Source organism: Pagrus pagrus, assembly GCF_965226575.1.
Source record: "Pagrus pagrus genome assembly, chromosome: 7".
Taxonomy (NCBI): Eukaryota; Metazoa; Chordata; class Actinopteri; order Spariformes; family Sparidae; genus Pagrus; species Pagrus pagrus.
The window spans coordinates 1,968,691-2,109,858 of record NC_140191.1 but is presented as its reverse complement, the minus strand read 5'-3'; the positions used below and the strand labels follow the sequence as shown (position 1 = coordinate 2,109,858).

Sequence of the window (141,168 nt, the reverse complement as noted above, 5' to 3'; positions counted from 1 at the left end):
ATTTTTCAAGGTATTTTCTCAAATTTACAAATTTCAGTATCGTGACAACACTAATTTTTTTTATAAACATGACCAATTTTTAAAGACTTAAATCTTCAGTCGTGTCTAAAGGACAAACTTGTTGGTTTCAATTATAGCTGCAAACTTAAATTGAATGTTGTCCAAATTCAAATGTGGCCAAATGAAAATATCCAAGTTATAGAAGCTGCAACTTCTGCAACTAATGTCATGATTTTAGTTATGCAAAAATGATCCTTCCCTCTAATCATGAATAATATTGCAATCGTAGTATATCTTCCAAATAATAACAATCAGAATATGATGTGTTTTACGATATCGTGCAGCGCTAATTTTGTGATTTTATTTCACATATTGATAACAACAGAAATGCATAATATCACCATGTTTATTTTTTAATAGGTGTGAATCTGTACACTTGTATTTAAGGCTACATGATCTGCAGAATTACTTATTTACTTCCTTTTTTTAAACATTAATTATTCTAGTGGAAATTTATTTTAGTATTTTGTCTTGTTTTTTGTTTTGTTTTTTTACAGTTAATTTTCTCGAGTTAAGTACTTTTGTCATGTTTGTCTTGTGTCAGTGTTATTGTAAAATGTGAGTCAAGATCGATGCCTGTCCTTTAAACCAACGGGTACAAATTAAGTAACCTGAAGCTGAACGTGAATGTGTTCACTCACTTACTGTTTTGACAGACTCTCATTGTGTGTGACGGGTTTAAAACAATTAAGTCCTGGAGAAGAAATTAGCAAAATGTCCGTGCCTTATACGCCCCTGTGCTGAACCTAGAAACCAGAAAATATATGTTCAGAACAACAATTATCAGTGGGAATTATCTTTAAATTCAACCCTAAAATGATTTCAAACGCCCGCAGCAGCTGAACGCTGGCGTGCACACACTCATGTGCATCATTTTGTGTGTGTGCGGGACTATAAATGTGTCCTTTAGAGAGTTTGTGTCTGTATATGCGCCGGGCTGAGTTCAGAACACAAAACGCCGCCTCATGCCCTCTTTGTCCCCCCTCCTCCTCTGCCCTGGCAGCTCTCCCATGATGCCCCTGCCCCCGGCTTCCTGCCTCTAATGGCCGTCTCTGTGTGCCATCTCGGGAAGCCTGACATCCCCTCCAGAGGCAGAGGGCCCGGCGTTAATGGAAGCCATTGATGGGCGAAGAAAGGCTCCTTTGTGGCGCCGGGGGCAGGCGTGGGCACCCGTTTGCTCACACACAGCTTCCCCTCCGCACACACTGGGCCGGCCGCTCAGAACTGAGTGCCAACAGCGGAGATCGAAAGACAGGAGCAGCAAAGTGCCCCCTTACCGGGGAAATGGCAGAGAGAGATGGGTAGAGCCGAGGGAGGGAGGGAAGGGGGGTGGAGGGTTGGTGAGAACGAGAAAGGGAGGGTGAAAACGACAGAGGGGTGAGTTGGCAGAGAGGGGGAAAGCAAAGAGGAAGGGATAGGTGGGGATAGGCCACAGCGAAAAGAAAGGCCGAGAAAGAGCAGGAGAGATTAACCGAATAAGACAAATTCAATTGGCGCAGAGGAGGAGCGAATAAAAAAAAAAAAAAGAGGACGTGAAGGAAATGGGGTACAAACCTCGCAACCAAACACAGAGCGCCAGAGAAAAGAAACCCCGGAGAAAAGGGAAATTGAGCAGGAAAAACAAAGAAACGGAGGTTGGGATCGCCCACGTCAATGAAGCTGGGTGGCCCTGGAGGATGAAAAAAAAAAAAAAACGGTGGCAGGGTGCTGGAGGTCTCCCTCTGCCACTGTACAGCCTGTCAGCCGCTCGCTGGCTCTCTCCCCTTTCGGTGATTTATAACACCTAAATTGTTCTCCTTTAACAGAGTTGTGAATGGGAGAAAAAGAGGGGAGCTGCCCGCATGCCAAACAGTCCCGACGTTATTGATAACCAAACAGATGTGTCCAGTTTGGAATGAACATCTGACGCTAAATCTGGGCTAACGGTTTTTGTTGTCAGGGAAATACTGTACGCTGGCAGCCGGGCCGCTCAATAGAGACGCGGGGCTCATTGTGCGCCACGTTGTTCTCATTCACGCTAAATGAAAAGTCTGTTTCCTGGCGCCATGCTTTCCAGGTGACGTCCCTTCTTCTCGTCATTGTTGGCTGTGAAAAGGCTTCATCACAAAACCCAAAACATACCTTTTTTTTGATTACATTCATTTAATTACACCTCAGGTTTCAATTCTGAGGCTCATGGGAAGAAGAAGGGAAAAAAAACAAAAAAGGAAGCTGTTGTGCAGGTCTGAGCTTGCTCGACTCAACGTCGCCACCTACTGGTTTGACATTCAAGCCGTCAGCCACCTCTCGTCTCCCCCTGCTGCGTAGCACACAGCCTCCTGCATTGTTCAGGCCGCTAATTCATCCCGGCAGCCACTGCTGCTAATTTTCCAACCACTGGCAGCGTGCCATGGCCGGAAGTTGCAGCGTGGCACCGCCTGTATCCATGCGCCATCGTGGGAGAGCAGCGAGAAAGTAGTGCCATATTTGTCCCAGTATGTCATCTGTTTAACACGCCTGATTGGCTTTCACACCGTCGCCTCCTAATTAATATGCAGCGGCCCCCCTCGCCCCGCCTCCCTCGCCGTGCCCTAAGACAAAAGCGTATTGTGTGAGCACCTCCTGTTTTAATTACGCTCAAAAGGGAGACGTGTGAGGGGTTTCTGTGTGTGTGTGTGTGTGTGTGTGCTGCATTTCTGAATGCATGAGCAATGACTTTGTATGTGTGTGTGTGTGTGTCGCTGCACTGTACACAAACGTACGATATGTGCACTGAGGGAATCATAAAACAAGCACATTCATCGTCATGTCATCCTGCACGTATGCTCTTCTGTGTGTGTGTGTGTGTGTGTGTGCGTGCGTGTGCATCCTAAAACAAGAAGAACTGCGTTGCCATTGCGAGGGGGAGGAGCCGCTGCCGTCCTATCCCACAGGAGAGAGGAGGGGGAAAAAAAAAAGTGTTGTTGCTTGTTGCCTTTATGCAAATTGGCATCCGATGAAGGTTTTTTTTTGGGGAGAGCCACAAAGAGGGTTTGTGATCGGAGCGCTGAGGAGAATGGGAGAGGTTAGGAGGGGTTATGGGGAAAAGACAGGGACAAAATTCCCATCGGCGTCCCCACAGCCATCATGTTACATTCCTCTTTTCTCCTTTTTTTGTTTTTTTTTTCTCCCCTCTTTCCTCTCCCCTTCTTTTCATCCCTCTCTTCCTCACATCCATGACCCGGTTATTAATTTGGTTGAGATTAGTCGCTCGTTAATTAACGCATGCCCCCCCCCCTCCCCTCCATCTTTTTCCTCTCGCCGTCTCTTTCTCTTTCGATTGTATCGGATTCTGGGTTTTTTTTTTTTCCCTCGGTCTTTTTATCAGTAGCCTTCTTTTCTGTCTTTCTCGCTGATGAGAATGAGGTAATGTGCAGAGCGAGGGGAGTAAGAGAAGAAGGATTGGGTGGCTCCCCCACTCGACTCCCTCGGGGACCTTTCTTCAAACTCAGATAGCGACGGCTTAACGACTGAATATGACGCTCTGAACAGCCGGGTGAATTCATAATTTGAAGCCATGTGCAAAGTCGAGATCTAGATTCAGAAATGCTCTTTTTAGATCTCGTCCGAACATCCTCGGACTGATTTCAGGGCAGTTGACTCCTCGTAGTTTCACATTCTGGAGAGTTTGAATCCATTTATTTCTCTCTGCAGCGCCTCTTACCAACTCTGATCTGTCTTTGTTATTTCTTCATGGCTTAGTGAAATGAAGCAGTCTCATATGAAGGCATACGATGCAGTGAGTTCAATAACTCGAGTCGAGCGACGATGTGTGCTGTGGATTCGACTCAGGTTCAGGAAGACTCGTGCAGGGGGTCATGGGTCGGACTCTTCACGGTTAAATGCAGTCTTCTTCGAGCGTTTTGTTAAAAATGGTGAGATGAGCACGAAAATATGAGCCTGTTTGTAGAAAGGTTAACTAATGTGTGAACAGAGCTTGCTGAGGCTGAGATTAACTTTTGAAGTGAGGCTCTCCCACTGTACTGAAAGGTTTCAGGTCCAAGTTTACTCTCTCATCCACAGTCCTAACCTCCACACCAATCATGAACATATATCAGTGACGCATGAAGCCAAAAAAGTTCAACTTACCCGGATCTTCTGCACTGAGAGACCCTCAGAGACCCCACACTAGAGAGTCCAGCTAATGTCCGGTTCAGCCCCCGGCTAAGAGTTGGGATTCAATTATTAATCATGTGGCTCTTCTAGACTTCCCAGAAGTTATCGGACCAAATGGTGACTCTCAAAACAAAGAACATCCGTCAAGTCTTTTTGTGTCACGTGATGTTGTAATTGCACGATTTGGCCACTAAGCGAATAGTCAAACTGCTTCCTGTTTCTGGTCACGTGTCCTCAACCGACTGTTGTTCATTCATGAAACAAGTATTTAACTCGCTCTTCATGCACGCAGAAACACGTTTTTGCTCACGCTGCAAACTTTTCCCAACTTTTCTGTTTGGATGCCAATGAGCACCTTTCATACTCAGTCGGCAGCAGAGTTATCTTGCTGTATTTTTACTTCAGGAACTTCACATTTCACTTGGAGTTTCTGAAAAATGAAAGTAACAAGTAACTTAAATTAAAAAAAAACACAATAAAGTCATATTTTAAATCATTGTGTGGAGGGTTGTGAAGGCCAACATACGAAGCAGCAGACAGCTGATGTATATTTAATATTTTACACTATATTCAGCAGCTCAGTTTACATTTGAACTTTTTCAGCACCAAATCTTTATGTTTTAAACGCCTTATTTTGACAAATTAAACTAACTGATGATAATTACTTCTGTGTGAACAACCAGCGATGGGAGTAGCAGTTACTCAAGTAATGTACTGAAGTGAGAGAGTTGTGTTTTACTTGAATGTTTCCACGTTTTCCATTTTTTGCCACTTTATATAACACAAATTTTGCAGCTCGAGGGAAAGACGGGAATAAATGTGGGTTGAGAGAAATTTAGAGGAACCTCCTCCGCCTCTCCCTACAGCAAAATGAAACAGAGACATAACCTTTCTCCGCTAATGATTTTCATACAGTCCCTTAGGCTAATTAACAGCATCAACAAAGAAAATAAATCAAACGTAAACCTGATCATTAATATACAAATGTTATAAATATGAATTGCCCACTGCAGAATAAATTTAAAACCATTTTCTACACGTCTCTCTGTATAAATTTGGACGACACAGTCTGTGTCCAGTTAACAGTAAATATATAAATGAAACACACAGAGAATAATATTGTAGATGCACATTTTACACTTTGCTAGATCCATAAATGAGTTGTTTTTAGTTTGCTGTTAGCAGCCGACAGCCAGATGACTGCAGAGGCCGGCTGATACTGAGAGGAGGCCTGAGACCGAGATGTGTTTTTTGTGTCTTTGTTCGCAGCGATTGTAAACTTGTCTCTGTATAAGTGAAGGAAACATTCATCGCGTGTCTATGAGCTCCTCCTGCGTTTGCCCGGCTAGCGTAGCGTGACTTCCTGGCTGCACGCAGCTCGGCCTCGGCCCCCGGTGAGGCCCCGCTGCGCCACATGCTCCCTCAATGGGCTCACTCAATTAACGGGCCATGAAGCCCCCCGACCTCTCCCGACCTCCACCGACCCCCTTGAGTCACGCACCACGGAGGCATGCGTGCGGCTGGGTCGGAGGCAGGGGGGTTACTCTGGGTGGAGGTGAGGGTGTGAAGGGACGAGCGGTGGTGGCGGTGAAGGGGGGGGTCGGTCAGTGCTCCTTTGTTCCGGTGGTGACCAGCGTGGCCCCCCTCACCCCTGGTGTCTTTCATAAGGAGTGTGTAATAACTGCCTTTGTTGGTTTTTCCTCTTGTAATGGGTCCAGTGGGAGGCCTTGTTAGTGCGCGGGGTGCTAAGCCAGGGGACCTCGCAGGAACTCTGGGATTAGAGGCTGCCCCATTCGGCCCTAAATGTGATCCCCTCCTGTCACAATGGTCATTCAGCCAGCGGATAAAAAATCATTTCCTCAGATCTTCCTAATTGCAAAGCTTTTTTTTCTTTTTTTGTCCTATCTAAGGGTCTTAAATTTGGGTTTGTTTAGTCATCTAAAGCAGAGTTAAAGGCCCCGGATGCAGTTTGAGGGAGGATAAAGACAGAAGTGGCACATCACTGATATAATGACCTGAAGGAATTAAAGCAACAGAGACCCTCAGAGTGAATCTGAGGAAAAGCTGCTTAATGAAGAAAGTGGCAGGACGTGTCTTTGGATTCGTGATAAGATGTTGGATGTGTTTTTATCTTTAATCTTTAAAAAAAAAAGAAAAGAAACGTAACCCAAAAATTAACCTTCACTTAGGGGATCTTTGGGCTTCTCGATTACACCGGACAAGATAATGACTGATTTGAAAAGATGTTATTTAAACCCTCAACCTGCGGTCGAGCTCGTGCAGCCACTTCAGACGGGGTACATGCTAACACTTTTAGCTCAGCAGCTACGGTGAAGATTTCAGGTTAGAAAAGAGTGTAAATAACGTCTCTTCAAAACAATTTGGGATCTTGAGGCTTCTGGAGATTCGGATTACGCTAGAGGAGCTGAATGGAGCCATTTCATGTTTTTACATTTTAAACATCTTAAAACAAGTCTCCAGCTTCTTCAGCTGTTTTGCTGTGAAGCTCCAGAAATGTTTTGTGGACTACAAAACAAGAAGTGAGACCACTTCAAAGAAAAAACTAAACATTTTAAAGAATATTTTATAAATCAAAATGAACCAAATTAGAATCTAAAGCAAAAAGAAAATCTAAAACAAACACAACCAAACTAAAAGCTGCTGGTTGGGAGCTCAGAGACAGAGAAAGAAAGAGTGAATCCGCCCTCTTACATCAGGTGTGGCTCATTTTCCTGCCACAGAGTTTGTTCCTTTAAAAAACGAACAAGTAACTTTCAACACATTTTTGCACCTAATTTGATAACGAACGATTTTTTCCGCTTCAGGATTTTATGAAATGTTTTGTCAGATTTCATTTGACCTTTCCTGTGTTGACTCAACTCAATCTTAATAAATTTAAAGTGATAAACGTGAACATGGAACAATAATTTCTCAGCTCTTTGCAGCTCAAAGGAAAGTGGAAATAAAATATAAATCTGGGCTGAGAGAAATGTAAAGGACTCTCCCTGGTGTCTTTAACAAAAACTAAACACATACAAACCCTCCCCTTGTTTGACATCCTCTGTTCCTCTAATCATTTTCATGCAGTCCCTGAGGCTAATTAACAGCATCAACAAATTATGTAAATATGATTTTCTCACTGCAGAATAAACTCAAAACCTCCATTTTCTACACATCGTTGTATATGATTTTGGACGGCACAGTCTCAGCAGAGACAATGTTGTAACATGCATCACATCATAATAATCCTGTGTTCTCCCACACTGCTCGTGAGGGGAGGTCCATGCGCGTCAGGTCACACTCGGCTTTCACACGGAGGATTTGTAGCAGTGAAAGAGGCCCGAACATGAACACTGCCGCTACTTTTGTTGATTTGGCATTCACACGGCTCGCCATTTTTTTCAGGGAGGAAATTCAAGTGAAGCACTCCCGAGTACTCATGCAACACTGAAGGCAATTTCCCCTCAGTCAAGTGGCTGAAACCCTCTCCAGCTGAACAACTTCCTGCATTTAGTCAGCGTCCCCCCCAACCGACACCCCCTGCTCCATCACCATCACCCTGCTCGGCTGGCATCGAGTCACAACGTCTCAGCAGGTCGCTGCTCCGGTGAAGGTTACGACCACGGATCCGTTCTGGGATCAAATCTACAAAATCAAGAGCTCAAAATGCAGCTTTAAGTTTGGACTTTTCTGTTTGTGACATCTCAGGTTCTGGTTCCTGTGCGGGAGCTGCTGCCCGACCAGACAGCAGCAGCATCAGCTCCAGATTTATATCTCTCAGTGATGATGATTCAGAGTTGATTGGAGAGTTGGGATGACTGTTGGAAACTATAGCGAGTGTTAGATTAACTCTGATGAGTGTTGCACTTCCAGATGCGCCGCCAAAGTGTTGATATTTACACACTGAGTGTAATTTAGAAGGATCTCAGCAAAAACATTAGCACATGGGATAATTATGCAATCAAAAGATCATTTTATGGATGCAAAGATGTGAAGTTACAAGGCATATTTTCTCAAAGTAAATAAAGTTTAGTACTTATTTATTTAGGTTTTGTAAGACCCTCAACTATCGGCTCACTACAGTTGTTATAGTATGTATAATATATAACCACATTAGTCCACACAGATCACAATAATCACCACATATAGTGCTGAAAAGATGAATTTTTACACAATATAAATCTTTCCAGACTCTGACGTCGTGTCAGTGTATCAGATCCCCACGGTGGTTTTAGCTGCGGCCCCATTATGGCCTCCACTTTGCTGTGAGCCGGCTGAGGGGTCCCACGGGGGCCCGGGAGGTCCTGAGGGAGCCTATTAACCCATTATGTCCACCTCCAGAGCAGTGTTACGGACAACAATCACATACAAGCTGGAGGCTGAGCCACAGGCGGCTACAGCTGCTGAGAACAACCCCGTGTAGCCCGAGGCGCCGATCAGCACCATTCCCATGCCGTATTTTGGCTCAAGGGCCACATGTAGAGAGGTAAGGTGATGAGGTCAAGAGTGTAATATGGCGTCTTGGATTTACATGTCATATTCCATTGAAGGAAAGAAAGGAAATCATGTATAATAACAGTGTAATCAAGCTGGGTCACAGCCAGGATTTTATAAAAACGGAGGTCATTTTTGTAATAAAGAAGTGCCAGGAAAATAAACCTTGCTCAAATTCATCTTTAAAGTTCTTTATTGTGTGTTATGTCTCTGTTTTTTGTGAATACATTTTACTCATAACACAAGTGTGGGGAGGTGGAAAGAGAGTCTGGAACCATAACTGTATAAAAGAACAATTAAACTTGATTCATTTAGCTGTTTTATCGCGGCCGACAGAAAGACACAAGTGATTTAGAGCAACATTATGTAATCTGCATTTTGTGTGCTTTGGTGCCCCCGAAGTTTCAGAGTGCAACACAGCTGTCGTAAATAAAATCGCAGGTTTCTGTAACCGTTTGTCAGATGTAATATTACGTTACATGCAAACTACAAACAAAACCCAGCACGTCACAACAGCTGTATTTCCTGAAAACTTGCTGTGCGGCAGTAGCAGCACGGTGAACTAACATAACCTGAACCAGAGACGATAACACCTGGCTGTAACACGCTACCTGCTGAACCTGTGTGGAAATGACACGACTTGGCTTTTGAGCAAAAATTGGAGAGTTGACAACTTTGCTTAAAACATAAAACTGAGCAAGACAGCTGATATTACTTCTGTCTGTCCGTCTGCAGCATTTTATTTAGCGAAGCTGTTGGCAATGACTAAAATCTGGTTGCTTTGGTAGTGCTGTAAACCCGGAGCTAGCAGAGTCAGCTAACAGAGCTATCTTGCAGCTAAAGCAGTTACATGATGCTTTCAGGAAACTCTGTAAATCACAGAGTTGAGGCAGACATCCGAGGGAAAACTAGAAAATATTTTCTGCATAAAATACGATCCAGTTTTCACCAAAATCACTGATAGTTGGTGCTCGTACCCTCTCACTGAAGTTACAGAGCGGCTGAGACAGAGACAACACACCCTATTACAAGTCACCGTACCATCAAAATGATTTGAAGCTGTTATTTTAAGCTAATACAGTTACATATTGTTGCTGTAAGTACACTACACTTATAGTAAAAGCTCCACACTGAGTGATAATTTAGGTCAAACTCAGAGACAATTAGTTCTGCAGCTTTTAATTACATGTTATTATGCAGTTATTATACTCCCCTCACTTTATGTCTTAAACAATAAAAATCAAAACAATTAACAGTCCTTCTAATATAATGATAGCTGTGGCTCGGACCACAAAAAGACTTCTATTTTCATCCTCGACATATTGCAGGTATGATGACAAACAGGCACATCTCCGGAAGACGTATTAGACAAAAGAATAATTACCATAATCATGATTATTTTTCTCTGCATTTTAATTAGCCCTATGAAGCTCAATTAAGCTCTTCAGTACGAGTGCCTATTCACTAAACAGCTGTCCACCTGTCTTCTGGTTCCTGGGAAAAGGCTGCGGCGCCTGTTCACGCCGAGGTACCATCACCAAACCAGGGGAGGGGGGTCAGAGGAGGCCCCTGCAGCCTGCAAGGGGCCCTCGGTATGAGGGGCGATCAATGCCACGGAGAGGAAGGACGTCATTAAGGTATGCTAATAGCTACCAGAGTTAAAGCTTAACAAATAAATTAATAGAAAGCAGATTAAAATAAATCATCTGCACAAGGAAAATAGATTTTGTTTATTTAAATAAACCATCGGCCCTTTATAAATAATACTTTCAGATATTCAATGAGACCTAATAATTGTGGAGAAGATTAGATTTAAATTCCTATTGCCACTTGTAAATATGTAATAATGATGTTTAAGATGATATCATAAAATAATAATAATAATAAATCTTGTAAAAATCAAACTCTTCACAGGCGGAAACATTTTTGAAACTGGTGCTACATGACCAGAGAAAACAGAGAGGGTAGAAAACCTACAACAACCAGAATGCACTGTGCTGCACCTGGACCAATATGGTGACGCACGGTGCTTGGTTTTGGCCCGTTGAAGCCCAGTCTCACACCAAAAACATGTAATTGTTACAGCCACCACAAAACACACGGTGCTCTGCCTTGTGACCAGGAACACATGAAAAAAAATATACGTCATAGCCAAGAACAAGTCTGCAAAAAGAAACATATAATACCAAAATTAGGTCTAAAAACCTGGCAAGAATGAACAAAAGAATGGGGGAAGTTTGGGCCAGAACCTCTTTAAACTAAGAAAAGATGACCTGAACTCAGCTAACAGACAAAACCACCAAAACAGGACGACCAGACCTCCACCCTCAAATACAGCAACTGAGGTCTGGACTGCTCGTTCTGTAGAAGAGAGACTCCTTCTCCTCCAACCTCCCTTAAATATGGGCAGGACCTAATCACCTGATCAGGAGCACCTGAGAGAGGAGAGAACAACACGAGACGGGAGGAGGACGTCACAGAACCGCCGATCCACTAGAGGACAGCGTGTGAGGTCGATTCCCTTGTTAGGCTTGAAGAAATAACAGTTTTGACATCATGATGTCGATGTCTTGTGCTGCAGAGATATCTACTGAATATGTCTAGCTACCAGCTGCTCTGTGTGTGGGACGGCTCATCTTAAATGCCTTCTGGAGGGACGGTTCAGGTGGACCCAGTTGCACAAATTGAAACTCCTCCTACCAAGTAAGATGACGTGATCAGGAGCACCTGGAAGTGTTTTTTTCTTGGTGGATCCAATAAAATATTGGCATTTTTCATTTCTGCAAAGATTTGTCCAAATGTGTTTGCATCATATGTATCAGGAGATGAGGGTGGTGGCGGCCTGTCGAGACAGAGACTGTTTTTGAGACAGCATTTTGAAATCGGGACATTTTCAGCAACAGAACAGAAAATATGATGTTTTCTGAACCTTCAGCAAGTGATTTTTTTGAAACAAACGTGAAATTGCAAACATAAAGAAATGTCACGTTCCAACATGGTTTGGAGAAATGTATTCTGTCGATTTGGTCGCGTTGATGATGCGTCCTCCTCTTCCTCCTCCTCCTCTTCCTCAGTGGCAGTAATCACCCCTCGTACTCGGGCCCTGAGGAGACCATATCTAACAAGGACGCTCTGCTTTCTTCTGCCGTTTGATCCTCAGAAGTAAAACTGTAAATTACACTGAGAGAGACAAACCCCATCTGGATTGAACTCTTTCTGCTGTGATTGCTACACAGTCATTAAAAATAAGGACTAATGATGACTGTCCTTCATCATAACACGCACACCTGAATGCCTCGCTCACATTTTATAGAATAATTAAATCATTAGGAAAAGGAAGTCAAAGAAACAACAAAAAGTCGATTCATTATTTCCTGAAAATGTCTTTTCTTTGCTTTGGTGTTGATGTTTCCTCATCATGACACAATAAATACGGTTCAATATTACATATTAAATGAGACACAAACACACACTTGAACAATTTATTTGCCAAAAACTAATCCAATAGTATTTAAAATGCTCTCAGTTCACATCGAATTGCTTCCAACACTGAATGCAGCTGTCATCTTTTTACCAAATGGATTTAGGCCGATCTGAAATATACAGTTAATATAAAAAGGTACATAACAGTGATATTTCTATTCTAACTAATCGTTTTAATATGAAAAATAAAAATCACAGAAAATCCCAAACCTCAAGTATCAGGAGATAATACACACGTATAAAAATCGTTATGTCTCTGTATTGTTTTGCATGAAAATCCTTTATTTAAAATAAAGAAAATAGTAAAAACAAAACTGTTTTTTGCTATAAAAATGTGATCCGTTTTTTTAAATTGTATATATATTTCCCAGGACTCATTGAGGCCTCGTTCATTGAATGGAGGGTTTCTGGCTCTTGTTCGTCTTTGGTTCGGTGGCGGCTGCTGAAATTAAATTCTGTAACCGTGTCTTGGCTCGGTTTAGGGGACAATTAGACAGCATCTTTCATCAAATAGACACATCATTTCCCAATGCAGTGTTCTCACGGGCCTCTAGCGCAGAGCGACACAGCTCGAGATCAACCTCTAGTGGGCACAGCTGTCAGTGACATATGAAGAGGGAGGATTTTTCTATTTTTTATTTTTGCAGGATAAAAATGGGAATTTATTTATTCACTCACAGACGTTTGGCAGCTGACATGAGCACGATGCACGTACATTTTTATTTTTTTTTTACCTAAAAGGGTGTAATACTCAAGTGCTAGGATGTTAAAACCTGTGTGTGTGTGTTTGTGTGATTCTGTCTCCGTGTGTGTGCATCTAACTGTTGAGCTTCTCCGACTCCTCCGTCCTCACTGTGGTCAGCTGGGCCTCGTTGTGATCCTCCTCTCCAGGCACCTGACGACAGACGGAAAGAAAAAGAACGAGATAATTGAGTTTCCAGACTTTTCTGACCTCGTCTGGTTTCACACACCCTCCATTTTCCAGACTAAATACAGTCTAATTGTTGCTTTTCGAGGTGCACATTAGGAGCCGCTTCCTGGTTTTCATGTCATTAATTTGTCTCTTAAATGTCACCGTCCTGCAGGTCTCTGTGAGGCGCTGCATGATGTGTGCTTTGTCTTTTGTTCCACCTCAGATTTATTTTGAAAAGATTTTTTTTTAAAATGCATGAAGATTAAAATGGAGTTAAGGCTGGAAGACAGCAGCAGTGGATTACTTATTATTGGATGTAATTTGTGCACACAGAGGACAGATAATCAAATGTTATTTTATTTTTCAAGACTTCTCAAGGGGTTATTAAAATATAGAGCATTTTATATCTGTTTCTTTAACGTCACTCATACTGCATTTATGAATAAACACTTAAAGAACAATTCATGAAATGTTTTTAATTTAATAAAATAAAAAAACATTTTATTGTTGGTAAAATTATCAAATAAAACAGAAATGAGGCACAAATCTGTGCGTAATTCTTCTAAATGCACATAACAACATGTGCGTTTATATACCTGCACTCACACATACATGAAACAAAAGGACGATGAGCCACAGTGCATTGTGGGAGAAATCTGAATGACGTCAGCCCAAAGTTAAAAGGTGTGACATCATTTTGTTTTAATCCACCTGGTTGATAACTCGGTGTGATGGTGCATTTGCTCCACCTGGTGGTCAGACGGCGCTACTGTCATCAGCCGCTGATTATGTGACTGTAAGTGAGACGTCGCCATCTTGTGGTCGTAAGATTTATAGCTGCAAAAATGTAGATGTCTGATCAAAGGTGTAGATTTCACTGGAAAATGTCTTAGTGACAGATTTATTTTGGAGATCCATAATTTTATGATAATTTTTCTGAGAAGGATCCTGGAAAAATATGTAATTTGATTACTCCTCATAAGGTAGATATGGGTTTACTTGAAAGACCTGCTCCGATCAAACCAAAATAAATATTAATTCATCTTTAATTTCTGATTAGAAAGTTTCTATATGTTGTCTTGTTTGCCTGCCTGTAGACAAATTTCACATTTTGGCACAATCATCTGAACTACTGAGACAAAAAGACTTCCTCAGTTGTGTTACATTTAATTGAAATCTATTGAAAACTGTTCATACCTTCCCTTTAATTCAACTATTGAAAAAAACAGACCTGTGAAATAGAACATTTCCAGAAAACAATGACATTTGGTTCTAGTTATGGGGTAAATTAAAATTTCTGTGATAATTAAACCCAAATAAATATAATTTTTCTATGATATAAAATGTGTTGTATTGTACACTGGCCTGTAGACAAATGTCACATCTGTGCACATTCTCTGCTCCGACTAAAAGACTCTTTAGTCGTCAAAAAACCAGAATTATTTCCAGGAAACTTCTTCGTCTGGTTTCATCTCACAACTCACCTCCCAGTAGATGCTGTCCTCAAAGCAGATGGTGTCAGGAGGAGCGCCGAAGACGGGCAGCTTCAAAATGAAACCTGCCGCAAGAAAAGAGACCTTGTTACTGATGTGAACATCCAGAATCATCACAGACGTTCTTAAACATACATCAACCCGTCAGTGTTGACCTGAAGAGGAGAATATTTAAATCTTCACTATATGTAAAAATAGTGTAAACTTTATCCTGGTTTTAGAAAGTGGGAGCGAGCCAGAGAACAAGTAATAATGTGGGATAAAAAAAATATCTCATCCATGTTACCGATCGTTCTCTGCGCTGCAGGTGATTCTTCACCTCCAGTTACATTAACTACAGATCTTCTAATACTGAAGCTTGGCTGGAGAAACTGAGTCGACAGTTCAGAAACCAAACTGGGTTTTAAGATCACTCCAGTACAGAAATGATAATTACACATTTAACCACACAAAAATGTGCTTCTGTAACTTTTTCATAAAAACGGGAGAGTTTTCAAAGACAAAAATCCAACCAGCTGAGAAAGTTAATTATTGAGTGAGTCACTGGTGTTTATAATTAACCCGCCCAGCACCTGCATGGTCATTATATGATGAAGGGCAGGAAAAATCTTACTTTTTATCCACTTTAATGAGTCGTCTCAGGGAGTAGTAATTTGTCTGGACGTCTAAGTTAATTATAGGCTGCGTTTGTTTTGAAAATGAAAGTTTTTCAGTCGTGTGGACATCATGTCATGTGGTGTCATTATCTGCTTCACAGTGAAATACAGCTATTGTGATGCTGTTCAAAGAAATCAGAATAAATTAACTTTTCTTATTTTTGTTATTGAAATCAACTTTCTTTAAAGGGGCTCTGTGGAGCTTCTGTGTTTTGCTGGAAGTCGGTCGTTAGTTTACGTTAGCCGACTCCATTTCTAAACCGATGTTAGCTCTCTGTTAGCAGAGAGACTTCAACAAGTCGTCCACAGGCTTGTAAAGACAACAGAGAGAGACGGGGACGGTCTCATTTTACACTTCACCTTAAAATCTGCTCACATATGTCCAATAAAAAAGTGAATACAAGTAAATTACCACAAATTGTTACATACAGCCTCATTAATGAAATTATGGCGCTGTCAGACTGCTGCTAAACCACCTCTTGTTAACACTGGTGTGTTTAAAACTACATGTGAAGTTTGTGTACGTAGCAGCTAAAGATTTAGCTAGCTAGGAAGTTTTGTGTTTATATGTGTAGTATTTATTCTGGTGTGGAAATCAAGTTTTAACGTTAGCTTAAGTTGGCTTGCTGACTCAACAGGGTCTGGATAACATCTGTGTTGCTCGGTCGTTATTAACGGTCGGCCTAATCGCTGGAGTAGTAACTAGGTTTCATAACATTCAGGCATCTATAGACACGACTGATTGTTTTCCAGTTATTAGTCAGACCCCATTTATATTCAAAGTGACAGAACGCTTAAGTTTTTTTTATTTTTAGAGCCAATTGCCCAAAAACATGAAAACATTTTAATTGTATATTTTATTTTGGTAGTAAAGTTGCATGAACACACCCTCTTGTGTAATATTTGTGTAAGATTTCTTAAACTTTACACTTTAGTTTAAGCTCTGCTTTAATCTATATAACATCTTCTTCGTTGTTCACCTGACCGGTCCAGTTTGAGGGTGCTGTGAGTGCTTTATCAGGAAAACGTGACACATACCGACAATAAGGCCTCCCAGCAAGGCGATGCCGAGGGTGACGGCGAGGGAAGCGGCCTGAATGCCGCCCTGTTTAGCAGCCGTAACTTTTTCACTCGCCACATCAGGGAACACGTCTTCCAAACTGAAACACACACAAACAAGAAAACATGTTTCAGGATTTGTCTCGTTGACATCGATCATACGGGACAGTGGACTTTACAGTCCGTCTTTGCACTGCTGACTTTGCACTTAATGAGGAATGTGAGAGCAGCGTGAGGAAAGCTGATATCTGTCAGTGATGTTATCTGTAAGCAAAACACAGTCCTGCAGTCAAACCCTCACACAGATGATCTTATTCACACTGAAATATGTTGAAATTCAGGACAAACCAGTGCCGGTGTTTATGGTCCGTCAGCTGAAAACAGTCGAGTTACAGCTTGTTGAATTCACTTTATATCTATCTTCTCATGCTAGAGGCCAGTATCGCTTAAAAGCCTGATTAACAAATGCCAACAAAAGTTTGACTGATTATAAACGCTTGATTTGCATTCATATTAATGCACAAATTCACATTTTGGTGTGATAAACTTGTGCCTTGCTTACAGACAACCTTCACGGACATGTTTTCATCTGGACTGAGTCCTTCTCACCCCGTCTCTGGGATAATTCTGCATGCATCAGGTGTTTGTGGCCACAGCAGCACATATTAAGTGTTTACCCTGCTCCGTAAATGTCCGTGGATGCCAAGGCAGCAGTCACCGCTCCAACGATAGCGCCCAGGACGCCGGGCATGCCGTGCAGGTTGTGAACCCCGCAGGTGTCTTGGATCTTCAGTTTGTCCTCCAGGATGGGCTGAAAGAAGAAGCAGATCATGTGGTTTTGTTCTGCCTGAAGCAGAATTACCAAAATCCCACACTACACCCACTTAACTGTATTCTCTGTGATCTTTAAATGTAATGATTGTAATAGATTGTGTTCGGTTTGATTACAGCAGGAATGAAACGTACGATCACATCTGCTCTCTAAAATATCCCACATCTGTTAATATAAACAGGCTCTCCAGGTGCTGTTACTATTACAGTGTTAGATTTGATCATTTCACAGTTATCTGACAGCAGAAACAGTTAAAAACACTCAGACATCTTGATTTTTTTTTAGATTAAAAGCTCCTAATATGTGCAGAAGTATAACATGCTGAGTCATCCTTACTGAGAGGTACTTGAAGCCCAGCACGGAGATGATGCCGGCCAGGAAACCGACGATCATGGAGCCGAAAGGCGTCAGCATCATTTCACCAGCGGTTCCCACTGCGACTCCACCGGCCAGGGCAGCGTTTTGGATGTGGACCTAAAGAGGAGAGAAAGGTGTGAGATATAACATATTCTTACCCTAAACCAAGTCTTCACCCTAAAATTTAATGATTATGTTATTGAGATTTGCATCTTGACATTTTGTCCCCATAAGGACAGAGGGTCCCCACAATGTGACTGTGTAAACATTAAGTCCCCATAAGGACAGAGGGTCCCCACAATGTGACAGTGTAAACACATTTGTCTCCACAATTTAAGTAATACATGTCCTCACACTTTACAGACTTTACATAGACTTACATTCATTTCCTGGAGACTTGCCCTAACCTCAACCACTGACACACAAATCAGGTTTTTTTTCCAATTGTGGACACAACTCTTGTCCCAAATGGGAGAAGAGCTGTGTCCCCAATTAACTGGTCTAAGTCTAAAATGTCCTTTTGGCTTCTGAAAATTTACATTTCTAAATCTGCAACAGGCCATCATGTGACATTAATTGGACCGGCACAGCTGTAGAGTGAGCAACTTTAGAAAATGATCAGATGAAACACAACAATGAGTCAATTTGCTGTCACGTCTGTAACTTATTGAAATCTCTTTCACACTATATGCAAACCTCCTGAATGCATTAGCGACAAGCTGACTCCATCAACTGATAACCTTGTCTTTACTATCAACAGGCTCTATGGTATGTCCACCCCCTGACTCTCTCTCTCAGGTTTTGATCTCTATCAGCACAGGAATGTCCCATCTTGATTTCAGCGTGATTTACAGTTGACAGCTGAGCCTGACAGCGACGATACTGTGTTTGACTCCCATGTGACTGAACCACAACTCACATTTTTTTGGTGAGAGATGAGTGTGTGTCTCCAGGTGACACATTCATCAGCTTTTATCTTTTGAGTGGCTCTGTCATGAGTTTTAAACTGTGATAAGCAGTGACCCTCCCTGCTGACAGGAATTCAAGATGTTACAAAACTTTCTCTTGAAGTCTTGTCTTTACTTGAACACTTCTGTGTCAGCGACAAAATTTATTACACCTGCTGTTCAAGTTTTAATTTTATCTTCACTTTTACTGTTTATTTTTGATTCTACAGCTGTGAATCACTTTCTGAAGACTTGATTTGATTCGATATTTGACTCAACGGTCACGATCCTCCAGTGTCCTCACCATGTCCAGCTTGCCGTCGTGTGCCGTGAGTGCCGACATGCCGTAGGTGGACAGGGTGCAGGCTGCCAGGGAGTAGTAGGTGTTCATGGCTGTGCGGTGCTGGTCGTCTCCGTGAGCCGTGATGGCAGAGTTGAAGCTGGGCCAGAACATCCACAGGTAGATGGTACCTGAGAAGAACAACAGTTACTGAAAGATCCTAATAGCAGTGAGGTGCAACTGTAAACAGCATGCACCATGTTCATGTTTATCAGCCAGTCTGTGAGAGTTTGAGTCTGGAAGAAAACCAAAAGGATGACAAAAGATTGAGTACTGGTAGGTCCAGCTGTGTCGGAAAGGAGAACATGCTGCTGTTCAGGAAGAAACTTTTGTTTCACAGGTTTTCACAAGAAATCAGGACTTAATTTGCAGGTGTCACTGTTGATGAAACACGATCACTGTTGCCATGGCAATGTACTGTATTGCGTCATCAGTCTAAAAAAGTATTTGCATAAGTTACCAGTGGTATTTACTCAGAGGAAGGATTGAGGAGATGAGGAAAAAAGGAAAATGAAATTGAGCCCAGATCTTGGCAACCGTTAGATGGCAGTACGAACAGATTTATTTAATGGGTTAATTGGGTGTAAATTCCCTTTAAACTGGAAATAATTTACTCTTCTCAAAACAACAACACTCCAGCATTGAAAGATGTTTACCGATCATAGCGAAGAGGTCAGAATGGTACACTGAGGAGTTCTTGTGTTTGCTCTTATCCAGGTTGGGTCGGTACAGGACTCTGGTCACCATGAGGCCGAAATAGGCTCCAAACGTATGGATGGTCATGGAGCCTCCAGCATCTCTGGTCTGAAACAAAGTTATCCTGATTTAATAAAGTTGATTTATCGTTGTCATTGCTGAGCTGTTTCACGTGACTCTTCAGAGATGGCATATGTATTGTTGAATGGAGATCTTCAGGTTAGATGTGTTTTATTGTGACTCACCCCCAGAATAGACAGCAGGATGAACTCGTTGACAGCAAACAGCGTGACCTCGAACATCGCCATGATCAGCAGCTGGACCGGGCTGGTTTTACCCAGAACGGCTCCAAATGAGATGAGCACCGAGCCGGTGCAGAAATCAGCATTGATCATACTGAAAGGAAACAGTTTGACAAAGGTCATTAGTACAGTTTGGTAAGGACATGGTTGAAATAATAACAGTTATAATGATCTGTCAAAGGTTTTGCTTCAGATTGATTGATATCTTTGAATTTGTAGTTTGTGGTGGCGTTAAGCAACTTTCACATATTTCTGAAAGTATTGGTGAGCGTGTTTGTGGATCCAATTTTCCTCTTTGTTAACGCAGGTATTCTGTGTTTAGTCATTTTTGTGACATTTCTGTTGCCGTCATTTTTAAAGACGTTGTTTGAAATGAAATTTTAAGCCAAATCTTCATTGTAGCCACCAAGATAAAAGCCGTTTGTTAGCAAAAAGCAAGTGTACATGTGTACATGTGCAGTATGTTTAGCACATACCTCTCCACCCCGATGTGGATCTTGCCTCCATGCATACCGTGGAAGAAGCCCTGCATGAGCGTGGCCCACTGCAGGGCGAAGGCAGCGATCAGGAAGTTGAAGCCCACGCTGCTGAAGCCATAGCGCTGCAGGAAGGTCATGAGGAAGCCGAAACCGATGAAGATCATCACGTGAACATCCTGGAAACCTGCACAATGTAGAAAAAACTGGCATTAAAGATTATGGAGATTGTGAGCTGGGAGACCTCTTCTGTTAACTGTGGTGTCTTTTGTTTGTTTTTATGTGGTGGAGAGGATAAATGGACAAAGATAGATGGTCTACAGCAGACAAGGTAGACACACAGACTTGTTATACAAAACATTATTTGAGAAGTTGTGTGTTTTCTGAGCAATGTATGACGATGTCAAGGCATAGTAATGATTGTACACAATTATCATCATTTTTAGTAACAGCTGTGAAACTTTTTCTACCTCCCTCCGTCTTTGTTTTTTTCAACTTAATTTTTCGTTTATACCTCATCAGTGAAGAGCCTTGTATAAACGTGCTAAAAGCACTTCAGTGAGGACACCAGTCATTTAGATTGACGTCATATCTGCTCCTCCAAAGCCTCAACAGAAACAGCCAATCAGTGCCAACGACTTGAGGGCTTTGTCATGGAAAGCAGCCTGTGAACCAGCACAGTTACATAAGCTTTAGTTAACGGGGGACTTTAGGTTCAGCTGTGACTCAGGCCATTTTGTAAAGTGGTCTTCTTCAGTGATTATCATGTTTAGAAACTGTATACTTTAAAACTTTTAATACGACTCTCCGCTGTGTAAAAGAAGACGAACTCTCGGGATGAGGAACTCTCTCAACTCGCAGCCTGATGCGTCCTTCCAACCTCATTGTCTTGGTTCACAGTTAGTGAGCGCCGCTTTCTAACTCTTTATTTGTCCCAAACTCACACACACAATATTGTACTGTGCTGTGGCTGCTGTTGCCATGGTGACGGTCCATTGGCATTGCCGGGCGGAGGTGTTGCCAGTGTCCCCGTTGGCATTTTGGCCCAGATACACGAACAGACATCCAGGAGGACACCATACAATCAAAGCAGTGACGGGAAGCTGTGCTGGGTAGAATCTGTCTCACCGTCAGTGCAGCTCTGTTGAAGCTACATTTATACTTTCTCTTGAGGTTTTTGACAATTTTGAGGTCCAGAAATTCCACAAAAAGAGATCATGAATAGCTACCTGTATAATGCGCTTTCAAAAGGTTTTTGCAAATGATTCAAGCACATGTGGGAGCAATTTGGGGTTCAGTATCCCGTCCAATGACACTTCAACAGGCGGACAAGAGGAGGTGGTGATCAAACCTTCAACCGTGTGATCAGTCGACAGGTCTCTCCACCTGCCGGGCCACAGACACCATTGATTTTTCTAGATTTTTCATGTGTTTGGGGAGAAAATTATACTCTTTAAGGTGAGCTGTCCCTTTTTAAAAGATTCACCTCCATGACGCTCTAAATGAGCTAAATCACAAAAACAGCTTTGGGTTTTAAAAAGACTTAAAAAGTCAGCATATAAGACAGAAAACATCTACACGGCTGGACACCACTTTGAGATACTTTTTGCAACTAAGTACTTTTCCTCAGGTACTGTACTTAAGTACAATTTTGAGGTACTTGACTACTATACTGACACTTTATTTTGTCAGCAATCAGGTAAGAGTATTGGATTAGGTCTCCTTATGCTTTTCTTGTTAGTCTGTTCCCCTGTTGATAAGGGTTTCGTCTTACCACCGGGACTTGAGACGCTTTAAAACCGCCGTTCTGTCCACTAGATCAGTGACTCAACAAAACCTGCCTTCTCATTAATACAACCGGTTCTACTCTGCCTTGTCACAGCACTGGGATCAGGGTTTCTAGGTCAAACTGGGATTCCTACGGATGTTTTTTGCTTTGGACTGTAGCTGCTAACGTCCTCACCCGTCTTACCTTATTGTGAGTCATAAAGAAATGTGACAGTAATCCAATACAGTTAACTTCTTTAAGCAGCACACAGATAGTTAATCAAGTAAAGGCAGCTATTTATTGTTCATTAAAGCCATTTTCAACACATCTAAAACCAAAAGATCTACCTGTCAACATCTCAGTCACGTAAACTTCAACAGGTACATTTTTCTGCTGGGATCAAACCTGACAAACACAGGACGGCCTTTTTCATCACTCGTCTGCCTCGTTCACCTTCAGGTGATCTGTTGCACAACAGGCAGACTCGTGATGCATATTTTCAGTTTACATACCATCCTTATCTCTCAAGAGAGTATAGAACAGACGATGCGTTGACTGTAAGACCACCAACACATGATGGATTTACAAGCTGCACATGATCCTGCTTTAGATTACACAGTGGTCAGGTGTGTATCTTCTGTGTTTCTAACCTGCAGGTTTGAACTTGGCTGTTTATTGTTCTGATCTTTTTTTTTCCTGGCATGCATTAAGGATGGAGGTTATGTACACACATCACTGAAACATGACGGTGAACTTCAGTTTCAGCTCCCGTGACAGTGAAGGTGTCAGGTTAAACATTATCTGAAGCCATTAAATCTAATGGACCTTTACTCTCTAACCTTGTGTGGTTTGAAATACAGCTGCAGAGACAATAGATCGACCAACATCCATTGTGTTTCCCATGTAACAATATGGCAGAAGTAGCATGATGACTTAGGGTACAGGCACACCAACCGAATCAAAGGCCCAGCATCGACAAATGCCAAAAAGCTGCACCTGAACACACCACAAAGACTACAGCCGACGGACAAATAGCTCATACATTATGCACCTGTGTGTGAGAAAATAACTCTCCATACCACCAGGTGGCAGAAACAGGAAGACTCAGGACTCATCGAGAATATGTCTAGTAAAAGGTTGCAACGGGCATCAGTGAAGAGATGGAGGTTAAACATGGGAAACAGTGACAGGCTTAAGGAGCTTTCCCTTTCTCTTCTCATGCACTAATCTGCTTAGCAGAAGAGCCAATCACAGTGATTTCTCTCCCTGCTGATAAGGGTTGACACACTGCAAAAAACTAGGGCCACAGATGCTCACAGATGGCCCCAACATTGACCAATGTCAGACCTTGTCCCAGTCTGTCAGCGTCCATAGGAAAAAGGGCTGGTGTAGAGAGTTTAAGTAAATATTGGACTTCAACAAAAGCAACGGCAGGTCACATTCTGTCTTTGACAAACTGACATCAGTTTCTTTTAACCGTGACAATGGTCTCTCTCTAACCTTGACCAAGCTTTAGTTGCTGTAAACAATCATTTACAGTTTTGTAATGTCAAGACAATCGATAGAAGCATCAGAGCAGGACAACGCTAATATGGATCACCTACTTTTCCTTTTACTTTGAGTTTGTTGGTTGAGTTAGATGATTTCAGTAAGTCTCCAGAGTCTACCAAAAATATGAAACAGAGTCAAATGCAAGGATAGCAGCTTTGAACAGTGGTTCTTTAATTTTAATGCTAATATCAGCATGCTAACATGCATTTACAATGCTCAACTGGTATATTGTTTACCGTGCAACGCAAACATTTACTAATTAGCACAAGGCCCAAAGTATGAAACGAGTTTACCGTTCACCTTACCGTGGCGCTATTTTTAGTGAAGGAGTCACCAAAGTCAGTAGGATTCATCCTCTGAGGAACATGAACATCTGTACCAAATTTCATGACGATCCATCCCATAGTTCAGCCCATCCCATAATCAGCTAAAGGGCATTTTCTGATCCGTCACATACAGTTACATTCTCCAGGGTTAAAGTCAGGCAGCTTAACAAAATCAAACATTTGAGGGGTTTGAACTCACAACTGAAGCTGCTGTTTTTCTCATTAGGATAGAACAGAGGTCGAATTTCAGGCTTTAAGACAGACCAGTATCACCTGGAGTGCATTTGCTCGAGGGCACATCAGCGGTCTGCATACCAACCTGAGAGGCTTCAAATGACTTCACCTGTTAACCTCGACAACCCTGATTTAATTACGAACTGGATTTGCGTTGTGAGATGGTATCCATACATGATAGTTGACCTGATGTTGAAGCTGATTACACGTAAAGACTTTTCTCAAGTCTGTCAAATGATATTTCCTGGTATCAAACAAATGCGTCCATGTTTGCAGCTCACACGCCTGCACGAAAAAGGGCCAGAATCCAAAACAATGATGAATGACACATAAACACAATGAGAGTTGGCATGAAATACTGGCTATGAGCTGTGTCAGTTTCCCAGTGCTGGGTGAGTTCAGCCTCAGGCTGGACGCTGTAATTTCAGGTGAACAGTTCAGTGAGTGACAGGAGGAGGGCGGGGTTATCTTTACAGCGAGCTGCCTGCAGGACGACGGTTATCTATTAAGAGATTTAAACAGCATTAAGTAAGAAGGGGGCGATCCAGTCACTCTGCTCTGCTCCAGGACGTGACCCACACACCTGAGAGACGATGTGTCTGACTTGTTAAGACCCGCCCACCAGCCCTCAGTCACGGTACTGAAGGTTCATCTGTTAAGGTGGAACAGAATGAAAAGTTTCTGCAACAACTGCAAATTAAAATGGAAAAAAAATATGGAGGAACAAAAGTGTCACGAAAATAATAATAAGGCATTTAATTAATTAACTGTTAGCGTCTCTCTTTAGCTTCCCTGTTGACCCCTCCGTGACACATTGAAAGTATCCAAAAGATAACTCAGGTATGAGGGTGGGTGTGTCCCTCTAACCAATCAGAGAGCTTGGTACATCCTATTGGCATTTTTTTAACATCTCATTTTACAAGCACAAGGCCTGAAGTGCCTCAGAAAAGGCTAAACGGATGACAAAGCAGTGCGAAATGGAAATGTGAAGGGGTTTTTTTTTTATCCATAATTTCTTTCTCCTTGTATAAATGATTTATGACTTTCTGTGGCACTTGTGGTCTTGTCTTTCATATATAAACCTAATTTTTAAAGAGCACAGATGAATTATGTTGTCCCCTTAATATTTTTCTGACATTTGAAGTCTGAAATTTAAAACTCAAATTTGTAAACCAACCCCTTGTTCACACTATACTGCAGACTTGTATAGATTGGTCAATGCTGAAAGACACAGTTTTGTAATGTGTGGACAGAAAATGTGTTTTTAAGTAATGAGCATTTTACAGCCGGTAATCAGCGGCCTGTGTTTCCCCTCCAGCCTGTGAAAGGAGGAGAGCTTTTATTCTACACCATCAATCCATATAAATCAGGAAATTAGCGATCAATGGATCTGCCTGCACGGGTCAGCAGCCGAGTGGAAGACATCTCTATAAACAGGTCCCCTCAGAAAGAATGAGACCCGTCCAATTAGGGGAAAACCAGAGGACTCAGCAGCATCTCATCACGTCACACAGAATACATCATGTTTCCCCGAAGAGATAATGAGACAACTGTGGACAAGTCTGACCAGAAACACGAATATTATGAATATGTACAAGAGTTGGGTCTAACATGCAGGAATGACATACAGTACTTACAGGTGTGTAAAGATCACTGAGAAAGCATGTGAGATAAGATAGAAAGAGGAATGTTAGGCAGCATTAGAAAGACAAGAGTCCACACCTGAAGGACATGAGGCGCTACTGTTTTATAACATGTGAAGAGTTCAAGCTTCAGGTCTGAAAAAAGTTAATTATCTCTGGATTTTAAACATTATTTTTCAAATAAACTTGTTAATACTTAGAAGCAGTATCCTAAAAATGTTAATGGCTGTTTTACTACCACTGGGTTCTCATTTTAAAACGGTGTCTGAGTAAAAACATTGAATAAAATCAACACGTTTTCACTGTATGTGAACATTCACGGTTTAAAGTTCAGCGACTTTTGAGACTTAAGTAGTGTTTGCAGTGTTTTCTGTTTCAAAGATACCGTCTAAATACTGATGAAAAAATGTATTATTTATTTTGATGAGCTTCAATTTAAGAAATTTTCAGCCCAGTCGCCAAGAAAAAAATGTTTCCGCAAACAACCGATACACTCATGTGTGTTGAAGGCTACGTGCCATACTGACATTTATAGGAAAATGTGCATATCACGTTCAAATTACATCATTATTACCTGGCTGTGCTGGAGTTACAGGCCAGCGAGCTGGCAAGCCACTGACCCCCGTTCAAGTCTGTGTTTCAACATTTGTAAACGTGACATCACTGGATATGATAAGGAAACCTCAGGATATCTCCAGTCGTGTTTGTGGCGACCAAAACAGGATCTTTTCCTGAGCCTGACCTAAACACAGTGTTGGCACAACATAAAATTTAAAAATCTAAAGAAACGTAAAGTCGGAACATAAAGAAATATCCTCGGTTAACTGCCAACATTTATTCTGGTGATTCTGACTTTTCAAACTGTATTTAAAATGTGTTGGCTTGATTGTGTTCCTGTATTCCTAATTCTGACATTCACTGCATGTCCTGATGAAGGCAGAGGCAGAACGGCATCATGGGGATTGTAGTCGGCTTCTTTTCTCCAATAAGCAAGCGAGTAATCTACATAAGCAATCAAAATTGAACGATTTGAATATTTTTACAAGAAAATGCATCCTGATCAAAGCTTGGTAACACCCACAGAACTGAGAAACCTCCTGATGCTTCATCTGAACAGGCTACAGATCAGGACCCAACGCATCTTGACCCCTGACCCTCAGTGTAACCTCTGACACTCACTTGGGTAGCGGTAGTAGAAGTCGTTCTCAAAGTCGGGGTGAGTCTGGTTATGCCACTTCTTTGCATCCGTCTCGTCGCCGTACTGCACCAACACGCCGAAGAGGATGATGAGGATGATCTCCAGGATGAAGCAGATGATCGGCAGCTTCAGCCGCATGTTGGTCGCCGCGTCCGTCATGTTTTCTTCTCACAGTGAAACGAGCAGGAGAGGATGAATGAGGCTCTCTCTCTCTCTCTCTCTTGGAGTTGAAAAGGGATTAAAGGTCCAGCACAGATAGTTAGACACTCTCTGCCTCTCTCACACACACCCGGGGGTGTCCTCAGTGCAGAGACAGGAGGCTGGTGTGTGTGTGTGTGTGTGTGAGTGTGTGTGAGGGTGGGAGACAGAAGAGCTGGTGTTTCATGTGTGTTTTCCTGCTGCTGGGTCACACCTACTGGACCTGCCTCCTCCATGAATAATGCAGGATCACTTTTAGCCCCGCCCCCCTGATACTGTACTTTTTAAGGTGGTCTGAGGTGCTGCAGCTCGCCTGATCGATCAGTAATCAGTGATAATTCTTGACTGCGTGATAGGGACTCTTTGGTTGTAACATGTGAGGGTGTTTTTTGTATTCCAGCCCGGCGTTGTCGAGTATACCAAGACAATTGTGTAACGTGTGTGATTGCTTCATTGTTTGGCAGCAGCAGTTAGTCTGTCAGTCAAACAGCTTCTCAGCGTGGTTTGTTTTCTTTGTGCTCTGTTAATTACCTGGACCCAGCTGCAGGTGATAACTCAACACCTGTGGGCCTGTTTGACTGTTTGACTTGAACTTGAGGTCGTCGCCAAACAAGAAACGTAAATATGGGTCATAACAAGTGTTGGGCAAGTTACTTTCACAATGCAATATGATACATATTACTAGTTAACGCCTTACCCCCAACACTTAGTACCTCATGTTAAATATCAGAAGCACATCATGCACACAGTACTCATAACTGCTGGGTCCGGGGGGGTTGGGTTAGAGCTGAGGTCCATGTTCTGCATCTCATCCTCTTCCTGCTGTAGAGTTTGATAAGAGCCGTCACTCACACCTGTATCTGCATCCTCCATCGACAGCAACGGCTTTTTTACTGAAAGGTGAAAGAACTGGAAGGAATGTTGTTTTGATTTTAGGGAATTTTAACTATTCGCACTTGAGACCTGCGGCGTCAGAGAGAGGAGATGAACGAAGGTCTTCTGTCTGCTTCACCACCTGTCACCAATAAAAGGATAAAGCCACATGTCGGAGCATGAGATGTGGATTAATCCGCCACTGAAAGTAGTCCCCAACAAATGCAATTTGCAAAAACACACTTTCTTTATGGCAAATTGGTTCTTTGGCATTAGGAGGCATCTAATACTTGTTTTTGAGGAGCTGTTTGAAATGTAATGAAATGTGTTTTATTCCCCTCATGAGGACGTAAACATCTATATTCTGGATTTTTTTGTGAAATAAACTGTGAAACCTGTCATGTCGTGTCATGATTTCTTGATTCATAACTTGTTACAACCAATGAGTGTCAGGACGCAGAAGCCGAACACAGACTCTAGTGACGAGCTCAACAGTTTATTGTAAAGACAAATCAGGATGAGATGGTCGAGGTGATGAGTGTCTCAGTGGAGATGTATATCAGAGGGCAGGTAGGCTGGGTGAGGTGTAGACTGAGAGAACAGGAGATATTCAGTGAGCGGAACTAAAAAGAAAAACAGAAATATGACTAAATGACCTTTTCTTATATATTTTATTGAGTCACTGAGTGAACTCAGCACTCAGCAGAGACTCTGGTTCTGGTTCTCTGTCTCCTCTCTGTAACATTACGTTCATGAATTAAGTCCATTTCCCCTCCAGCTCCAGTCGGCAGTCGACATTACAGAAACAGAAACACCCGATGATGGAGGTCACCTCCGGATCACTGCTGCAGTCAGGCTGATAAACAGGAGTGAAGATAAATCCACTTTTTAATCCCACAAGTTCAGAAGTCGTCTCTGAGCTCTGCTCCCGTCTGACCGGCTCTGAGCAGCTGTTTATCATCAGTGGTACTACTCATCCTTTTGATGTCATATTGTTAATTTATTGCACATTTAGTTCACATTTATTACAATACATACTGTGAATGTGTCGACACATCATATTAGTACAAAAAAAGTACAAAGTACAAAAACAAGCTCATGTTTCCATTCAGAGGAATTTAGACTCAATATTCATGCGCACTCCTTTTGAAGAGGAGCCAGTTTTCAGGAAGTCTTATTTTCAAAGTGATTCTGTTATTTCACACCCCACGTTCACGTTGCAATATAAACATGACCCTAAAAATAATAATGAATTGATCTATTGTACACTGAAGGAGAGGAGATGATTCGTGCAGTCGTAGTCTTGTTTTTTGGAAGAAACCCATTAGCTTATGTCACATTTCTGGGTTGAGTGCTTTCAGGAACATCTTCACTTGTCCACACACGTCTACAAGTCTCATCTTGTCTTTTCCAGTGAACTGCTCTCGTTCCTCATCGCTTCATCTCGCCAGTTACAGTTACAGGTTTGCCTTCGAGCAAAACCGGCGTTCTCACACTGAGCCGCTTCAAACTCTGGTCAGACTGAAGTCCACAGGTGTAGATTCAACCAACTGCTGCTGCTCAGTGTGTAATTACACCTCAGATAATGTATCTGTGATGGTCTTACAGATTAAGGCTGTGACCTCTGACCTCTCGGTTCATTGTAGTGATTGATCCGTCCGCTGAAGTCAATGAAATGATGAGTTGTTAGAAAATGTGTGAAAAGCTTTGTAATCTTGTCAGAGATCAAACGGAAAAGACGCAATCATGGAGCTGCGATGTGAAACCGTCGGCAGGGATGAGTTTGACCCAGCAAACAGTTAGAGCTCATTCATCTTCTTAATTAGGCACTAAAGAGTGATTCATTAAAAACTACTTAAAAACAAATGAATCAATGACACCAATATTAAAAAGGTCACAGTGTGTAAAAGTAACAACACCACTTTGAGATTTATTGGAGTGCAAAACAAAAAGAAATGATTTTGGAAACTCTTTAAATACAAATATATATTTAAATTTAATGAGCAGTTCAAATTAAATGGGTATTAAAGGAGCAGTTCACCCAAAAATCTATTTGAAAAGCTGCACGGTCAAGCTAACTCTTTTAGCCTCACAGCTACAGTGAAGATTTCATCTTAAAAAGGATGTAAATCTCAAATCAATCTGAGATCTCGGGGCTCCTGGAGACTCGGATCACAGCGCATGAGCTGTTTGGAGCCATTTTATGTTGTTCTGGTTGTTTCTCCGTTTTAAATCAAGTCTCCAGCTGCTTCAGGTGTTCAGCAGAACGCTGCAACTCTGTTTCACTGTGAAGCTCCAGAAATGTTTTGTGGACTACGAGACTTCACCTGACTTTCATCATCAGGAGGAGATGATGACTGCATTTACATTTTTGGGGGAACTGTTCCTTTAATGAACAACATTAAAGTGGATAAGTAAGTTTTCTTGTATTAGTTTTCCTGCCTTTATTTACAGACGTTTGTCTCCTCTTTGTCAGACTAAAGTCATCTTTCTGTAGTTCATTCATGTGCTCGCTCTTCTTAGTGTTTTCCTCTTCGCAGTCCTGCAGCTTCACTAGAAATGGTCGTTCCAGACTGGACGGAGAACAGGAAATATAGATCGTTTTCTGTTTAATCTCAGAGACGTGTCACGGGTTGCCGTCATTCCAGAGCTAACTTTTTAAAATGTTTGTTTCGTTTCTTACTCAGCAGAACAAACTCGTGGCAGACACTTGCAGTCTTGCATGAGTCTTGCGAGTCTCGTGATAGTAAAGACACAAAGCGTCCCTGTCGTCATGTCAGATCGGAGATAACACTCAACAATTCCTCAAATACTTTTGATTGCACTGTAAATGTTGCAATACTGTACCACATGATGAGTGGTTAGCCGGAGCCATCAAGCCAAGATTTTGTAGATTCAAACCTCGTTCAGCAAGAATGTCTTTTAAATCACCCGTCTCTTTACAGAACAGAACATGTGACTTTAATTCAGTACAAGCTGGTAAAAATGATCCAGATGTCGTTTCTGATTTAAAAGCAGAGACATTAATTTGTGCACAAAAAACAGAGTAATCAATTTCTTTTACCATCTGAAGACATTTCTTATACAGAGAAAACACAGTGCTGCACACGTCAGGCAAAGTCAAACCTGGGCTGAATTATATCCACATATCTCTGTTCAAAATCAAAACAAAGCTGCATTAAACTCATGCTGCTCAGTTAGATTAAATTGTCCATGCTCGAACAACTCTGACTGTTTATTTTCCACTGGATTTAACAGCTGACTGATAACTGCAAGAAAGAAAACCTGAAACACTGGCCGATATCACATCTGTATTATAAAGTGTCAGGAACAGTAATGACCGATACTCTAACGATTTAATATAACGCAGAGGATTCACACACACACACACACACCTCAGATCTTATCCTATGACTCGTCATCATGGCTGACAATCTCATTCATTCAACTGTATTAACAAAACGTTTTACTCAGTTTCTGGATTAATCTGCTTTATTTTTTAAGTTTCACACACTTCTCTGTGGATCTTTTGTCACATGGTAGCCTACTGTGCTCACAAATCCCCATCGCTGCGTAAACAAGCTAGCAGCTGTTAGCTTTGCCTTTGAGTGCTCACCTCCCCACTCTGCATCCTGGGTTAAGTAGGATGTGTTATTGGTTTAAAGACGTGTGAGTGTGAGACTAGCCTGCTGCTAACGCTCCACATGCTCCTGTGACTGACCAGAGACACAAACACAACCTGCTCTTCAGTTTGACTCTAACTCAGAACTGTAACGAGCAGCGTTACAGAGTGAAAGTAAAGATATTGTGCTAAAATAAAAAACTCCTTTCAGTGTCGGTGCTTCACACACCTGGACTACTACTCAGCATTTAAATGTAACCGTTTTTAACTACGTGCTGTCCTGTATGATTGATGATTTATTTATTTATGGACCTCAGTTTAATTTGTGTTTTGTCACGTTGGTTTTGCAGTTTCACATCATTTTCAGCACTTTTGTCTTTTTCATTCATTCATTCATTCATCTGTCTTCATCTTTATGTACCCGTCCTGTTTATTCGCTCTGTGATGTTTGTTGTTTCTGTTTGTTGTCACATTTTTGCACCTATTTTGTTTTTTTTATTTGTGCATTTAAATAAAGGTTGAATGAATGAATGAATACTTGAGGTCAACCATTGATCGACCCAGCCAGTATTTAGCATTTTTCTGATTATTGGAATCAATCTTAGTCGATAAAATCATACAGCGTAAAAAGTACAATAAAGGTACTTGTACTTTACTTGAGTATTTCCATTTTCTGCTGCTTTGTGCGTCCACTTCTCTACATTTGAGGCAAATACTGTACTTTTCACTCCACTACTTGATTTTTATAACTTTAGTTACTAGTTACTTTACAGATTGAATGCTTCAGAGTCCAATTTTATTTTATTGGCAATTGGATTTAAAAAAAAAGAAAAACACACTGATTCTGATAATCAAAAATGCAAATTATCAAATCCAATAATCAGCCGCGTCTCTAATCAGTCAACACGTAGTATACATGCATGTAAATATATGTATAATTGCATTTTTCTTGTCCTTTTGATATTTATTGCCAGAAAACGACTTTGCATACTTAACTTAATTTAATAATCAGACACTTTAAGACTTTTAAAATCAAGTTTGAGTCTTTACAAACTGGTCTCTGTCCTTCTGATGGAGTCACCAGACTATACTGATCTTGTGTGTGTGTTTTGTGTCACCTGACTCATCGGGAGGCGACTCTCAGACGTATGCGTGCCACAGATGTGTTTTGCCGTGGTACAGTAGGTGGTGGATGCTTCTTGTCACTCCATCAGTGCAGCCGGCTGGCTCCTGGGCCCCACTGATAACACAATCTCCCCATCAGAGGCCGGAGGGGGGAGGGGGTGCATCAATAGTAACACCATGGAGGCTACAAGAGGCACCAGATGAGATGAGATGAGATAAAAACAAGACCAAACCTGCCTGTTATTTAACACAGAGATAACATACATTAAGAAGCTGTGCAGGTATTTCACACTTGCACAGGAGAGCTATTATACTGTGGTGGTGGTGGGGGGGGTATGTGAGCGATGTGAAAACACCTCAAGTCATCTCATCCATGGGTTCATTTTTCTTATACAGAAAAGTGAACAGATGTCTGCAAAAAGGGTAAAATATTAAACACATTGAATGAATGACATCAGTGTATCTGCCTCTCCAGCCTGTGTCATCATGCCTTTTTTCCACAGAAGGATATAAAGTGTCCTTGTTCTCCCAGGTGAGTTGTAGATACTGTAAATATTCATAGACACACACACACACACACACACACACACACACACACAGTCTTGTATTGTTCTGTGGTTGTGTGTTGTGGCGTTCGGCACACAGAGAAAACCAGCCAGAGGAGCTCCAGGCTAAACAGAGTAAGACAGGTATGGGAATGTTGACTTATGTCTTTCCCCGCTCTGCTTTCAGATCCATATCTCCCCTGTGTGACTATCACATGGGGCGTCAACGTCTTACAAAACTAACTCAACTGATAGGTGATTGGTTGAGGAGCCTCGGGCTCATCAGTAAATCGTTCCCCCGTCGAGGGCAACGGGTCAATACGTCGTTCTCCTGTCGTCGTCTAGACGGATGCTCTGTGTTTGTGTGCAGCTGTTTTTGTTGAAAAGACAAAATAACTTCAGATGAATAATTTGTTCCTTTCATCAAAACTGTTCAAGCATTTTGGACTGAAAAATAAAGATGAACAATGTTAAATGCTACAGGCAGTTGTTCACACAATGAGTCAATGCTTCAAAACACCTGGCTGAGCATCCGAGTGACCGAGCAGCCAATCAGTGAAGAGCCCCTGCATGCCTGCTGGGAGACTGGAGACAGTCACCTGCCGCACATCTCACACAACCATCAGGTCACCACGGAAACATGACATCACAAAGATATAAATGATGAATGCCAGAACATTCAACATGCTAACGTTGCTTCTAAGTTGTTGAATGTGTTTTTGGGCAACAGTTTGCTAACGTGTTCATCATATCAACCTTAAAAAGGTGCAGTCGGGAAGTCGAGCTTTTCTGGCTTCAGAACACCACTGAGCAGCTTTCATACGGACGAACGGGGCTCCGCCTCCAACACTGTGTCCAGTAATAAAACATCCTTTATAGGCCGCATCCCAAAGTCCTTCTTTATTTACGCACCATTCTCATCGCACACAAAAGCCAGATCTTAGCGGGTTTACGTCAGATTTTTGACCAGCGGAAAAGGGGTTTTAAATAAGTATAAACAAGGAATGCCTAAGTTCACCTGTCGACCATTCACAGCCTGACAGGGCCCCTGAATACACCTGGTGAAAGACCCACAAGAGGAGAGAATAGTGAGTTAACGAATGAGTTCCTCTGAACTGGTTCTTGTTAGAAACACAAAGAACTGAACAGTATCTCGGTCAACAATTTATCGTAATCACACAGCGATCTCACACATGTACCTGCTCCACTGACACTGAGTGAAAGGAATGTACAACTCTTCTCGGCTCCATGTTGCTTATTTAAAAATGTTCATTGTCTGCTGCATGACAAAGGGTCAAAGGTCAAATCCAGCTCCATGTGTGGAGGTATGCAAAGAGAACAAAAAGGTGCCCGCATTCACCTGCATGAGTAACACAGGGGGATACAGGTGACCCCCGGTCAGACCGGGGAGCCTCTCGCTGTCAGGAACGTTTAACTTTCTGAGGGTGAGGAAGGCAAATCTGTCACTACGCTCAGAAACTGTCAGTCGCAGCGAAGCTTCAGGAATGTTGTAAATGTTTCAGGGGGTTGCGTGTCTTTACAGGGGGAGCCTTTCAGAGGGGGGGAACCGTTGTCAGAAAGTACATATTTTACCCCACGAGGCCGCCTTCATGACCCCGACGCTTGTCACGTCTTTCGTCAACCAAGTCACGCACCGTTGCAAGACGCAAACTGATACGCCATCAGGGCTGCAGGCTGAGCCGAACTGCTCTCATATCAGCCTCGCTCATCTATCGTACCACGGATGGAAGGGACATTTGGTCAGTCAGCGCGGCAGTTTAAGACAAACAGCAGCATAAATCTGCAGGAATATGAGGGCGGGTGGGGCTTTCAACAGATCTTTGTTTCTGTTCTTCCTGGATTAATGTGAAACTAAAACAGGATAAACAAGAATAATCAGAATGAGTGATTTAAGTGATTCCCAGTAACTGCTTCAGGAGCAGGGCAACCAAGAACAAACCCATCAATCACGTGGAGATGAAGTGTCGGAGTTTCCCTGCAGGGCCGAGAGAGAGTTCACCTGCAGGCTGGGAGACGCTCTGAGAGCCTTCAGCAGCTGCAGGAGGACGAGGACGAGCGGGAGTGGACAGGAAATCAGTCAAACAGCGAGACTGAGTGACAAGAACCTCAGAAGTGACTGATCCTCGTTTCTTTACCAGGAAAACATTATCCATCACGGCCTTCAACTCTTGGCCTGAACTCAAACCTGAGTTCATTGTTAAAGAATACAATGAACAATTTGCTTTAAAGCTTCCACATGATGGCACAATGTTACTAAAAGTGTTTAGTTTGGGATCTTTGGATTCATGATATTCATCCACAAATATCTGTGTTTTCTCCTTTTAAAACTTGATGCTATCAGGATACAAGATTTGCAACCTGATGCTTTGACCTCATGTTTGACCTCCGACCCCGCTTGTGAAGATTAGAGCCAGGATGACACGTGTTAGGATAAAGTGAGTAAAACCAGTATGAAGGCTTGTTGCTGACTGGTAGCTCCCAACATATTGATTCAGTCTTCATACAGCAGAGGGCAGAGTTAGTTCTGCTCATTCACAGGTGCTGATGATAAAGAGAGCAGAGAGGTTGAGAAAAGAAAAGGATGAAGTGTTTAGAAGTGGAACAGCTGTATTCAGAGTTTGGACTTCAGACTATATTATTGTTTTTAACAAGATTAGTACCCTGAAGCTCCGTCAGCAGGCTGCAGTCTTCAGAATGACTCATAATACAACCACATAATGATAAATTCTCTATTTCAGTTTGAACACCAGTAACTGAAGTCTCCCTTGAGGATGGTGCCAGAGAAAAGCTCATGAAGTGTAACTCAAATCGCACACTAGTTTCCTTCACTTGCAACTTTTCCTTGCATCTTAGTCAGGAGAAACACAAGGAAGCCAAGCAAGGACAGAGGAAACAAGAAAATGTGTGTAAGAGTAACAAGACATCCTTTCACGTGATGGATCGTCCACCATCTCATTGAAATGTGCAGCAGGAGAGCTTCTGGCGTGTCCCTGCTCATGGATCCTCAGATCCTTTGGGATGGCGGGTAAGTCCCTCCCCGTCACCAACAGCTACATGGCCATCAATTTGTATGTGTCATACGCATTATATAGATGCAAAACATTTTTGCAACATTACGTGTATATGAGCTGACTCATGTCAGGAGGTGGAGGGGGGTGTAGGCGAGAAGGCTGAGACGCGTCTTCAACATTTGTTCATGAAACCACTGGATGTTTTTTAAAAAGACGTCAGGACATCTTCCAGCTGAGTTTGTGCCGACAGGACATTGAATTTTAGGCCAAATATAACCGTCACCTGAACAACATACAACTGAACATTTAACCTGAAGGAAGTAAAGTAAGAACAAAAACATGTAAAGTTTCAACATATGGGTGGTTTGCAGAAATTGCCAACATTCACTCCGGTGATTGGACTCACTGTGGGGTGTTTGGTTTTTCATATTTTCACATTCTTGAACTGTGGTGTTGTAGAAATATCTCCAGTATAGGGAATCAAAAAAATGCCTCTTTAGGGATAATTAAACTGAAATATACATCTTCTTCTAGTCTCTAATTAAATGAAATGGGAACAAACTGAAGGTGTATAGAGGGGCTCCGGTATCAACAGGTTCAGTTGAGATACATAACAAAGGAAACCTGCAGGCGCCAGGTTTCTGGCAGCGACGCTCAAATTAGCACGGCCCTGATGCAGGTTGCCTCGATGAAAGGTGACTTTTGAAAGTCAACTAGATAAAACAAGGACAACAAAGAAATCCCAACAAGGTGTAAACAACGAGTTTCCAGGATGAGGATAGTGTGTCAAAGACAGAATCAGAAACCAGAATAACTGTTTCCCACCTCTTTTAAACCTTCACAAGAGGGCGTCGTCACACTGAAAGACCCAAGCTGCTCTCAACTCATTAATTAGTCTCCACACCTGCAGCAGGTGATCTGAATCCACTGCAATCAGTCCAGAGGGAGTTAGAGATTAGTACTACACAATGGCTAACTGCGACTGTCTTGAGTTGAACAGTTTTATTAAAATTGACAAACATCATTTGGCACATTTCATGGCACAATTTCAAAGGGGAGCAAACAATTATCTGTCTCTTGACCGCGACTGTCACACATACTTCTTCTGAAATGAGGTTTCACGATTGGAAATTGCCAAGTTGTTATTTCTGCAGGACCATCACTGCAACTTATCACGTTTTTGTAACGTCACAGGTTTGTGACTCAGGAAAAATATGCACATGGGGGAAGTTAGCCTTTGTAATAGGTGGTTAATTTTAACCCAAGCCATAGATAGATAGATAGATAGATAGATAGATAGATAGATAGACAGACGGTTGGCCGTTTTCACCTCGAGGTGTTTGGGTGAATACTAATTGGAGGGTAAGAAAGAGTCCCATTGATGACGGAGCACAATGGAGAAGCAACACAAGCAAAAAACAAGAAGAATCCCATTATTTCATCTTCTTTCCACATTGGACCGTGTTTGTGTGACCGCCGCCTGCTGTCACTGCGTGGAGACCATGACTGTCACAATGCGGCCCTTGTGCCCAGGGGCCACGGCGGCAGAGGAAACCAGAGCCGACACAGCTTCCTCTCCCACTGCCCCCAGAGCCGTGTGGGCAATAACAAAGATGGCTGAATGCACACTATAGTCCTCTTTGGCATCGGCCCTCTGGGAAAGGTTAGAAAACACAGGAAGGCTTGTTGTCCGCAGGGCTCAGCGATGGCTCATCATCGTATGCACTGTACGCTACAATATGCTGTTTCACCGCCGGAGCCAATATAGCAGCCAGGATGCTAATTTGACTTTTATATCAGTCAAATGTGGTTAAAAAAACAGCGATGTCACATATATTTAGCTTGAAAGAGTCATTTTACTGAGTAATTTCTTTTGTTACAGGAATTTAGAAATACATTTCTGCTGCAGATTACTGAAACAGTGGAAAATGACACAGGACATGAACAGTTTTCGATGTGTTCCTAACTGCTCCTACAGGTTAAAACTATGTATTAAAGGTGACAGAGAGTTTAGACAGTTTACTAAGAATCCCCAGTTTTGATGTGCACAGACAGGTCATGTCAGTTCAGAAGGGTTAGTGGTACCGTCAAGTTAACGAGCAAGCTAAACAGCTAATGAGCAAGAAAAGTAACCCAGTAGTGAGCTGTAGTAAGTGTTTTCATAGCTGCTCAGTGGAAGACTCTTCAACCATGATATAAAGCAGGTTACAGGCTGTTAAAGTTTGAAATGGGTTTGGAGGACTGAAAGTAATCCAGGTGACTGTATATCTGGTTAGTCTACTGGCTCACACAAGAGTTTTCTTGTTAACCTACAAGCGTAGAGCCACCGTGAAGTCGCCCGTTGGTTTGTGGACATTTGACCATCGCCTGGTGGTGCCGGATGTGAGTTACACTGACATTAGTTTCCTGGTTTGTGCTCCATTTGAGGGGATGTCCAACCTTGAACATTGGACAGAGGTTCACCACTGTTGATTTCGCATATGTGTGACTGATACCCTTGCAACTCACTTTGGCATTATGGGTGTCGCCATCTTGGGGTTTTATTGAGCAAGAAATAACCATATTTGGATGAGATGGTGGAGCTGAAGATGATATCTTGATTGGATTTGACTTGGTAGCAACTTGTCAATCAGAGAGTAGCCATCTATTTTACTCTAAATGGGACCCAAATTTACAAAAATTAACATCATGCTGTGTTGAAGAAGACTTGGATCTAGTGATTGAGATCATAAATGTATTAGTAAACTGTTTACAGAGGTCATAAATTAAGTGAGAAGTAGGGTCATTTCATACAGCCGATGCTAACAAATAAAGGCCCTGCCTAAGAACGGACAATAACGGGAATTAATGGCGACAAACTGACTTCAGGTTTGAGTCAGGATATTTTAAGTGTCTGTTCCAATGTGTAGCCAATTTGTGGCCTCGATCCAACTAACAGTGAGTAGAAAAATGAAATAAGGAAACATAAAGCTTCAGGTTTTGGTGTCAAATTCAGGGTCAGGTCTTAAAAATGCAGGTACAGGCTGACTGACTTCAAGTGTCAAAAAGTCTAAAATGCTTAAAACCTTTCAGCCATTGGAAGCAGTGCAGCTATTGTTTTCTTCATCACAAGCAACGATTGATTTAATAGCCACAAGTACCATTATTTTGTCTCACAAAGAAAAAATCAATGGCAAACAGAAAACAAAGAGAGCATGTCAGAGCTTCATATGGTCATCAACATCTGGAGCGGAGAGGACAACAATCCTGTTTACACACTGTTGACAACAGACTGGACCAGATGACCGGAGAGAGGAGAGAGGACAGAGGAGAGAGGGGGAGGTGAGGGTGAGAGAGATGAACTGACAGCTCAACATTCAGGGCTCAGTCAGAGGACCAAACGGATTAACGGTCGCGTCTACTTCCTGAAGTTATGAAGTACGCAAGATTTCAGACGCTTTGAAGACATCGTCGTCATGTGGGACGTCGCAGGAGGATGACTGGACACCTGCATCTTCTCAACTTCACAGGTTTGAACTCTTGTTTTTCTTCTTTCCTCTGTTGCTGATGAGTGTGAAGAAGACTGGATCTGAATCTGAATCTGTTTTCTCATGAACTGCAGGAGCTGGAAGAGTGACTTCCTCCATAATGAACTGTGCAGTGATTCTTATATTAACATCGAGCTGCTTCACCTGGTCATCAGCGATGTATACCCCCAACAGAGCAGGTAGAGTATGAACAGTGACTGTGATGAATGAGTGATGGCTGAAGAAATGCTTCTCTGATCATCGAGCTGAATTTGACCTTTTAATATGACTTTTTTCAAGTTCACATTAAGTGTTTTATCACATATGTCTTATCAGTATCAGGCCCAACAAAAAAAACACAACTTTATTCTCTGATTTTGGTGAAACTAGATCATATTTTATGGAGAAATTATCTTGTGGTTTTTCCCTCTGATGTCCTTTGGCTGCTGGATGGATAGCTTTACTTGTCACTAAAGTAGCTGCTAACTGCTGCTAACCAGCATCCTCCCAATGAACACCAATGGGCCGGGGCTGTACGCAGCCTCCCAGAACGATGGAGGCGATTTACAGTACTGAGGTGATTTATGGAGTTTACTAGTGGACAGATACCGGTATGTGGCCGCCCCGTTTATTCCTGTGAAAGCTGCTTAGTGGCACATGAAGCTAAAAAACTTTGACTGTAAAATAGTAATAGATCTTTTGCATGCTCATGAAAGACTTCCACCACCTTTTTTCACAATTTTATCAGATTAAATGGGTCAAGTTCTGATAGTGAAAAGAGTCATGTTGCGTGGTACCATTTTACAGAAGCTTATGGGGAAAAGGTCGTTCTGGGCCCCAGTGCATCACATGGCATTGTAATGACACCGTTTGGCCACTATGTCATGTTGGTCTAAAAGCCTGGGGTCGTCCTGGTGGCTGCTGACAGCCAGTGAGCTTGGTTAGTAGTCTTATTTGACGCATGAGCCTCACGATGTCAGGAGCCAAAACTGACGATAAAACCACCTCTGTACTTTACTCCTGGTCAAAAAACTGGCCTCAGTCTTTTCAGAGACTGTGTTCTCAGTCTGGGTAGAGCTGGCGTACCGCTAGTGGATGGCGAGGAGGGAAATGCACCTTCAGGGCTGTTGGCTACCTTTAGCAGCAATCAATATCCACAACGAGTCCGTCACTAGCTGCCTGAATCTCGAGTAAACATTTCGCAGGAACTTTAATCTAGAGATTCTTTGGTCAGTCGAGCTTGTCTCTAAATTTCTACATATATGTATGGATACATACACTCTTTTTATATATCAGTTTGGATTAAATCTATATAGAATAAATGATGCCACCTGAACAACCATCTAACAATGACGTTGCATGGCACTGACTCCTACCGGATCCTCTTTCACCAGCACCACCCAAGAAGCTAAAGTACCTCCTCGAGCCACTGGTGTACGCCGAGGTTGTTGGCCGAAGGGGAGATAACATCACCTTGCCGTGCATCCTGAGGACCAAACCCAGCCATTACAAAGTGAAATGGACTAAGCTTGAGCCGGGGCACGTAGGGCCCGAGAACATTATCATGATATCGAACGCACACGCCTGCAAGCCGTACGGCCACCTCGGACAGCGGGCTTCTCTCCGGAAAGCTCACACCATGGACGCCTCCCTGGAGCTCAGCCATCTGGAGCTGGAAGACAGCGGCATGTATCGCTGCGAGCTCGTCAACGGCATCGAGGACGAGAACGTCGTCATTTCCTTGAGGATAGAAGGTAACAAGAAGCCAATTGTCTATTCAAAATGTTGAACTGAAGGAATTTTGAGGGCAAATCTCTGTTGCAGCAGCTAAAGAAGATGCACTGAATCAACCAGTATAACCTGTGTTTGAAATGTTCCCACACCTCAATCAGGAGATTAATCTTATCAGGGCTGAGGGCTAATAGTTTGGTGTCACTATAACAAGTGTTAACAAAACATAAACACTGACAAATGGCTTCTGTTTCCAGGTGTGGTGTTCCCGTATCAGAGTAAAAATGGCCGCTACAAATACACTTTCCATGAGGCTAAGGAGGTTTGTGCCGAGCAAGATGGCACATTAGCCTCATACAACCAACTGTTCAGAGGTACGGCATGTCTAAAGAGTCAATAACATGTTGTCTGCAGCTGTTTCAGCTCTCTTAAATGAGCCTGTGTCCTGCAGCGTGGACGGAGGGTCTGGACTGGTGTAACGCAGGCTGGCTCCGCGATGGGACCGTCCATTACCCCATCATTCATCCTCGACCGGCCTGCGGAGGAGAGATGCTCTCTGGCATCCGCAGTTACGGACCTAAAGACAAGAATCAGGATCGGTTTGACACTTTCTGCTTCACCTCCAAGACGTCAGGTAAGCTTTGAGTGACTCAGCTCAGATCAACATTTAGTCTGGAGTTTATCCAAGGCAGAGGAGCTCTTGATTTTAAATGGGAAATTAAAAATAAATAACTGTTTGTTATGTGTATCAAAAAGGGACGCAAGATTCACAGAGGCAGGCAGCAAAGAGGCAACAAGGAAAATCCAAGAAAACTAAAGAGTATACGAAAATGTATGAAAAACTGAAACCATGAAAAAGAATCAGGAACACACAAAAACTTGTGATTAACCAATGAAACAGTGGTGAGCAGGACGAGGGCACGAATACAGACAAAAACAGGAAGTGAAAAGTAACACATGACGATAAAATCTACAAAATAAACAGGAAATGACGAACCAAAAACCCAAAACATGACATTAAGATGAATAAAAATAAAATAAGAAATAAATAAAACTCTGCAGCATTTTTATTTTGGCTCGTTATCCAGTTAAAGTAAAAGATTTAAGACTTCTTTCATGCACAAAGAAATATTCATCTCAGATTTGGAGCAGAAATCTTCATTACTGAAATTCAGCCTTGATTATCTGGTAATGTGATGCTCACAGAGTCATCGGGGCCGTCCGGATAAATATCAAACGTGTTAGATATTCACAATTTAAAATCTGGACCATAACATCAGTATTTCCTCGAGCAGGAGCCGCTGACAACTGTCAACATTTAGGCTAATGTTAGGTAGCTACTACCGTCATTTTCTTGGTATTTCCAACGGAGCAGCATTTTGTGTTTGTGTTTCACTGAATGTCAACTCTGTCGCAACAAGCCGACCTTCAGTCCCGACAGTGTGAGAGTGGGACTGATGGTAGGCTGACAGAGGACAATAACATCTGTTGGTGAGACATGATTGGAAAGTTCCTCAGTGGGAAAAATACTTGGCCCGTGTCTCTGGGAAACTTCCACTGCAGCCAGAAAAATGTGACAAAGTAGATTAAAAAAAATGTTTTCCATGTATCTTTCCTCCTCTCACAGGCTCCGTCTCCTACATATCGGGGTCTTTCTCCTTCGACCAGGCGGTGCACGCATGTAAGCGTCAGGGAGCCGAGTTGGCGTTGGTCGGCCAGCTTTACTCCGCCTGGCGTTTCCAGAAATACGACCAGTGCGACGGCGGATGGCTGAGAGACGGCAGCGTGCGGTTTCCCATCAGCAACCCCAGGCAGCGCTGCGGAGGCATCCCTGAGGCGGGGGTGCGCTCATTTGGGTTCCCGAACAAGACGATGCATCTCTACGGGGCCTACTGCTACAGGTAGCCCAAAATGACAAACCTCAGTGTCTCAACAGAGATGAGAGTCCAGGCCCAGAATTCATGACAGATTTACTACAGCTTGATCCAACAATGAGCAAGAAAACCTCAGACTGAAGCTACAGCAATGACTGACAGAGTTATTATAAGGTTTTATTCAATCTTTTCAAAATTGAATCAGTCATTCAATGAGAGCTTTTATTGAAAACAGGGACTTTTGAGTCGACTTCAAAGTTAAAAGGCTCCATTTTCTTATAACTTGGTGGACTTCAGATTGCAGATAAACCTTTTATATAAACTCAAAATTGAATGTTTGGGTTGTTTTCAGCTACCAGCATCACATGGTGTTGTGGCTGGTGAACCACTGCCTTCAATCCCCCAGTCAGTATCTTTAAAATAAAGTGGAAACAGACAACTTTTTAACTTTTCCCTCTCAGCGTGTCTGATTGGTATTATTTTTGGCACCGCTGTCACAAAGACAACCAGCTCGCTGACACCTGCAGCCAGGAAACACCACAGAAACACACTCAGGTGTTTGTTTCGTTTGCTCTCTGCTTCTCTGGTTCCTCCTGGTTTCTTTTCTGGCTGCTAGCGTTAACTAGCTGTAGCATTAGGAACATGGCTACCACAAGCAGCCTAGCTACAAACGAAAGAGAAACACCAATCAGTGCTGTCATAAAGGTTTTGAACCTCTCGAGTCCTGGAGGTATCTGGGGAACAAACTTTGACACCAGAGCGCTCTTCATTGACTGAACGTCCGTCAGCTCACTCTTGTTTTACCTCAGTTTCTATCACTTGTTCCGACTGGGAAAAAAATCCCACGAACAGTTTGAGGAACGACTTCCCAACTCAGGATATGAGATCAATCCGAGGAGGACGGATGTGCAGCAGTGTAGAGTTTCCACAGTTATTCCAGTTGTTCCACCATTACCTGAGGATAGTGACCAGGGAAAACAAAGCCTCTTCCTGTTGGTTTGCACGATGACCTTCAATCCAGCCTTAATTTTTCTGTGAAAAGTGCAGCGCAGTGCAGACTGAACAGTGAACATGAAGCTTAGAGATGGATGGTGTCGTCTTCCTACAGCGTTTACACTGTGCAATCAATATTTACTTCAGAATGATAAGTTGTCTATTTCCACTTTAATAATCATGTCGGAAAACGTTGTTGGCCACTAAATACAGATTGTTAACTGATGTTTGTTTATGGAGTCGTATAAAACATTTTAATGACACAATCATCTGATCTAAACCTGTAACGTCTTCACGTTTCTGCATCTGGTTACTCGTCACTGAAGGTTCAAGAAAAGTCCGACATGTTGCAGCATTTAACACGAACGTCCTGCGAGCTCATCCAAAGACGCCAAAAACTCTCAGGAGTAAATAACACTGCTGGTCACTTTCACAATGAACTGGTTTATGTGTGAATTAATTACATGTAACTCAATAAAATGATGTCCAACATATCATTTTTTGTTTTAATTGTCTTATTTTTGTGTGTCGGATTTGAAATGTCATTAATTTGACGACCTCTTAGTATTAAAAAAAAAAGGTTAATGGCTTAATCAAAGATCTTATCTGGAGTTGAGTAGATTGTGGATAAGTCTTTTTAAACTGCTTAAATACACCAGAAATTGTCAAAAAACAACACAAAGTCAAGTGCAGCATATCTGAAACAACACTGTCCTGTTAAATCAGAGTCACATGATCACGATAAATATTACAAATATATTTTTTTATAAACATTTTAATGTGTTATTTTTATACAGTTAAATCAACAGGCGACATGTAACAACAGTAAAAATCCAGACTACGTTAAAAAAATTACATTTTCCTTTCTCCTCCTCTCATTGGATCCATTACGACATTATTTCTACAGTTATCAGTACGTGTTTATTAGATAAACGATTAACAACACCTGCCTCGTCACCGTCATCGCGTCTATTATTATAATACAGTACGTCTTTAATCACTACAAAAGACACAGATTTGTTTTCTCCTCACTGATCCCCCCAAAAACTACAGGTACAGTACAGTTTTAATATCAGCAAACCAAACAACAAAGTCTCAGAGACACCTGAATGAAAAGCACCAGAGGACGAGCAGAGATCTGCGCTCTTTAAAATAAAAGATGTCGTGTGTGCACAGAGATGGTCGAGTGGTTCAGTTTTGTTGGGTTCTGGTTTGAGTCCCTGGTTAGTGCTTCGTCTAAAAAGTACAAAACAAAAGAAGTGAAGCTTGTTGTGACACGGTGGCTGAATTTTGTGGACGTGTGAGTTTTTAGACGACGTTAAAGCTGCGCTGACAAAATATAAAGAATATTCTGTGAACTAACAGAAACACACAGTCGGGCTGCAGGCCGAGACAAAAGCATCTCATTCACATTCACTGGGACGGCCACGGTTCAGTCAGATCGGCCAGAGTACCTTCAGCTGTGATCACTCCACACACAGGTGAGTCATCAGACTGATTAGGTCGTCCTAAAGAAAGTTCTCACCATGACCATCAGGGGGCTCTATACTCTACTTAGATGAAGACAATTTCAGTTTAAATATGCAATATGTGCTCATGAATGAATGTCCAGAACAGAATCTGAACTAAAATAAACACTTTAATGTGGATTTTGGACATTCCCTTCAATAATCCTGCTGGTGTTGATTCCACGTTCTTCACATGAAACATCGCACTATATTAGTGCTTTTACATGAAATGAACGAGTTTTTCAAGAGTGCAGCCTGCAGGAAATGAAGTGTGTCAGACTGGGGCAGATCTTAACACGGATACAAATCCCTCCAAAAGGAAAGAACGAGGAATCCTCCAGGTTTTAAGAACAGCAGGCTTCAGTGAATGTCAGACCGGCTGATGCTGAGAACTAACTGCAAACTGTCACACATGTTAAAATACGGCTCGAGCAGTCAAATTCATGAATTCAACGTTGTCCAACAGGTTTGATTTCTTTTTAAGGGTTAAGTTACAAAACGGTGGTTGATTATGAGATTAAAGCACAACACAGGTTACTGTTAGTTACAGTCAGGAAGGGAAATAAGTGGGCTGTAAGTCATATTTTAAATATTTCTGGTTCACATCATATCCGATACTTAATTTGGTTCATGTCGGGTAACACAGACTGATCTGTACTTGAAGCGTGATCAGGATCGTCTCAGGGTTCATGTGCATTTTGTAAATCAGATTCCAGGTTTTTTAAAGTCACATAAAAGATGTTGTCCCACATTCAAGTCAAAAGATAAGAGAGGATGTTACAAACTGACCGGAGAACACACAGTAAGCTTTTCTAATCCAAAAAAGGAAGATGTTAAAGGATGTTTGTTTGTCGGAGGATCCTCTCTTATCTCATGTTTCAGAGGAAAGTTTTGGGCGTCATTTTTTTCCAGAGATATCTCAAGATCAAGATCAGGTTTGGTTTCAACTCAAATTCACCTAAAGCTTCTATAACTGATACGCATCACGTTCTCCATTAACTGTGGCTGTGAGGTGACTTTAATATGAAATATTAAATTTTAACTTACTGCAGAAAAACTGGGCTGAAAGGTCTGTTTGAGTCACGAGGAAAAGGGGAAAAGAGGAGGTGGAATATTGTTTAAAAAAAAAAAAAAAGAAAGGCAGGATGGCTTCAGACGCTCCACTTAATGTCCCAGAACAGAGGAGCTGCTTTCTCTGTGGCCGTGCCCGTGACCTCCATGACGTCCACGACCGCCTCGTGCTGGTGAGGAAGTGAGGTCATTGGGTCTTCTTCCACTGAATGGGCTAGAGGTGGGAGACACACAGAAAAGTCAAGGATCGCGGCCTTCACTGTCAGCGAGAGCGAGTTTTATTAAAGACAAAAAGCTGCTTTTTTTAGGCCGAGTCCACACGTACACACGTATTTCTAAAAACACATTTTTTCCTCCTCTCGTTTCAAAAAAATCCCGTCCACACAAACGGTATTTTAAAATTAATCTCTGTCCTCCTAGATCGACAATGTCAAACAAGCCAAAAAAAACCTTCCTGTCGACACATAAACACTGAAAACAGCGTTTCTGAATATCTTGATGTTAAAAAGCTCCATTTTCAATGACCTGAAACTCTGTTACGTGTGTACAAAAGGCCAAAACCCACAGAACAAGCTTTGTTTTGTTCGTGAGTACAGGGCCGTAGTTAACGCACTTACTCGTCATGCAGGTGATCAGAGGCTCCTCCCACTGGCCGCCTGGCTGGCACTTGATCACAGGATTCAGTTTCTGCACGAAGCCGTCCTCACAGTAGTACCGGACCTTAGTGTTCGTCTCATAGCGCATCCGCTTCTTCCCAAACACCTTAGCGTAGGGCACCTTGGGGGGCTGGCCGCAGGACGCTGTTAGACGGAGGAAAACATGGAGAGACGTGAAGTTTCGTCCTGAGTAAAGTTAAGCGGTGCATTTCAGGTGAACTGAACTCACAGATGCCCTTCTTGCAGGTGTAGGACAGGTGGTAGTTGCACGGCACGTCGCTCCAGTGGCCGCCGTCGTGCCACACCATCACCGCGCAGTCCTCGCCGGACAGGAAGTAGCTGTCGGGCTGACCCGTGTACCAGTTCTCATAGAGCTGACGGCGAGAGACAATCATAGGATGCATTTCAACGAGGCTTGAATCTCTTCTGGGATAGAAAACTTAAAATCTAACTTGAAGGTGAACTGTAAGCGGCAGGTCAACACATATAAAGTCTCACCAGCGGGTTCCCGTCCGACCAGCGGAAGTCTCCCTCGATGGTTCTGTCATTCAGTCCGATCCACTGATATTCTCTGTATTTGTCTGGAAATTAAAATGTATGAGGGGAGAAAATAAGAGAGAGGTCACTGTGTTGCAGTCGGTTACAAGGAACTTTCACTGTTTTGTTGAATCTGTGGACAAAATGTCATAAAGATCTTGATCTGTGTTTTGAAAGCGACTAAAAGAAAAAACTGTTCTTCCTTTTTCTAAAAACAGCTGTTTGCAGGATGTGCAGGTGACCACATTAAGACCAGGATTAAAAAACTAAGATCAAATATTTGAGACCAGCTGAGCTTTTATAAACTGAGATTACTGTAAAATACTTCTTTTAAAAAAACCTCTTTAAACTAAATATTCTAGTAATTTGTTGTAGTTGTTGTCGACACTGGATGTTTGACACTGGAGAGAGCTGATAAAGATCCTGATTATGTAAAGACGACTCCTCTTTCTCACCTAACCTATCAGTAACCGTCTATAGGCTCCATGACAACTGCCCTCAGCGTAAAAAACAGCCTGCAGAGGAATGTCAGATAACCATCTCATCGCCTCGCTGCCAGACGAAACACCAACACATACTTCAAAACCGTGACTTTTTCTAGGAACAAAAAACAGATTCAATGAGAGGGAGGACGTGAAGAGAGGTCGTTGTTGTGACTCGTCTGGACGTTTCTCTTAAAACAAACTCGTCGCTTTGGGTTCTTCAAGAGTCTGAATTGGAGGAATGTTAAGAGGAAAGATGTCAAGTTTGATATCTGCTGCAGGAAATGTGCTCGTCTCCAAACATCTGAGAGAAGATGGCGCCTGGTGAGCAGCAGCCGCCTGTTCACATCGTTTATGAATTATATAAAGACGTGGACGAAGCATCCGAGTCTGAAAAGTGAAGCCAGTGTGACTTGAAGCTGCAGTATTTCATTGCATTTCTGCAGCACAGATCACAAAATCCAAAGTGCTGAGCACATTCACTCACTAACGAGCTAATTCGTGTTTCCTGGGCTCCATGAAATCACATCTCACTCATGAAATCAGATAATTTTTGGCCTCCAGATCGTTGATTTGAAATGAGTGGCGTTCTTCAGGGGGTTTCATGTCGTACCGTTGATGTAGTCCTGCTCCTCGGGGGTCATGACGGAGAGAAGATGTCCTCCACACATGCGACAGTGCTGCTCGGCCGCCTCCCAGCTCTGCCTCTTGGTGAAGTGACGATAGCAGAAGCCCTGAAACTTCTCCCAGCCGGGCTCACAGGCCTCCAGGTCTGAACGGGTCGGAGACGCGATGAACCAGAGAGGAAAGGAAATGTTAATTATTTAAAGTCTTTTAGTGTTTGTGTTTCTGTGTTTATCAGAGAGTTTTCTACCTGTCTGGCACAAGTCTCCTCCGTAACCGGGCAAACACAGACACCTCACAGATTCACCGTCGACACAAGTGCCTCCGTTCAGACAAGTATTCTCCAGGCAGGAGTCTGCACACGTGGAGAAGGTTGAACAGTTTATATATGTCGCAGCATCTCAGATATTCATACAGTAATACAATTTTATAGGAACACTGTGCAAAGATAAGCCAATAACCAATTTTGTAACATTTATATATCAGGTACAAAGTTTTGTTTTCATGCCAAAAGCATTTTTTAACTAAATTAATTGTATTTTTTTGAGTCCTGAAGCAACAAAAAACTAATTCAGATGTCTTCAAAACATCAAAAACACTCAACTGACTGATTTATAACCATATTTTAGTATCTAGATGTCAAATGTCAAATGAATTTGCCTTAAACTTCATCCTACCGACTTTTATCATATCTGACAGTAAATGTATTCTTTCCACTGTGTCAATAATTCCTTTCTAATGACTTCATATCAGTATCTTCTGTCTCTGTTTTAATTTGTGCTTTTAAAAATATAACATTTTTGGAGTCAAAAGCACCAAATTCCACCTAAGTTTCTGTGGTTGACCCTGACTGGTTTCATTTTTTAAATATAACACTAATAATGTTGACTTGAAATGACGGAAAACTAAATGATCCCAGTATCAGACGATGGTAGATAAACTTTTAAGCACTAACGTTGATTGTAGTTGTGGGATAAAAGCTGCAATCTGTATGACAGAAAAGTTAATACTTTTATTTAGAGTATGCAAACCAACAACTGCCCTGATATGATAATAATCTGTGTCACATCACATTAATAACAAAATGTTTTGAGAAGAAAGAAAATGTTGCCTGTATGTTAAATTTGTTGGTAAGATGGAGGTTACAGAAAAACACCAGCAGAGGGCGCCGTTACATCAGAGAGGAGACAAACTGCTGAGTCACGACTTCTTCCAGTGTCAATGTTTTTATGTTTTTTGCAGTGTAATAATGTGAGGAAACAAATAATAAAGTAATAACTTATAAAAAATTGTGTAATTTATAGAATTATACAGTAAATGTGGACGTTCAAACAGCCTGCAGTGACAAATGAAGAAAGGACAAACACATTTCATTCTTTTAGGACAAAGTGAACATAATAAATGTATTAAAGTACTTTTTATTAGAGCTGTTTATGTCAAGCGTTGTTTTAAACTCAAACTTGAGAAAAAGTAAAGATATCGTGTTAAAATATGAATAAGTAAAAGTGAAAGTCACCCATATGAATAACACTCGAGTAAAAGTCTTAGAGTATCTGATATCAAACGTACTAAAGTATCAAAAGTACAAGTAAAAGTATAAATAAATACATTTACATGTGTGTATATACTGTTTACTGCGGGTCGACCGATTATCAGATCTGATTTTCAGTATTTTCCTGATTATTGGAATCAGAGTTTGTTTCTATCTGATTGTCAATAAAATAAATAAATGCAGTAAAAAGTACGATAAGAGGAAATAAGTGTACAGCAGCAGAAATCATCATCAGCTACTACAACTACAACATTAAAAATATATAAAGAGTTGGAGAGACAGCTCAACTTTTTCACTTTTAGATTTTTAGGATTTAGATAAATGTTGTGTCACATTTCTTTAGACAGAAACCAAGAAAACATTTTTAGTTGTTGTGATTTAAGACGTTTTGTTTTCGGGCTTCTTGGACTAAAGAACAGCAGTGGTCATATTTTAAACCATCTAAGAAGGAGGACAACTAAACCCGTCTTATGTAACACAGTCAGGAGCTTTCTGTGTGTTGCTCTCGGAGGATTAATTAAATATGGGAAGCTAATCTCTCTGTTTTGTGCCGAGTCAGCTTGAGGCACTAAATTGCAGCGTCCGATAAATCTCTGTCCTGATTGGGCAGTTTTTGGAGACGGGCCTTCCCAAGTCAGCGATAAAGCAGCCTCACACCAGCTGCTGCTTCAGTGCTCATGACTCACAGGTACCTGACAGGCCTGCCTGTCTTACAGCAGACACTTTGGCGGCGGGCAGGGAGGCGGCCATGGCGGTCTGCTCCTCGTCGCCTCTCTGGACGGACTCTGGGAACGCGGTGGGAGCGGTGGCGGTCACATCGGCGCCGTGGGTCCCACTGGAGGTTTCCTCCTCGTCCGGACGCCATGTGCATATTTTAACTGAAGGCTCGTCGGTGCTGGTCTCCCCCTCGCTTCCCTCTGACCCGTGTTCTGATGACACAGTTCATGTTCACAGGTTATTTACACATGCAGACAACTTGATTTTAGATGAAAGAGCACTATTAAATATTTCATGTTGATAACGCCTCAACTGAGTGAACACCACAGGGATGTAAACTTAAATAATTTCAGTCCGTCTACAGTCGACATGAGTATTTAATCTGCTGCTCCGTCTTTATTATTTAGGATTTGAGCTGCAAACTTTTTAATATTTACAATATTAACGAGGTAATAATACAAACTTTTCTCCATGAGTGAATAAACCAGCTGCTCTCAGAGGAAAATAAGGTCCCAGAACACTGTGTGAAGCTAGAAAGGTGGCAGGGTCCGCCAGATATAAACAAAGTGAAACTCCTTTAAGGTCAGTTTATTTATTCAGTTTATTCAGCCATGAAAACAAAGAGAGTTTGTTTCTTTAGTTTGTTTCAGCCAATGAGGATCTTTCTCTGCTCATTAACATTTATTCACCAAAACTACAGACTGCTCCTTTAAGTTAGCTAAAGTTCGATAGCTTCAACGTGGTGGTCTCCTTTAAACTCACCACCGATGCTGCTGGTGCTGATCTCAGTCACGACCTCTTGCTCTTTAGAGACGTCATCAGACTCCTCGGTGACGGGAGGCTCGGCGCTGTACTCCCGGTCGGAGCGGGACTCCTGCGGCGCCGAGGACGAGGGTTCTGGTTCCCAGCCGGGTGTGAGGGTCAGATGAGGGATCAGTGTGATTTTTACCTCCGACTGAGGAGGCGTGTCAGTGCCGGCCTCGCCGTCAGCTCCCTCAGAGGAAGTGTGGTCTGTAGAAAGAGTAGTCAGCAGGAGTCCTTGTCTCACCTCTGGGCTTTCTCCAGACGATTCACCTGATCCCTCCCCGGCGTCTTGTTCCCTCCCCTCCGGTTCAACGTCTGTGATATTTTGGGTGGTGCTGAGGAAAACTTCAGGGCTTTCTCCCAATCCCTCCTGCTCCTGTTTGTCCTGGATGTCCTCCACAGGTCCGGCCTCAGATGAAGCATTGCTTTCGGGTATGAAGGTTATAATCTCCGGGGAGCTGGCTTCAACCTCCGCAGAGGGGGGAGACAGAGTCACAGATACAGGGGGTGTCAACAAAGTGACCGGATCACTGTTGAGGACACCGGAGTCGTCTGTGACCGTGAAGACCTCTGCTGTTGTTTCTGCAGGATGGATGTGTCCGCTGTGTTCTGGTTCTGCCTCCTCCTCTGAGGTGCCGTGGGGTTCCTCATCATCGTGATCAGCTGGGGTGGACGACTCCACAGTTACACCGAGGTGCTCTTGAGTCGGATCATGAGCTGTCAAAAGAAGATGATCTTGTTAAAAATATCCTTTTCAACAATAACTACAGCAGGATATAAAGACAAAGGTAGGAACAACAATGTAGGTCTTAGAAATACACAAAATGTTACCCGGCTCTGTCAGGCTCTGTTATTACCTGACTCAGACGTGGGGATCAGCTCGGAGGCAGCAGAGACGTCCGTACCAACGAAACTTTGAGTGACAGCCTCCTGTGTTTCCTCCTCACCCTCCTCTCCAGACTCTTCTTCTGTCGGATGGATCTCAGGCGTGCTGTTGTCAAAAGACGGCGACAGGGTGGTGGAGTGAACATCTGTGTCCTCGGTGTGGAGCGCAGTAGTCAGCGCTGACATCTCCACGGCGGCGCCGGCGCTGGCCTCTTCTGGCTGTCCTGAAACATCGTAAGAGGTGCTCGAGTAGACGAGCTCATCGGTTTCGGAGGCGTGCTCCAGGTGGACGTCGGGAGTGTGGTCCTCTTGTAAGACGGGAAGGTCGCCCTCCTGAGGAACATCTGGAGAGCTGCTGAGGAGCTCGTTGGAGTCAGGTCCAGATGTTGTGCACAGACACGGTGTATCCAGGCCGTCAGTCACAGAGGTATGATGCTCTGAAGTCTCTCCGCTCTCTGACGTTGTTGCGTCAGTTGTGGGTGAAGTCGCGTCTTCACCGACAGTTACTACAACAACAGCAGCACCAGAAGAAGCTGTTGGAGTTACGTGAGCCTCTTCATGTTCTGTGTGCGGGTTCTCTTCAGGTGCTGGCTGGTAGGACTCTGGGTAGCTGGCCTTCTCTATAACCTCCACGATGTCCTCTGTGGACTCAGACATGGACTCGGGACTCTGCTCAGACGTAGGAGTGACAGACGGATGAAGGTCTTCCGTCACCAGCGTCTCCTCATCGTAACCCGGTGTTGGGGACTGAGCCTCCGCAGGGCCCAGCTTCACAGGATTGGCTGTCTGGGCCTGTTGGACCTCTTCGCCCTCCTTTGCCGTCACCTCGCTCGGGCTGAACTCCTCCTCTGCAGGATTAGTTAAGAAAATGTCCTGGCCGATGTCCTCCGGCTCGGTGGCAAGAAAATCCTGAGGGGATTCTGTGTAAGGTCCATTATCGCCTGGAATAAAGAGCAGAATCAGAACATGACATTTTTAATATCCAGGGTTCTGATTGGACTTTCCAGCCCCGAGACGCCAACCACTGGCTCAGGATGTAGACAGGATCTCAGGTGAAGTCTTACTTTTGAAGCAGTAGACGTCATGTCGAGTGTGAGCCTCGGGGAAGCCCGTCTGGTTGCTGTAGCGATACACGGTTCTGACTCCAGGTTCCCCGCCTCCGCAGCGCTCTCTGGGGGTGACGATGGGGTAGCGCACGCTCCCGTCCGCCAGCCAACCCGGACTGCAGTGGTTCAGGCCGTCGTTCCAGGCGGCGTACAGCTGGGCGGTGGTGGACAGCTCGGCCCCGTGACTCAGACAGTAAGCCTTGGCCTCCCAGAAGGTGAAGCGCTGGGGGGCGGAGCCATGGAACACCTCACCTTTACAGGAAGAGACAGGTGTCAAGATTTGATGATGATGACTTTACCTTTTGTTTTCACATCAATCCCTGGTTCTGCTGTAGTGATTTTCATGTTTTATTAACCGTCCATAATGAGTCCAATGGGAGGGCAGTGCTAAAACTACATTACCCACAATTCAACAAGTTAAAGAGTGACATCACTTGAGGCATTTAATCAGATTACATGCAGCTTCCTCTGGAGCCACAAAAGGCTTCAGACCTGCAATTGAAATTGAATTATCACAATAATTACCTCAAAATGTCTTGAAAATTACCCAGATATTATTTTAATAACGACTTTCTGTGATTTTCCGACATCCAGTTAACAAATAGCTGTTGATTTCTTTAAACTGGTTTCTGCTTAACGTCAGCTGATCGTGCTCTTTTCATTTCAAACTAGTTTCTGTCCAACTCGCGCAGCTCAGAAAACTGAAGGACGTTTTTTAACCATTTACATTTTCATCAGTTTCTATTATTTTAGCAGGTCGTGCCAAAATTTATGTTGTATTTGTCGGTTAATAACAATTTAAGGTGGCTTTAGGGAGATTATTTTTATTTTTATAATTATGATCTGCTGACGGTTACAAAATGTACTTCAATTTACTGACATGCAGAAGTTGGACGGAAACAAGTTGGTTTCCTGGAAATATATTAATTATTTGTTAGAAAAGAGCAGCACATTATTATAAAACCATATCAAAGTCATGCTCAAACACTTTTAGGTAATAATTTTGGTAAAATTATGGTAATTTCAAATATTTTACCACCTACTTACCATGAAATTTGCAGACTTGTAAAACAAAGTCAGGATAATGTTTCTAAATGCTGTAATTTTAGTTGTAAATTTGAATTGTTCCTTTTTTCTCGTCTCACCCATAATACTCTCCACGTAGCAGTAGACGTCGTACAGCTCATCGGGCTCTAGCAGTCCGTAGTTCCTCACTCCTGGCAGCCCATCCATGTCCCCGAAACATCCCTCTCTGGGCATCTGGATGGGATATCTGTAGGGAAATATCACACAGCGCTGAAACACTGAGCACCTCTTCGTCCGTAACGGCAGCACTCCATCATACATCAACATCGCTCTTGTTTGAGAAAGGTTTGGTTTCACAGCCGATGAGTGCCTCTCAGCCACTCGACGCTGTGTTCTGATGTGCAGATGTAGAGAGCTGAGTGGTCCACTATCAGCCCTCCAGACTGGACGCCCCCTCAGCAGCGTGGACGGCGACGTGTCGGCCAGTTTTAGTGTTGTTGTGTTTGTTGATTTGGACTGAAGCCAAATGCACACTGTGAACACCTGAGTGCAGAAAATCATAAAAAACCAAATGCAGACTTTCGGAGCTGAGAGGACACTTGATCCAGAGCTGAGAGTCGGTGCTGTTTGAAACTGGACCGTGTTCTCTCAGGTGCTCACCTCACCGAGCGGTCTGAGAGCCAGCCGGCGTCACACTGCTCGTATCCGCTGTGGTAGGCGGCCAGGAGCTGCTCTGGAGTGGCGATCTGAGCCCCGATGTCCTCGCAGGCCTCTCTCGCCTGCTCGAAGGTGAAGGCGTAGCGGCTGGATGCATCACGGTAATGGAACACCACCCCTGTACAGAAAAGTCCAAACAACAGCTTCATCTAAGAACTCTGGGTCCTGCCGGGTTTTGTGTGATTATTCGGCAAAGCAGCATTGGAGGCAGGGTGGTACAGAGAGGTGTCAGGATGTTTTCATGAACATGTTGCACGAGTGTAAAGACATTTTCTGAGATTTTCCTAAATAAAATGTGACATTTATTACATTTTTATTAATATTTCAGGCTGCTCAAAGTGGAGGACACGTGCTGAAGGTTCCTCCAGATGTTAATAAGAATAATCAAATCCAGTCATTGTCTCCTCACCCACATGCTGATATAAAGTCAGGTGAAGCTTCATAGTCCACAAAACATTGGGAGGAGATGATGAATCCATAAATCTGCTTAGAAATCCTCAAAAAAGACGCTCCTCACATGTGCAGAACTTGCCTTAGAAAAATCATGTTTTTAAGTTTTCTTCAATATTAAAGTAATCCACTGATGGTTGTCTGTACATCCACAGGTTCACTGCTAACAGGAAGTGCTAACAGGAAGTGCTAACAGCTAATTCTGCAAAGTTTTAATTAAGTTTTGGAGTATTTTATTTATTTCTTGGTTGTTTTTTTCCGTTTTAAATCAAGTCTCCAGCTGCTTCAGTTGTTTAGCAGAATGATGCAACTCTGTTTTACTGTGAAGCTGTGTGACTTTACATCAGTTCAGTTCAGTTTTGACCCTCCAAGAGATAAAGTTGGGAACACCTCGAATGTTTTCAATTTGACTATATTACATATTTAATTACCAATAAATCTGATGCATCAGGACATTTCATTGCTGCCTGAGATGACATTTTGTGTTTTTTCTCTCCTGACACTGTTTTAGATCAAAAAGCTTTATTGTCATACAAACAGAGAAACAAACCACATCTCTGTCTATAAAACAGGACACTGAAAAGAGGACATGGACATAATTCTGACGCACCGTGACGTTCCTCACTGCGATCAATTAAATATTAGAAACCGTCACTTTTCATCTGATTAACCGCGTCAAACACACTGATTCCACCTCTAAACACAAACCATGTGGGTCCAATGTATCAGGACGAACGGTCAGAAGCATCATCTGACGTCTATATTTAACAGAGTCGTACTGAGAGAACGAGTCAGAGGCTGATATATCAGCTCACAAACGACTGTGGTCAGAGAATCCATAATCTATTACTCTGAGATGAGACCACCATCCATCACAGCTGCTGTGTGTGTGTGTGTGTGTGTGTGTGTGTGTGTGTGTGTGTGTGTGTGTGTGTGTGTGTGTGTGTGTGTGTGTGTGACAAAATAAAGGCACAGAAATACGAGAGACGCTTTCTTCTATTATCCAGAAGACACTTTGTTCGTCCTTGAGTCTTTTCATAACGTCCACTGAATCACTTTTCACCGACAAAGTCACGTTGACTCACACGTGGCTTTTCTGCCAGATACTGGCTTGATTTTGAGTTTTAGAGGAAAAACTAAACAAAAATATTCACTTTTGATTTATAAATTCATGCATGAAAATCCTAAAAATATGAGCTTGACATACAATATTCACAGTGTTTAATTCTGCTGTCCTCGTCTTGATTAAAGAGACTTTTGAGACGGTGAATGTTCAGAATAATCAGGTTTTTCTTTGAGTCTTTGTTGTTGTTTGATATTGTGCGTCTCTTCTTGTTGCTTTTATATTTTTATCTAAAAATATGAATCATGGCTTCAAAAAACAAAGTACATATTCTGTGTCTCTTGATTAACTGTCTGCATCCTTTATCCCTCTCACCTTTGACCTTGACGTGAGCCAGGTCGTCGGCGTCCTCCAGGCCCTGCTGCACCTCGCAGCGGTAGAAGCCGGTGTCGTTCTGCCTCAGGCCATCCAGCCGCAGGGTGAGGTCGGCAGGGGAGTAGGCGTAGTTGAGCAGCGAGGCCCGGTCTTTGTAGGCCTCGTTGACTCTCACCCTGTCGCCGCGGGCGACCAGGATCTCCGTCTCCGTGCCCTGGGTCAGAACGCTCCATTTGACCCGGGGGAGGGAGAGCACGGCGTGGCGGCCGTTGGTGGCGGGAGACGGCGGCGGGTGGGCCAGAGACACCAGGCAGGGTAACGTCAGAGAGCCGCCCAGCACGGCGCTCTCGGACTGGCTGTGGGGGATGGTCACCTGGAGAAGCTTCGAGTCATCTGAGGAGAGGCAAGCTTTAAAGTAACAGGTGACATTTTGAGAATTACGCTCATACTTGTTCGTTGTCGAGCGACGACTGATGCCATTCTCATGTCTGAGAGTTGAGTACAGAGCTGGAGACAGGAGACCGTTAGCCTAGCTTAGCATAAAGACTAGAAGCAGGGAGAAACAGCGAGCCTGGCACAAACAGTTGAAGTTGAAGATATTACAGCTGCCCGAAGCGAGAGGTCTCACTCGTTGTGAACTTTCCTTGTCAGCTCTGGAAAGAAAGACGATGTGTCTAATTCAGGATTTTATTGATTAAGACTTTTTAAAACAAGTTTAACATCTTCGTCGTCTGATCAGGTTTATGATCTGCTGCTTTTGACTGTTGCCTGTTTTTTCTGTTCGTTTGTGGCCACGGTCACTAGTTAACTGCCTATTTTTTGCTGTGTTTACCAGCATTTGAAAACCTGTGTATACCGGCTAATATTGGTGAAAAAGTGGCATAAATACCATGATGCATTGCAGGAGTTATAGTGACACTGCACCCTGACTTTGAGTAAACTTGAGGATTTCTCTGGTTTGAACACTGTTGGAAACATCTCTGATAATGTCAGACGACACCTGTGAGGACTTCAATCATTTCATCCATTCATTCCCTGAAATAAGCCTCTTTTTTTTTTGCTTTTCCAGATTTGTAGCAAACTCCTGCAGCCAGTTATCAGACGCACAGCTTGACATTTACTATTATATCCATGTTGGACTGGGCTACAGGCCAAAAAAAAGTTTTGTGTGCTGCCTCATAGCACAAAATGACAATATTTTAATGTCCTGGTTGTTAGCGAAGCTCAAAAGCAGCTCTGCAAAGTGGCTGCAGTTCCTCCCGGTCACCAGCAGAGGTCAGCTCTTTTGCTCACATGTTGTCATCTCATGAGCAGTTTGTGAGTTCTTGCTTTCATTGTGTTTCTGTTGACACGACTGAAGGAGAAGACATTCAGCTGTTTCCTCTCGGCCCATCAGCTGACCTTGTGAGTGCACATGTCGGCAAAAACAGTGACTGACAGGAAATGATTAAAGAGAGCGCCCCGCTGCCCTTAAAAGTCAGAGGTCATGTGTGATTTAATGGAGCGGGGACGTATAGAGAGGGGGCTCGTACCTGGCTCGTGGTGGGGGGTAGAGGACGCCGGCAGGACGAGCAGACAGATGGCACACAGCAGCACAGGTAGCAGCACATCCAGTCTGTGGGTGGAAGACAACGAGGGAGGGGGAGGGACGACAGGGTTGAACTTGAAGTGACAAGAAACTCTGGATGCACACATCGGATTAAAATCTAAACATTTTAAAGCACCTCAGCGGTTATTCGACCCCAACGTATGTTCAACTGTCTGAAACTTCCTCCACATCAACGATGCAACCTGAATTTAGATTTAAAGGTCATGATTTGATTTGACTTCAATGTTTTTTTTAGCACATACAGCTCAGATCAGGCATCACGTCTGGATCTGTGAAGATCAACAGACACAACTGACATTTATATTCTTCTTCAAAACAAACAACTTGACTTCATCCTGGTGGCTTTTTACAGCAATAAACAGCAACAGATAGAAATTCAGTTTGTTAAAAAAGTTTGGTTCCTCAAATCTTTTACAGAGTGAACCCTCTTTCCAAACAAATCAATAAAGGATCTCTGAAAAAGAAAATAAACCCGAACATCTGCGTTTTCCTTCAGCACCAGTCAGCTGGTCAGAGTTTTTGGGTTCTGGACTGTTGGTCGGACTAAGTAAAGAAAGTCGAACACGTCATTTTGGACTTTGATGAACATTTTTCACAACTTTTGACATTTAGGAGACTAAATGTGTGTGTGTGTGTGTGTGTGTGTGTGTGTGTGTGTGTGTGTATGTGTGTGTGTGCCTGCCTGTGTGTCCTTGGAGCTGTGGAGCTGCTGTGACTCAGACTTCAGGAGCTGCAGAGTGTGAGCTGAATTCTGATTCCCTGAAAACTCCCCGGAGGGTCGGACCGAAGCCCAAACACCAACTTAACTAGATTTACCATCATTACCACCTTTTATCCTCCGCTATGTTCACTTTCTTTTTCTTCTACCCTGTTCTTCTTTGTTGTATTGTGATCCTGTTTTTCTGCTCTGGGAGAACTTAAAGGGACAGTTCACCCCCAAAAATAAAAAAAATACATATTATTCCTCTTGTGCCGTTTCATCCATCTGGATTGTTTTGTTGTGGGTCACAGAGTTTTGTACATCAGCCACAGAGATGTCTGCCTAGTCTCTGATATAATGGAGCCGGACGTCACTCGGCCTGTGGTGCTCAAAAACTCAACAGCAATGTCTCTTTCCAGAAATCCTGACCCGGTTACTCAAGATAATCCACAGAGCTTGTTGTCAGCAGTTTCATGTAGGAACTATTTTCATCCTGGAGAAGGAAGCTTGCAGCTACTAACGAATGAGAGGCTAGCTAACTAAGCTAGCTGAGAGGACACCATCGATGTTTACATCCTGCGCTGTCATGAGCACGAGCCTCTTGTCCATGAAGACCTTCTTCTATGTGGCGATCCGGTCGGTGGGTGTTGTTTCACTGTGAAGCTCCAGAAATGTTTTGTGGACTACGAGACTTCACCTGACTTTCCATCAGCGTGGAGGGAGGAGATGATGACTGTATGTTTACTTCAGGTCCTGCTCGTCCTTGCATCATTCGACAAATGTGCATTTCTGTGGCAGAAGCAGGATGTGAATAAATGATGAGGGGCTCCTGCTGCAGACGCAGCGGAGCGTCGACCTGCAGGTCTAACACAGACTCAGTGTCGTGTGTTTCTGCCGCTGATGAAACTCTACTTGTCAGTTCATCCAGGCACAAACAAAAACAAACAGGAAAAACAGCTGGTGACCTCCGACACCTCACCGACACCTCGCTAACAAGGGCGAGACCTGTCAGCGCCTGGATCACCTGCAGGCCCGCATTAACAAGCAGCTCACCTGGAGGACATAAATCCAGACGCTTTAATCTTTTATACGAGGAGCCTGTGGAGAGCAGAGACGAAGAGCCTCCGCTGAGGACCGACGTGGAAAATCACAGACGCGACAATAACTGTGTGTCAATGAGTTCCTCACTTTGACTGAAAGGGGAATTAAACTTGAAATGACGAAAGGAAATTAGAGTTTGTTTTGTGCGTCTCAGCGGAGACAAATTTCTAATCAAAACAGGATTAATAAATAATCACTCAGCGGCGCTTTAATGCCTGAATTTGGCTCCGTCACTCCAAAATGAAAGCTGTAAAGACAGAAATGCCACTTGGGATCAAGAACAGAGCTGCAGACGGGTGGATGCACACATCCATGAGATGTAAATGTCCTTTATTCTATGAGAAATGAGTTGTTACAGTAGCTGTGAAAAAAGTGAGAACAAAGGAGACGGTCACCGGACGAACAAACTGTCAACCTGTCAGCTTCGGTTTCAGTTTCTCTCTACGTCAAATCAACCTAAGTCCTCCTGACAATCCTCCACCGATGTCTGACTATTCAGATCAGACAATCCCTTCATTTCAGACCGATCAACTATCTGTCTGACTCGCTCTCTTTCTAAGAAACAGAGACAGAGAGAGGGGAGAGAGGTTTTCCTGAGGGGGAGGCAGAGCCGGCAGAAGCAGCGTCCCAGGCAACATCACCAGTGCAAAGACAGGCATCACAAGTGGCTGAATAGTCAATGACTTCACCTTGAGGGAAAAAAGGCGGCGGGGGGCCAAGAGAGAGGATGTCTGACCGCTCAGTTTTGCCAGGGAAGGTCACTTGAGGCTGTCGGGGAGGAGGGAGGGGGTGAGGACGGGAGGAAGGGGGTGAACTACATTCTTAAAGGACCGCAGCAGCTTTGTGAGAGTTTGGCCCATTTGTCACTTTACCCAGTGTGACGAGAGAGAAACCCAGCGCAGCACACACTCAGTTCAGCAAACACCACGACGTGTCGTCACACCTCAACGACAAAGAACATCTTTCCAACATGACGAGCACCACGGGTCCATTTTTGAGTTTGCTCAGTTGGCATCAAAATTTAGATCAATAGGATTTGTCTGTTTCTTTTCAGCATGAGTTTTCGTGTCCATCTACACAAATCCTATCGATTAAATTTCATCAGTATTTTCAAGAGTTCTATTAACATGAAACCAAACTCACGATCTTTCCTGAACTTGAAAATATCTTTTCCCGACCTTAAGTCTAACCACAGACTGGATGTAAACGCTGGACTCATCCACTCCCACCAGTTCATTCAAAGAAGGAAATGTTGTTCAGGCAACGAAAGATACAATTTCATGGACTACAAAACTTCTGGACGACTGGATTGTCAGCATCGTTTTAGTTTATCATTGGTGATCTGTTTAATTCGGGGTACCGGCCAACAGTGAATACAGATCCCACACCTGAGAATGTGTATTGTGTAGCAGTGACTTCTGTGGCACTAAGACTTAAATGTGGATGAGCAGGAAGCATGTCCACTGATGATGCTATCGTCCTTCATCTTTAAAAACTCAACTGAGATCCTTTTTCAGTTCATCTCATTGTTGATGATTGATAAAGATTGTTGGCTGGGTTGGATGAATGTTTTTTGGCTTCTGGAGGTGGAATGACAGAAAACCTTCAGAACCACTGGCTTAATAACACCAGTACAGATCTGCTGCGTCTCCTGCTACACACATAAAACACAAGTGAAACAGAAGCTGGACGCTGTAAACAGCTGTAGTCATCGAAACTGAAGCGTATGTAGTCTGTCAAAAGCAAACGAGGCTGAAAAACACTGACTTGTATGAGTTTCAAGGTGACTATCTCTGTTTTATGTCTCTTAACTTATTTTGTAAACAGAAAGCAAAGTTCAAAATCAGTCAGCTAACTTCTCAGTTCTAGCTTTCTGTTCTCCAGCGATGGGAAGGTACAAATACTTAATTCCTCTTCTTAAGTATATTTTTCGGGTATCTTGACTTTACTTGAGTATTTCTTTGACTTTCCCTCTCTACATCTGAACACAAATATCTGAACTTTCTCCTCCTGGCGTCATCGCACGCCGCCTTCCCAACATCACCAGACTGATGTCGACCTATCAGAGCACATCACGCACGGCAGACGCAGCGAGACGCAGCGAGACGAAACAAAGACGTAAAAGACGTGAACAGACAGAGAGGGAGGCTGATGGGGAGAAAAGGCGTGTTAGTGTCTCGTATCTGCAGAGAGTTTCTTATTTTCTCTCTTTGTTGCTGCTCGGGACGCTTTACCAACCCAACATGTGGCTATTTGACGTCCTGGGAATGAGACTCAACAATCAACTATCTTTGTGGTGCGTTCAGGAACAGCTGGGACAAATCCTACTGACTCTACCTTTAACTTTAATAGTCTTTGAATTATAATAATATGACGTGAGCTTCAGTTAGCTTTGACCACAAATGTCCTTCAGAGGGAGACTTTTTACTCTGATACTCTGAGTACATGTCAGAGCCTGTACTCTATTACTTTTACTGCAGTAAAGAAGCTGTATCAGTACTTCTACTTTCCTTCTGTACTTCTAAAGGTTGTGAACATTAATTTGTGAATAAAATACGGTGGCTGCAGGTCTGACTGAATCTTTAAAGGGATTCAAAAGGATTCAGAGTTGATGAGCAGATGTGCAGGAACTAGCGGCCTGTTCTTCGTCCTCTCTGAGTCTTTCACACAGAACCACAAAGCCAAACACAGCCTCCCTCCGCCCGTCATTCAGATCTGAGAATAGGGAGCAGAACCGCTCGCTGAGCCATCGTTAGCCCAACCTGACGCCACCACTTCCCCCTGCGCTGCACCCCCTCCGCTTTCTCACGGCAAGGACCACCGCCACTAACCCTTTTGCCCCCTCGGCAAGCTCCTCCATCACGCCGGCCCACCAGTCCCACATCGCGCCACCTCGAATGACTCGCTCTGCCCATCTCCAGGGGCAACCCGAACCCCCCTGACAGACACAATCTGACAGGAAGCAAGGAGCAGCCGGGGAGGGCTGGAAGCAAACGGAGACCTCTCAGAGAAAAGAGTGGCGGTCAGAGAGGAAGAAAGAAAACTCCGTCCGGCGTGACTGAGCGGCTGAGAGAGACGTCAAGTTCACAGGAATGATTTGGAAACGGCCTCGAGCGGCAGCCATGTCTGATTAGCTGTTAGCCGCTGACTGCGTGTGTCACCGGAGGGCGAAACTTTTAAAAGAAGTGACAAAAGACATAAGCTGCAAGACTCTGTAGTTAAACTGTGTGTGTGTGTGTGTGTGTGTGTGTGTGTGTGTGTGTGTGTGTGTGTGTGTGTGTGTGTGTGTGTGTGTGTGTGTGGTGACGTCTGCGTGCTACAAGCAGATTAGGAGGAAACTGCTGTGAGTTTTATGCCTCAGACTGGGCGACAGAAACAAACAACAGGAGGCTCAGCTCTGGTCTGTCTGCACTCGTTGTTTAGTTCGAGACACATTTCAGAGCGGGAAAACTTCCCGATGATACAGTTACAGAAAATAAACTGTGCAGCAACAACAGCGACCTGCACGACCCGCTGAGAGACCAATGAAACAGTTTACAGGAAGACTCCCTTTATTATTTATTTCTTTCACGAGTCGAGACAGAAGTTATTGATCTGCTTTATTCCAGGACTATAAAAACAAAACCCTGAACTAGAAGCGTTGGCTTTATTTGGTATCATCATCATAGAAAGGTGACACACACCATCCGCTTTAAAGGTGCGATTTGTAAGGTTTTTTGTCTCATTCCCAATTTGTCATAAACATACGCTTTGGGATCGTAGGACGGGTCGGCCAACATCTAAAAGTGTCAGTTTGTGTCGAGTTGGTACCTTAATGAGGCGCTGATCACTGACAGCAGACTAGAAAATGATAAGTGTTGCACACTCTGGCCTCATATGCAGATTTATCTTTGATTAGATAATGTCAAGATCAAGACTCTCCCTCCCCAGATGTATCTCAAGAGTAAAATGTCTTCCCATGTATTCGAAGTGGGACACAGTTTATCAGTGGTGAACTAAGATACGACATTTTCGTCCCCAAGAACAAAAGTCTGTTTGCGTACAGCTACGATCAACGTAGAAACAACATGTACCTGACAGTCGCAGTCCAAGAAACATTAAAATAGACAAAAACAACTGGAGTAAGTCTTTAGAAAATGTGGAAGTGATCAGGATCTGTTGTCCTTTTGAATTGATTATACATTTCTAATTTAAATGAGCTGACTGCACTAAAGTGACGGCTGAATAGTTTTGAATGTTTTCATTTAAGAACTCAAAAACTGGTTATTTCTTTCAACATATAACACGACCGGGTTAATACTACACAATACTGTGTTTGATGTAAAATCAGTCGGCTACATGAGGAGCTGAAAGTACAGATAAAGTAAAATTAAGTTACTGAATTTGAAATGAAATAACACAAAATAATGACTTCATTTAAATTGCCGTCTGTCGCTGTTCAACAACTGGCAACGAAATGTAGCTCAGACTGAAGCGACTACACGGTTAAAATGTGATATCAGTTTGTGTAAAATGTCGACAAACTACTTGTATTTTTATTAAATACATTTTCTCACACCAGTATTTTGTGTTTTATTTGAATATCTGTTGTTGTATTAATACTCTGATGTATTTGTGCTCGTCTCTGATCGTCGATTCAGACATTTTGAATCGCTCTTAACAGCGATTAATCGATTAATCATTAATCATTAACACCTCTAGTTGGCCTACATCTGTTATTGGTAAACAACAACTTTAAGGTACTTGTACTTACTTCAATATTCACATTCCCAGCTCTACTCCACGAGCTACATGTCAGAGTGAATATGTCATTTTTTTAACATTTATTTCACAGCTATAGATTCTGGTTACTGCGACAATAAGACTAAAAATATGATCCAACAGTTTATTAAACAGTTCAAATGGCTCCAACTCGACCAGCCACAACATCAGCAGTCAAAACATAATATAATAATAAAATAATGTAATAATAAAACACTTTCTGCATAATTAGCACAAGTTCAGCCTCCTGATGAGACTTCAGGACTTTCTCTGACATGTTGGTTGAACTACTTCACCGACTTCTTCTCACTGCACACTGACACAACAACACACTGTCACCTGTACGTCTCAGTACGTCTCAGTAACATCACGCATTTTTGTTAATGGAAACAGATGCATCACGCACAATAAAGACAAAGTGAGCGTGAAAACACGAGCTGAGGAACAACACATGATGCACTTACTTCATTTTCTTCAGGCTCAACTGTCGCTCAGGATCAGAAGTTGTTCCTGCAGAGCCTCCAGACAGACAGACAGGCAGGCAGACAGGCAGACAGACAGGCAGGCAGACAGACAGACAGACAGGCGGACAGGCAGGCAGACAGGTGCAGGTCGATCTTTGTCTGTTTCCGACCAGAAAGTCCTTCAGCAGCCTCTCAGAGCTGAAGCGACCGACCGCTTCCAGGAGGCAGAGACAGAGACAGAGGCTTTGACCGCCAAGAGGAGAGGAGGTGAAGAGAGGAGGAATTAGGATGAGGGCAGAGTTAAAGCACCAACACCTCCTCCTCCTCCTCCTCCTCCAACACCTCCTCCTCCTCCTCCTCCCCCTGACTGGGAAATCATAATCCCTGCTGAGGGAGGAGGACGGACTGAGGTGAGCAAATGAGAAAAGAGTGTTTATTAATTATATCCTGTCACTAAATGAGGAGCTAAAGATGCTAAACTAGTACACTTTAATATCATGAGGTGTGTGTGTGTGTGTGTGTGTGTGTGTGTGTGTGTGCATCGACCTTGAGGTGTCCTATCACAGGCAAATAATACATTAATATTAAAGCAGCAATAACTGACTTTAATGGCCTGCAGGGGGCAGTGGAGCTGCACAACGAGCTGACAGACACAGCCCTCATCGTACAGACGTTATGAATAATGTTTTAGATCGACTTCAACTGTCTGCAGTCTGTTTCTGTCCACTTTAAAATATGATCATGAAGTAAAGTCCATTTCCCCTCCAGCTCCAGTCAGCAGTCGACATTACAGAACAGAACCACCGGACGGTGGAGGTCAGCTCCGGACCACTGCTGCAGTCAGGCTGATAAACAGGAGTGAAGATAAATCCACCAAACCAGATATTTTTAATGTTACGTCAGGACATTTTCCAGCCGTGTTTGTGGCAACATAACCGGCTATTTTAAACCTAACGTCCGGACATTTTCCGGTAGGTCTGCTTCAATAAAACCTGATATTTTCTGGTGTGACATCAGGACATTTTTCAGCCATGTTTGTGGCACCAAAACCAGGTATTTTCAATAAAACCTCTGGATTTGCAGCTATAAAACCAAATATTTTTAATGAGATTTTAGGGCATTTTCCAGCCTAGTTTGTTGTAACAAATCCAGATATTTTTAATGTTACATCAGGGCATTTTTCAGCCTTGTTTGTGGCAACAAAACTGGCTATTAAACCTAACGTTGGGACATTTCCAGCAGGTTTTCTTCAATAAAACCAGATATTTTGAACATAACGTTGGGACATTTTCTGATGCATCGTATGCTGACCCTGCCACTACCCCCCACTGGGCTCGGCGTATGTACTGTATGTCTCATAACTGGCAATGTGCAAAATGGACAAATTCCTGGTGGGTAATAAAAAGCGAATTATGCACAAGTGGCTGACGCTGGGCCGTGACTAATAAGTGAGGTGTGTGATGTGTGTGTGGAGGATAATCTGCTGTGTAGCTTGACCCAGGAGGTAATCAAATCCATATTGTATTGCCTAATGAGACCAACGGCGCTCTTTCATGTATTGCAGAGTGTTATTAATACAGCAGGTGGACACTTAATCTTCTTTAGTCTCAAATGTCAGGAACAGTATGGAAATCAATAATGTGGAATACGTTTAACAAAGGTCTGAATCACAGAAAGCACCGGCGAGCAGAGAGATGTTTCCTATTTTCGTTTGATTCTCAGCCTCGAACATGAAGTAGAAAATCTTGTTTTTTAACATAATAAACTCAAAAACACCCGCAGAAGAAAATCCAAAGCCTCTTTCAGGCTCTGGCTTTTACTCATGAAACTAATCACAGGGCATAAAAATCAAACTATTCACATTATTGCCCGTGCACAAAGAGATTTGGGAGGGATAAGCAGTGTGGGATCATCTAGACTAGAAAATGGATTAAATCACATGTTGCTTTGCAATGTTTTTCTGCTCAGCCTCGCCTGAAACCAAATCCTGAAGAAGTCCAGGGTCACTTGGTGAGAGACGAGTTTCACATGATTACTTTTCAAATCCTAATTTTGGTCCGAGAGTGAAGAAGGAAGTCGAAGCGAATGTTGTCTGAACCTTTCAGCCACGTCAGATAGATTTCTATCAGCAGTGATGGGTGTTTAACAATGAAGACAACAACTCCCATGATCCTGCACAGTTTAAGTCTTTTATTAGAGGCAGGTTGTGATCCTGGCAGACGAGAAAACACAATTCAATGACGTTCAGTATCATGGAGGCTGGTACTGAACAAAGACCAGGAGCTGAAGAACAGCGGGGTTGATGGGAGATGGATGACAGGTGTGCAGGTATAACAATCAGCATTGAGGCTCAGCCAGGTTAGGTTACTTCATCGTTACTCTTTTTAAGTGAAATTCATTCATTTTGCGTGATATCACACAAATCCCTCAAGTTATAGGCTGAAGCCAACGCTGTCACGGACCAGACCTGCTGCAGAGCCACAAAAAACAAATCAGATCAAGATTTAAAGCGTCACTGTCGATGATCTATGTAGAAAATGCTTTTGAGGAATCTTGAGAAAATGTCCTTTTGTGATTTGTGTGAACTGATCCTTTAACACTACAGTGCTGCATTCAGCACCCAGACCACAGCGCTCTCTAAACAGAGCGGAGAAGCTGCAGATCCAGCAGAGAAAAGCTTTTATTAACTCGGCCTTTCTGTGTTAACACATCTTGATCGGACGCCAGCTCTACTCCAGGTTTCTACTGTGGAGTTTATTCTCGTCTTCTATTGAGCGACTGAGTTCACCGCTGCCTCGTCTGCCAGCTACTTAGACTGTGACCGTCAGATGCTTTGGCCTCCTCTGTGGTGATACTGAGGGGTTTTTCAGCTGCCTGTCCGGTCCGCAGACAAAGAACAGACACAGGACTTGTCTTTACCTCAGGACACCTCTCACAAACACTGAAAACGAGAAGTGCTGCTGAATCATTGCGAGTGTTCGAGCAGAGAGTCGACTGTGAGCTTTGGGGTGTTTCTTCCTCTTTAACGAGCTTCTCTGTGCCAGCAGTTGTGTCTGGTGTTTTCAGGAAGGATGGCATGCTGTATAATTAATGAGCTGGTGTTGAGTTCACAGCTGGGGGAAATAGTGCTGATCGCTCACCTTTAAGGACAAACGCTTGCTAAAGGATACAGAAAGTGGAGCACTGTGGAGGGACTGTACGTTAACACCAGTGTGCAGGACGGATACAAATCCGAGAGTATCAGGAAAGCAGATGAACATTTTTTTTTAGCCACGCTAATGACAAGGCTCCAGGGATGCTGATGTCAGTCTGGAGATCCACAACAGACACTAATGGTCTTGTATGATCTGCAGTTCGTGGTCTGTACATCTTAAGCAACCACAGGCAACACATCATTCCTGCGGCAAGCTGTTGTGAACTTTTAAAGAGGAGCTATAGAAAGCATCCTGACTGGAAACATCACAAACTGACGTGGTTCATCACAGGACGGCTCTCCGCTCAATTATTGTACATGACAATTATCAGCATTTTCATTTAACAGAAGACAATAAAACAAAAACTGTACAGGCTGTTTAATAAGTAACAGTCTGCTCATGGTGGAGCAAAGTAACATCCACACTCGTGGTGTAAAAAGCATGGCAGTAATTATTCTCACACCTCAGACTGATTGTGGAAACGATTTATTGAAGTTTAAACACCGAGCCCAGAGTACAGTACAGCTGAAGTCGTCTGACGTTGCATAAGAAACAGTTTGAAATCTGAAAATAACATCTTCCATGTTCCAAAATAGACTTAATTAAATTAGACTTGATAATTACACTAACCGAGTGTAGAGAGGTCAGATGAACACGAGTTTTATAAAGACAGTCTGTGCGTGAAGACGTACTGAAGAGCATCTGAGCTGTAGCTACCAGAGAGGACCAGAGGTAACGTCCTGTATGCTGCTGGATGTGACGGGGTTTACATCAACTGTTATTTCATAATCAGGCCTCCTGCTCTGAAATACTCCATCCTGTGGGGTCCAGTAGCCTATATAATCATGTTATATCGGCTATATGCTTTTAAAACATTTAACATTAAAACTCTAGTCACATTTTAAAACATGTGCCGGGCAATGATGAAATAGTAAAACCTTTGGATGCTGTGAAACATAAATGAAACTGAATGTGATCATTTGCTACTCTTACGCAGTAAACAGACAAAATATGTAATGCTTTACCTCTTTAGCTTTGTAAATATCTGCTCATTCTGGATTCGATGGAAGCGACGTGTTTCAAACAAGTCGGGACAGGAACAACAAAAGACTTGGAAAGTTGTGAACGCTTCAAAAAATACCCGTTTGTAACATTTCACAGGTAAACAGGTTGAACAGGCGACAGTATCATGATTAAAAGGCTCAGTTCACCACTCTGTCAAACACATGATCCTATGACAGAAATTACTACATGGGCTCAGGAAAAGCATCATGTTTTTATTTACGTTCTACAGCGACCCGACTGTTTTGGACCAGGGGTTGTATAGTTCAGACTCATGGTTGGTCTGAAACGAAGCCTCACGCAGGAGGACGAAAGACCTCGGTATTTCTAGAAAACCCTGAAGACAACCCAGTCGCCAGAATACATGTTGACAGTTAAAGCTGCTGTGAGTGATATATGCTCTGGTATCCCTGCCCACTTTATCCAATCAGGACAGAGAACTCCATAAAGAGCCGGTCCTGTCTGCTTGATAACTCGCAGAGAGAAAAATAACAACGTTTAAAGCATCGTAAACGTTTCCGGGAACCACAAATATGTTGAAACTTTATATTTCTTTTGGTTCAATTTAACAGTTTTATCTTGTGGCAGCTCTATACATGTGCTCTGGTTGGGTTTAGGTATTACAGCCTTTTGTTTATGGTTACATTTTGGCTTTGTTGCCACAAGCACCACTGGAAATTGTCCTGAGGTCTCCTTAAAAATATCCAATGGTTTCACACTGAAAAATTAGGAAATGCAGTCTCAAACTGCAACTCCTGTCCCTCCAACTGCCGATATCAAAGTCCAGTCATAAACATCTAGTGTGAACAGGTGTGGTACGCAGCCTATGACACGTACGTACATGAATGTATCGGTTGTTTGTAGGAACGTGAACTGCCAACATTTCTTCCTGGCGACTGGGCAGCTGAAGAACATCACTGGTTGATCAAAGCTGAACATTAGACAGATCTTTGTCTCAATTTTTTTTTTCCTCTTGAAGATAATTAAAAAGTAAAAAATCAGATGTGACAGGTGACACATGGCCGTTCTCTTTTAGTGGCAGTTTGATCGGACTTACAATCCTCCGTGCTCAGATGGAGAGAGGGTGAATCTACACCACGGTGGTGTAAAGCTTCACTCCGGGTTCAGTGTTGTCCTGAAGCAGCTGAACTGTAGATTTGATCGACAAACCTTGTAGATCTTTAAAACCAGTGTTCGTTGTGTGTTTCGATGATGAACTGTTGTTGCTGGAATGAATACATGACTGCCCCCTAGTGGCAGGAGCGCCTTTGAAACGCAGCACAAAACCCTGAGAAAGAATCTTAACTGTTCGAAACTGAAGGTCAAAGCAAACAGTTATTATATTCTCCTCCCACGGTCGCATTTAAATCCAGGCAGCTGGTAGAAGCTGATCCAGCAGACTGAGTGAGCAGCAGCGTCCTGGTATCTTCATTCACATGTCGACAGGACAGACGAGCTGGTAGATCCTGACACCAGTCAGCCACACTGAAGTCAATTTAAAGTCTAGTTTTATTTCCGTGGTGTCTCTTCATATCCGACACTAACTGTGCTTTGACCTGGAGGCCAGTTCCCTCTCCCACTCCACCTCCACCACTTTGTACAGCTCCATAGTGGCTTTGGCATCTTCCACAGAAGAGTGGCCCTTCTTCCCAGTCTGAGGAGACAAGAGAGGACGAGGTTGAGTTTCACTTTGACAATAAAAACATTCTCACAATCCTACTGGGACAAAGTGCAAATAGACTACTGCAGCGGTCTCTTCTCTCTTTGGGACATTTGCACGGTTGAGTTCCTCGTACCTGGATGTCGCGGTTGAAGATGGCCTTGGTGAGTCTCTTGAGCGAGGCACACTCGTGCACAGCGATGCCAGCCTTGGCGTTGAGCAGAGGGATTCGAGACGTGTCCCTGGTCAAGGCAGCGGGGTGAGAGTAACCGAGGACCTTGAAGTCGTTGTGGACAGCGTGGCCAATCACCACCCTCCCACTGAGCAGCCTCAGGATCTGCACACAGACAAGATTTCAGCTGATGTTTCAAAAAGATTTACAACATATTTCCACAGGATTATCGAGGTTTTCCTCAAATCTTTTCTCACTTTGAGGATTCTGCCTTTGACTCTGTCTTATCTGACAATTTGCAATTTTGAAAAACCTGTAAACTTAGTGTTTTTCCATAACTTGAAATTTTCAGAACATTGTGAAGCTTTGGTGCTACGTTCTTTCTTTCACATTTCAGATATTTGCACTTTTAAAAGTGGGACTGATTACTGTGTTTTATATGAGAGAAGTAAGAGGTTGTGAGACAGACAACGATGCAAAAGATGTGTTGTCCTTGATACGGTTGGCCCTGAAAATCCAGTTGTAACAGGCATTCTTCACTGTTGTTTGTCACTTTATAGAGCAAATAAACAAATAACACATAAGCAAACAACAAATTAATTAAAAAAATAATTGGCAAATTAATTTCTTATGAAAATAATTGTTAGTTGCGGCCCCAAAACTCATCAGCTTGAACAATCACAATTAACAGAAAGCCCTGAACACACCGTTAATTACAGTGGAAACAGAAGCTGACACAGCTACATGTCACTTTCTCTGCAGCAGGAAAGTCCTCAGAGGTGAGTTACATTAGTAGATTGAACACACTTGAATAACCATGTCCTCACCTCCTTCCTGGCCTCAAAGTACGGCATGGCGCCGACCAGGTCTCTGGGCCGTATGCCGCTCCATCGGGTGCGGTAGTCAGTGACGGGTACGGAGGGCTTGATGAACTTATCGTAAACCACGTCTCCGTCGTACGACACGACACTGCAGCGAGCGAGCTGGCTGATCCTCCCCTTTGGTCCCGTACCCACCATCTCGCAGTCGAAAGCCAGGTACTTTGAGGGGATTCCTTCTGATGTCTGCAGGGCAGCAGGTTTCTGGCTGCTTGACGCTGAGGGGCTGTGGGAACTTCCTGTGTTCCCAGAGTCAGTGGAGGAAGACAGGCTGTGTGTGGATGTTGAAGGTTTGGAGCTACTGTGTGAAGCGCCGGCTGTGCTGCTGCTGCCGCTGCTCGGGTGATAACTTTTGTTGTGTGTGGAGACAGGAAGTGACTTTGTGGATGCTCCATTCAGGCTTGGAGGAGCGTGGTCAGGTCTGGACTGTCCCGTGTTGCTGTTGTATTTATTTTGGTCGTCCAGGTAGCCCTGTCGCTGTAAATACAGCCTCTTCTTTTGAAACCACCTCTCTTTCCTCTTTTCATTTCCTGCTGGAGTTCCCTTCTGCGCAGCTTCATCAGAATACCTCAGGTTCAACATGAAGTCCGAGTCCGACATGGCTGTGGTCACAGTCCAGCAGAGGTCAAAGGTAATGTTGCCTCCAGGGACCTTTACACAAAATCAAATGTGTAGATCTCTTTATGTTGGCCGCCTCAACAGGTCTTCACCGTTTGTAGTCCAGTTTGTATCAGCTGGCAGCAGTATGAATGCAACATCCTGCAAGACATACACAGCGTTATCAAACCCTCTGGATTTACACGACGTAATGAAGAGCTGCAATGATTATTCGGTACATTAAATCTCCACCCGTCTTGCTAATCCATAAATCGATTGGAGTAAGTCAAGAATACAAAATCCTGATTCCAGCTCCATAAATGTGAATATTTTCTGGTTTCTGACAGTCAGTGTTGGGTAACGCATTACAAAAGCAACAATAAACAACAACTTTTTAAGAACCCATCCACACCAACACATGACCACATTAATATAGGCTCTGTGGGTTTAATACAGCCGAGCCTATAAGTTCTTTGTTGAGTCTCTGTGTGACTGAAATGAGCAGCGTTTCATAACCTCATGATGAAGACTAATCCTCCGAGCGCACTTTAATTTACATTCTTGAATCATGTATGCCCTTATTCCTTGTTCTGTGGACTTTTTCTCTCTTATCAGATGTTTTTACCAGAATTTATTACAACTTCAAAAAGTAATCTTAGTTTTATGTGACCTACATCGGCTTCATCTCCAAATAAGTATCAAGTAGCGGTGCACAATTTTGGATTTTTGCTGATATGCAGATATTTTCCGACTTAATTTGGCAAATTGCCGATGCCAAATCTGATTTATGCACATTTTTTCCCCTCGTAATTGCAGAACATTAAGTCTCTCCTGTATTGGAATCAACATATTATTTTGCCTACATGTATATTTAATTTGACTTCGACTAGTGTGGCTTGATTGTTACGCATCCTGTCATATTATCTTCCTGAGTGTCCTGCTTATCTTATGTCAAAGCACTTTATAACCTCTGTGCTCTACATATAAAGTAATTATGACTATTTCTCTTATTGGGATTGTGACTTGCAAATGCAGAAACACAAATGCTTTCTGAAATGTGCACATTCACTTGGCAAAATAAGGAAACTACTTTGTCACGTGGTGTCTAGAGAACATTCAAAGTGTCATATCAGCAAAGTGTTTGTTTCAGGCCGATAACACGCAGATATAATCGTGCATCCCCAGCATTCAGATCCTTCACATGAATAAAACTACAGCATGAAAATGTTCAAGTATAAAAAGTAAAGCAGTCATGTTGCAGTAAAATGTTCCTCGTCAGTGTTTTCCTGTTATATCTGACGTTACTGCTGCATTAATGTGTCATGTATGTGTAACGTTACTGTGCAGATGTTTAAAGTTCAGCTCATTTTAACTGCTTTATAAACTGTTGCCTGGTTTAACCTTCAGCACATTATCACAAACATGAACATGGACACAAGATGAAGGTTTCCACTGGACAGGAAGTGGATGGAAAATACAACCTAAAAAGTAACTAGTAACTAATACTGTCAGACACATGTAATAGAGTAAAATGTACAACATTTACCACTGAGGTGTGGTGGAGGAGAAGTATGAAGTTGCAATAAATGGAAATACTCGAGTAAAGTACTCTGAATTTGTACTTTAATACAGTACTAGAGTAACTGTACTTGATTACATTCCACCACTGTGTACAGCTGTGTTCAAGCTACTGATAAAATCACGTACAGACGAGTAAAATGCAGCTAATTTGTTTAAAATGTGTTTAAAACAGATCCGACCCTCCTTTCACTTTAACGTTAGCTAACGCTGTTGACGTTACGTTACAGCCATTGAGCGTTAGCATGCTAACGCTAGCTGTATTGTGCTAATTCCGTGGTTAGCGATCGATGGAAATGATTGTTTCTTGTCGGAAAATTCGGCTAAGCGTGTTTGTGAACTTGCGCAGGTTGATATCGATAAATTCCCTATTGTGAAAATGTCAGAAAATAACTTTATGAATCTGAATCCAGACCTGCTGCTCGCTGCGGACCGCACGCGTCTTCCTGCCCACGACAAACATCAATATCCGGGTCATGCTACCTTCGGGTACAGACAGAAATCTGGAAAAATCGAGATTTAACTGTACTACCGCGCATTATGCGTGATCATTTTGACTCGATTCCGTGGATGATAACTAACTATATCAGTAACGTCTATTGATGACTATCACAATAAATAAATAAAACTGGCATGCTCAATAATTGAGTAATAACCCGAATAAATTATACTTTGCGGATATTCTGCCACATATTCACTCGCAGTAGCCGAAAGTAGCGACATAACTTACGACTGGATCAATACAAATATTCATAAAACAGCCACCGATGGTAATTTATCCATGTTTCATAATTTTAATCACTCGATTCAACGTAATGTATTGTAAAGCCTGAATTTACGCGATGCACCTGAACGCACCAGCAGTCTACATGTGAAAGTTGCAGTTAGCTAGCTGCAGGCTAAACATTGCAAGCGTTTGTGAAATGCTAAGCACGAGATCGGCGTAATAAATGCAGATTTTAATGACTTTGCGAGTCGCTGGTCGTCTATAGACACAATTCGGCTAAACTAGAAACAGCCACATAGCGTTAAAAAGCCAATCTATGTTAGCATTAGCTCGCACTCCAGTCCCATGTCAGTTAAGCTGACTGCAGCACAAGATGTGGAGATGTTTACATCGAGCCTGGCAGCAGAGGAGCAGAGACAGCTGGCGAGGAGACTCACCTCCTTCCTGTCTCAGTACAGCCACCTGTCCGACTCCTATATCATCGTGCGTATCAATAACAAAGTCCTTTCCTTTCCATTTTTTAACACAGCTATGTCAGATGGATGAATGTTGGTGATGTTTTGTTGTTTACATTAGGCTAGCTTTGCAACTTAAAGGGTAACACCACTAATTTCACACATTTAAGTGTGTTTACAGGTACTATGCAATATGTAATAGATAAAAACCATAGAGTAAAAAGCTTTTTGTGGCTCCAGAGGAAGCTGCATGTAATCTGATTAAAATGCCTCCAGTGATGTCACTCAGTGGCTAAATTGCATTGTGGGTAATGCAGGCACTAGATGTTTCAAAAGCAGTCCACTGGTCTAGCATTGCACTTCTATAACCCTGTTCGGCTCATTATGGGTGGTTTAAAAACACCTTCTTTATTCCACGCATTCTTCTTCCTTTTCAAAACCTGGCAACTACATTACCCACAATGCAACTTAGCCACAGAGTGACATCACTGGAGGCAAGTTATCAGATTGCATGCAGCTTCCTCTGGTTGCATTAGTACTCCTCAGGATATGTTCACACTGTAATGTATACATCTGATGGAGTTACCCTTTAAGTTTCCATGACAACAAAGCCCTATTACATACATGATTACACACATTTGTATCTGGAGTTTTGCACACCAGTCATACATATTAGCATGTTAGCTCAATAGCTCCCAGGTCATGTGACCAATTGACTCAAAATCATGTTGGGATCATGTAACTACACTGGCTGCATGAGATACGCCTCTTGTTTTTACATTTTACATCTTTTCATATTTTTTATTATTTTTTATTAATTTTTGTATGTAAATATTAGCATTTTAGCTCAATAGCTTCCAGGTCATGTGATCAATTGACTCAAAATCAGTGTGGGATCATGTAACTACACTGGCTGCATGAGATACACCTCTTGTTTTTACATTTTACATCTCTAAATATTTTTTAGTAATTTTTATATGTAAATATTAGCATTTTAGCTCAATAGCTTCCAGGTCATGTGATCATTCGACTCAAAATCATGTTGGGATCATGTAACTACACTGGCTGCATGAGATACGCCTCTTGTTTTTACGTGTTAGTAATTTTTATTATTTTTTAGTAATTTTTTATTGCACATTTGCAAAACTGGCATCAATCAAAATCATGTATATCCTTCAGTTGAGAATCATTGTATGAAAACAGCTGTCTGTGTTTAGAAACACTATTGAATTAGTTCTTTATACAGAATTGAATACTCGCCCCCTCTTCTTGTAGTTTCTCTAATAACTGTCTCACTGTTTGTTATTCATCTGCAGGAGTTCTTCACTGAAGATCTCTGGCACACTTTACCCAACAGCTGGCAGCCGGTGCTGCAGGACCTGTCATATCCACAGATCGCAGATCTGCTACTAGATGCTAAACATGCAGACAGAAGGTACTAATCAGGCCCTTCACTCAGTAAAAAACAAAAACCCACATCAAAAGTAAGTCAGGAAAACTTGATGGAAACAGTAAAGAGTTACCACGTATATCAGTTTGTACTGGGTCAAAAACTTGTTTCAAAGCCCACAATATATGAAATCACTAAAAACTAATGTAAAGATGCGTAAAGCACGATGATGTAATCTTCTCTAACAGCCTGATTATTCTGGCCATGTAAATATTGTGTAGTAGTAATAATTTGTGGTTCCAGATATCCTTCGGTGTGGCCTCTGTCGCTGTTGGCGTTCCGTGCCACAGCTCACGCTCTGGCGTTTCCCAGAGAGCGCAGGCGGGAGCGAGGCAGCGCGTCCGGCTCGGTGAAGCCCGAGGAGTTCCTGGAGAACCAAAGTCAGAGCTCACTGCTCGGACACATATTCAGGAAGCACGTCAAACCCAAGAAACAGCACGAGATCCGCAAGCTGGGCACGGTACGGGATCGCTGATTCGCTACAATCACTGCTTTCTAAGTTAGATTTAAGAATTTAAGAGCTTGTTTTTTGTTAACAGTGTTTGTTTGTTTTTTATTTCAGCTGGTGAAAAGACTTTGTGACCAGACTGACTGCAGTAGAGTGGTGGACGTGGGCTCCGGACAGGTATCAGTCCTATTTGTATTTTAGCATATCAACTTTCAGCAAGAATTTAACACATCTGCACGTCACTATATTTCACCAACTTCAATAAAATCACATAAAATTGTATCTTTTGACAGTTGGAACAGAGAGTATGTGTTAGAAAAGAGTGCACATGGAGTCATTTCCACCTCTCTGCTCTGCTCAGGGTCATCTGACTCGTTTCCTGTCCTTCGGGCTCGGACTGTCCGTCACCGCAATCGAGGCTGACCACACCCTGGTTGCTATGGCGTCCAAGTTTGACGGACAGTTAGTGTGGGCCTTAGAGAAGGAGAAGCAGAAAAAGGTTGGTCATTACACACTGTGAGTGCACGGACAGAGGTCGGTACTATAACGTCTGACCTCTCTGGTAATATTTATAGTTTTACCTCCTATCTTCTGACAGAGAACCAGATATATTTGGTATATTTCTTTAAATTAACAAGTTTGTGCTCATTCCTGTATATAACTATTAATATCAATATAATATTAAATATAACTATTATTAGAGTAGAGTAAAACTAATCTGTGAGTGAGTTTTTTCCACTAGAAACTGTTGAAACAATCTGAAATAATCTTTTAGCAGTCGTGTTTGTTTCAACCTGATAAATGTCCACAAATTACTCTACTTTTAGCTCTGCTTTGGTCTCCTCCACCTCATATGAGACTCTTTAATCGATACATGTCACGCTTTCTCTGGCAGCTTGTCTCAAACTGTGCAGGGTTCGTCAGAGCGTCGTCCACTTTGAGAGCAGTGAAATGGTGAAGCTGTAGGTGGTAAAATCAAAACTGAAAGAAGCTAAAACAGAGATGATAGCCAGGCGATAAATATTTGAAGGTTCGTCGATGCAGGTGACACCCCTATTCTACCAATCAAACTACCAAAACCATAATTAATAAACATCTTTCTTCTTCCTAGAACTGCTCCTCTCTGGTCCCGGTTTCACACTCCTCTCCACGCCATGTGGCCGGTTGGGTAAACCCCAAAGCATCATGGGAGGCCTTCATCGAGCAGCTGTGGACCGCAGATCGTGTCAACGAGGATCCCCCGACTCCATCCGGACCCAGCAAAAAGAGACTGCGGGGCTCTGAGTATCAGGGGCACCGCCATGTGGTCCAGACGTCATCACACGACTCTGATTCAACCTCACAACACCAGTTGAGTAAGAACGAGTCTGAGGAGGAGTCACCTGCTGAAAACTGCTGCTCGTGTGTCCGTCCTGAAGAAAGCAGCCAGCGAGACTATCCAGACTTCGTCCTGACGGGCCTCCACGCCTGCGGTGACCTCAGCGCCACCCTCCTCCGCCACTTCGTCAACTGCCCGCATGTCCGTGGCATCACCTCTGTGGCGTGCTGCTACATGAAAATCACAACCAGAGAGAACCCAACCCCGCCTGGACTGGTGGAGTGTCCCGCTCCGCCGGCGCCAGGCCAGGAATCGCCCCCCTCAGAGTTCGGCTACCCCATGAGCTCCTGGGTGCGGGGGCTGCCGGGACATCGGCTGTCCTACAAGGCGCGGGAGGCGGCGTGTCACGCTATCGAGGACTATATACGGAGGCTTCGAGAGGAGAGCGAGCTGCTGAGGACTCACTGTTACAGGGCGACGCTGGAGTCCTTCGTCAGGGATACGAGACCGGATCTACGCAGGGCAGGAATCCAGACCATAAAGAAAGCACACTTATTACCGTTTACAGAGTGAGTGATCGCTGCGGCCTCCAGGCATTTAAGCCTTAATTTAATCAATCACTGGTAAAGTGCGGGAGCCAGAGGACTGAACGACGTTTGAACATAGCAAACTGGAAAATTAAAAATGATCGTGTCTCCCTAACTGTCCTCCTCTTGTCCCCTCTCAGGTACGCCCGTCTCGGTCTGCCTCGCGTCGGCCTGCCTCCCGGGTTGCCTCTGGACCCGGAGCGGGCGGAGGCCATGTTGCAGCAGCAGGGCAGGGTGGTGGTGTACTTCAGCCTGTCCCTGCTGCTGGCTCCTGTGGTGGAGACGCTGGTGCTGCTGGACAGGATGATCTACCTGCAGGAGAACGGTGAGCTGCTGGACACAAACTGTAATAAACCTGCCTTTACGCTCACTGTACTGAAGCCTCGTCTCTCTGCAGGTGTGGACAGTCAGCTCGTCCCTCTGTTCGACCCAAACTTTTCTCCGAGGAACTTTGTGCTGGTGGCTCTGAAGGCTCATGGATGAGAAGAAAAAGTCCAACTACGTTTGTGACTCTTTGGGTGAAGTCTACAGAAAGTCTGGTTCTTGTTTTTACAACACCAGGAACCAAACGTCTTACAGTTCCTTGAGTTTTAGTGTCTGTTTTTAGGGATTCAACCAATTAACGTGTTTTTTCGCTGGACGTCCTTTGACACATTTCCATCAGGTGGAAAACACGTCTCTCCTGCAGATGAACCTGTAACAACATGGACGCTCAGCCCTGCTTCAATAAAATGTACAGCGAATCCATTCAGCAGCTTTTAAAATGTCCAACATCAGGTTTTTTTTGACATTTTGCACTCAGTGTCTTCATGAGAGCACAGACGCAGCGTGGGTTTGGCTTCTGTTTTAATGGGATTGTCTTGTTTCTGTGACATCTATAACAAACATACAGCATGTGTTTGTTTTTTTTTTATGTTTTTTTATTTCATTAAATGTTTTTTAAGTCTTTTTCTCTTGTTTTGAGCTTCACTGTATCTGTAACTCAGAGCAAATAAACACAACCAATGCTTTTTCATTTTAGTTGCAGAAGCTTGGAAACTTATTCTGTTGTGAAACTGAGACTGATAAAAAACTGCTGAATGCAAAAATTATTTCTAATTCTTCTTAGTTTCTTGAGTCGATATCCCAGATTTTAAAAATTCCAATATCTTTATTTATTTTATCAACTAGAGGGCAGCAGAGCTCCACAGCAAGCTCCCAGACAGAATGAGGCCCTTTAATTATGATCAGTCAACCAAAATAAACAATATTAGTTCTGCAAACCACAGACATTGGTTTATGATAAAGTGTTTTACACAAACGTTCTCAGATAAACATAACGGAGCAAGAAGTTTAAATCAGGATAGAAATAACTGCTGAACTTGAGTACAGTACTTAAACATACTTTACTCTCCACAGCGGACATATACTCTTTTTATAAAGTTGATGTGTTCAGTGCGAAAGCAAACCTTTATTATTTTAGTTTATTTAAACCTTCAGTAGATACAGAAACATCAGGCCTCCGTCTATAAGAGTAACAAATCAAGTTAAATAGTGGAGTAAACATTGTGACTGATGTCTCTGATGTGTAATGTGAACAGGGTAGTTTGCTGTGATGAACCCACAGAGGATTATAATCCAACTCCTCAATGTTTGGTATTACAGAAGGTATATTTGATTAGGAGTACACCCTTTTGTCTCCATCTGAAGTAATAAAGGTAAAAGTAAAAACGATGCATTTTCCAGCTGATCCAAGAAGTTTATTTAGATTAACAAGGAGGAGAATTTTCTCAGCATTTGACATCACAGTTACAGGTAAACACTGCTGGAGGGTTGGACACAAGGTGGTGTGGTGATACAAATGCAGCCAAGTCTTCAGATAAGTTTATCTTTAATATTCAGAGAGAAATTAGTCACATGTTAAGTGTACAGATTGGAATCAGAGCTGCAGTGAGCCTTACATTAAAATCACAGGGATGAAAACGTGACTTCAGCTCGAGGCTGTGACGTTCAGAACGGCTGAAACTGCCCGTCTTTCATTTGGCCACACATCATACCCACAGGTGTGTAGCCATAGAAGAATTTGGTGGTGTACACGGTCAGCTGGGCCAACAGGGCAACAAACTCCTCAAAGGTCACTTTGCCGTCCATGTTCTTGTCCAGTCCAGACATGATCTCTTTCACCCGCTGAGGGTCCCTGCTGGCCTGGAAGGCAAACATAAAGGAGTTAAGAACGAATCATTTCTGTTTTCCACATCTTGAGTCAGATCAGTGATTTTAACTCTTAATTTTTAACTGATCACAGGTGCAGCACCTGCAGGTACTGGCTCAGCTCTCCTCGCAGCAGGCTCTGTAGCTCCCTTCTGCTCAGCGTGAACTTGTCGCCCTCTTTGGAGGAATAGCTTTCAAACACTTCGATGATGGTGTCAATGGCGTTCTCCAGTTTGCTCATTTTGGTTTTATGTGATGAGTCTCTGAGGGAGTGAAAAAGTCCAGCAGAAAAAGATTAGATCAGATCTTATTAGTTGTGATAGTCAGAGACAAATAAACTAAATAATTCAATGGAAAAGACTGAAAACTGTCAAGATGTTGTGGTATGAGCGGCCGTGCAAGACATAATTTATTCTGAGTCACTCACATATGCACATGTTTTAACCCACAAATGTATGTAAACAGTGGTGGAAGATTATTTAAGTATCAAAAGAAAAAAGTATTAAAGTACTTAATGCAATATATATGACCCCATCATTGATGTTAAAGCAGGATTTTGCTGCTGCAGCTGGTTGAGGTGGAGCTGCAACTAAGGATTTCTTTTACTGTGGACATGGACTGCTGATTATTTATTCATCGATTGCTTGTTAAGTTTGAACAAATTCTGAAAACGCTGAGAAATATTACCAACGTTCAAGTTATTAAAATAATTCAAAGGAAAAAACAGGATTTTTTTCTTTTACCTGAAAAATGAGTTAAACTCTCAAGTCAATCGACTAATTGTTCCAGCTGTACATGTATATGTAACTGTCGGGTAGTTTAATTTCTAAACATCATGTTTGATAAGATCAGTATATGTCGTATGCAGAAATGAGTAACTAGTAACTAAAGCTGTCAGATAAATGTAGTAAAAGTAAAAAGTACAACATTTCCCTCTGAAATATTTGCAACCACATTTCTAATTCAAATAGATTAAATCAAATGTCATTAACAGGTTAATCTGGTGGAAAATGTACACTCTGCTGTATTGTAGGTTTGTTTAACTGCAACCCTAAAATAATTAATAATTTGCTGCAGCTCCAGATTTTTACCTCTGAATGATGTACTCACCTCTCCGAAGCTGTTGAGGAAGATCAGTGGATCAGACGATGAGTCTCACCTTCAGCTCATCACATTTATAGAGCTGCTGTCAGATATCATCAGGCCACTCCTCCACATCTGTACACGTGAGTGTCTGATTTCAAAGTCTGATAAATGCAGTTTTTCTGGACGACACAAGGCTGTTTCATAAGATCATCCTAGAGTTTTATGTAATGTGATGAGTTCTTCTTAAAGGAACAGTTCACCTGAAAATGAAAACTCGGTCAGTCAGACAGGGTGCGAGCTAAGACCTTTAGCTCGGCAGCTACAGTTCAGATTTCTGCGGACAAAAGGGGAAAGTTATCCCGCCATATGCCAAGATTTTTGCATGAAGAGATATATTGAAAGAGTTATATGTGTTCTTCAGACTGACACCAGAACCCAGAGCCCAGATTCAGGGCCTCAAAGCTCATCCTGGGCCTCTCTTCCAGGGATTTTGAGAAATATGCTGATTCACTGTCTCACCGAGAGTTAAATGAGAAAGCAATAATCACCCACGAGATATAATGTGTTGTGTTGTTACCTCCTCTTTTCCAGTCTTCATGCTAAGCTAAGCTAACTGTCTCCTGGCTGCTGAATCCACATTTAACAGACACACATGAGAGTGTATGAATCCTCTTATCTGACTCTCTGTAAGCATGTCAAACTATTTCTTTAATGCTTCAACTGATGTTGTGGAGATTTTTGGGAAATTCCCAAACTTCCACTCCTCTGAACTGCCACAAACTAATGATTATGATGATTCTGGAGGAGGAGTAGGCTCTTCTCTGCTGGAGACTTTAAACATTGTAGTTTCTGATCACTTTCTGGATCAGATATTAAATCAATACAACAGCAAAAGCAAAAAAAATGCCAGGACCAAACGGGGCCAGGCCAACCAAATATCGTTAGCCTTTCCCAAACGAGATAGAGGGACGAACAACAGGCTGATAACTGAACTCACAACTGCTCTCTGAAGTGTCTTCTTTCATTGTCTGGAGGCCTTTTCTTCATCAGAAGCCACACAACGTAGATATGTTGGGTTTTAGTGTGTTTCTCCATGCATCTCCCATAGACTTCAACACAGCTGACACCACAGTCTAGCACCAAAGCAAGACTGAGTGTTGTAACAACCTTCTTCGTCACGTTCCTTGACCCGTAGTAAAACAGTGCACATCATTTTCAGACCGAACGTGGCCCTGATGTGAACGTGGAGAGTTTAGGTGATGGGGAACGGTGGGAAAACAGGTTACTGGGAGATGTGAGGGTGTGGTGGAATCTGAAATGATGGTGAAGTTCACATATGGCAGGTAAGATGACTGATGGCACAGAGAGATGATCAACAGCATCTAAACTACCTGTTCCATCTGCGGTGACAGGGCGACACGGGGTGAGGCGGTGGAGACGAGATAGTGTTAAAATCTGTTAAAACACATAGTTGACTATAATCTGATTTCTACTGGAATCACTCATTTTGACAAGTGTTTTCACTGTTACCTGCAACCTGAAATTACAGCGCTTGTAGCTGTCACGTGGATGTGTTCATGATTTGATTCATGTTAATTCATATTGGTCGTCATTTGGTGCAGTTGGAGGTCAAAGCGTAGAATGCATAGGTGACGGGATGACATGCGGCAAAGGGCTGCAGGTCGGACAACCCTGGACCGCTGCAGCGAGGACACAGCCTTCGTAAATGGGATGCACGCTCCACCTTTTAACCCAAACTGCGATGATTTCCTAAAGCTAACCAAGTAATTTTCTTCCTTAAACCAAACCAGACTGCGAGCGAACATTTGCCGGTACGCTGCAGTGGTCATATCACTTTTTAGCACGTTGATATATGTAAATGATCTATTATATTGTTTGGGTATAACGTAAAGTGATAATTCACCCCAAACAGCCAGATTAGTTTACTGTACATCACCTGCAGGCTTGAGGTTGTTGTCACTTGAACAGAATCACGTGGAGTTTTTGGGTAATTGCTAAAACAACGGACGCTGTTGGTCGTCTTTGGGGAAGACTTTTTAACATGCGATGTTGACTGCATGTTGAGCAGCTTTGTGTTTGTTAATACAGTCATTTTAATTTAGTTTTGATCTGATTTAAAACCCTGAAAATGTAATGAACATTTCAACAGCTTATTCAGCTTTTGAGTAGTACTTCAAGAAAATTTATTTCACGGTGTTGTCTTTGATTTAGACGCAAAATCCTTGTATGTGCTTCATTTTTGTATGCAGGTCACAACCCAGGGTCCTCTCTGGTCCATCCAGGTGCCTTTTTACTGTTGAGGGAAATGTTTGGGTTTTCTTTCTGATTATTTAGACAATCTGGAGTCACATAGTTTTAGTTGCATATCTCGCTTCTGGATCATAACTCACATGCTCATCTGTCACTGTGATCTGAATCTGACATACTTGTGTTCAGACAGGAGGCCGATCTGCCTCCATCATCTCAGGGTAGACAATCAGACATCACCCACCATCTGTCCTCCATCAGATTAATGTCATTATTATGAAGCCACTTCCCTCATAACTTTTGTACAACTATCACATTAAGAGGCACATTCTGCAGACAAAGTCATAATTTACAGGATCATTTATTGCAGAAATCAGGTACCAATTACCAACATCTGCCGGTCCTGGTACTTCATCGTAGATACAGTGCACGTCCTCGTACCTACGCAACAGAATAGTTCATTTACTTATGACTCCCAGAATACCAGCGCTACTTGGTAAGGTTTAAGAAATGATCATTCGTTAATGAGCTGTAATCAATATGGCTGTGTCGTTGGGGTTTATTATAATAATATTGTAATCTAAGGTTATATCGTACCTGGTTTTATGTAAAATAATGTGTTACACAACAGACAAGCGTAGACTGGGTATTCGACAAACTAAGAAACAGCCGAAAAAAACACAAAATGGCTCCATACAGCCTGTTCAGCGTAATCCAAGTCTCCAGAAGCCCAGAGAGCCCAAACTGATTTGAAAAAGATGTAATTTACACTTTTTTAATGTGGAAATCGACACTGTACCTGCAAAGCTAAAAGCGTTAGCAAGTAGGCTACCACATCTGAAGTGGGTGCACAAGCTCAACCACTTGACTCGGCTGTTGGGAGCCTTTGCTGCAATGCTGTTTTACTGTGAAGCTCCAGAAATGTTTTGTGGACTTCGAAACTTCACCTGATGATGTTGATTTTGATCTTATGCAAATCATTTTAAGGCACTCTGAGATCAAAAAAACAACTGGAGGACAACCTTCGCCCAAAGTGGTTTGGGCTGGAGAGTTGTTTTGGAAAAACACAACATGTTGGCACTTTATTCTTCTTGTGTTGAAATAGTTCCCATCCACCGGGTTTATTGTGCCAGCTTTTGTGCAACACCCCCCAGGTTACACAGACACACACAATCACAACCAGATGTCGTCTTACACAGATTGAATTTCTCAGAATCCAGCTGCTGCTCTGGGACCAGTTTGGCTCTCAGTTTGTGTTGAGCATCTTATTGATATGTGGCCTTACCAGTGGCTCCAAATCAGCGCTTTGTTTGTAGAAACTCCATTCGCGGACGCCCACTCCACCTCCTCGGCAGCGCAGAGACACACTGCTCTCAAACCTCCAGCAGCTTTGTCAAACAGCACAGGGCAGTTTTTTGAGATTCCTGCACAACATGAAGACTTTCATCTTCTTGGTTTTGGGTTTGCTGCCGTTTCCTCAGCCGGCACAGAGCAGAAGTGACTGCAGACCAGTAACGGCCACCTTTTGTCAAGGTTTGGGATACACCACCACCCCCAATCCAACTGGAGTTGTAGGCTACAACCTGCAGCAGACTGGTCAGATGGTGGAGACCGCTTGTTCTCCACACATTGCCACAGTCTTGTGTCGTGTCGTTGTGCCTGAATGTGGCTCAGAGGACGACAGCCGCATGAAGCCGTGTCGAGCTCTCTGTCAGAAGGTCAAGACGGACTGTGAGTCTGCCTTCAAAGCGAAGCGGCTGTACTGGCCGACGAGGCTCCGATGTGAATCTTTACCGGAGTCCAACTGTGCCCAGGTACATCTTCTGTTTTCTGACATGTGTTTTACTTTAAAGAATGGACTCAAGGGCTCAAGGGCATTCAGGAAATACGCTTAGTCACTCTTTTGTTTGTCGAGATTTAAATGAGAAGACGGACGCCACTTTGACCTCTGCAGCTACAGCAAGAAAGTGGCTATTTTAGCTTAGCATAAGCCCTAAGGCTCCTTAAATTAGCAATATCTTGATAGTTTTATCTGTGCAAGAACCAGAAAACATCAATTTGAGGAAGTCACTGCACTCAGCCAAGAAAAAGTCAGAGAAACCAAAACAATCTGAATATTAAAGCTGCTGTAAGTGACTTTTTAAAATTAAAATAAGTATTAAATAGCTCTATACTCCCAGTAAACCCTGTTATAGAGTGTTCGGTCAGTAACCCATGTCTCTCCTCCCTCTGCTCATGCAAGAAAAAAATCGAAAGACATTTTCTGGTGTCCCTGTCCACTTCATCCAATCAGGACCGAGAACTCTATAAAGAGGCGGTCCTGTCTCGCAGAGAGCAGGATCCTCCTGTTTGTTGCTGCATGCTCATGTGGAGCTGCAGGTTCTGCTCATCCCTGGTGGCACCGTCACAGGACATCTGGGCTAACCACAGATCCAATTTGGCCAACCAGTAGTCCAATCAGTTTACAGACAAATCCTGATTGAAGTTTCTAACTGTGGTATTGTGCAATCAAAAAGGTAAACAGGGTGGATGTACAAGAATACTGTTTATACAGACCACTGATTTATGTTTCTGTTCGTGCAGGGTCAAGTCACTCCTGTTCAACCCCCAATCAATCAATCACCTTCCCTCCCCGTGTCAACGTGTCAGCCAATCACAGTCCCTCTCTGCAAAAACCTGCCGTACACCGAGACCGCCCTGCCCAACATCCTCGGCCACACGCTTCAGGCCGACGCCAACGCGCAAATACAAACGTTCGCACCACTTATACAAGTGGGGTGCTCCCCTCATCTGAAGCAGTTCTTGTGCTCCGTCTACACTCCTGAGTGTGTGTCGGGAAGACCTCTACCTCCCTGCAGAACGCTCTGTGAGACTGTGAAGTCCAGCTGTGAACCGGTGCTGACCAGGCACGGCTTCCAGTGGCCCGAGGCCTTCAGGTGTGAAGCATTTAGCACGGAGTCCTGCAAACAGATGGCCCTACCTGTAAGTGTGCTCTGTCTAAGTCAGGATGATGATGTTTGTGGCTCCAGATTAACTTTTTTCCACCCGTAGCTTTGGTGCTACTTGATGCAAACTACAGCATTAAAAAAATGTTACTGTATAATTAACTGATTTATGTTCGTCTGTTTGTGTTCTCAGGTCCCACAGTTCAGCTTGGCAACAACACCCCCTGCAACATGTCAACCAATCACAATCCCTCTCTGCCAAGACCTGCCCTACGCTGAAACAGCCATGCCCAATATTCTCGGCCACAAATCTCAGGAAGAAGCCGGCCTGGAGGTCCATCAGTACGTACCGCTTATAAAAGTGGGGTGCTCCTCTCATCTGAAGCCTTTCCTGTGCTCCGTCTACACTCCTGAGTGTGCGTCAGGAAAACGTCGACCTCCCTGCAGGACGCTCTGTGAGCAGGCTCGCGCCGGCTGCGAATCGCTGATGAACAAGTTCGGCTTCCCGTGGCCGGACGCACTCAGCTGCAAAACGTTTAGCACAGAGTCCTGCGAACACGTAAGTCTGTGCTTCTTCTTCTTTCACACTGAACAAAAAAACCCGCTAACATCTGATCTTCTGTGATGAAAGCACGACACCTGGGTGGACAAGCGAATTTTCACCCCTTTTCTGGCGCGTTTTGTTTCCGCACTTGCGTCTCGTTGCAGTATGGTGTGAGCAGCAGCGGGGGGATCTGCGAGCCCATCACCATCCCATTGTGCCAGGGCCTCTCCTACAACCAGACCATCACTCCAAACCTTCTGGGACACACCAGTCAAAGAGAGGCGGTAGTGAAGATGTCCTTCTTCAACTCGATCGTGCAAACCGTGTGCTCAGTGGACATCCGCCTCTTCGTGTGCATGGTGTACGCCCCCCGGTGTTTGGCCGGGGAAGTGCAGCGGCCCTGCAAGTCCTTCTGCCAGAGAGCCAAAACGGGCTGCGAGGACCTGATGAACAGTTTTGGCGTTTCGTGGCCAAATGAGCTGCACTGTGACGCATTCCCAGACGAGAACTGTATATCAGTGAGTAATGAACAGTTTGTGGATTAAAAATTGATGAGAAGAGATCAGTTTGGTGACAGAAATATGAAGAATGTTTTCTCACATCTTTCTTTTCCTTTTCCTTCACAGGAAGAAAGCAGACTTGAGGTATTTCAGTGTTTCCAAATACTTAATGTCTTCATGTAAATCTCAACCCATGTAGGTGCTGATCAATGATATCATGTACTAAACACACTAACCACAATTAAGGGCGACTGGACCGTACAAATTCGAAGAGTAGATGGAATAAATTCCTGAAGAAAAGAGTGTAAAATAGCAAATATTTTAAAGGTACCCTGGTTTCTGATCACCAGTAGCAGTAAATAATGCAACAAGAAATGAAGACTGCGAGCAAGTAGGGTCGTCACGATTCTCCACATCCATGATTCAGTTTTTTCTTTAGATTTTAAGGTCACATTTTCTTTTCAGCTCTGATATCAATGCCATAGTTGGAATATTGAGTTTGCAAAGATCAACAGATCATCCGTTTTATTTGTTTACATTTGTGGGTCACCAATCCTGATAAAGATGAGCGGATTGAAAGCTTACGTTGATTGATTTTCAGTTTAAAAAATAAATCCTGACACTCCGACTAGAAAGTAACATGAAAATAAACAATTCAGGTTTCAAACTTAAAAAAAAAAAATCAGATTTGCACATTTTTTATGAGGAATGAAAATCATTCAACATGTTTGTAGATACACACAATGCATTTTGGTGAGTAAATCTGAATTTCAATAGAAACTTGGTTTGTTAACGAGAAAACTCTGCAGGGTTTAAATTACTACGATTTTTATCCATCAAAAGAAAACTGGAGGGTTTGTTGAATCCTGCAGCAGGACTGTGTTTGAAACTCCTGGTGATGATTTGGATCCATGGGGCTCCTAGAGGTGAAAAAAATCCACACGGTGCCTCTTATTGACAGCAAACACTCGACCAGCAGCCGGATTTTTAGTTTCTGACCCATGTTTTCACACGTTTAATATGTTTGCCAGTATTTTAGGGTCATTTCATGAATTTATTGAACTGCAGTTTCTGCAAAACCTCAAAGTTCAGGCCTTTTACACACCGAGGGCTTTTTTTATCATGCTGTCGGCTGGTGTTGTAAAAGAAAACATTTTAATATAATAGAGAATTCAAGCTGCCCCACTGACATCCTGACATATGATGATGTCGAATCTTTAACTGAACAAGTATCACAACTGTATCAGGTTAACATCTTTGCTGGTTTCACTAGTTTTAATGTGAAATATTTACATTTTCATGCCGTGTATTCGTCCGACCCTGGTGTTTAAGCCCTTTACAGGTCCTGCATGTCATGTGAACGTCTCTGTTTATCTAACTTTGTCCTCTTTTCCAACAGATGCTGAGTGCTGAAGGTGTTCTCGCTAAGCTCGACGCCGGTGGCTACTCTGTTCGTGGAAAATGTCAGTTTATTTTCACTAACTTAAGCAACATTATTTTATCATCTGAATGAGACATTTCTACACTTGTGAATGTAATTATTCTCCTTGATTTAGCCCTGAGCCTCAGGACAGCCCGCCTGCTGCTGACTCTGATGGACGTATCCTTCACAGCTGACACTGCTCAGTATTGATAGGTCATGGTCAAACAGGAGGTACCGAACTTGTACTGAATGCACTGGGTGCTATATTTGATTGTCACAACTGGTAAATCCCTGAGGACCAACTGTAGAAACAGAGGCAGGCAGGTTGGAAACTAAAATGAGCTGTAATGGAAACTTTAGTCCAAAAATCCAAATCTAAAATCAACCAAACACGAGAAACAGGGGCAAAAAATAAAACAAAGTACGAAACAAACCCGAGGAATCAGGAGGGAAGTGCAGGGAGACGAAACAACGGAGAGTGAGGGGAACGACGCAGGCTTCAACATGAACTAGACTAACGAGAGCTGAGGTGCAGGTGGAGACACTGGGAACAGGGCGGTGCTAACGATGTGAAACAGGTGTGGGGAGGAGCGCAGGACCACAGGTGAGCAGCAGGAAGTGAAGAGGATATATTACTACAAAATAAAACAGGAAACAACTAACCAATAACCCAAATCACCACAGGAGCTTTTATGCTTTAACGTGCTGAGCATTTTCTTTAACCAGCGCTTTCAGGCTGACGGCTCTGGAGACCTGGACGTGGTGGAGGTCTTCAAGCTGGAGCACTACGTGGCTGTTGTCAGGAGGGAGTACGTGGAGAGCTACGAGAGGAGGAACCCGCCGGCCGTCACTCAGAACCAGATGAAGAAGATTCTGTCTGCCCGCGGTAACACATCACATCTTTAAAGATACGGGAGCTGCTCAGGTTTGAAGACGGATCACTCCAGAATTAATTTGTGTGTCTTTGCGTCTCGATCTCGCAGGATTCGATTTAGACGATAAAACCTTCAGAACTCTGTGGCAGGAGTATCAGTCGACGGGCGGGATCGACTACGATGAGTTTGTGGCGGTGCTGACGAAACTTCAGATCCTCAGAGGTGACGGAAAAAAACACATTTACACATACTGTCAGCGGTGGAAAACATTTACTCAAGTACTGTACTTAAATACACTTTCTTCTGACTGCTCCACAACAGTTAAAGGATCATTTCACATGTTTCGACTGCTAGTTATTCCAGATCCACATTAATAAAACAAAATATAACCAATAAATAACTTATGACAAGATAACTGTGTATCCAGATACCCAGCAGTGTAAAGAGTAACAAAATATCTATAAATCAATTAAAATTAGCTTCGCCTTTACCAGCAACAAAATTAAAATGATTTGATTTTAATAAATTGCTCAAATAACACCAACATATGTGGGAAATTATTATGTTTTTCTGTTATTGCATTTCCATTTTTTAAGTTTACATCATCATTTTAATGACATGAATGCATCAATAATCATAAATCAATAATATACAACAAATATTATGGTGCTAAAGTATATTTTGATGTGAAAACATTTGTACTTATGTAAGTAACATTTTAAATGCAGGACTTTTTAATTTGTAAAGTACTTTATAACATGCAACATGAATAAATTATTAATTTTTAGATTTCACTGTTAACAAACAATAAAGTTTAAAAGCAATTAATTAAGCTTATTATGAAGTTGTAACTTATGTTTATATGTAAAGTTGCTAAATAAATGTTTTTTAAAAGCATTGCATTGTCTTTTAACAGTAAAATAACTATTAACATAAATGTAATAAACTTTAAAAATAAGTGTTACTCTGGATTTACATCAACATAGAAAATATTGTTATTGTTTTTGGTAACAATTATGATAATATACAATTCAAGATACTGAGAGATTTAAAAAACAAACTCCCAATTAAAGACTATTAAAGATGTTTTATTATTGTAAAGCAGATTGTGCTCATATTTAATCTATCTCTTAATCTATTGTTATTTTTGGGTAAACAGTTAGTTGATGTAAATATTTGCGTCCCGTCTCAGATCGTTTCCAGGCTCATCTGATGAGCGTCCCGTGTGACTGTGAAGTCGCCAGCTTCTCCTTCAAGCAGGTGAGTTTAAATGTTGATTTTTTATTAACGCCGTTAAAAGCAGCAATACGATCAATACTTCATCGATCCTCAGAGGAAACGTTCAGGTGTTGGACAGAATTAAGTTCAGACTCAGAGAGAAAGGTAAAAGTGAAATACAGTCTATACTATTCAAACAAAAACGTTTTAAAAACATTATTTTCCGGCTCTGTAGTCGACAAAAACACGGCATTAAACATTAAAAATTATAAATAAGTGTTAATAACTCGGGTTGTAACAGCGATGAGATGAGTTTAAATATCTTAATCAGTGAAGGGGAAAGAAGCTTCAACGTTTGGAGCGTCTCATTGTGTTAAGATGGCGACACCTGCTGGTCAGACCTTGATATTGATTGTATTAACAACATATTTTGTCATATTATAAAGACAATGATTACATTTGTATGAACTCATGGTTGCATGTGAACAGTTCAGCTGGTTATTACTCTTTTTTTTCTCCTCAGTTCATGAAATCAACAATAATCTGAGGATCAGACGGGAGCTGAGCTGAGCTGAGCTGAGCTGACGGGAGGAGGAATGTTTTTTAATAATTATAATCACAGAGCTGTAATGATCATCAGCTCCATTAACAATCCTTCATTCTTACAGTGCAGAAACATTTAAACACTGAAAATAAGCTGCTGTCAGTCTGAGCTATTTCTTTAAATGCAGAAAGTTTCTTCAGTTGTGTTTTCAGATCACAGATCACAGGTCAGTGTCATTCTGTGAAACTTTTAATTACATTAAAAAAATACTCTGCTGCAGTAATCATGAAGCTTTCTCTACATTTTTCTATTTCTTTGGCAAAAAATGTGATGAAATAAATGTGAACACAGTGTTGGAATTAAATAAAGACAACCAGATGATCTGTTGTTTTCATATCTTTATTATATGTATTTTATGTATTGTTACAGTAAGGCTTTCCCTTACTGCTGAAAGTCCAAGTCCTTGCTGTAACGCACCACCCCGCCCGAGGTCCCCAAATGTCCTCAAAGTCCTAACTTCATGCCAGCAGAGTGAACAAATGAACTCCAATGTCCACATAATAATCCACAGTTGGTTGGTAGAAATGGTTAATCCTCCTTGTGATCCTGTTATTCTTGGATCCAACTGCGAATCTGTTGAAGTCCATTCTGCGATGATAGGCTGCTCACATACTCCGTTTTGTTGGTTAATCCAAGTTAGGAGAGCGCTGGACTGAGAAGAAGAATGTCTCTACCTGAAGCAGGTGCTGAACAGCATATTTACGGCAGACATCAGACCCGTAAATGCACCGTTGTGACATTTGTTCTCTGCTACACCGTCTAAAAGTCTCGCACTTCTCTTCTCCAGAGAGTCAGCCAGCTCCCCCAGGTTCATTCTCCTCATGAACAGCAGAGTCACCTTCAGAACCAACGCACTGCTGTACCTCCTTTGCGCTTCCTCTTCGTCGACCACCCCCTCGTCCTCACATTGGTCCTCAGGGCATTCTGGGTAATCTGGACTCAGGATCTCCTTAAACTTCGTCAGCTCCTTCTTCACAAAGCCAACAATGTTCTCCTCAAGAAACTGGAACAAAAGAACATTCATTTAACTTTCAACGTCACAAACTCAAATCTCCCCCAAAAAAACACACGTTACATTCAGTCTCTGACTCTTTCCTGAAAGTTAACACAGCGGGCGATCAAACTGACCGTTGATTAAAATTACACATTTCTCTGGTTCGAACATTGTTGGAACGTTTGGGATAATGTAAGTACACAACTCAGCAGGTTTAGTTATTTTCTGACATTTTAATGCAGAAATGTTACGTACTGTATCTTTAAATATGGGCTTGTACAGTACGCACCATAAACACGGAGTCCAGGGGACTGCGACAGCCAGTGGAAACATCTGAGGTCTCCTGCTGAACTCTGAGGAGAAAACATGATCCATTAGTGGTGAAGACTGTTTTATATGTACCTCGACACTGGGCGACGTAGAAACTTAAACCTCACACACGAAACCAACAGTCTGAGGATGCTGTGAAGAAATTGAAAGTACACTGTAGTATGAGGGAAACGTTTTGGATGACTTACTGTACATAGAAAAGATTAGTCTACATGCAACATTTAACATTTCAGTTATCAATAAAGGGGCACGACAGACCTTGTGTGTTGTCTGGGAGACATAATTGACTTAATTGGAATTTAAATCCATGAAGTCGATGGAGCTGTTACTGACTTCTGAGTGAATTGGAGCAATGGCAAAAGAAACAGAGAATTTAATTGAATTTTAAATTTTCTCTACATACTTTGAATGTTGCAGTTTGAAATCAATAGGATTGTCCTTGGACCTGTCACTCTTCATAGACACACAGCTCGGTTCAGGAGAATCTGCTCTGTCCTGCTCGCGCCTGAAAGAAAAGTGACATTAAATAAAGACAAACAGAATTAAAAAGATTTGTGATAAAAATGGTTCCGGTGACTTAATACAAATTACACTGAGCATTAACAAACACTGAGCAGTTTTAGAGAATTTGTGCTCAAAAAGGTCGTTTGACTTACCGTCTCTGGGAATATTCCAGGATTTGCTGGATCATCCTTGAGAAAAAAGGTGATGATGAGTCAAAAGGCCGTTAAAAACAAGGGACAATAGTCCAAAGACAGTCAGGTTTAACCAACAGACCAACCAAAAACTCATAATCACATTAACAGTCAAAAAGTTACTTAAAGAGGTTTAACAGACATACGACGAGAACTTCCTTCACTTTCTTCTCACACTCTCAAACTGTCCTCTGAAGACTTGATTACTTCTCCATGTTCAACACAGACACAGAATCATGAGTTGTTACAGAGGTTAAAGATTCATCAGATCCTGCAGGTGAATGTTTCTCATTACATTTTGATAACAACGCTGCAGACAGCACATGGAGACTTAATACCAGCCTTCTACTGGACCCTCAGTGTGAGAAATATACTGAGGAGGACTTTAAAGTTCACAAACTTGGAATATGACAACAATGGAAACATCTACTAGCAACTGTTTTACCTGAGAACATCTTGTGAAAGATTACGGTACAGAATATTTGAACATTCAGTTAATGTTATCTTGACCTTGAGATCCATAACTAGAGACAAAGAGAAATATGTCCAAAAGTCTATTAGAGAGATAGCTATTTTTTTTTACATTTTATATATATATATTTATATATATGTACTGTGTATTCATGGAGGGTTCACTGAGCCTGATCACATTCACACATTCACAGGTCATGTGTGACCCATGTTGTGCATTATAATAGGTTTATACAGAGACTGACAGATATTATAGATTAAAAGCAATGAAAAGAAGTGTAGAGAGAACATTTATAGACTTTGAGTCTTTATAAGGTCAGAGGTCAATCTGATACTTTTGAGGAATAAGATGAAGAGGATGAAAGAAAGATTATGAAGGTTAAAAATAGTTACAAATCAGTACAAGAGGTGGACAAGAGAGGTTAAATAAATAATGCAGTAATGTTATAGTGTTATAAAATACAGTGTTGTTATGATCCTTATTGAGAATTTGGGTTCAAAAAGTGTCTCTGACTTACCGCTGATAATTCATGTAGTCCTCAGGCCTGAAAGAAAAGGAACAATAACAAAAGAAATAAAGAATTTGTCAAGAATTTGTGCTCAGACAGTTCTTTTGACTTAAATTAAAAATTTAACCTTGCCTTATAACAATAAGAGGGAAGTCCATGGTCAGTCAGCCTTTATAGACACACAGCTTGGTACAGGAGAATCTGCTCAGTCCTGAAAGAAATGGAGCAAAGTCAAGACAGGTGGAAGAATAAGGAGCTTACAGCGCTGTAACAATAGAACAACAAACCCTGGAGTATCATGAGCACATTTATTGTGTTGGTTATTGTATTGCATCTGTATACTGCACCAAATCTTGGCCCAGCGTGACATGAGTGCTATTTCTAGTAAAAATGAGCCTATTGATGAAGCCTGATCTTCCCAGAGCACTTTTTAATGAGCACTTTTTAATTTAATTTACATTCTTGCATCACATTCGTCCTCATTCCTTGTTCTGTGGACTAAAATAAAAAGACTTTTGTCTTGTCGTTTCATTAGCTATAGCCTACATTATAGAAGGTATAGGTCTGTTGTGTTTCATATAACTGAGCCTACAATTAAAAATATGTATTCCTATCTCATAATATATCAGACTTTGATCCTTTGTCTGCCTGTTCATCCCTGAGTCCAGGTCCAGGCTTTATTTAAAAAGACTGAAAAACGTTACAGAAGCGTTTTAGGAAGAAGTTACAGCAACATTTGTACAAAATCAAGTCTGTTCGGGTCCTTTACAAAGACTGAGGCTGTGCATGGACTAACTACGCAGTTACATTAAATGGCCGACGGACACATTTCCGCATTTTATAAGCTTGATGACGCGGCGCAGCTCCTGTAAACTAACATTAAATCTGTCATAACACCGAAACATTAAATATGAAACACTGTCAGATGTTTGTTATGTTACCTTGTCAGCTCTCAGAGGTTATTTCACACCGACAGATCAGATCGAGTTAAAGTATCGTGAAAGACTCTGGACTGTGACGGACCTGGAGGTTGGGACCAGTCTGACAGCACGCGGAAACACTTTGACCAACAGGTGTCAGGACAGGTGTGTAAACACGGAAGTGGCTGAAGTCCTGGATGGCTGCTATCCAAAACCTCGACGTTGAGTCAGTCCGGCATTCATAAAATGTGTTACAGGAATAACTTTAATATCATAAACACACTGAGAGGAGAGGTGTCTTCTTATAGAGCTATCAGTGGACATAGATGATTTTCAGGCGGATGTAAAGTAGTAAATACTCGACTTTTTGCTACAGCGGTGAGTTAAGTCAAAAAACCGCCATTAAATCCAAGATGGCGCCGAAGTCACGCCCCTTTCCGGTGAACGTCACGGGACCTTATTTCATAAAAACGTTGTATGTTCGTGAAGAAAGACGAATAATTAATTGATCCCGCTTGAGTTGTGTCATGAATCACACAGATGATGTTTGTCCATTTAAAACATATTTTTTCAAGTCAATAAAGTCTCAGTTTGTCTTAAACAAAGTAAAATATCATGTAGTTTTGTGTCGTCTCGCTCAACACGCGCCACCAACACCAGCATGGAGCCAACTGGGCTCAGAAAAGGTCGTAAAAAAGATGAACATCACAATAAATCTGCTAATATTGAAAACTGCAGTTATGTGAAAAGGAGAGTTGGTTCTGGTTCAGTTCTGGGAGCTGCTGATATACAGGAGCAGCTCTACAATGTTTAAGTTAGGCGACGACGTCACTAACGAGACTGTTGGCTGTGTCTCTTTATAATGACGTATTTTCACAGTCTGATATTTCATTAGTTTGTTTGACAGACTGAAACTTTATCGACTTGGAAAATTATGTTTTACATTGACAAACATCACATGTGTGAGTCATGAAAAATTTAAAACAGGAGAAATTATCAGATTTTTTTCTGAATTCTATTTCGTCATATTGTAAAGAAATATATATATTTAAATGATTTACTCACAGATGCATGTTACGCTTTTTTCTCCTCTCAGTTCATGAAATCAACGATAATCTGAGGATCAGACGGGAGCTGAGCTGAGCGGACGGGACGAGGAATGTTTTTTATTTAAATTATAATCACAGAGCTGTAATGATCATCAGCTCCGTCAATAATCCTTCATTCTTACAATGCAGAAACATTTAAGCAAGTTGTGTTTTCAGATCACAGAGTCATTCTGTGAAACTTTTAATTACATTAAAAATACTCTGCTGCAGTAATCATGAAGCTTTGAAATAAATGTGAACACGGTGTTGGGATTTAAATAAAGACAACCAGATGATCTGTTGTGTTCTTATCTTCATTATTTTAATGAATAATCACATATGTGCACATAAAAAAGGTAAAACTACATGGAATCCATTCAAATGTAGTGCAGCATCAGCGAGTTAACTGTACATACAACACATCCAGACACTATACGCACTATTTACCGGTGACACCTTTAACAAACAGTAGATCAAACTCCTGGTTTATGTTATTCACATCTCACAATAATCTACTTCGTAAAATACATCATCCAGTGATCAGTAACTACCTGAGCATACAGTAAACAATGTCTGATTTGGTCATGTGATATTTTATTGACTTTAATGTGAAAAATATTACTTGTATGCTCTGTTCAACAGCCGACAGCTGCCTGGTGGATTATGGGAGACGGAGTGTTAGAGTTGGAACGATGATACAGATTTGTGAAATCAATGAAGGCATCGATCTGCTTAACTTTATCAATTCAGTTTCTACTAAATGTATTACCTCATTATACATCAGTTAATTTCACAGCATTAATGTATATATATTCACACACCCTTACTAATAAACAGACCCAGGAGTTGTGCTCCAAATTGGCACAAACAGCTGCATCTGTCAGCCTTGGAAGAGTTTTTGGAGCCTGTTCTGTTGTATTCAGTTTGTGGGTTTAGTGGATCCAGTGCTCGTTTTCAAACTGGCCTCTGTCGGTCTCAGAGGCTGTGTCCAGTCCAGCTGAGCCCCATCGCCTACCGTGACTGCCCCAGTGATCCGAGGTTGTGATCCAGGTAAACTGCAGTCAGCTAGTGAGGCTCCACGCCTAACTGAGCTAATTAACTAAGGGCAGCTAGTTGCTCCAGCCAAGAAAGGAGGTTGTGTTTTCACATGTGTCCGGTTGTTTGTTGGATAGTTTTTCAGCAGGATGACACAAAAACTACTGAAGGGATTTCCATGAAACCTGGATGGAGGATGGGTCTCGGTTCAGAATAGACCACATTAACTTTTGGTGCAGATCCAGGAAGTTTTCTCCTGTTTTTGTTTATATCTCAGGGAATAATGCATCAAGGATCTTGATGAAGGAATTAGGATGTACTGAGGTGGCTCGTATCTGAGTGATTTGATTTGATGAAGAGGACTGTTTGGCATTGGCAGAGGTATGCTCTCTAAATATATTCTTGATGGTTTGCAGATGACACTAAGAATTGCACCTTTTATTATTGATCAATTTGGGAATGATCCGGATTAACAAACATTCCCACATGTATAACAATGCATTAGTGATCTGCACACATTTCTTGTCTTTAGTTTCTACAGATTTAAGAAAAAAGCCACAGAACAGCAAGATTAATAAATAAATCTCTTTCAGCATTAAGGTGGCCCCTGGCCTGAACCTGCACTGGATACCCTAGAAGACTTCCCTACCCTCTCTACTATATCGGACACAAAGACACTGAGGAGTTTGACGGGTCCATCCTCACCCTGAATGCAGGGTAGACCGGCTCAGTGAATGTGGTTTGGAAGGTTTGGAGGTGGGTCAGTGTGTCAGAGGACACTGTGTAGAAGGACAGAGTGCCAGCGGGCCAGTCCAGGTACACTCCCACTCTGTTCAAAGATCGGCGACAGATGGACACTCTGCTGTTATTATGCAGGACAGAGTAACCTTCATTATCAGAGCAGCTCAGAGTCCAGGACTGATCATTCCTTCCAAGACAGCAGTTGTCACCCTGTCCTCTCCTTTTGATCCCTCTGTACGTCACTGCTATATAAACCTTTCCTTTCCACTTAACCTCCCAGTAACAGCGACCAGTTAAACCATCCTTACACAGCAGCTGGTTCCAGTAGTCAAATCTCTCTGGATCATCAGGATATGGCTGCTTCTCTTTCCCCACTGTCACCTTCCTGTTGTTGTCCGACAGCATGAGATTCTTGTTTGCTGTGTTTGGGTCCAGTGTGAGTTTACATGCGTCTGATTGAGAGAAGAAGACCAAAGGTAGCATCAGTTGTGGTCTGACAAATTACAAAGTAAACTGCTTTTTAAAAATGGCGGTCATAAGCGGTTTTAGTTGGTCTCTGGTCATGATGACCCGCTTCAGCCCCTGATGTATGCTGTTTTTTGATTTAGACGAGCAAAAGTGTTGATGCTAGTCTGAAACCACTTCTCCCGGCCGGGAACCGGTCCTTTGGCCTTCATAATGCAAAGAACTGGACCCAGAGAAGGCACCTGCTCCAAGCCAGAGCCTGAACTGCCTCTGTCAAAGGTGATCCTTCAGTGATTTATTTATGTATTTAAAGGTTTAATGATCAGGGACAATGTACATTAATAAAACATTTTAACAAATGTAAACATGCCAGAATTAGCCATTAGCTATTTTACATCTGCTGTCCCTGGACTGATGGTAAGAGTCACCCTAAAAAGTGATTCCTGACACACTGGGATATATTTTCATATATAAGGTCTTATATACAACCCTCCAGAGTGTTGGTTCTCCATGACGTGAAACAATTGGTCAATCAAAATCAAGTACACTTCTTCAGCTCATTATTTAAAAAAAATAAATAAATAAACACAAACAATGACACACTTACACTTCCTCAGACCAGGTTTCATTAAATGTGATGCAAAAGTATCCAACCTGTAAACACAGTGAGATAAGCACTTAACAACTTCAGTGAAAACTGTTAACAGTGTTTGTTGAATATCCAGAGAATGAAACTTTCTGGAAAGAAATGCTGCTGTAGAGTTTTACTGTAAATCTGTGATCATCACAAAAAACAAACATATTAAAGTTCAGCATGGTTAGATACAACAAGAGCTAAGTGGGACATTTTTTTGTGATTAGCTCGACCTACACTCGTGTCTGTCTGTACCTGAGGGTGTCCAGTCTCCAGTCAGGATCTCTGAGTCCATCAGAAAGCAGCTTCACTTCTGAGTCTGTTGGATAATAATCATTGTAGCTCAGGTCCAGCTCTCTCAGACGGGAGGGGTTGGATCTCAGAGCCGAGGCCAGTAAAGCACAGCCTTTCTTTGTTATCCGACAGCCTGACAGCCTACACACACACACACAAACACACACACACACACACACACACACACACACACACACACACACACACACCGTTCTTTGAGCACAGTTGGTGTTCATTACACATCTACATTAAAAGCTTAACTTGGCAACAGACTCATCACATGTTACGTCTGTTTATTACAGTTTATGTTGATACTGTAAATAAACTGACAAACAGTCTGAGAGAAGTTGTCTTGACTCTGTGTGAGTCAAACTTTTAATATCAAAGTCTGTGACGTTCCCAAAAACTAGAGTAGCAACAGCCTTGACATGCATAACATCTTTTTCCACCCCATGTTAGCTGTGAAGACGATGGTCTTCTGTTGAACAACCTGATGAATCCTGACCTGAGAACCTCCAGTGTACAGTTTGGACTCCTCAGTCCAGCACAGAGCCGCTCCACTCCTGAATCCTGCAGGTCGTTGTTACTCAGGTCCAGCTCCCTCAGACTGGAGGACGGTGGGCTGAGAACTGAAGACAGAGCTTCACAGCTTCTCTCTGACAGATTACAATCGCTCAGCCTGAAGAAGCATCAGCAAAAAAAAAGAAACTGCTAGATTGTTCTTTCCAATTTTAATGTATTTTATTTACGTAGTATACTTTGAACCTACTGAGCTTTAGTGGAGACTTTGACAACTGGCAGCATCCTCAGAAGAGTCTCATCTGACGCACAGTATTTCTTCAGGTCAAACACGTCCAGATCTTCTCCAGATGTCAGTACGATGAAGACCAGAGCTGACCACTGAGCAGGAGACAGTTTATCTGTGCACAGACGTTCTGAACACAGGTTCTGTTGGATCTCCTCCACTAGAGAACGATCATTCAGTTCATTCAGACAGTGGAACAGACTGATGCTTCTCTCTGGAGAAGGATTCTCATCGATCTTCTTCTTGATGTACTGGACTGTTCCTTGTGAGCTACTTCCTGTCTGTGTCATCAGGCCTCGTAAGATCGTCTGATTGGTCTGCAGTGAAAGACCCAGGAGGAAGCGCAGGAACAAATCCAGGTGTCCATTTGGACTCTGTAAGGCCTTGTCCACAGCACTCTGGTAGAAGAGTTCAGTTGTGTTTCTGAACAATTTAGACCACTGGGTTGATGGTTCTTCTGCCAGCAGATTGACTCCAGAGTTGATGAACGTCAGATGGACATGAAGAGCAGCCAGAAACTCCTGAACACTCAGATGGACGAAGCAGAACACCTGGTCCTGGTACAGTCCTCTCTCCTCTTTAAAGATCTGTGTGAACACTCCTGAGTACACTGAGGCTGCTCTGATGTCGATGCCACACTCTGTCAGGTCTGATTCATAGAAGATCAGGTTTCCTTTCTGCAACTGCTCAAAAGCCAGTTTTCCCAGATGCTCGATCATCTTCCTGCTCTTTGGAGTCCAGTGTGGATCTGTCTCTGCTCCTCCATCATACTTGATGTTTTTCACTTTGGACTGAACCACCAAGAAGTGGATGTACATCTCAGTCATGGTCTTGGGCAGCTCTCCTCCCTCTCTGGTCTTCAACACATCCTCCAGAACTGTAGCAGTGATCCAGCAGAAGACTGGGATGTGGCACATGATGTGGAGGCTTCGTGATGTCTTGATGTGGGAGATGATTCTGCTGGCCTGCTCCTCATCTCTGAATCTCTTCCTGAAGTACTCCTCCTTCTGTTGGTCAGTGAACCCTCTGACCTCTGTCACCATGTCAACACACTCAGGAGGGATCTGATTGGTTGCTGCAGGTCGTGTGGTTATCCAGAGGCGAGCAGAGGGAAGCAGTTTCCCCCTGATGAGGTTTGTCAGCAGCACATCCACTGAGGTGGACTCTGTAACATCAGTCAGGATCTCAGTGTTGTGGAAGTCCAGAGGAAGTCGACACTCATCCAGACCGTCAAAGATGAACAGAACCTGGAACTCTTCAAAGCTGCTGATTTCTCTGGTTTCAGTGAAGAAGTGATGAACAAGTTCCACCAAGCTGAACTTTTTCTCCTTCAGCACATTCAGCTCTCTGAAGGTGAATGGAAATGTGAACTGTATGTCCTGGTTGTTTTTGTCTTCAGCCCAGTCCAGAGTGAACTTCTGCGTCAGGACTGTTTTTCCGATGCCAGCGACTCCCTTTGTCATCACTGTTCTGATTGGTTCATCTCTTCCAGGTGAGGCTTTAAACATGTCTTCTTGTCTGATTGTTGTTTCTGGTCTGTCTGGTTTCCTGGATGCTGTTTCAATCTGTCTGACCTCATGTTTATCATTGACCTCTGCAGTCCCTCCCTCTGTGATGTAGAGCTCTGTGTAGATCTGATTCAGAGGGGTTGGGTTTCCTGCTTTAGCGATCCCCTCAAACACACACTGGAACTTCTTCTGAAGATTAGATTTGAGTTTTCTGCGACACACTGCAGCAAAAGTTCCTGCAGGGAAAAATGACACATTGGATTAGATTGTACAAGTCTCTTTTAAGATCTGATACACTGACTGCAGCATAGAGCTGTCATCAGATGTGGAGCCATATGGCATTTTTCCACCAGCACATTTAGCCTTGCCATAGCAAACTTCACCTTGCCGATTTGCTTTTCCACAACCACTTCAACTGCGGCAAGATGTAACGGACAAATGGACTTCCTTTAGCAGCTTTGGACAGTATGTGCAGCTAAGTAGAATAAACAGATCTAATGCAGATGCTGCACAGCATATTTACAACATTATTTTTTTCCTGCTACATCTATCAAAGGCCTCTTACTTTGCAGAGAGTCAGCCAGCTCTTCCAGCTTCATTCCTCTCATGAACTGCAGGGTGATCTTCAGAAATGCCTCCTTGCTGCTCCTCCTCTGTTCTTCTTCTTCATCCTCACGTTGGACCTCTAAACATTCTGGATAATCTGGACTCAGAACCTTCTGGAACTTCTTCAACTCTTTCTTCACAAAACTAACAATGTTCTCCTCAAGACGCTGGAACAAAAACATATTCATTTGTTCAGATCATCTGCTGGTTGCCATTTTGTTGAACTACATAACATTGCTAACGCTAGCAAGCAAACATTAATGTCGCTAATGTTATGCTGGTATGCTTCTTCAAGAAGCCTCTTGAATGAGAGGTGAAACATCTTCAAGAACCTGAAACAATTCCAGTCGCCTACGATACAGCACTGAGTATTACCACGACCTGGATGACTGAGAACCTTCATCACTATCTAAGCTCTAATGTGTACGTCCACTGCTCAGCAAACTGTGATGTGTTTGTATGTGTGTGTACGCACCATAAATATGGAGGCCAGTTCTGTTTGACGACCAGTGGAAACCTCTGACGTCTCCTGGTGACTACTGTGGAGAAAACAGGATCCATTAGTGATGAAGACGTGTAACTTTATTTATTTATTTATTTTCCAGTATATTCAGCAGTTTTTTTTCAAAGTCACATTGTATTTTTGCAGGAAATGCAATTTTTCCAGTTTAAGATTAACCTCCATTTTTATACTTTCTCACATGTAGAGCTGTGAGTATTAAAGTAATGCAGCAATGTTAGAGTATTGTTATAAAGTTATCTCCCTCTGTTGAGAGTTTGTGCTGAGAAGGTCCTTTAACTTACTTAGAATTTGAATTTTGTCTTTTGAAAACAAGAGGGAAGTCCATGTACCTGTCACTCTTTAAGGAGGCGTGACTTGGTGCAGGAGGACCTGCTCTGTCCTGCTTGGTCCTGTAAAAATGAAGCATTAAAAAAAGGAATTAAAGTTTTGGAGTAATTTGTGCTTAGAAAGTTCCTTTGGCCTGCTCAGAAATGTAATCTTACCTTTTAAAATCAATATCAAAGTCTATGGACCAGTCACTCTTCATGGACACACCGCTTGGTTCAGGAGAATCTGCTCTGTCCTGCAGATTCCTGAAAAAATTAAACATTAAAAAAGAAATTAATAATAATAGAGAATGTCCTTCAGAAAGTTCCTTTGACCTACTCAGAAGTGTCATCTTGCCTTTTAAACTCAAGAGGATAGTCCTTGGACCGGTCACTCTTCATGGACACACCGCTTGGTTCAGGAGAATCTGCTCTTTGCTGCTTAGTCCTGAAAGAAATGAAGCGTTGACAAAGACAGGTGGACGTATATGGAGCTCAGTGACTGTGAGGAAAGATGTGTTACCAGCTACAACAGACAGGAAACCAAATCTGATGAAGCGCCGTCAGACAATCAGACAAAAATCTAGAAGCTTTGAATCCAACAAACAGCTGACTGAGTAACATCTTCTCCTTCCTCTGAGTACTCACACTTCTCTGACAGTGGACTCATTTTACACTGAGCTCTGGTTGGACAGCTCTTTATCTTACCTGTCAGGTTCGGTCAAACTCTCATGTTCCTCAGACAGAGTGGTGCTGCAGGGAGGGACTCCCTCATCTTCCTCCTCAGGCTTACTCATGGTAGAATGTATACCTTCACACAAACACACTTGAAATCACTAACACATTGTGAGAGGCCATGAACAGCACAGGCTTAATCAGCTATTCAAGCTCAATATAGGGCTCAGTGATATGACCTCAGAATAAAGTGATATTTGTAGGCTATGTGATACATTTCTTGATATTATGAAATTTCCTGAAAAGCAATTCATAAATACTATGACTAGGCAACAATATCAAATATCATGATATTGTTAACCAAATACCTCGGTATTGATATTGCAACAGGTACTTTCACAAAATATTACTACAATGAGATTGTTTTGAAAAAGAGAAAGTCAGAGTCTCAGATGCGTGCTGAATTCAGTGAGAGTTGACTCGAATTCGAACACACTAGCTCTTTTCACACAGACTCCGCATTATCGTCGCAGCGATATGGTATGGGTATACCAGATGGATGGATGTGATATTCCTCAAGTTGTCAAAGACACTAACAGTTACCACATTATCATCAGCCATACTCTGAAAATGAAGCTCAGTCTGTAGATTGTTCTTTGCATTGTGCCGAAAATGTTAAACCTTTCTTCCCCGATTGAGTTTCAGACTTCAGACAGAACAACAAATCACAACATGTCAAAAGATCAAAGACTGTTATTTCTATATTTTTACCTTTAAAAGCGAGGACAGTATAAAACATGCAGTGGTGAGTAAGAGAGACACGGTTTGCAATGAATCTCAAACCCCCTACTTCTCTCTCCCAGGTGTTTCAGTGACAAGTGAACTAATGAAACGCACCCTTACATCAAATATAATTACTAATTTCTGTGGTCTGAACATTGTTGGACACATTTGGGATTATGTATTAAACAACTCAACAAAATACTAAAGGTCTAGGCGCTTTAAGAAGGTTTAATGCAGAAATGTTACATATTATTGTTAAAATAATTCTGCGATAATTTAGAACTGGAGGAAGGATATCGGAGTCAGCTCAAAGTTCAAAAAAGGTTTTAATCTTGTACAAGAGGAGCATTCACAGAGCAACACGCAGGTCAGTTACAAAGTGAAGACTCAATCTCTGAGGAGGAAACCTTAGTGTTTATCTATCTCTGTGGGTGTGTTTTCACTCTGACAGCTACTAATTTACGCCCTCCTGCACTTAAAGAGATAATTCACAGAGAAGGGAGTGTTAACCTTCAGTGATTACTCAATACCTTACATGGGTCATAAAACAACATAAAACAAGTCCTAAAAGGTCACAGGTCACGTTAAACAGTTACTTTGAATATGCTGTGTAAGACTCCAATTCACATATCTCTACATTAAGTACAACATTTCCTTCACAATTATAAATATATTTAATCACTCTGGATAAAACCTGTGTGACAACTAACCCTCGTGACAAGATGACAGGCTCCACCCTACCCTCGTGACTGTGATAATCTAAATATAGAAATTCTGGATTACTGTTAATTATTATATCATCCCTACAAAACTGTCTCAATCTGTCAAATGACACTACATTTAGTATATAATCAATATATTGCACTTGAAGAGTACATACGAAGTTTAATGCTGACCTTGTTCTTAACTTCCAGTTGCACCAAACTTTCATTTGACGTTTTATCTGTAGCTGTGTTGAATACAATACATCCAGCACAACACAAACACTCACCAGGTTACACATGTAACAACACCGACATATAAGAGTATGAAAACATAACAGATGTAAGTTACATTACCTTCACTGCGCTCAGACGTGACCAGCCTCGACAGAAAAGACGACATGGAAAGTGAAAGTTACACCCAGTGTGTAATGAAGGAAATGACACCGAGGTTCTGGATGGCTGTTACTGAAAACCTGGAAATTAAGTCAGTCAGGCATCATAAAATGTGTTATAGAAATTACTTTGACATCATAAACACATCGGGAAGAGACCCGTCTTCTTCTGGAGCTATCAGGTGGAAATAAATAACTTTCAGGCGGATGTAAAGTAACAAACACACGACTTCTTCGGAACAGGGACGAACTTAGTAAACAAAACAGACGTTAAATCCAAGATGGCGCCTGAATTCTTTGCCGTTCGACTGCTCAGTCACACTGACGTCAGTGCTGCCACCGTGTGGCCGAGAGTCATATTACAACAGCTTGGTGTTCCTGCTGCAGTGTGTTATTAAAAGTCCTCGAGATTTATAATAAAACACAAGCAGACAAAAATCAGTTTGAGGACTTTTCAGCTTCACTGGAATTAGTTTTAATAATTAGTGGAATTATTATTCATGAAGAGTACCTTCAGACCAGTCTGCTGCTTCAGTTTGTGTGAAGAGGCACTATGTAGTTCTGTTATTTTTACATTTACAATATTAATGACGTAATAATACAATATTACCATAAGTAAATAAACAAGCTGTTCTCTGAGGAAAATAAGGTACCAGAACACTGCTTGAAGCTAGAAAGGTGGCAGGGTCCGCCACATATAAATAAAGTAAAACAGTATAAACTGTGTTGTCCTTTAAGGTCAGTTTGTTTATTCAGTTTATTCAGTCATGGAAACAAAGAGAGGTTGTTTATTTAGTTTGTTTAGGCAGAAAAAATGAGCCAATGAAGATCTTGAATAATGAATAATCACATATGTGCACATAAAACAGGAAAAAATACATTGAACGTTGAAATAGAGTGTAGCATCAGCAAGTTAAGTGTACACACAACCTATCCAGACACTAGTACGCTCTATTTACTGGTAACAGCTTTTACAAACAGTAGATCAAACTCCTGGCTTATTTTATTCACATCTCACAATAATCTACTTAATATAAAATACATCATCCAGTGATCAATAACTACCTGAACATACAGTAAACAACCTCTGATTTGGTCATGTGATATTTTATTGAATTAAATGTGCCAAATAGCAAATGAATGCTCTTGTTTGAATTGATGGTAGGGCAGGTGTGGTTATTAGAAATAACTAAATAATTAATATTGATAGTAATTATCAAAATTAAAGTAATCAAAATAAAAAAAAAATTAAAATAATATTCAAATCATTAAAACGCGGCACCACCCTGGAATCAGAGAACAATAACCAGACCAAAAACAGTTTCATAAGAAGGTTTCAAATATTATAAATATTTGTTAAACATTTAGAATTAAAGGAACAGTGAAGGAAATGAATCTGAGCACTGACCATCACAACCAGTAATTACCACAAAACATATGCACAAAATAATCACAGAAAACTGCTCCGTACAATATAATAGAATCTATTAATGTTAGCAAACTGATCAAATCAATAATTATCAATCAACAAAGATCCATCATTCAACTACAGCAGCTAAACTATGAAACTAAAACACAAAGACAAACTAAAGCAGCAAACAAGCATGCAGCGAGTGTGTGTGTGTGTGTGTGTGTGTGTGTGTGTGTGTGTGTGTGTGTGTGTGTGTGTAAGAGAGACAAAGAGAGAGCCACAAAGCTGGTTGTGCTACCACAGGACAACCGTATCCAATGTTATAGCGAGGTCATTAACCATAAGTCTCCAACAAGTCAGAGAACGAGAGCTAACGCTCGGAGCAAAGTGAAGAGGGAGAAACAGCTGTGGAGACACAATACTCGCCTTCCTGTCAGTCAGGGGCCGGTGAACAAACTCGAATCGCCTTCGGCTGATCCTTGATAGGAATGCGGCTTATTGTACGCTCACACAGCGGCTAAGCTAACACTTTAGCTCCACAGAGAGGAGAGGCTTGTATCAGCTTGTGATGAGCAAAAAAAACAAGCAAGAGTGTTTTGTAATGTAAAACTAACTGCAAGTAAAAAGGACTCAGCGGTCCACAAGCTCAACAGTGTAACAATACATGCAAATTTCTAGTATCTGCCCAGACACTAATTAAACCACACAGCGGAGTAGATGTGGGTTAAGAAAACTGGTCAAAGCAGCGTTTTCTGAGGGGAAACCTTCTGCAGGGATGAGAGACTGCGGTTGTGCTGCTCTTCTCTGGATCCGGGACATGTTTGCTAAACACGGGGCAGTTTTGGCTCGTCCAGCGAGGTTAAAGACTGTGGTCAACGTTTGTGTGCTCCCTTTTAGTAACAGCTGTGTAGATGAGAGCTGATGCTTCCAGCAACATGTTACGATGGGACTGCTATGAAACAGACGTACAACTGTTTTTATCTTCTCATAGATTAATCTCATTTGGGACAAATCAATCTCAGTTGGTAGAAACATCTGCATGTATCTGCCTTGGATGAGTTTTTGGAGCCTGTTCTGTTGTATTCAGTTTGAGGGGTTAGTGGATCCAGTGCTCGTCTTCAAACTGGCCTCTGTCGGTCTCAGAGGCTGCGTCCAGTCCCAGCCTGGTGTCCAGCTGAGCCCTATCGCCTACCGTGACTGCCCCAGTGATCCAAGGTTGTGATGTAGGTAAACTGCAGTCAGCGAGTGAGAATCCACGCCTAACTGAGCTAATTAACTAAGGGCAGCTAGTTGCTACAGCCAAAGAAAGGAGGTTGTGTTTTCACATGTGTCCAGTTGTTTCTTTGTTGGTTTTTCAGCAGGATGACACACAGACTACTGAAGGGATTTCCATGAAACCTGGATGGAGGATGGGTCTTGGTTCAGAATAGACCACATTAACTTTTGGTGCAGATCCAGGAAGTTTTTCTCATTTTCTTTAATGTTGTGAGATAGGACGACATTTTCATTTATATCGCAGAGAATAATGCATCAAGGATCTTGAGGAAGGAATTAGGATGTACTGAGGTTGCTGGTATTTCCTGATGATTGGATTTGATGAAGAGGACTGTTTGGCATTGGCGGAGGTATGCGCTCTAAATATATTCTTCATGGTTTGCAGATGACACTAAGAATTGCACCTTTTATTAATGATCGATTTGGGAATTTTCCGGATTAACAAACATTCCCACATGTATAACAATGCATTAGGGATCTATACACGTTTCTTGTTTTTAGTTTCTACAGATGTAAGAAAAAAGCCACAGAAGCAAGATTAATAAATAAATCTCTTTCAGCATTAAGGTGGCCCCTGGCCTGAACCTGCACTGGATACCCTAGAAGACTTCCCTACCCTCTCTACTATATCGGACACAAAGACACTGAGGAGTTTAACGGGTCCATCCTCATCCTGAATGCAGGGTAGACCGGCTCAGTGAAAGTGGTTTGGAAGGTGTAGATGTGCGTCAGTGTGTCAGAGGACACTGTGTAGAAGGACAGAGTGCCAGCAGGCCAGTCCAGGTACACTCCCACTTTGTTCCAGGTTCGGCGACGGATGGACACTCTTCTGTTACTATGCCGGACAGAGTAACCTTCATTATCAGAGCAGCTCAGAGTCCAGGACTGATCATTCCTTCCAAGACGGCAGTTGTCACCGTGTCCTCTCCTTTTGATCCCTCTGTACGTCACTGCTATATAAACATGTCCTTTCCACTGGACCTCCCAGTAACAGCGACCAGTTAAACCATCCTTACACAGCAGCTGTTTCCAGTAGTCAAATCTTTCTGGATCATCAGGATATGGCTGCTTCTCTGTCCCCACTGTCACCTTCCTGTTGTTGTCCGACAGTATGAGATTCTTGTTTGCTGTGTTCGGGTCCAGTGTGAGTTCACAGGCGTCTGATTGAGAGAAGAAGACAAAAGATAGCATCAGTTGTTGTCTGACAAATTATCAAGTAAACTGCTTTTTAAAAATGGCGGTCATGAGCAGTTTTAGTTTGTCTCTGGTCATGATGACCCGCCCCAGCCCCTGATGTTTGCTGTTTTTTGTTCTAGACCAGAAAAGTGTTGGTGCCAGTCTGAAACCAGTTCTCCTCACTGGGAACCGGTTCTTGGCTGTCACAATGCAGAGAACTGGACCCAGAGAAGGCATCGGCTCCGAGCCAGAACATGAACTGCCTCTGTCAAAAGGGGTATCAGTGATCCTTCAAAAAGACAATGAACACAAACAATGACACACTTACACTTCCTCAGACCAGGTTTCATGAAATGTGATCCAACAGGATCCATCCTGCAAAAACAGTGAGATCAGCACTTAACAACTTCAGTGAAAACTGTTAACAGTGTTTGTTGAATATTCAGAGAATGAAACTTTCTAGAAAGAAGTGCTGCTGCACAGTTTTACTAGTAAATCTGTGATCATCACAAAAAACAAACATATTAAAGTTCTGCATGGTTAGATACAACGAGAGCTAAGTGGGACATTATTTTGTGATTAGCTCGACCTACACTCGTGTCTGTCCGTACCTGAGGGTGTCCAGTCTCCAGTCAGGATCTCTGAGTCCATCAGAAAGCAGCTTAACTTCTGAGTCTGTTGGATGATAATGATTGTAGCTCAGGTCCAGCTCTCTCAGACGGGAGGGGTTGGATCTCAGAGCCGAGGCCAGTAGAGCACAGCCTTTCTTTGTTATCAGACAGCCTGACAGCCTACACACACACACACGCGCGCACGCACACACACACACACACACACACACACACACAAACACTCTTCTTTAAGCACGGTTGGTGTTTATTACACATCTACATTAAAAGCTTCACTTGGCAACAGACTCATCACATGTTACGTCTCTCTGTTTATTACATTTCATGTTGATACTGTAAATAAACTGACACACAGTCTGAGAGAAGTTGTCTTGACTGTGTGAGTCAAACTTTTAATATCAAAGTCTATGAAGTTCCCAAAAACCAGAGTAGCAACAGTCTTGACATGCATAACATCTTTTTCCACCCCATGTTAGCTGTGAAGACTATGGTCTTCTGTTGAACAACCTGATGAATCCTGACCTGAGAACCTCCAGTCTACAGTTTGGACTCCTCAGTCCAGCACAGAGCCGCTCCACTCCTGAATCCTGCAGGTCGTTGTTACTCAGGTCCAGCTCCCTCAGACTGGAGGACGGTGAGCTGAGAACTGAGGACAGAGCTTCACAGCTTCTCTCTGACAGATTACAACCGCTCAGCCTAAAGAAGCATCAGCAAAAAAAAAGAAACAGTGAGATTATTCTTTCCAATTTTAATGTATTTAATTTACGTAGTTATATTTTGAACCTACTGAGCTTCAGTGGAGACTTTGACAACTGGCAGCAGCCTCAGAAGAGTCTCATCTGACGCACAGTATTTCTTCAGGTCAAACACGTCCAGATCTTCTTCCGATGTCAGTAAGATGAAGACCAGAGCTGACCACTGAGCAGGAGACAGTTTATCTGTGAGACATCGTGAACTCAGTTTGTGTTGGATCTCCTCCACAAGAGAACCATCATTCAGTTCATTCAGACAGTGGAACAGACTGATGCTTCTCTCTGGAGACAGATTCTCATCGATCTTCTTTTTGATGTACTGGACTGTTCCTTGTGAGCTACTTCCTGTCTGTGTCATCAGGCCTCCTAAGATCGTCTGATTGGTCTGCAGTGAAAGACCCAGGAGGAAGCGCAGGAACAAATCCAGGTGTCCATTTGGACTCTGTAAGGCCTTGTCCACAGCACTCTGGTAGAAGAGTTCAGTTTTGTTTCTGGATGATTTAGACCACCAGGATGTAGACTGTTCTTCTGCCAGCAGATTGACTCCAGAGTTGATGAATGTCAGATGGACATGAAGAGCAGCCAGAAACTCCTGAACGCTCAGATGGACGAAGCAGAACACCTGGTCCTGGTACAGTCCTCTCTCCTCTTTAAAGATCTGTGTGAACACTCCTGAGTACACTGAGGCTGCTCTGATATCGATGCCACACTCTGTCAGGTCTGATTCATAGAAGATCAGGTTGCCTTTCTGCAGCTGCTCAAAAGCCAGTTTTCCCAGAGACTCAATCATCTTCCTGCTCTCTGGAGTCCAGTGTGGATCTGTCTCAGCTCCACCATCGTACTTGACGTTCTTCACTTTGGACTGAACCACCAGGAAGTGGATGTACATCTCAGTCAGGGTCTTGGGCAGCTCTCCTCTCTCTCTGGTCTTCAACACATCCTCCAGAACTGTAGCAGTGATCCAGCAGAAGACTGGGATGTGGCACATGATGTGGAGGCTTCGTGATGTCTTGATGTGGGAGATGATTCTGCTGGCCTGCTTCTCATCTCTGAATCTCCTCCTGAAGTACTCCTCCTTCTGTGGGTCAGTGAACCCTCTGACCTCTGTCACCATGTCAACACACCCAGGAGGGATCTGATTGGATGCTGCAGGTCGTGTGGTTATCCAGAGGCGAGCAGAGGGAAGCAGTTTCCCCCTGATGAGGTTTGTCAGCAGCACATCCACTGAGGTGGACTCTGTAACATCAGTCAGGATCTCAGTGTTGTGGAAGTCCAGAGGAAGTCGACACTCATCCAGACCGTCAAAGATGAACACAACCTGGAACTCTTCAAAGCTGCTGATTTCTCTGGTTTCAGTGAAGAAGAGATGAACAAGCTCCACCAAGCTGAACTTTTTCTCCTTCAGCACATTCAGCTCTCTGAAAGTGAATGGAAATGTGAACTGTATGTCCTGGTTGGCTTTGTCTTCAGCCCAGTCCAGAGTGAACTTCTGCGTCAGGACTGTTTTTCCGATGCCAGCGACTCCCTTTGTCATCACTGTTCTGATTGGTTCATCTCTTCCAGGTGAGGCTTTAAACATGTCTTCTCGTCTGATTGTTGTTTCTGGTCTGTCTGGTTTCCTGGATGCTGTTTCAATCTGTCTGACCTCATGTTCATCATTGACCTCTGCAGTCCCTCCCTCTGTGATGTAGAGCTCTGTGTAGATCTGATTCAGAAGGGTTGGGTTTCCTGCTTTAGCGATCCCCTCAAACACACACTGGAACTTCTTCTGAAGGTTAGATTTGAGTTTTCTGCGGCACACTGCAGCAGAAGTTCCTACAGGGAAAAATGACACATTGGATTAGATTGTACAAGTCTCTTTTAAGATCTGATACACTGACTGCAACATAGAGCTGTCATCAGATGTGGAGCCATATGGCATTTTTTCTGTTTTGTTGTTGTTGTTGTTCTTCTCTTTAGCAGCTTTGGACAGTGTGTGCAGCTAGGTAGAATTTACAGATCTAATGCAGGTGTTGCACAGCATATTTACAACATCATGTTTTTCCTGCTACATCAATCAAAGGCCTCTTACTGTTATGCAGAGAGTCAGCCAGCTCTTCCAGCTTCATTCCTCTCATGAACTGCAGGGTGATCTTCAGAAATGCCTCCTTGCTGCTCCTCCTCTGTTCTTCTTCATCATCTATGACCTCCTCGTCCTCATGTTGGCCCTCTAAACATTCTGGGTAATCTGGACTCAGAACCTTCTGGAACTTCTTCAACTCTTTCTTCACAAAAGTAACAATGTTCTCCTCAAGACGCTGGAACAGAAGAACCTTCATCACTATCTAAGCTCCAATGTGTACGTCCACTGCTCAGCAAACTGTGATGTGTTTGTATGTGTGTGTACGCACCATAAATATGGAGTCCAGTTCTGTTTGATGACCAGTGGAAACCTCTGACGTCTCCTGGTGAATCCTGTGGAGAAAACAGGATCCATTAGTGATGAAGACGTGTAACTTTACACTGAAGGATGAAGGTTAAAGCATACAGCTCACACACAAAACCAAGGGTTTGAGAAGAGATGGAGAGAAAGAGGGAAAGTGGAAAACAAGTTACAAGACTTAGCAAAGCCTAATTTGCCCACGTTCAGCTGCATTATTTAAGACCTCCATTTTTATACTTTCTCAAACCCTGTAGATCAAAGGTCACAATCAGCATGAGGTTCAAATGCTGACATTTAGCTTCAAGTGGGTTTGACTGTGATCACGTTAGGACATTTATGATTAAGAAAGACTGGCAGAGCTGTTATTATGAAAATGATGCAGTAATCGTAGAATAGTGTTATATAGTTATCCTCCTTTGTTGAGAATTTTTGCTTAGAAAGTTCCTTTACTTTCTAATTTACTCAGAATTACTTGCCTTTTAAAATTAACAGGGAGACCAATGGACTGGTCACTCTTCATGGGCACACAGCTTAGTGCAGGAGAATCTGCTCTGTCCTGCAGACTCCTGAAAAAATGGAGCAGTAAAAGGAAATTAAAAAATAATAGAAAATTTCCTTCAGAAAGTTCTCTTGATTTACTTAGAAACTGAATTTTACCTTTTAAAATCAAGAGGGAGACCAATGGACCTGTCACTCTTCATGGACACACAGCTTGGTTCAGGAGAATCTGCTCTTTGCTGCTCAGTCCTGAAAGAAATGAAGCGTTGACAAAGACAGGTGGACGTATATGGAGCTCGGTGACTGTGAGGAAAGATGCGTTACCAGCTACAACAGACAGGAAACCAAATCTGATGAAGTGCTGTCAGACAATAGAACAAAATCAGGTTTGTAACTAGAAGCTTTGAATCCAACAAACAGTTAAAAATAAAATGTCTGACTGTGTAACATCTTCTCCTTCCTCTGAGTACTCACACTTCTCTGACAGTGGACTCATTTTACACTGAGCTCTGGTTGGACAGCTCTTTATCTTACCTGTCAGGTTCGGTCCGACTCTCATGTTCCTCAGACAGAGTGGTGCTGGAGGGAGGGACTCCCTCATCTTCCTCCTCAGGCTTACTCATGGTAGAATGTATACCTTCACACAAACACACTTGAAATCACTAACACATTGTGAGAGGCCATGAACAGCACAGGCTTAATCAGCTAGTTAAAGCACAATATAGGGCTCAGTGATATGACCTCAGAATAAAGTGATATTTTTAGGCTATGTGATACATTTCTTGATATTATGAAATTTCCTGAAAAGCAATTCATAAATACTTTGACTAGGCAACAATATAAAATATCATGATATTGTTAACCAAATACCTAGGTATTGATATTGCAACAGGTACTTTCACAAAATATTACTACAATGAGATTTTTTTGAAAAAGAGAAAGTCAGAGTCTCAGGTGCGTGCTGAATTCAGTGAGAGTTGACTTGAATTCGAACACACTAGCTCTTTTCACACAGACTCCGCATTATCGTCGCAGCGATATGGTATGGGTATACCAGATGGATGGATGTGGTATTTTTTTTCCTCAAGTTGTCAAAGACACTAACAGTTACTACATTGTCATCAGCAATACTCTGGAAATTAAGCTCAGTCTGTAAATTGTTCTTTGCATTGTGCCGAAAACCTTAAACCTTTCTTCCCCGATTCAGTTTCAGACTTCAGACAGAGCAACAACTCACAACATGTCAAAAGATTAAAGACTGTTATTTCTATATTTTTAACTTTGAAAGCGAGGACAAGTAAAGAGGAAGTTTGCCAAGGATGGCTTTGTAAATAGAAACATACAGTGACTGAGGCAGCGTGCAAACCAATACACCTCTGAGTAAAACATGTTCTGAGTCGGAACATTGCTGGACACATTTGGGATTATGTATTAAACAACTCAACAAAAAAGTTAACAAAGGTCTAGGCGCTTTAAGAAGTTTTAATGCAGAAATGTTACATATTATATTTAATCACTCTGGATAAAACCTGTGTGACAACTAACCCTCCTGACAAGATGACAGGCTCCACCCTACCCTCATGAATGTGATAATCTAAATATAGAAATTCTTGATTACTGTTAATTATTATATCATCCCTACAAAACTGTCTTTATCTGTCAAATGACACTTAATTTAGTATAAAATCAATATATTGCACTTGAAGAGTGCATACGAAGTTTAATGCTGACCTTGTTCTTAACTTCCAGTTGCACCAAACTTTCATTTGACGTTTTATCTGTAGCTGTGTTGAATACAATACATCCAGCACAACACAAACACTCACCAGGTTACACATGTAACAACACCGACATATAAGAGTATGAAAACATAACAGATGTAAGTTACATTACCTTCACTGCGCTCAGACGTGAGCTGCCTCGACAGAAAAGACGACATGGAAAGTGAAAGTTACACCCAGTGTGTAATGAAGGAAATGACACCGAGGTTCTGGATGGCTGTTACTGAAAACCTGGAAATTAAGTCAGTCAGGCATCATAAAATGTGTTATAGAAATTACTTTGACATCATAAACACATCGGGAAGAGACTCGTCTTCTTCTGGAGCTATCAGGTGGAAATAAATAACTTTCAGGCGGATGTAAAGTAACAAACACACGACTTCTTCGGAACAGGGACGAACTAAGTAAACAAACCAGACGTTAAATCCAAGATGGCGCCTAATTCTTTGCCGTTCGACTGCTCAGTCACACTGACGTCAGTGCTGCCACCGTGTGGCCGAGAGTCATATTACAACAGCTTGGTGTTCCTGCTGCAGTGTGTTATTAAAAGTCCTCGAGATTTATAATAAAACACAAGCAGACAAAAATCAGTTTGAGGACTTTTCAGCTTCACTGGAATTAGTTTTAATAATTAGTGGAATTATTATTCATGAAGAGTACCTTCAGACCAGTCTGCTGCTTCAGTTTGTGTGAAGAGGCACTATGTAGTTCTGTTATTTTTACATTTACAATATTAATGACGTAATAATACAATATTACCATAAGTAAATAAACAAGCTGTTCTCTGAGGAAAATAAGGTACCAGAACACTGCTTGAAGCTAGAAAGGTGGCAGGGTCCGCCACATATAAATAAAGTAAAACAGTATGAACTGTGTTGTCCTTTAAGGTCAGTTTGTTTATTCAGTTTATTCAGTCATGGAAACAAAGAGAGGTTGTTTATTTAGTTTGTTTAGGCAGAAAAAATGAGCCAATGAAGATCTTGAATAATGAATAATCACATATGTGCACATAAAACAGGAAAAAATACATTGAACGTTGAAATAGAGTGTAGCATCAGCAAGTTAAGTGTACACACAACCTATCCAGACACTAGTACGCTCTATTTACTGGTAACAGCTTTTACAAACAGTAGATCAAACTCCTGGCTTATTTTATTCACATCTCACAATAATCTACTTAATATAAAATACATCATCCAGTGATCAATAACTACCTGAACATACAGTAAACAACCTCTGATTTGGTCATGTGATATTTTATTGAATTAAATGTGCCAAATAGCAAATGAATGCTCTTGTTTGAATTGATGGTAGGGCAGGTGTGGTTATTAGAAATAACTAAATAATTAATATTGATAGTAATTATCAAAATTAAAGTAATCAAAATTAAAAAAAAATTAAAATAATATTCAAATCATTGAAACGCGACACCACCCTGGAATCAGAGAACAATAACCAGACCAAAAACAGTTTCATAAGAAGGTTTCAAATATTATAAATATTTGTTAAACATTTAGAATTAAAGGAACAGTGAAGGAAATGAATCTGAGCACTGACCATCACAACCAGTAATTACCACAAAACATATGCACAAAATAATCACAGAAAACTGCTCCGTACAATATAATAGAATCTATTAATGTTAGCAAACTGATCAAATCAATAATTATCAATCAACAAAGATCCATCATTCAACTACAGCAGCTAAACTATGAAACTAAAACACAAAGACAAACTAAAGCAGCAAACAAGCATGCAGCGAGTGTGTGTGTGTGTGTGTGTGTGTGTGTGTGTGTGTGTGTGTGTGTGTGTGTGTGTGTAAGAGAGACAAAGAGAGAGCCACAAAGCTGGTTGTGCTACCACAGGACAACCGTATCCAATGTTATAGCGAGGTCATTAACCATAAGTCTCCAACAAGTCAGAGAACGAGAGCTAACGCTCGGAGCAAAGTGAAGAGGGAGAAACAGCTGTGGAGACACAATACTCGCCTTCCTGTCAGTCAGGGGCCGGTGAACAAACTCGAATCGCCTTCGGCTGATCCTTGATAGGAATGCGGCTTATTGTACGCTCACACAGCGGCTAAGCTAACACTTTAGCTCCACAGAGAGGAGAGGCTTGTATCAGCTTGTGATGAGCAAAAAAAACAAGCAATAGTGTTTTGTAATGTAAAACTAACTGCAAGTAAAAAGGACTCAGCGGTCCACAAGCTCAACAGTGTAACAATACATGCAAATTTCTAGTATCTGCCCAGACACTAATTAAACCACACAGCGGAGTAGATGTGGGTTAAGAAAACTGGTCAAAGCAGCGTTTTCTGAGGGGAAACCTTCTGCAGGGATGAGAGACTGCGGTTGTGCTGCTCTTCTCTGGATCCGGGACATGTTTGCTAAACACGGGGCAGTTTTGGCTCGTCCAGCGAGGTTAAAGACTGTGGTCAACGTTTGTGTGCTCCCTTTTAGTAACAGCTGTGTAGATGAGAGCTGATGCTTCCAGCAACATGTTACGATGGGACTGCTATGAAACAGACGTACAACTGTTTTTATCTTCTCATAGATTAATCTCATTTGGGACAAATCAATCTCAGTTGGTAGAAACATCTGCATGTATCTGCCTTGGATGAGTTTTTGGAGCCTGTTCTGTTGTATTCAGTTTGAGGGGTTAGTGGATCCAGTGCTCGTCTTCAAACTGGCCTCTGTCGGTCTCAGAGGCTGCGTCCAGTCCCAGCCTGGTGTCCAGCTGAGCCCTATCGCCTACCGTGACTGCCCCAGTGATCCAAGGTTGTGATGTAGGTAAACTGCAGTCAGCGAGTGAGAATCCACGCCTAACTGAGCTAATTAACTAAGGGCAGCTAGTTGCTACAGCCAAAGAAAGGAGGTTGTGTTTTCACGTGTCCAGTTGTTTCTTTGTTGGTTTTTCAGCAGGATGACACACAGACTACTGAAGGGATTTCCATGAAACCTGGATGGAGGATGGGTCTTGGTTCAGAATAGACCACATTAACTTTTGGTGCAGATCCAGGAAGTTTTTCTCATTTTCTTTAATGTTGTTAGATACGACGACATTTTCATTTATATCTCAGAGAATAATGCATCAAGGATCTTGAGGAAGGAATTAGGATGTACTGAGGTTGCTGGTATCTCTGAGTGATTGGATTAGATTAAGAGGACTGTTTGGCATTGGTGGAGGTATGCGCTCTAAATATATTTTTGATGGTTTGTAGATGACACTAAGAATTGCACCTTTTATTATTGATCAATTTGGGAATGATCCCGATTAACAAACATTCCAACATGTATAACAATGCATTAGTGATCTACACATATTTCTTGTCTTTAGTTTCTACAGATGTAAGAAAAAAGCCACAGAAGCAAGATTAATACATAAATCTCTTTCAGCATTAAGGTGGCCCCTGGCCTGAACCTGCACTGGATACCCTAGAAGACTTCCCTACCCTCTCTACTATATCGGACACAAAGACACTGAGGAGTTTGACGGGTCCATCCTCACCCTGAATGCAGGGTAGACCGGCTCAGTGAATGTGGTTTGGAAGGTTTGGAGGTGGGTCAGTGTGTCAGAGGACACTGTGTAGAAGGACAGAGTGCCAGCAGGCCAGTCCAGGTACACTCCCACTCTGTTCAAAGATCGGCGACGGATGGACGCTCTCCTGTTATTATGCAGGACAGAGTAACCTTTATCATCAGAGCAGCTCAGACTCCAGGACTGATCATTCCTTCCAAGACAGCAGTTGTCACCCTGTCCTCTCCTTTTGATCCCTCGGTACGTCACTGCTATATAAACATGTCCTTTCCACTGGACCTCCCAGTAACAGCGACCAGTTAAACCATCCTTACACAGCAGCTGTTTCCAGTAGTCAAATCTCTCTGGATCATCAGGATATGGCTGCTTCTCTCTCCCCACTGTCACCTTCCTGTTGTTGTCCGACAGCATGAGATTCTTGTTTGCTGTGTTTGGGTCCAGTGTGAGTTTACATGCGTCTGATTGAGAGAAGAAGACAAAAGGTAGCATCAGTTGTTGTCTGAAAAATTACCAAGTAAAGTGTTTTTTAAAATATAAGTGGTTTTAGTTGGTCTCTGGTCGTGATGACCTGCCCCAGCCCCTGATGTTTGCTTTTTTCTGTTCTAGACCAGAAAACTATTGGTGCTAGTCTGAAACCACTTCTCCTGGCCAGGAACTGGTCCTTTGCAAAGAACTGGACCCAGAGAAGGCACCGGCTCCGAGCCAGAACCTGAACTGCCTCGATCGAAAAGTGGGTATCAGTGATCACTCAGTGATTCCTGATACACTGGGATATATACGTATATAAGGTCTTATATACAACCCTGCAGACTGTTGGTTCTCCATGACATGAAGCAATTTGTCAATCAAAATCAACTGTAGGCTTCTTCAGCTCATTATTTAAAAAAATAAAAATAAACACAAACAATGACACACTTACACTTCCTCAGACCAGGTTTCATGAAATGTGATCCAACAGGATCCATCCTGCAAAAACAGTGAGATCAGCACTTAACAACTTCAGTGAAAACTGTTAACAGTGTTTGTTGAATATCCAGAGAATGAAACTTTCTGGAAAGAAGAGTTTTACTGTAAATCTGTGATCATCACAAAAAACAAACATATTAAAGTTCTGCATGGTTAGATACAACGAGAGCTAAGTGGGACAGTTTTTTGTGATCAGTTCAAACTACACTCGTGTCTGTCCGTACCTGAGGGTGTCCAGTCTCCAGTCAGGATCTCTGAGTCCATCAGAAAGCAGCTTCACTTCTGAGTCTCTTGGATGATAATGATTGTAGCTCAGGTCCAGCTCTCTCAGACGGGAGGGGTTGGATCTCAGAGCCGAGGCCAGTAAAGCACAGCCTTTCTTTGTTATCAGACAGCCTGACAGCCTACACACACACACACACACACACACACACACACACACACACACACACACACACACACACACACACACAAACACTCTTCTTTAAGCACGGTTGGTGTTCATTACACATCTACATTAAAAGCTTCACTTGGCAACAGACTCATCACATGTTACGTCTGTTTATTACAGTTTGTGTTGATACTGTAAATAAACTGACAAACAGTCTGAGAGAAGTTGTCTCGACTCTGTGTGAGTCAAACTTTTAATATCAAAGTCTATGAAGTTCCCAAAAACTAGAGTAGCAACAGTCTTGACATGCATAACATCTTTTTCCACCCCATGTTAGCTGTGAAGACGATGGGTCTTCTGTTGAACAACCTGATGAATCCTGACCTGAGAACCTCCAGTGTACAGTTTGGACTCCTCAGTCCAGCACAGAGCCGCTCCACTCCTGAATCCTGCAGGTCGTTGTTACTCAGGTCCAGCTCCCTCAGACTGGAGGACGGTGAGCTGAGAACTGAAGACAGAGCTTCACAGCTTCTCTCTGACAGATTACAATCGCTCAGCCTAAAGAAGCATCAGCAAAAAAAAAGAAACAGTGAGATTATTCTTTCCAATTTTAATGTATTTTATTTACGTAGTAATATTTTAAACCTACTGAGCTTTAGTGAAGGCTTTGACAACTGGCAGCAGCCTCAGAAGAGTCTCATCTGACGCACAGTATTTCTTCAGGTCAAACACGTCCAGATCTTCTCCAGATGTCAGTAAGATGAAGACCAGAGCTGACCACTGAGCAGGAGACAGTTTATCTGTGCACAGACGTTCTGAACACAGGTTCTGTTGGATCTCCTCCACTAGAGAACGATCATTCAGTTCATTCAGACAGTGGAACAGACTGATGCGTCTCTCTGTAGACAGATTCTCATCGATCTTCTTTTTGATGTATTGAACCGTTCCTTGTGAGCTACTTCCTGTCTGTGTCATCAGGCCTCGTAAGATCGTCTGATTGGTCTGCAGTGAAAGACCCAGGAGGAAGCGCAGGAACAAATCCAGGTGTCCATTTGGACTCTGTAAGGCCTTGTCCACAGCCCTCTGGTAGAAAAGTTCAGTTGTGTTTCTGGACAATTTAGACCACCAGGTTGATGGTTCTTCTGCCAGCAGATTGACTCCAGAGTTGATGAACGTCAGATGGACATGAAGAGCAGCCAGAAACTCCTGAACACTCAGATGGACGAAGCAGAACACCTGGTCCTGGTACAGTCCTCTCTCCTCTTTAAAGATCTGTGTGAACACTCCTGAGTACACTGAGGCTGCTCTGATGTCGATGCCACACTCTGTCAGGTCTGATTCATAGAAGATCAGGTTTCCTTTCTGCAGCTGCTCAAAAGCCAGTTTTCCCAGAGACTCGATCATCTTCCTGCTCTCTGGAGTCCAGTGTGGATCGGTCTCAGCTCCTCCATCATACTTGATGTTTTTCACTTTGGACTGAACCACCAGGAACTGGATGTACATCTCAGTCAGGGTCTTGGGCAGCTCTCCTCTCTCTCTGGTCTTCAACACATCCTCCAGAACTGTAGCAGTGATCCAGCAGAAGACTGGGATGTGGCACATGATGTGGAGGCTTCGTGATGTCTTGATGTGGGAGATGATTCTGCTGGCCTGCTCCTCATCTCTGAATCGCTTCTTGAAGTACTCCTCCTTCTGTGGGTCAGTGAACCCTCTGACCTCTGTCACCATGTCAACACACTCAGGAGGGATCTGATTGGCTGCTGCAGGTCGTGTGGTTATCCAGAGGCGAGCAGAGGGAAGCAGTTTCCCCCTGATGAGGTTTGTCAGCAGCACATCCACTGAGGTGGACTCTGTAACATCAGTCAGGATCTCAGTGTTGTGGAAGTCCAGAGGAAGTCGACACTCATCCAGACCGTCAAAGATGAACACAACCTGGAACTCTTCAAACCTGCTGATTTTTCTGGTTTCAGTGAAGAAGAGATGAACAAGCTCCACCAAGCTGAACTTTTTCTCCTTCAGCACATTCAGCTCTCTGAAAGTGAATGGAAATGTGAACTGTATGTCCTGGTTGGCTTTGTCTTCAGCCCAGTCCAGAGTGAACTTCTGCGTCAGGACTGTTTTCCCGATGCCAGCGACTCCCTTTGTCAACACTCTTCTGATTGGTTCATCTCTTCCAGGTGAGGCTTTAAAGATGTCTTCTTGTCTGATTGTTGTTTCTGGTCTGTCTGGTTTCCTGGATGCTGTTTCAATCTGTCTGACCTCATGTTCATCATTGACCTCTGCAGTCCCTCCCTCTGTGATGTAGAGCTCTGTGTAGATCTGATTCAGAAGGGTTGGGTTTCCTGCTTTAGCGATCCCCTCAAACACACACTGGAACTTCTTCTGAAGATTAGATTTGAGTTTTCTGCGGCACACTGCAGCAGAAGTTCCTACAGGGAAAAATGACACATTGGATTAGATTGTACAAGTCTCTTTTAAGATCTGATACACTGACTGCAGCATAGAGCTGTCATCAGATGTGGAGCCATATGGCATTTTTCCACCAGCACATTTAGCCATGCCAAAGCAAACTTCGCCACGCCAATTTGCTTTTCCACCACCACTTCATATTTACAGCAGATATTATGTTTTTCCTGCTACATCTATCAAAGGCTTCTTACTGTTATACAGAGAGTCAGCCAGCTCTTCCAGCTTCATTCCTCTCATGAACTGCAGGGTGATCTTCAGAAATGCCTCCTTGCCGCTCCTCCTCTGTTCTTCTTCTTCATCATCTATGATCTCCTCTTCCTCACGTTGGACCTCTAAACATTCTGGGTAATCTAGACTCAGAACCTTCTGGAACTTCTTCAACTCTTTCTTCACAAAAGTAACAATGTTCTCCTCAAGACGCTGGAACAAAAACATATTCATTTGTTCAGATCATCTGCTGGTGTCATTTTGTTGAACTACAAAACATTGCTAACGCTACCTAGCAAACATTAATGTTGCCAATGCTATGCTGGTATGCTTCTTCAAGAAGCCTCTTGAATGAGAGGTGAAACATCTTCAAGAACCTGAAACAAGTCCAGTCACCTACGATACAGCACTTAGTATTACCATGACCTGGATGACTGAGAACCTTCATCACTATCTAAGCTTTAATGTGTACGTTCACTGCTCAGCAGTGAAAAAGGCAAGGCAGTCTTTTTTCTCTGAGATTATTAAAAATAATACCAACAATGCCCGCACCTTATTCACTGTTGTCGACAGACTGACAAACCCCTCAGTATCTGTTCCTCCTGAACTGCTGTCCAACAAGTCATGCAATGACTTTGCAGCCTTTTTTACAGATAAAATTCAGAGGATAAGACAAACAATAAGTGGCTCCTTCTCAGGAAACTTGGTTATGTCACCAGTTCCTCCTCAATCTTCTAGACATCTAGAAAAGTTTCAACCCATAGACCATGCATCTCTGACAGTAACAGTTAAGAATATAAAATCCACGACCTGCTGCCTTGATATGCTGCCTACAAATTTGTTGAAAAATGTTTTTAATTGTGTTGCACCAGAAATATATATATACAATTTCCCAAGGCCTTGAAAACTGCAGTAATCAACCCTCTTTTAAAAAAGCCTAACCTGGATGCTTCAGTATTAAAGTAACTACAGACCAATATCAAACCTTGCATTTTTGTCAAAGATCATTGAGAGAGTTGTTTATCAACAAATTCACTCTTTCTTGACCCAAAACGCTCCTTCAACGCTTTCCAGTCTGGTTTTCGACCACACCACAGCACTGAAACTGCACTTATTAAGGTGTTAAATGACATACGCCTTAATAATACTGATGCATCAAAAACTTTAGTGTTGGTATTACTGGATCTTAGTGCAGCATTCGACACAGTTGATCACAACATGTTTCTCGACAGACTGGAGAAGTGGGTCGGAGTTTCTGGTACGGTGCTAAATTGGCTCAAATCTTATTTAGCAGATCGAGACTTCTTTGTGTCGCTAGGTAATTGTGAATCTGAGCGAACAAAGATGACATGTGGAGTCCCCCAAGGCTCTATTCTTGGGCCACTTTTGTTTAATATCTATATGCTCCCACTGGCCCAGATCATGGAGTATCATAACATCTCTTACCACTCATATGCTGATGACACACAGCTCTACATCACAGTGTCACCATATGACTGCAGTCCATTACAGTCGCTGAGTGAATGTATCCAACAAGTCACTCAGTGGATGGGCCAGAACTTTCTTCAGCTCAACGCTGAAAAGACAGAAGTCATTGTTTTTGGTCCCAAAAACGCAAGGCTTGAGGTCAGTGGCCAACTTCACTCAATTACACTGACAAAGCCAGAAATCTGGGTGTAGTTATGGACTCAGACCTGAATTTTAACAGCCACATAAAGACTATCACTAAATCAGCCTATTATCATCTCAAAAACATTGCACGAATTAAAAGACTTCTGTCTAAACAAGACATGGAAAAACTAGTTTATGCATTTATTCTTAGTAGGTTAGATTACTGTAATGGTGTCTTTACAGGTCTCAGTAAAAAATCAATCAAGCAGCTGCAGCTCATCCAGAATGCTGCTGCCAGAGTCCTGACCAACAGCAGGAAAATGGACCATATCACACCTGTCCTTAAATCCCTGCACTGGCTCCCTGTAAGCCAAAGGATTGAGTTTAAAATCCTGTTACTGGTCTACAAATCACTAAATGGTCTTGGGCCTAAATACATGTCAGAGCTGCTGGTTGGGTATGAAGCATCCAGAGCCCTCAGGTCATCAGGGACAGGTCTACTCAGTGTCCCCAGGGTCAGAACCAAGCAGGGTGAAGCTGCATTTAGCTTCCATGGTCCTCACCTATGGAACAAACTTCCTGAACACCTGAGGTGTGCACAAACTGTCAGCTCATTTAAATCAGGGCTAAAGACATTACTGTTTACTGCAGCTTTCGTATAGTGTAACCCCCATATTCCACTGGATACGGTACGGCTGCGTTACGGCTGCGTTACAGCTCCGGTACGGTTTTGCTCCGTCGTCGTCGTCCGGCAAACCCCACCAGTTGCGTTTTGAGTCCGCCACGGCGCAGCTCCGCCGATCAGCTGGAGTTGCGAGACCGAGGAGTTCTCGCGATAATTACGTAATCGCGCGCAGCCGCAGTTAAAGGTCCGTGTTTATAAACACAACAACACACAGAGAAACGTTTAGTTACCAACAAAGGAGTAGAGGAACGGTGGACCTGCTTTGATTTGTCTTTCTACCATGGGTAAGTAGCCTGTTTATATATAAATGCTTAATTTATTTACTGTTTCTGTTGGAAATGCTATCTGTTTAGAGAGTGCTGTGTTTTGTGCTAAGTTTACCTATTGTTGTTGTTGTCCTAGCCTACATTTGTTTAGCTACAGCCAACAGAAAAGAGATTAAACTGTACCAGGAAAACATTAACAAAAACAAAGTTGCTGCAGTGCCCAGTCAATTTATGAGAGAATATACTGTAATCTAGTGAATGTGTTTTAGTTTTTACACAGTAATAATATAGTAATTCTAATTCTTTGTGTTCTTTGTCTGTATGTTTCAGTGCCTATTCATAGGAGGAGAACAATAGCCCTTCTTCTCCTTCTTGCAAGACTGCGGAGGAGGGGTAGAAGAAGGAGCTTGCATTGGGTCCATCCTCTGAACCAGCGCAGGCCTCACCAAGGGGATTTTTATCATCTTGTGGCTGAACTGCGGCTGGATAGTCAACGCCATCATACCTATTTCCGCATGAGCGCAGAACAAATGGATGAGCTCCTATCCATGATTGGTGATGAACTCACCAGGCAGTCTACAAACTACAGAGCTGCCATAGAGCCAAAGCAGAGACTCGCTGTTGCACTGAGGTGAGCTTAAATTTTTATAGACAATAAATGACCGACCACAAGCTTGAGAAAAAATGTTTAATTTAGAAAAAATATAAAAAATATAAATGTAAAGCAATGACAAACAGAAAATAAATTATATACGAAGTCTTTTAAGAAATATTCACGTATAAATATAAAACCACAGCAAACACAAACAACTATATACAACTTTGGCCTCACAGGTCTGTGTATGGGCTGGCACCCTCTTCCCACTGTGGCTCATCACTTGACGTTAGCATCTGCATGAACGGCCCCTGGCTGCGGGACCTGTGGGGCCTGTCCCTCTCCCCAGAAGTAGAGGGCTGTGGTCCTAATAGAGCTGGAGACACAGAAGATGGTCTCACAGCTGTGCTGGTGCCAGGCAGCTCATCTGACCCACAAACTGATTGCGGTGTCAGTGACCTCTCCTCATCAGCTGGAGCGGCTGGAGCAGCACCCAGACTGCTTTTTGAACTATATAGGAAAAAAACAAAAACACTTATTCCTTGTGTTCATTTATCTATTATTATTTTATTAGGGATTTCATGATTATACTAATCAGTTTAATTAAGATTATTTGCAATGAACCATTAATAATCAAAAAGTTAATATTGTCGTCAATACTGTTATCACTGTTAGATCATTTCATACAGACCTTCTTGGCTGAAGGTAAGGCAACAGGAAGGACATGATGTCGCTGTATTTCCAGTCCTTCTGGGTGCCTCCCGCAGAACCACTGGCAGTGACTTTTTTCTTGTGTTTCACAAAGCCGTCTCTCAAATTCCTCCATTTTGCTTTGCAAACATCAACTGAAACAAAGAAGAGAGACAGGTTAATATAATAATGTCACATGTAACTTATCTTTTCATTTATTTCTTCCCTAACAGGTACTTGGCTTCTGGGGACTCCCTGACCAGCCTTGCTTTCAGCTATCGCCTGGGTCACAGTACTGTCACAAACTCCGTCCATATGGTTTGTGCAGCCATTGAAAAAAATGATGGAGAAGTTCCTGCCAAGGCCGACCCAAGACACCTGGAAGGAGGTGGCACAACGATTTTGGGAAAAATGGAACTTCCCAAACTGCCTGGGAGCACTGGATGGAAAACACGTTGTCATCCAAGCACCACCACGGTCCGGTAGCCAATACTTCAACTACAAAAAGACTTTTTCTATTGTGCTTTTGGCACTTGTGGACGCGGACTACCGATTCAGATGCATTCAGGTGGGAGACTTTGGGAGAACAAGCGATGGCGGGGTCTATGCAGGATCGGACTTGGGAAAAGGAATGGAGAACAACACACTACATGTGCCACCAAGTGTCTCTCTGCCAGGTGCTGCTCACCTAGGGGATGTGCCTTATGCCATGGTGGCTGATGCAGCATTCCCTCTCAAGCCCTACCTGATGAGACCCTTCCCTGGACAGAATCTCAACCACCACAAGAGGATTTTTAACTACAGACTCTCTAGAGCGAGGATGGTGGTTGAGAATGCTTTTGGCATTCTGTCATCCCGGTGGAGGATTTTTCATCGCAGGATTAATCTGCACCCCAAAAATGTGGACACGGTTGTGGTGGCTGCCTGCATCCTGCACAATTTCCTACTTGCTCCCTCTGAAAATGTGAGGCTGCTGGAAGAGGCTGAGGAGGTGGGGAGACACATGGCACCGGTGAGAAACATGGGAGGAAACAGGGCTTCAAGAGAGGCCTGTGCTGTGAGGGAGTGCTTTGTAACTTTCTTCACCTCCCCCGAAGGTGCTGTGTCCTGGCAGGACAGGATGGTGTGAAACTTCAAAGACATTACTGTTAACAACTGTAAATGTCTGGAAATACTTATTTCCACCTGGTCTGAAGTAGCTTGTGTTGTAACAAAGCAAATAACTGTAAATATGTGAGCGATTCTTTTATTACTGAAAATAAAAGGTTTGAAAAAGTATTGCTTGAGAAATTCTTGTCAGCCCCCCTCACAACATTTACAAGTGTGAAAGTAACACCTCCTGTGAAAAGAAGTCAAGACACAGTCAAGGTAGAGTGCAAATACAAGACATCCCCCAACAGAACCTACTCTCTAGAAACATTTTAAAACTTAGCAAGCAAAGTTTATTTTCAGTTATTTTCTTCACTTCAATTAATGTCAAGCAACATCATAAAAACATGGTTAAATTTACTTTACATTATCACATAAAATACCTGTAAAATAGTTAACTATATATATTTCTAATGACATGATTATACAATTTGCATTATATCAGTACTGAAAGTAATTAGTAAAAACTCACCCTCCACTCCCAAAACTCCTGCTACAGTGTTCCACGCCTTTTCCTTTTTGATATTATCCTTGTAAAAAGGATGTGTGGGGTCATAGATAATCTTGTGGTTCTCAACCTCCATGATTAGTCTCTCCTCATCCATGGCTTCGTCAATGAACTCTGAAAAACCTCTGACCTGTTGACTCCAGGCCTGGCCCCGCCCATTATGACGTTTTGGTGACGTAGTTACGTAAAATATCATCCGGCGTCAACACGGAGTGTTTTATTTTGAAAGGTAACCGGATGTTTTAATGTTGTGTTGGTGTCTGACTTCCGGTTTCGCCATATTTGCTCTGTGCTGAATTGCTGCGTTGTGCTGCGGCGTCCGCAAAAAATAGAAGTCCTGCGTATCTGCTCCGCAGGGCTGCGGACTGCCGGAGCTGGCACGCAGCAGACACGCAGCGCAGCGGACCTGGTGGAAATTAACACAGACTAAAGTGTTACGGATCAGCTCCGCCACGTAACGCAGCCGTACCGTATCCAGTGGAATATGGGGGTAAGACCTTTCTGTTTGCCACTGCCTTTCACCGAAGCAATTTTAAGGCTTTGAACTGCACTGTAACTTTTATTTTCTCTGTGACTTTTGTTTTCTATTATTGTGCGTAGGAAATCTATTCTATTTTAGCCTACTTGCCTATTTCTTAACTTGTTTTAATGTTTTGTTTTAATGTATTTTAAATGCTTTTATACGCCTGTAAAGCACTTTGAGTTGCCTTGCGTCTGAATTGTGCTATACAAATAAACGTGCCTTGCCTTGCCTCAGCAAAATGTGATGTGTTTGTATGTGTGTATACGCACTATAAATATGGAGTCCAGTTCTGTTTGACGACCAGTGGAAACCTCTGACGTCTCCTGGTGAATACTGGGGAGAAAACAAGATCCATTAGTGATGAAGACATGTAACTTTACACTGAAGGATGAAGGTTAAAGCATACAGCTCATACACAAAACCAAGGGTTTGAGAAGAGATGGAGAGAAAGAAGTTACAAGACTAGCAAAGCCTAATTTGACCACGTTCAGCTGCATTATTAGTGTGAATGCTGTAATAAAGCATAATAAAGTTATTATTATTCTTCCGTACGTTTTTCGGTCAGCTTCTCCTCCTACACATTTTGAGCTACAGAAACCGTTCAGCTATCAAAATGTTCAGCTTCTTAAGCTCTTTCAGCCTTGTACTTTTCAGCTTTCTGACTTTTCTGCTTTTTCAAATATTCAGCTTTTACAAAATAAAAATTACAATGGAAGTGAATGGGAAAATCTTCAAATCCTCTTCAAACCCACCTGATTTTCAACCTCTTCTCCTCCTTCATAGTTTGACCTCCAGACATCATTCAAACTTCGAAGAAGTCACCAGACTTTGAACTATTCAGCGTGTATTCAGCTTTTTAAAATCTTTTACGGTTTTGAAATTATCACAGTTTTAGTTTTAAGGTTTTTTAGCTCGTGCTCAGATTTTATAATGGGTGTGCATTGCAGAATGTTCAGAGCTGCAGAGTGGGTCACATGACCGCCAGAGTGGAGAGCAGCTGGAAAACCTGCTGAAAAAAATATCTTCAGCTTGGTTTAGATCCCACATCTTTTACTTCACATAGACAATATATACATAAAAATGTAGGAAATCTTGTTGGCTTTCAGCTGGTGGTCTTATTTCAGATATAGGACTTACACTTTTGGCTGTAGAAGCCCTAGAGCGACAACCACTCCAGCAACTCCCCCATAAGCCACAATGTAAATTTTGAGCCTGAAGTTCTGGAGGAGAGCAGACGGTACCGGTTTTGTCTCTCGCTCAAACGGTGCGTTCAGACCAAACGCGATGGACGGTCGCGATGGCGCGTCGGGCGACGCATTTCGGGCGATACGAGCAACGCGATGACGCGTCCATCGCGGCCATCGCTTCATCGCGTCCATCGCTTGAAGTTGAAATTTGAACTTTTCAAGCGACATCGCGTGACGCTTTGCCGCGACATCCAATCAGCGTTGATATCCAAACCACGTCACCGACGTAGTGACGTCAGGCGAACTTTTCAAAAAATGGCCCGGGCCAAGAGGTCCTCAAACTGGGCCACCGTCAGCCTAAAGTACCGCTGGAAACGGCCGTCATCCAGACGCAGCTCCTGGAGGAGGTGATGGTATTCACCCAGCTGTGAGCGTCTGCGGAGGATCTCATGAACCCAGACGCGGCGGCGTTTGGGTTTCGGATCCAAATACGTCCACAACAGATAAAGCGCAGCTATGGTAGTTAACTCAGCCATGGTTGACGAGAACAGCAGGAAGTGAAGGAAATAGCGGGAGGAGGATTTTTCTAAATCACTTCAGCAGTAGTAGTATTTCGCAGGAAATGCAATTTTTCCAGTTTAAGATTAACCTCCATTTTTATACTTTCTCACATGTAGAGCTGTGATTATTAAAGTAATGCAGCAATGTTAGAGTAGTGTTATAAAGTTATCTCCCTCTGTTGAGAATTTGTGCTGAGAAGGTCCTTTAACTTACTTAGAATTTGAATTTTGTCTTTTGAAAACAAGAGGGAAGTCCATGTACCTGTCACTCTTCATGGAGGCGTGACTTGGTGCAGGAGAATCTGCTCTGTCCTGCTCATTCCTGTAAAAATGAAGCATTAAAAAAAGGAATTCAAATTTTCTCCAAAATTTGTGCTTAGAAAGTTCATTTGACCTACTCAAAAATGTCTTCCTGCCTTTTAAACTCAAGAGGATAGTCCTTGGATCGGTCACTCTTCATGGACAAGTGACTTGGTGCAGGAGAATCTGCTCTTTGCTGCTCGAACCTGTAAAAATGAAGCATTAAAAAAAGGAATTCAAATTTTCTCCAAAATTTGTGCTTAGAAAGTTCATTTGACCTACTCAGAAATGTCTTCTTGCCTTTTAAACTCAAGAGGATAGTCCTTGGATCGGTCACTCTTCATGGACAAGTGACTTGGTGCAGGAGAATCTGCTCTGTCCTGCTCGAACCTGTAAAAATGAAGCGTTAAAAAAAGGAATTCAAATTTTGGAGAAAATTTGTGCTTAGAAAGTTCCTTTGACCTACTCAGAAATGTCGTCTTGCCTTTTAAACTCAAGAGGATAGTCCTTGGACCGGTCACTCTTCATGGACACACCGCTTGGTTCAGGAGAATCTGCTCTTTGCTGCTCAGTCCTGAAAGAAATGAAGCGTTGACAAAGACAGGTGGACGTATATGGAGCTCAGTGACTGTGAGGAAAGATGTGTTACCAGCTACAACAGATAGGAAACCAAATCTGATGAAGTGCTGTCAGACAATCGAATAAAATCAGGATTGTAACTAGAAGCTTTGAATCCAACAAACGGTTAAAAATAAAATGTCTGACTGAGTAACATCTTCTCCTTCCTCTGAGTACTCACACTTCTCTGACAGTGGACTCATTTTACCCTGAGCTCTGGTTGGACAGCTCTTTATCTTACCTGTCAGGTTCGGTCCGACTCTCATGTTCCTCAGACAGAGTGGTGCTGGAGGGAGGGACTCCCTCATCTACCTCCTCAGGCTTACTCATGGTAGAATGTATACCTTCACACAAACACACCAAACATGCTGTGTTAGCAGGACAAATGCTGCCAATAAACACCAATATTTTAGTGATATTTTGAGGCTGTTTCGTGATACAGGATATTTACAGTATCTTGATTATTACCCTTTGAAATGTAGTCAAGTAGAAAGTGGATTTAAAGTAGTTACCTTCAACTACCACGTCTATCTTCTGGTAAATTGTTTGGACTTTTCCCCTGAAAAATATAATTCATTCAGATTTCACTTAAAACAACCAGGAAAATATAACTTACTGCAGGTTACTTACATCCACATCAAGTGACTGTGGAGAGGGTACACTGACACGTGGTCATTGTTTGCTGGTGAAGTCCTCAATAATATGATACAGCTCTAGTGAAGTAAGCAAAGCTGTCACACCGCCTGAGGGGTGTCTTGTCTTGGGTTTTTTTGTCTTGTGAACTTCCTGTTTTATTTTGAAAAGTAACTCTCCTCTCATTTCAGGTCACTTGCCCTTCCTCATGTGCCACCTGTCTGACGTCTCCCCTGATTCCTTATTGTTTCCACCTGTGTTCCCTCACCTGATGTGTCTTATAGTCTGCGTCTCCCTTTGTTCTGTGCCAGAGTGTTTGTGTTTGTCACGCACCCCAGCCTTGATCCAAGCCTCGTTTTTCCAAGTTTGTATTTCTATTACTTTTCCTCTTAAATGAGTGACTTTTCGTTTGTAAATTTTTCCAGTAAGATTCTAGATAATTTATTAGTCTTGTTGTTTGCCTCCGTTGGAGTGATTTTGTGTTACTTGTTTTCATAGCTGAGATTGCCAGAGTAGTTAAGTTAGTGTCTTTTGTTTGCCTCCTTCGGAGTGATTTTTAGTTTCCTTCTTTGTTTCTTTGAGGTCCTTTTGCCTCACGTTACATAGTACTGTTTCATAGCCTACAGAGTATTTAGATGTTTCAAAGCCTGTTTGTTTGTCACTTCGTTTAAGAGTGTAAGTAAAGAATACAAGTGTCACAATAAAGCCTGCTGTAATTGCTCCAAATCTGCTCCTGAGTCCTCCTTCCTAGTCCAGGCCTGACAAAAGCATGAAGTCTTCTTCCTGGAAATAGTACTCAGCTCCCTTACGGTTAAATAACTGCCATCTGCTGCAGTCATTTCCTTTTTTGCTTGTAGCTCCTGTCTCTTCGGGTCGGCTGTTTCCCTGACAGATATTTCCTGCTTTCCTGTTCGTAACTGTGCTAATGCACAATGCTAAGTCATGCTGCATGCTGACATCCACACTAACTTGTTTTTCAAGCTTACTTGCAAAAAGGAGGAGGACCGGGGAGTTGTGCCACACTCAGTGCATCACAGTCCACTCATTTTCCTTATTCATTAAATCTTTATATTAGGTGTGGACCGATTATCAGCACTGATTATTCTGTCAGACTGCCGATAAAATAAACAAATTCAAAAATGTGCTACTTTGGCTCTGATGCAGCATCCTGACACACAGTACTTACTTTCATTGGCCTTAAGGACTGAAGCGAAGAGCTCATGTGTCCTTAGTAACTCTGTAAGGACACGCCCACACAGGATGATTCAATAGGCTGCAACGTCCTCTCCAGTAGAAGTGACACGTCTTCATCAGACTGAAACAAGTCCAGCTGCCTGTGATACAGCACACTCAGCATAAAATCAATAAATTCCACCCAAAAATAATATGTAAAGAAGATTAACCTTCACTTTCATGTGATGTTTTTTCTTATGTAGTTATGTTGAATACAAAATAAATCACCGCCAAACAGAAAGTAGAAACCAGAATATCATTTAGAGGACTTTAGTTCGTGTCTTTTATATAGCCTATATTAAAAAAGGAGGCTAAGTCTGGCCTAGCTTAGCATTTATACTTAATGGACTGACTGAGACTCTTTCAGTGTAACGTTTTTATCAACTTGATAACGGACGCGGTTCGCTGCCAGTGACGTTACACATGTAATAACCCCGAAACATAAGAGTATGGAACATAATAGTTGTACGGTACTTTACCTTTTACTGCCTTTTACAGTCAGCTGTGTCGACTCAAAGCGAGAAAGAGGAAGTGAAAGCATCACGCAGTCAGTATATAAACATGGAAACGACGAGGAGGAGCTTTCCAGGCTGCTGGACACAGGAGGATGGCGCTGCTGCCCGGCGTTACCTCTCGCTTTGTATACCAGCGACCTGACATGGACATGGACACAGACATATACACAAATAAGACATACACGTTAACATACAGGTAAGACCGTTAGCCTGCAGGTAAGACTGCGCGTGCCAGGCGCGGATTCGAACTTCCCGGATCAATAACTCATAAGCGAAACATTGTTAAAACACAAACGACGACTCTTTCCTGCCGTAGTGAGGTAGACACCGAGCTACAAGCGCATTTTCATCAAAACGAGCGGGCTGGACAAATAACACTGGTCTCTATGGACAGCCGTCTGTGAGACGAGGGCGCAGGGACCGTCTACAAAATGCAACACCGAAAAAGGAGACCACAAAAAATATTCAATAACTTCCCTATTATTCACTGTAGTGTCACCAGAATCACTCCGCACATCAACGGTCTCCTGCTGGTTAGACTACAACTGTTAGTTTGGACGAATGTGCTTCTGCATAATTTTGGGGAATTTTCATTGGGGATGGAGTTTAGAAAAACACTTTAACTCCGTCATTCACGTCTTCCTTTAGCAGTGAGAGGACACTGAAAGTTCATGCGTCCATCAGCATTACGCACGAGTGCCACCGCAGTATTACGTTGTTTACAGCGATCAGACTGACGGACGGTGGTTTCTCTCCCCCTTGGATATCATTTCGTAAGTAGAAGTTTGACGTGTGAACACGAGCCTGTTTATATATTGAAGTTTAGTTGCGGTGAACTTGTCCTGCGCTGTGACCAGGACTCACACTGAGGATATGGAGTGTAACGATTCTGTGAGAGCTTTAATCGTGAATTCAGTCCATGTGTGCAGAAGGTAGAGTGCGTGTGGAGACTGAACCGTCTCCAGTGCGCACGGAGCGCGCGGTGTGCGTGTCCACTGCAGCAACTTCACACACAACAACTACATGAAAACTAAAATCATACTTGGTGAAATATGCACATTACTCATTCTTTAATGCTATTTGATGTTATCTTGGATTTCCACCATTGATGATGATAAATTGATCAGTTAGTTACCGAACAGCCCGGACCGCTCCGCTGCGCTCCGGGGGGGGGGTGTGATGGTGACACAGCGCCGACTGAGGAAATATTGATATAAGATTTGAGTTGGCTGATATTTTTACAACTGAAAGGTTTTTATGGAATATTATACTGGAAATTAAATGACAGATGTATCACTGTGTGTAAAATACCGCCTCTCACGTTTAATTTCTACAATCGGCCTTTGATGAATCATCTCATCATCTGTGTCGCCAGTTTGCAGTCTCCAAAACTTTCCAAACTTTGCTTCGAAAGTAGGAAGCAGGGCCATAACCAGGATTTCAGGAAAACTGCCCTCCCACCCATTCATAAAGAAAATCTGGAAGATGAGCACGTGCATGAAACAATCCGTCAAAAGATAAGTTACAAAAATGGCAAATTTTGACTTAAATTTATTAAACTTCTTTAAACTTATTTCTATGCTAAAAAAAAAACTTACTGACATGGGAAACACTTTAAATCAAATTATATGATTAAAAAAAGTCCAAATTATGAGATGAAAACTAAAATTATATGATTAATAAATCTAAATTATGAGATAAAAGTAATAATTATGAAGTAAAATAGTCAAAGCTATATGATTGTTGTAGTAAGTAAAAAATTACAAGATACGAATTTAAATTAGATAATAAATAAAACATTATGCGATTAAAAAAATATCTAATTATGACTAAAAAAAGTCCAAATTATGAGATAAAAACGTCAACATTCATCTCTCAAATGTGACATTTGATCTCATAATTTCGTCTTTTTTAATCTTATGATTATGACGTGACACGAGTTTTTTTCTGTAACTGACAGAAACGCTCTTCCATGTCGAAGCTGTGCTGCAGCTTCACGCTCCTGGCGGCTCCGCTGCGTCCAGACACCAGCTGAAGCCTGTAAACACTGCAGCGTCACACAGGAGGAGATCTGACGCGGGAAACGTCACACGCTGTGTTCACGTCGTCACATACGTTGTCACACACAGGCACGAGCGTGACCGGAAACGCCAGCGAGTCTGAATGACACTGAGGACGAGCACCTCTGACGTCACTCCTGCCGCCGTTCCATCCCAGAAGCTATGACGTAGAGTGCCTTTGATCCTTTACACTGTAAAGGATCAAAGGCACTCCACGTCATGTAAAGTTTAGAGGGTAAGACCAAGAAGCGTCTCAACATTATCTGGACGGTTTTGTCAGACTGGACATTGATACTTGGACATCAGGAGAAATTCTGTAATCTCTCATCGACTTCCACGATGTCTCTCTTCAAACTAACTGGGGTTCCTTTGGTCCCCAGACCTGCTGGTCACCAGCTCAGACCTGGACTGGGCCCTTTTCACCCGAGTTTAGCCATGGTTAACCGAGCAGAACCTCCTGACAGACCACCAGCGGTCCAGTCAGCCCACTCCATAGGCTTGGGCTCTCTGGGTAAAGCAGCCCAGACTGGCTTCAACAACAGACGGTACGGTGATCTCAGGTTGCTGCATCAGAATAATGACGGCCACTCTGTGGGCTTGTGCTGTCTGGCTAATGAAACTCAGCCACAGACACCAGAGCAGGATAACGCCTCTGCACGCGTTGGCCCTGTGAGTCCCAGCAGTCGTTCTGGCAGCGAGAGGCCTGAGCTTCATCCCCTCTCTCTCTTCATGTCTCTGTATCTGTGCCCTGATATCTCTCGCCCAGTGGACGAGAGAGCTGGGGACCCAGAGACACCACAGCCTGCTGACAGAGGGTCAGAGGGAATCGCAACTTTCTTCACTGTGGCTCGATCCACAATTGCACATTTGGTGTCTGTTTTCACCCTGGCACGAGAATCAATTTCAGCTTTTTTCACCACGGCAAGAGCAAGAATTACAGCCCTTATCTCCAGGACCAGAGCAAGAATTACAGCCATTATCTCCAGGACCAGAGCAAGAATTACTGCGTTTTGTTACACCTGGACTGTTCAGGTTCCGACACCATCGCAGCCAGGTTTGCTGTTATTTCCAGGAGCAGAGCGAGAATTGCTGGTTGTTTTTCCAGAAGAGGAGAAAGATTTGCTCCTGACATTTGTAGTAATGCCACAAAAGGGGCCAGATTTTGAAGTGATAATAATGCAGATTGATTTTCCAGAACCAGAGGACAGCATGTGTCTGCTCTTTCCGGGACCAGAACATGGATTTAAGATGTATTTTCCACAGTCCGACCAAGAAGTAGAAGTGCTGCTTCATTCAAATGAACAGTCAGTTCAAATGATGATCCTGGATTTTCAAGAATCACATCAAAATTTGGTGCTGGAGCATGAAGAACCCATTGCAAAAATGTTTTGGGCCATTGTCAGGACCATAGTAACAATCGATAGTTTTTGTTACATGGTGTACAGTATAATTACAGCTGTGTTTTCCAAAGCCACAGCCAGCAGTCCTGATGTTTATTCCAGGACCGTGGTGGCGAGACTAGCTTCTGCAAACTGATTGGTAGAAAAAAACAGTTTCAAGTAGTACAAAAACAGTCCCGGAAAAACAAGTGACATT

At 42.5% G+C, this 141,168-nt stretch overlaps 10 protein-coding genes and 1 long non-coding RNA gene across 14 annotated transcripts; 4 read left to right on the top strand and 7 right to left on the bottom strand.

Annotated features, from left to right (window-relative positions):
• Positions 1-12,156: 12,156 nt before the first annotated feature.
• Positions 12,157-27,335, bottom strand: rhbg (Rh family B glycoprotein). Its single transcript, XM_084357756.1, has 10 exons — positions 26,944-27,335; positions 20,243-20,429; positions 19,710-19,860; positions 19,425-19,572; positions 18,733-18,899; positions 17,461-17,598; positions 16,970-17,103; positions 16,272-16,393; positions 14,569-14,642; positions 12,157-13,066 (listed from the first exon to the last, which is right to left on the bottom strand). The coding sequence occupies exons 1-10, from the start codon at positions 27,119-27,121 to the stop codon at positions 12,989-12,991; spliced, it is 1,377 nt and encodes a 458-aa protein (XP_084213882.1). The 5' UTR covers positions 27,122-27,335; the 3' UTR covers positions 12,157-12,988.
• Positions 27,336-39,624: 12,289 nt separating this feature from the next.
• On the top strand, positions 39,625-44,958 carry hapln2 (hyaluronan and proteoglycan link protein 2). Its single transcript, XM_084357559.1, has 6 exons — positions 39,625-39,866; positions 39,959-40,063; positions 41,258-41,617; positions 41,852-41,968; positions 42,046-42,228; positions 43,222-44,958. Exons 1-6 carry the CDS (start codon positions 39,833-39,835, stop codon positions 43,497-43,499), a joined length of 1,077 nt encoding a protein of 358 aa, XP_084213685.1. The 5' UTR covers positions 39,625-39,832; the 3' UTR covers positions 43,500-44,958.
• Positions 44,959-45,218: 260 nt separating this feature from the next.
• On the bottom strand, positions 45,219-66,930 carry bcan (brevican). Of its 2 annotated transcripts, none has more exons than XM_084356758.1 (15): positions 66,670-66,930; positions 59,567-59,649; positions 58,035-58,442; positions 56,090-56,264; positions 55,549-55,676; positions 54,362-54,655; positions 53,270-54,238; positions 52,371-53,129; positions 51,584-51,820; positions 49,590-49,694; positions 49,329-49,487; positions 48,195-48,277; positions 47,926-48,070; positions 47,658-47,840; positions 45,219-47,254 (listed from the first exon to the last, which is right to left on the bottom strand). In XM_084356758.1, the coding sequence occupies exons 1-15, from the start codon at positions 66,672-66,674 to the stop codon at positions 47,121-47,123; spliced, it is 3,867 nt and encodes a 1,288-aa protein (XP_084212884.1). In that variant the 5' UTR covers positions 66,675-66,930; the 3' UTR covers positions 45,219-47,120. The 2 variants fall into 2 exon arrangements, with proteins under 2 accessions (XP_084212884.1, XP_084212885.1); XM_084356759.1 differs by having other exon boundaries at positions 58,035-58,427.
• A 3,403-nt stretch (positions 66,931-70,333) lies between these two features.
• On the bottom strand, positions 70,334-76,260 carry isg20l2 (interferon stimulated exonuclease gene 20-like 2). The gene is made up of 4 exons (XM_084356783.1): positions 76,226-76,260; positions 73,585-74,394; positions 72,722-72,922; positions 70,334-72,579 (listed from the first exon to the last, which is right to left on the bottom strand). Exons 2-4 carry the CDS (start codon positions 74,233-74,235, stop codon positions 72,466-72,468), a joined length of 966 nt encoding a protein of 321 aa, XP_084212909.1. The 5' UTR covers positions 74,236-74,394; positions 76,226-76,260; the 3' UTR covers positions 70,334-72,465.
• Positions 76,261-76,669: 409 nt separating this feature from the next.
• Positions 76,670-81,815, top strand: mettl25b (methyltransferase like 25B). Its single transcript, XM_084356765.1, has 8 exons — positions 76,670-77,020; positions 78,309-78,427; positions 78,686-78,902; positions 79,005-79,067; positions 79,252-79,389; positions 80,002-80,777; positions 80,936-81,120; positions 81,193-81,815. The coding sequence occupies exons 1-8, from the start codon at positions 76,883-76,885 to the stop codon at positions 81,276-81,278; spliced, it is 1,722 nt and encodes a 573-aa protein (XP_084212891.1). The 5' UTR covers positions 76,670-76,882; the 3' UTR covers positions 81,279-81,815.
• Positions 81,816-82,538: 723 nt separating this feature from the next.
• On the bottom strand, positions 82,539-84,271 carry LOC311259565 (protein S100-A1-like). Its single transcript, XM_084356800.1, has 3 exons — positions 84,096-84,271; positions 83,089-83,248; positions 82,539-82,979 (listed from the first exon to the last, which is right to left on the bottom strand). Exons 2-3 carry the CDS (start codon positions 83,224-83,226, stop codon positions 82,785-82,787), a joined length of 333 nt encoding a protein of 110 aa, XP_084212926.1. The 5' UTR covers positions 83,227-83,248; positions 84,096-84,271; the 3' UTR covers positions 82,539-82,784.
• Positions 84,272-87,628: 3,357 nt separating this feature from the next.
• Positions 87,629-99,511, top strand: LOC311259540 (uncharacterized protein). Of its 2 annotated transcripts, none has more exons than XM_084356763.1 (11): positions 87,629-88,153; positions 88,923-89,321; positions 89,478-89,843; positions 89,993-90,346; positions 90,455-90,472; positions 91,728-91,791; positions 91,885-91,928; positions 92,487-92,637; positions 92,735-92,848; positions 93,819-93,886; positions 99,464-99,511. In XM_084356763.1, the coding sequence occupies exons 1-11, from the start codon at positions 87,773-87,775 to the stop codon at positions 99,485-99,487; spliced, it is 1,983 nt and encodes a 660-aa protein (XP_084212889.1). In that variant the 5' UTR covers positions 87,629-87,772; the 3' UTR covers positions 99,488-99,511. The 2 variants fall into 2 exon arrangements, with proteins under 2 accessions (XP_084212889.1, XP_084212888.1); XM_084356762.1 differs by lacking the exon at positions 99,464-99,511 and adding an exon at positions 94,368-94,761 and having other exon boundaries at positions 87,630-88,153.
• LOC311259560 (uncharacterized protein) lies at positions 94,772-98,698 on the bottom strand. Of its 2 annotated transcripts, none has more exons than XM_084356793.1 (7): positions 98,389-98,698; positions 97,580-97,658; positions 97,457-97,483; positions 96,429-96,464; positions 96,176-96,277; positions 95,732-95,795; positions 94,772-95,451 (listed from the first exon to the last, which is right to left on the bottom strand). In XM_084356793.1, exons 2-7 carry the CDS (start codon positions 97,603-97,605, stop codon positions 95,119-95,121), a joined length of 588 nt encoding a protein of 195 aa, XP_084212919.1. In that variant the 5' UTR covers positions 97,606-97,658; positions 98,389-98,698; the 3' UTR covers positions 94,772-95,118. The 2 variants fall into 2 exon arrangements, with proteins under 2 accessions (XP_084212919.1, XP_084212920.1); XM_084356794.1 differs by having other exon boundaries at positions 98,471-98,698.
• Positions 99,512-99,768: 257 nt separating the features above from the next.
• LOC311260066 (uncharacterized protein) lies at positions 99,769-137,903 on the bottom strand. Its single transcript, XM_084357579.1, has 23 exons — positions 137,477-137,903; positions 135,644-135,690; positions 117,623-117,725; positions 117,248-117,337; positions 117,067-117,156; positions 116,559-116,622; positions 116,240-116,465; positions 114,204-115,983; positions 113,939-114,112; positions 113,399-113,578; positions 113,116-113,162; positions 112,247-112,771; positions 107,080-107,182; positions 106,730-106,819; positions 106,549-106,638; positions 106,348-106,455; positions 106,019-106,082; positions 105,503-105,710; positions 103,394-105,173; positions 103,130-103,303; positions 102,586-102,765; positions 102,304-102,350; positions 99,769-101,683 (listed from the first exon to the last, which is right to left on the bottom strand). The coding sequence occupies exons 1-23, from the start codon at positions 137,536-137,538 to the stop codon at positions 101,148-101,150; spliced, it is 6,768 nt and encodes a 2,255-aa protein (XP_084213705.1). The 5' UTR covers positions 137,539-137,903; the 3' UTR covers positions 99,769-101,147.
• LOC311259561 (stonustoxin subunit beta-like) lies at positions 119,793-123,765 on the bottom strand. The gene is made up of 2 exons (XM_084356795.1): positions 123,597-123,765; positions 119,793-122,864 (listed from the first exon to the last, which is right to left on the bottom strand). Exons 1-2 carry the CDS (start codon positions 123,634-123,636, stop codon positions 122,329-122,331), a joined length of 576 nt encoding a protein of 191 aa, XP_084212921.1. The 5' UTR covers positions 123,637-123,765; the 3' UTR covers positions 119,793-122,328.
• LOC311259569 lies at positions 128,754-131,857 on the top strand. Its single transcript, XR_014622918.1, has 3 exons — positions 128,754-129,019; positions 129,332-129,632; positions 130,520-131,857. It is a non-coding gene; the product is annotated as an uncharacterized lncRNA (long non-coding RNA).
• Positions 137,904-141,168: the final 3,265 nt, after the last annotated feature.

Excerpts from the sequence above, each read along its gene's own strand:
- rhbg (XM_084357756.1), bottom strand. The coding sequence starts at position 27,121 with ATGACGGACGCGGCGACCAACATGCGGCTGAAGCTGCCGATCATCTGC. Across the intron at positions 19,573-19,709 it reads TCCTGCTGTCTATTCTGGGG|ACCAGAGATGCTGGAGGCTC; the intron begins GTGAGTCACAAT and ends ACTTTGTTTCAG. Across the intron at positions 13,067-14,568 it reads AGGACAGCATCTACTGGGAG|GTGCCTGGAGAGGAGGATCA; the intron begins GTGAGTTGTGAG and ends GTCTGTCGTCAG.
- hapln2 (XM_084357559.1), top strand. The coding sequence starts at position 39,833 with ATGACTGGACACCTGCATCTTCTCAACTTCACAG. Across the intron at positions 40,064-41,257 it reads GTATACCCCCAACAGAGCAG|CACCACCCAAGAAGCTAAAG; the intron begins GTAGAGTATGAA and ends CTCTTTCACCAG. Across the intron at positions 41,969-42,045 it reads ATACAACCAACTGTTCAGAG|CGTGGACGGAGGGTCTGGAC; the intron begins GTACGGCATGTC and ends TGTGTCCTGCAG.
- bcan (XM_084356758.1), bottom strand. Across the intron at positions 54,239-54,361 it reads TGACGTCTACTGCTTCAAAA|GCGATAATGGACCTTACACA; the intron begins GTAAGACTTCAC and ends TCTTTATTCCAG. Across the intron at positions 47,841-47,925 it reads CACCTGCAAGAAGGGCATCT|CGTCCTGCGGCCAGCCCCCC; the intron begins GTGAGTTCAGTT and ends TCCGTCTAACAG.
- isg20l2 (XM_084356783.1), bottom strand. The coding sequence starts at position 74,235 with ATGTCGGACTCGGACTTCATGTTGAACCTGAGGTATTCTGATGAAGCT. Across the intron at positions 72,923-73,584 it reads ACTTTGAGGCCAGGAAGGAG|ATCCTGAGGCTGCTCAGTGG; the intron begins GTGAGGACATGG and ends GTCTGTGTGCAG. Across the intron at positions 72,580-72,721 it reads TCTTCAACCGCGACATCCAG|ACTGGGAAGAAGGGCCACTC; the intron begins GTACGAGGAACT and ends TTGTCTCCTCAG.
- mettl25b (XM_084356765.1), top strand. The coding sequence starts at position 76,883 with ATGTCAGTTAAGCTGACTGCAGCACAAGATGTGGAGATGTTTACATCG. Across the intron at positions 77,021-78,308 it reads TGTCCGACTCCTATATCATC|GAGTTCTTCACTGAAGATCT; the intron begins GTGCGTATCAAT and ends ATTCATCTGCAG. Across the intron at positions 78,903-79,004 it reads AGATCCGCAAGCTGGGCACG|CTGGTGAAAAGACTTTGTGA; the intron begins GTACGGGATCGC and ends TTTTTATTTCAG.
- LOC311259565 (XM_084356800.1), bottom strand. The coding sequence starts at position 83,226 with ATGAGCAAACTGGAGAACGCCATTGACACCATCATCGAAGTGTTTGAA. Across the intron at positions 82,980-83,088 it reads AGCTGAGCCAGTACCTGCAG|GCCAGCAGGGACCCTCAGCG; the intron begins GTGCTGCACCTG and ends TTTGCCTTCCAG.
- LOC311259540 (XM_084356763.1), top strand. The coding sequence starts at position 87,773 with ATGAAGACTTTCATCTTCTTGGTTTTGGGTTTGCTGCCGTTTCCTCAG. Across the intron at positions 89,322-89,477 it reads GCAAACAGATGGCCCTACCT|GTCCCACAGTTCAGCTTGGC; the intron begins GTAAGTGTGCTC and ends TTGTGTTCTCAG. Across the intron at positions 92,849-93,818 it reads GAAACTTCAGATCCTCAGAG|ATCGTTTCCAGGCTCATCTG; the intron begins GTGACGGAAAAA and ends GTCCCGTCTCAG.
- LOC311259560 (XM_084356793.1), bottom strand. The coding sequence starts at position 97,605 with ATGGACTTCCCTCTTATTGTTATAAG. Across the intron at positions 96,278-96,428 it reads CTGGAATATTCCCAGAGACG|GCGCGAGCAGGACAGAGCAG; the intron begins GTAAGTCAAACG and ends CTTTTCTTTCAG. Across the intron at positions 95,452-95,731 it reads CCCTGGACTCCGTGTTTATG|TTTCTTGAGGAGAACATTGT; the intron begins GTGCGTACTGTA and ends CTTTTGTTCCAG.
- LOC311259561 (XM_084356795.1), bottom strand. The coding sequence starts at position 123,636 with ATGGACTCAGAGATCCTGACTGGAGACTGGACACCCTCAG. Across the intron at positions 122,865-123,596 it reads TGGAGACTGGACACCCTCAG|ACGCATGTAAACTCACACTG; the intron begins GTACGGACAGAC and ends TCTCTCAATCAG.
- LOC311260066 (XM_084357579.1), bottom strand. The coding sequence starts at position 137,538 with ATGCTTTCACTTCCTCTTTCTCGCTTTGAGTCGACACAGCTGACTGTA. Across the intron at positions 113,163-113,398 it reads TGGAGACTGGACACCCTCAG|GATGGATCCTGTTGGATCAC; the intron begins GTACGGACAGAC and ends CTGTTTTTGCAG. Across the intron at positions 102,766-103,129 it reads TGTACACTGGAGGTTCTCAG|GCTGTCAGGCTGTCGGATAA; the intron begins GTCAGGATTCAT and ends GTGTGTGTGTAG.